This window comes from Anas platyrhynchos, chromosome 8 (genome assembly GCF_047663525.1).
Source record: "Anas platyrhynchos isolate ZD024472 breed Pekin duck chromosome 8, IASCAAS_PekinDuck_T2T, whole genome shotgun sequence".
NCBI classification, from domain to species: domain Eukaryota; kingdom Metazoa; phylum Chordata; class Aves; order Anseriformes; family Anatidae; genus Anas; species Anas platyrhynchos.
The window spans coordinates 24707863-24839194 of record NC_092594.1 but is presented as its reverse complement, the minus strand read 5'-3'; the positions used below and the strand labels follow the sequence as shown (position 1 = coordinate 24839194).

General features: G+C 42.0%; 5 protein-coding genes across 19 annotated transcripts; 1 reads left to right on the top strand and 4 right to left on the bottom strand.

Annotated features, from left to right (window-relative positions):
* Window positions 1–18188: 18188 nt before the first annotated feature.
* LPAR3 (lysophosphatidic acid receptor 3) lies at window positions 18189–34524 on the bottom strand. 4 transcript variants are annotated; one of them, XM_072041583.1, is made up of 3 exons: window positions 32854–34524; window positions 23309–24066; window positions 18189–18790 (listed from the first exon to the last, which is right to left on the bottom strand). In XM_072041583.1, the coding sequence occupies exons 2-3, from the start codon at window positions 24042–24044 to the stop codon at window positions 18441–18443; spliced, it is 1086 nt and encodes a 361-aa protein (XP_071897684.1). In that variant the 5' UTR covers window positions 24045–24066; window positions 32854–34524; the 3' UTR covers window positions 18189–18440. The 4 variants fall into 4 exon arrangements, with proteins under 4 accessions (XP_071897684.1, XP_027318822.1, XP_005022350.1 ...); XM_027463021.3 differs by lacking the exon at window positions 32854–34524 and adding an exon at window positions 32307–32798; XM_005022293.6 differs by lacking the exon at window positions 32854–34524 and adding an exon at window positions 31838–32300.
* Window positions 34525–34756: 232 nt separating this feature from the next.
* Window positions 34757–53550, bottom strand: MCOLN2 (mucolipin TRP cation channel 2). Of its 4 annotated transcripts, none has more exons than XM_027463016.3 (14): window positions 53393–53550; window positions 50879–51038; window positions 48376–48549; window positions 45736–45880; window positions 45146–45233; window positions 44915–45011; window positions 44374–44473; window positions 42763–42878; window positions 41216–41365; window positions 39564–39665; window positions 39333–39455; window positions 37396–37602; window positions 36744–36859; window positions 34757–35454 (listed from the first exon to the last, which is right to left on the bottom strand). In XM_027463016.3, the coding sequence occupies exons 1-14, from the start codon at window positions 53440–53442 to the stop codon at window positions 35418–35420; spliced, it is 1665 nt and encodes a 554-aa protein (XP_027318817.2). In that variant the 5' UTR covers window positions 53443–53550; the 3' UTR covers window positions 34757–35417. The 4 variants fall into 4 exon arrangements, with proteins under 4 accessions (XP_027318817.2, XP_027318818.2, XP_005022354.2 ...); XM_027463017.3 differs by lacking the exon at window positions 53393–53550 and adding an exon at window positions 53031–53326; XM_005022297.6 differs by lacking the exon at window positions 53393–53550 and adding an exon at window positions 52619–53009.
* A 2703-nt stretch (window positions 53551–56253) lies between these two features.
* Window positions 56254–71367, bottom strand: MCOLN3 (mucolipin TRP cation channel 3). 4 transcript variants are annotated; one of them, XM_038182609.2, is made up of 14 exons: window positions 71201–71365; window positions 70062–70291; window positions 68111–68278; window positions 66654–66807; window positions 66097–66181; window positions 65920–66016; window positions 65209–65308; window positions 63100–63212; window positions 62878–63027; window positions 60833–60934; window positions 60599–60721; window positions 59761–59967; window positions 59345–59474; window positions 56254–57504 (listed from the first exon to the last, which is right to left on the bottom strand). In XM_038182609.2, the coding sequence occupies exons 2-14, from the start codon at window positions 70287–70289 to the stop codon at window positions 57485–57487; spliced, it is 1677 nt and encodes a 558-aa protein (XP_038038537.1). In that variant the 5' UTR covers window positions 70290–70291; window positions 71201–71365; the 3' UTR covers window positions 56254–57484. The 4 variants fall into 4 exon arrangements, with proteins under 4 accessions (XP_038038537.1, XP_038038539.1, XP_071897720.1 ...); XM_038182611.2 differs by lacking the exon at window positions 71201–71365 and adding an exon at window positions 70601–71031; XM_072041619.1 differs by lacking the exon at window positions 59761–59967 and having other exon boundaries at window positions 71201–71367.
* An 80-nt stretch (window positions 71368–71447) lies between these two features.
* DNAI3 (dynein axonemal intermediate chain 3) lies at window positions 71448–99979 on the top strand. 4 transcript variants are annotated; one of them, XM_072041616.1, is made up of 23 exons: window positions 71448–71559; window positions 75869–75996; window positions 77110–77148; window positions 80244–80425; window positions 80893–80997; window positions 85006–85164; window positions 85592–85791; window positions 86064–86180; window positions 86870–87060; window positions 87934–88058; window positions 88155–88244; window positions 88701–88838; window positions 89522–89650; window positions 91486–91559; window positions 93262–93409; window positions 94085–94172; window positions 95272–95402; window positions 96203–96266; window positions 96708–96838; window positions 97515–97719; window positions 98195–98286; window positions 99214–99333; window positions 99737–99979. In XM_072041616.1, the coding sequence occupies exons 2-23, from the start codon at window positions 75882–75884 to the stop codon at window positions 99791–99793; spliced, it is 2700 nt and encodes an 899-aa protein (XP_071897717.1). In that variant the 5' UTR covers window positions 71448–71559; window positions 75869–75881; the 3' UTR covers window positions 99794–99979. The 4 variants fall into 4 exon arrangements, with proteins under 4 accessions (XP_071897717.1, XP_071897718.1, XP_071897716.1 ...); XM_072041617.1 differs by having other exon boundaries at window positions 71510–71707; window positions 99217–99333; XM_072041615.1 differs by having other exon boundaries at window positions 71510–71707.
* A 5289-nt stretch (window positions 99980–105268) lies between these two features.
* On the bottom strand, window positions 105269–130772 carry SYDE2 (synapse defective Rho GTPase homolog 2). 3 transcript variants are annotated; one of them, XM_027462795.3, is made up of 7 exons: window positions 130478–130772; window positions 127046–127765; window positions 119016–120115; window positions 116632–116758; window positions 112338–112519; window positions 111390–111621; window positions 105269–107779 (listed from the first exon to the last, which is right to left on the bottom strand). In XM_027462795.3, exons 1-7 carry the CDS (start codon window positions 130581–130583, stop codon window positions 107277–107279), a joined length of 2970 nt encoding a protein of 989 aa, XP_027318596.2. In that variant the 5' UTR covers window positions 130584–130772; the 3' UTR covers window positions 105269–107276. The 3 variants fall into 3 exon arrangements, with proteins under 3 accessions (XP_027318596.2, XP_027318595.2, XP_027318597.2); XM_027462794.3 differs by having other exon boundaries at window positions 127046–127768; window positions 130478–130771; XM_027462796.3 differs by lacking the exon at window positions 130478–130772 and adding an exon at window positions 128896–129036 and having other exon boundaries at window positions 127046–127768.
* Window positions 130773–131332: the final 560 nt, after the last annotated feature.

The following is a 131332-nucleotide window of genomic DNA, read 5'->3' as shown; positions in this document are numbered from 1 at the left end:
CATGAGTACCTACGCCAAACTTCACATACAGAAGTACTGTTATCCAGATAGGAAAAAAAAATATGTCAAGAGATCAAGAGCTGAAAGGAAACTAATTTGCAAAAATGCCATATTTAAATTAATATTTTAAAATAAAATACCTTACTGATAAAAGTTTTAAGGGAAACAATATGGGAATGAGCAGTATCTCTTAACTCTGCCAAGACATGCTGCCACTGCTGAAAGGAGGTGGCATGTCTCCTGCACGCTGTGACTCCAAGAGAAGCAAGGACAAAACCAAAAGGGAAGCAAAATACTCTAAAATCTAAATGTTTAAAGATAATGACAAAATCCTTGTACTGTGAATTGTTTTCTCTTTAGTTCGTAATGTGAAACCTACTCAAGGAAACTTCTCATTCACTCATACCTACACAGTTTAAGCATCACAAATGCTGCTAGTATAATAGCTCTCTGTCTGTAACTGGAAAGGCAACTGTGAGTTACTTGTTCTTAATGCTCTCTTGGGTAATAGCTTAAGAAAGGTTTTCTGTTATTTGAAGATATAGAGTGAACTGCTTTAAAAACAGATTGAGACAAACAAACAGACCTTGAAAAACATCCTTAAGTGAAGTCATTTTTGTAAAACTGGTGTCAGGGGTTGCATTCCAGCAAATACAACAGCCCACTCAAAGCTTTATTTTTTGAAAGGCTGGAGAAGCAGTATCTTAGGTAGGGTGTTGTGGGATGGGGATGGTAATAGCTGCCTTAGACACGCCTTTGGTCACTGGCATTCTACACTGTACACTCAGATTTACAAAGAGCTAAAGAGTTCTCTCAAAATGAAGCCAAAGAAACCTGTTTAAACAGCTTTGGTTGAGCCTAGAAGGAACGCACAGTGAAAAAACAACAACAACAAGAAAAAAAAAAAACTTTTTAAAAATAATTAAAAAAAGAACTAATATCGGGAAACATGAGAGAAAAGGTTTTGTTTTCATATCAAAATTACTTGAACTTCTAGAAATTGAAAAAGAAAAATATGAACCATGAGAGACTTGTCTTAGACTTGATCAGAAATTATATTATCATTTTTATCTGTCCCCACAGAGATCACATAGTCACCTTTCCTTGGTGACTGAAGTACACTTACTGGATTTTGAAAGGCAATTATAAAAGGAGGTTATGGACTCCTCATCTGGAATAAAGTAAGGTTGATTTTAATTTCAGACATCTAGCATGTGCATGTGTGAAATTGCCAAATGAAGGAATAGAGATGTATGTGCATTTCATGAGGGAAAGGAGAAAAAAAAATAATTGCCTGCAGGAAAGGGAAAAACTTATTTTAAGAGTGCTACTGCAAGGTGCTGGTATGTAAAAGAACTGTCTGATTTAGCGCAAAGTTTTAGAGCAGACAATTCAAGGTATCACTGCCTGCAGTCACCATCTTCACCTCTTGCTAGAGCTGATGGCCTCTGGGATCACTGCTAGAGAACCTGAGCAAGGAACAACTCTTCCCCCAGCACCAGCAGTAGGAGAGCTGTCTCCAGGAGAGGGAAAAGCATGGGAACTTAATTACAGAAAGCACCTGAAAGCACCTGTGTGTAATAATACACAGGTTCAGTGTCACAGGACACAAAAGGATGGCAGCTTGGGGTTGTGCTACACCCTGCAATCTAACACAAAGGTGGAAGAAAAGCCCTTGCTTTCCAGGGGACTGCTGTGCACCCCTGGGAACACCTCAGCACCAGGTCCTGCATCTACAGTTTCTTTCTGGGGGCTCAGAGACATTGCAAATCTTGAGGAGCTGCAGGCTCAGCCGTGCAGAGCAAGGAATTCGGCAATCTGTATCCATGACTCTGCATACAGGCAGAACTGGCCTGGTGTCAAACACACACACACATTCCTACATGTTAAGAACAGTAAAAGGCTTTAAAAGCAAGATAACGCAAAAACACACGTTTAAAGAAAAACCTTCGGTTTTCCCAACCCTGCTTTCTCCCAGCCTCCCAGCGAGGAGACACACGACTCAATGCCAAAAGAGGCCCTCGGCTGGTGGGACGTGAGAGGCCTGGGGGTACGGGGAGCCAGCGTTAGTGTTGTTTTTCCCTGCTTTTGGACTACATTAGATCTTCTGACTGTCTCCTCAGCACCCTGCGGGATTTGCGATCGCTTCTCTGCAGTCAGCAGCTGGGGCCAGGCTGCCCGGGCTGCGAAGGGAGGGCTCGGTGCTGCGAGCCCGGGTGGGCAGGCGCAGTAAAAGCCATAAATAATTTCAAATACAACCTCTTTTCCGCAGCGAGTTGCACGTGCTGGCGCTAGGGAAGCTGCTCTCGCCTGGGGCCGTGAGCCAGCCCGGCCGGGGCCCTGCCTTTCGGTGGAACAAGAGCGGCATCCAGCGGCCAGGCGGCGAGCTGGGGGCCCGCCGGGCACCGCGCTCCGCCGCCGCCATTTCCCTGCCCGCAGCGCATCTCCCTGAGGACGGGGTGTCATTGCTGCTCAGCCAACACAGCAAAATACAATTTGTGAGCTGCAGTAAATCAGTAATTGAAAGGTTAACCCCTGAGGCTGTGTTGGCGCTGGCCTGAAGAAACTGGGGAGAGGGATTCGTGGGCCATGGCACACATTACACTTGGTCTGAAGGCCTTCTTGAGCTGAGGTCCAGCCCGCTGGAACATGGCATGGCAGCTATGGTGTGTGTAGTTCCCCGGGTGGCTGGAGGAAGGTATGGATGCTGCTGTGCGCACCACCAGATGTAATGCTATGGCTGCTGCAAAGCCTTGCACACGTGTCTTTGCCATATCACTGAAGTGAGTTGCATCATGCCTCCGTACGAGCTATTATTTATATTAGTGAAATTATCACTGGATTGGGTAGATTTGTATCACTTCTTCCCAGCTTGACTGAAGATTTAAGAAGTGTTTTTTCATGTTTGGCTTTAGACATTCACCCTTAAATCATGCATTTAAAGGACAATGAATGGCGCGCTTCTGTTCACATTGGGCTCATCACCATAATACCCCTTACATGGAGGCCAGTCCCTGACAGCCTGCTGCTTCTGGCTCACCAGCTCCTTACAGGCCTGAAGAACACAGGAAATCAAAGAAAAGAAAAAGAAAAAGAAAAGAGAGAAGAGAGAGAGAAGGGGAGTGTTCACTCCAGCAGACCTCTAAGGAGCTTTTACATCCATCTTCCGCTATTCCATTTGGATTTCAGCTAAAGCAATGAACCTGACCCTAACCTGCTAATGACAAAGGCACCTGCAGCAGTCTCATTTCTGCAGCAAACAAAATGCTCTGAGTGAGATGGTGCTATACTGAAAAAAAAAAAAAAAAAAAGAAAAAAAAAAAAGAAAAAAAAAGTTTATATTACCTGCCAAATACATAAAAACAATGGATTAAAATTGTATGCTGTGACATCTGATGGAGAAAAACTGAGTAAACTTTTTCAGTAAGTTCAGAAGAGGTTTCAGCCCTTTAATTTAATTACATTGGCTGTCAAGTGATAAAATGGACATAGGATGGAGGGGTGGGAGAATCTTACTCTGTTGTGGTTAGTATATGCTTTCTGCTAATAAAAGATGTCTGCTGCTACCTCAAATGTATGTATTTTATGTAGACTTAAATTCTGAATGCTGATTTTGTACAGATTTCCCCCCCACACACACACCCTTCTTTGTCCTTCCTTCTCTTCAAATGTCCCAAGCTGGTCCACATTGAAGTAAATGTAAAGCCTCCCACTGACTGCAGTGGAAATTGGATTAAGTCTCTAAAACAACAATTACATGCCTAATTGCTCTTTACTGCTCACTTAAAAATGCATTCTTTGAAACACTACCAATATTTGTAAAGGCTGAGAGTTTAATGTGCCAAACTATTTAGGTTATTTGGAGACCTGTTTTCCACCCGTGCCTGGGGATTTAAATAAATACTATAAAAGAGTGTTATTTACATTCTGCATTTGTAACAGAAGTGTTTATATTGTGTCATTATTCTTCACAGTGATTTTCCCCTAAATACCAAAACTTGCTGCTTTGAAGTCAGTGGGAGATCTGCCATTGACTTAGTTCTGCCTAAAACTGGTGATGCAGGTTTCAGATCATTCAGAAAAAAAGGACAAGTTTTGTGAAAGACCCTTCAAAGAACTCTGCCACTGGCTTTCCTCTCCTGAAGATCATCCCTGCCTACTCCTGTCCTGAGTATCTCTTGAGCAGCAAAAGGTTGTGTGAGTTTGGCAGTGGCAGTAAATAGTAACCGAAATGACTGTGTTAAATCGACAGTAGCTTGGAGAACTTTAACCCCATTCTGCAAGCATCAGTCTGTGCCAGCTCAGTACTCTGAATCGCAGTCCTAGCCTTAAAATGGGTACATACAAAAAACACATGAAAGTGGGTAGAAGATTCTGCAGAAATTAATTAACCATCAGTGATTCTTTACTTGGCCTCCAAGGCTGAAAAAGTAGTCAATGAAGGAAAACAGCACAATTCTCTCCCTCTAAAATCTACTGAAAGAAACACTATAATTAAAATAACTCTAAGTTTCACAAGCATAGCCTGGAGGAGGACTGTAAGATTTGAGTTTGGCTCTGTGCCTAATGACTCCTACAGAAGCTATGACTTTCTTCATTACCAGCATCCCCTCTGCTGCCACAGAGCACCTTCTAAGTATAGAGATTGAAGTTTAGGCATCCTTTTAAACAGGTATAGCCATAGCTCTGCAGACTTCTGGATAATTCTAAATAGTGCTGAATAACATTTTTAGACACCATAGGTAAGTCAGACTTGGGGAAACAGATTAAAATGGTTACAGAGTTTTCTCTCTAACTCTATAGAGGACTGATGAAAGGCATCTAGAGAGTAAATAACCTCAAATATATATATATATTTACCCACAAAACAGCTGATAAGCAAATAAAAATGAGCAGTCCATCAGTATACAAATTAATTTTAGCATTATTTCGGAGGTGTATGCAGATCCTAGAAGATGACCAGACTTTTCCAGGAATTAAAAGCATACACATCATCCTGCTGCTATGTACATCGATGTACACACTCTTCATATTTAAAAGCATTTTAAGAGCATATCTTAATAAGCCACAGCAATTAAAATAAATAGTTTCTCATATAGCATACTGTTTCTCAAGAGCTGATATTAGAGTAAAACGTACTCTTCTACTAATTTGATAAAGGTAAATTTAAGAGCAACCTAGTAAAATATCCCAAAGTTAAGACTGGCATATGAACAGCTTGTTTTCCTGGAATCTTTGATAATTGTAGAAGTTTTTTTTCCACAAAAAACATAGGCTGCGAAGATGGCTCCAAACTCTTATTTTCTTTCTTTGCAGCCCTGCATTTCAACTGTGATTACAGTCAATTTTACCTCAAAAACTTTAATTTTTATGCAGTTTAAACTCTCATGGTCAAGTTTATCTGCAGAGCGTAATTTTCCTTGTCATTACTGTTCGCTTAGCAAGATGTTACTATGATGCTAGAGGCAAACATTTTCAGTACAGCTAAGAACCCTGTGAAACTAGGGCAAAGCTGGAGATTGCTGAACACAGCAAAATGAAAGGACATAAATGTGCGACATAATGATGATGAACTTTATCATATACTATACTGGCACTGGCTCAAGGAAATGCTTCTGGATTAACAAATAGAAGTTATGTCCACATGCCTGCTTAGTTGTAGCAAACAACTCTCTCATCAAACCTATTTTCTTGGCGATGCTCTCCCTGTTGCTGGATCTGGGCAGAATCTACTCACTGCCCATCCCAGCATCGCTGTGGTCAGAAGTGCAATATAAATGGAAGGGTTACATCTGACCAAAAAATTCAAAGACAAACATGGATGTCACACAGCTGTAAAATAAAACCAACAAAGACTATATCCCACAAGCTCTGATGCTGTTATTATTTAACCTTCTGTCCCCCCAGCATTTTTCCAGTATGAAGGGGGATGAGTTCAGAAGCCATTATCCAGCACTCGCAGAGCTGAGGCCCTTTCCCATGGCAACTGGAGATGCAGCTGGCCGTGACCATCCACTCCGCGAGCCTGGCAATCCTACAGCAGCGGTCCACACATTTTTAGAATCTAAGCTTTACTGCAGTATTTTCAACTAAGTGAAACAGAGAAATAAATATCCTATTAATGCGTTGTCAGACTTTGCATGTGTTTGTGTGTGTGCACGCAACTTCTTTTTAAAGTTATTTCATAAGACAAGTCTTCCTAAGGAATTTTTATTGACTAGGAAATACTAATATTTACATTTTAATTATAGCACAAACATTTACAGTCAGATACATCACCTGATCTTTCAGGTGCCTGTGTGCAGGGGCAGCAGCCATGCCCATGAGGCACTGGCTGCAAACCAGGGCTTACACCTGCAGGCAAGAGAGCTCTCTCTCTCTCTCTCTCTTTTTTTTTTTTCTCCTTTTTTGAGATCATGCAGTATTTTTGTAGCTCCCTCTGATTCTGGCTGACAGCTAGAGTCACCCTCTTGCCATCAGTGGCAAGCCCCAAATCAGCAGTCAGGGATGCTGAGCTACTCCCCTTTGCCCTGGCAGGGCTGACACAAGGGCAACAGCACGTTGTTGGGTACTGCCAACCCAACCTGGGGTACCTTGGCCCCCAAAATAACCCACAGGTGCAGCTGGATGTGGCTCTCCTGTCCCTTCCCCAGTGTCCAAAAGCCCCCTGCAGGGATCTTTGCCAAAACACTCCTGGCACACCTCATGCCTCCCCAGCATGCAGCAATGGATGGTGTGGCACGTGTGATGAGCAAGTCACGGCTTTGGCAGCTTTATACCTGTAACAGAATTTTCTGTCCGCACAAACACCAGAAATGCAGCACAGCCTGCCCCTGCTTGGAGCATACTGAATTATAAGGAACTAACTAGAAAAGTACGTAGGGAGTGTGGCATAACACTGTGCAGCATATGGATATTCTGGTTTTCCATGCCCAAATTCTATCTAGCATAAATAGGCTCATTTCTCACTGACATCAAGAGATGCTGTCTTACATTATTGCATACTGAAATTTAAAAGAGGATCATGATCATCTCCCACATCATCAAGCAAAAACTAGTTGTCCGAAGCCAGTCAACATTCCCATAACAGTTTTAGTGTACACCATCAATCTTTCCCCTAGAAGCGATTTTCCCTCTCGCTGTACCGACTGCCCTCTGATGCAGCAGCAGGTTACTCTCTGGACAGCATGGAGACTGTACCTTTCCCCATGGTGCAATGGCTCAGCCTGACGCCACGGGGAGACGTGACAGCTTTCAAAATAGGTAAGCACAGGAGCACCTCCCCTCCTACCAGCATGGCCTGGTCTTCTCGTGGTGGAGGTCATCCCTCCAGGTTCCAGCACGTTTTCCAGCATCCCCATTTCGCTCATGCAGCCTTCCCTGCAGAGTCTGCAAGTAATGGAGGAGCCACATCAGCTGCCAGCAAAGCGCCCTTTGGACTAATGTTTTTCAAGTGGCCTACTGTGTCAAATCCCTAATTGCACTAATGGACCTAATGAACCGAGCCTCCCAGGGGCAGCCACACTGACAGAGTTATTTAAAATTAAACCAAACAAAGTGCTCAGGAACAGACTGCTGGAACAGCCCTGCCCTGGAGGGAGGCAGCCCCTGGGCCCACTTCAGTCTCAAGATTCGCTGATCAGAGCCCGCAGCCCCAAAAGGAGGGGCTGATGAGCTGTGTTGCTTCCTTGTGCCAACAAACAGCAAATACACAGGCAAACCATTCATTTCCTGATGTACCCAAGCCTTATGGTTATTAACCAGATGTCCACTATTTTTAATATCTGTTTTAAGCTGTTTTCCGTGATGATTGCACTGCCTGAAATGGGAGTGTGTAGTGCACAGCTTGCTTTATGGTCCTGAGGTAATTTTTAATTGATGGGTGGCCTAGAACTGGTTGAATGCTCAGAGATATCTTTTAATAATAAAACAGGTTATTTCTGTATTCCTCCTGCTGTAACTACTTTTTCATTTCCATAACTTTCTATTTTTTTAATTCTTGGGCAACGAAAGAGCTGGGACTTTGGCAAAAATGCCTGCAGCAACTGAGGCTCAATGACTAGCCTGCCTTACAGCACGGGTCAGTTACTGAGTTGGTTTTGTTGTGCTGCAGTTGCCATAGAAATTATTTTAAAAGTTGTTTCATCCCACTAAAGCAAACTCTAACAGACAACATCAATTCATGAGTCTTTCACATTTTTCTCCAGTTAGTCTTGATCCTGTCTGTAACTGCAAATATTTACATGTGGGCCAGGATAGTTTATCCTTTAAGTAGCCTTTTTAATAGCAACATAACATCCCTCGCAGATCTTCAGCCCCGTTCACGGAAGCCTCAGCCTGCTTCCGGAAAGAGAATTAGCTGTTAATCCATTTGAGGGGGACAGGAGTCGTCACCTTACTGTCTGCAGAGATTACCTGCTCAGGACCAGAAGCAAAACTGAGGTGGAGTTTGGAAATGGTGTTTGTGAAGACTTGTATTGCCGCTGCCAGACTGGCTTCTTCTGCCAGAGCCTGCAAAGCAAGGAGAGTGAAGGTTTCACAGCCCTGACCAGGTAGCTGCACTAATGCAAGCAAACCCCAGAACACAATGCTGGAAGAAGTGGAAGATGCTGCTAAATGGACAGACCATCCCTACCTGGATGCCCCCACACACACTCATCTCCTCTCCTCTCAAACCACCCATCAGTGGTGTTTGTCCTCCCTCATCACGCAGGTCTACTGTCCAGTGAGGTTCCTCAGCCTTCCTGGGAGGTCAGGTTTTGTACAGCCACCAGCTGTGCTGCTGTCCTCCAGACACTTCCCAGTTTGTCTGGAAAGTTCAGCCCAGTGTCCTGCATGCAGCCTGCCACTGCCAAGCCACATCAGAAAACTGCCTCCCGTCCTGCTTGTGCAAGAGTCCCAGTAACGTCCCACTGAAGGGCACTGGTATTTCTCTTCTGTCTGCAACAGCCCAGCACTAGTGTTCAATTCTTACAAGGATAGGATAGAAAATGGCCTGAAAACATGCTTTACCATCAGCCTTCAGAAAAAGAAACTCCTCTCAGATTGCCATGAGCCACTGGAAAAAAAAAAAAAAAAAAAAAAAAAAAAAAAAGCTGTTCTCCCAGATCCAAGTTCAGGTTCAAACAAAAGTCTCCTACCATGCCCAGACAAAGGAATCACTAGCCTTTCACAGGTCTGCTTTAATGCACTCCTTTGACCCTAGATTCACAACTGCTGCTCCATGTGGTAGCACTTTCTCCCATACGCATAACAAACCTCTGCCCCCCTCACTCTCCCACCCTCCACCTCTGCCCCAAGATTATGGTTGTCAAAGCCCAGTGCCATGGCTGGCAGCTCCTCATCGATCCTCCTTGGTGCTGGGTCAGGTCACCATGAGTTCTGATAGCATTTAGGTGCCCAGAGGCCTCACCAAAAGCCAGATCTCCCCACGCCCGCCTGCCCCTGCCCAAGGCCCAACAATGCCATGGCCAGGGGAGGGCCGCAGGCCAGGCCAGGCCGTGCTGGGCCACAGCTTGCCCAGGACATGGCTCAGGGCAGCACTGGGATCCCGAGCCCTGCTTGTTGTCTGGCTTTGGGTGTGCCATGAAGTTGCTCAGGAGGCAGGTTTGGCCCAGGGACTGCTTTCATACATCCTGTGTGAAGCGGCCTGGCCCGAGGTGCTGTGGGCCAGGGCTGGGAACAAGCACGGGGGATGCCGAGGCCAGATTTATGCAGAGGGTATATATTTGTACGTGGGCTGTAAACACTAACATCGCATTGTTTAAATCAGGAATAAGCAAATAATTGTGTTTACAAGCATAGATATGTACAGCCTCCCTAGCGTGCATCAGCAACAATCCAGAGCTACTATAAATAGCAACATTCCTAAAATCACATCTAAGAAAGCTCTATTGTAACAAAACTTGGCTTATCTTTACTGACAATCGGGTTTTACTATTCTTTGAAGAAGACTTCTAAATAAGACCTTTTGCAGCTGCTACTGTCAGGCAGTAGTATTTTTGCTGCTGGAAGCATGGCATTTAACAGATGGAAAAGCAGATAATGTAATGCTATAGCATTCACAAATAACATTTCAGAAGTGGTAGTCATGGGCTTTAAATAAAACTGGGCAAAGCAGAGCTGAGTCAACTGCAGCTCCTGGATCAAAGAAAGCTCCAGTTGCTTCAACTTTGACAATGTCAAAAACAGCCCTTAAAAAACTACTGGGACAACTTTTAAACCTCATACCTGGAAGACATATAAGTGCCAGTGAGCTCTCCAGAGAGGATGGAGATGGAGAACCTGAGCAGGGGTGCAAGCTGTTGCTGTGCCCTGGCTGAGCGGTACCACCAGGACTCTGTCAGCAAGGCTGCCTGCCCGGCTCCGCTCCTCCCTTCCAAAAAATAATAATAAAAAATAAAATAAAATAAATAAAGAAATGTAAGAAGCTTCCAGCGGCATTTGGTGCACAGGCAGCCCCAACCACTGCCACATCTTAGGAACCCCAAGATCCTTACTTTCACAGCAATGTCTCCCTCTTTAACCTATGCAGAAGGCAGGTGCACAGAAAGAGGTGCAGAAAACAGCAGTGCCAGCTCCTCACACAGAATGTTTTTTGTTTATTGTTCATAAAAGTAGCACATCACAAAAGCATTGCTTGTCTCCCAGCCAAATATAGGGATCAAATAAAGCATTAGCAAAAACCAAATCTGCTGGGCTGGGTGTGTCATCTTTGGCATGTCGATGTAAATATTTGCACCCAGTTTGCCTTTTGACATAACTCCTTCAGTCCTCATTGTGGGATTAAGTGAATCAACAGCCCTTCAGGGCAGTTCCTGATGGAGCCTGCTCCTACCATTTGTATCACATCAGTGGATATCAGCCCTCAGGAAATTATTGTAGCAAGTCAAAATATTCAGTGTGAATGCTGCAGGGAAGTAAGAACTGCTCATACTAAATCCAATTGTTACCTCAACCCCTGCACCTCTTCTACTCAATATTTGTCTTTGCTCCCTGAAAGCTCTCTGCCTTGAGTCTGAAGCTCGCACTGCTGTCGCCACAAAGGGACAGGGGGCAAGAGCAAAGGGGACAGAGAATTGAGTTCTCATCCATCAGACACTTCTGTCTGGCAATCCCCAGCCTGTCATTTGGGTTAAATCCCTTGTGATATTGAGATGTCATGTCTTACTATTCCTTTGAGCTTGAACCAAAGAGGATGCCAGCCTAAATACCATACCTGAATACCAGGGAAGATGACCCTCCAGCCTCCCTCCTACATAAAAAGAAGTGGACCTGGAATTAATTCTTGTCTGACAGTTATTGACAGAGTTATAAAGTGCTTTGATAACTCAGTGAAGAAGACAACTGTAGATGTCACTAAGATAGATGGCCATCTGTTAACATAAATATTCATGACTTCTTTTGCCCTGCTTACAACCCTGGTACATGGGCACTGAATGCCCTGGTCCTGCTGCCCCTGGACATGGCACCCAAGGCTGTGAAATCCCACCAGCATCATGGGCTGGCCCACTCCACTTCCATTCAGAGAAAAGGAGCAGGAAACTACAACTGTCAGCTGAACAGCTTAGCAGCAGAACCCAAAGAAAAGTCGATAGCATCAGGTTTAGTTAATAAGATGAGTAGCCCTGTGTACTGGGAATCTCCTGTGACTGGCTGCAGTCCCTACAGTTCCCTCATGTCAACAAAGGTGTGATCACTGGCTCACTCAAATCTCTCCTGCTGGACACAGAGCTTTCAGAATTCACATATATAACCAAACACTTGCAAGAAAGCCTTTGGTCAGAGCTCCTGCTGGGCCCAGCTACCATAGCTCCAGCCCCAGGCTTTGCCCCATTCCTGGGACTCAGCAGAGGTCCCGTGAGCCCATGGATGTGGGTGGGAGCTTCGCCAGGGCAAGGGCTCAGCATGTTGTGCCCCACGCTGGGTTCTCATGCCCAAGAGGGGCTGCATACATACTGCAGTCACACTGTGGTTCAGAGAAGTTGATCAGAAAAAAGATTTCTTCAGTTCTCCTCTTCAGAAAACTCCCTGGTTAACAGCCTAAGACTCCCAATGTGTTAATTGTAGAAATCAATCATATGCCTGGGGTCTACTTTTGTTTAGCCAAAGTATTTATTGTTCTCCAGCATCTAACTAATGTATGCAAACATTACTTTTTTGTTGTTATTGTCAGTATTCTGACCTTGCAAAAAAACATGATGAAAATGTCTGCTCAACCATATCTATTTCTTCTTGTGGCTCTCTGGTCTGTGAAATTGGAGGGTTGCTTTAGGATCTAGTACTGCTGGAATTTATCTGTTTAGAGAAAAGCATGGTTTAATCTGTGCTTTGAAGAACAAAGCAGAACACAAAAAATTACATAGACTGTGCAAAGAGATTATACAGGAGAAAATGGGACAAAACAGTGTAGGTCAAATTTTGGACATAATCCAACATTGCAAGTTTCTGCTTTATGGGCCCAAATATTTCCTCTTTAAAGTCAACAGTTGTGTCTGGGGGTGGGATTAGTGCACAGGCCAATCCAGCCTTCTACTGCTGCGCCTGTTGGTAACAATGCAATGGGAACGTTTGTCATATAGCAGAAACTTACAGCCCAAACCAGACATTAAACGTCTTGATCTCACAAATGCTGACACATGCTTGGCTCCTTTCACATGAAAGATCTCCTGGAAGCAACACAACTGTGCAAAAATTACAGCTAAGCACATGTGTGAGCAGATATGAATTCACAGTCTATGGGCCCTTTATCCCTACAGGCACAAACCCTTGCATTTCTAATTAAATTAACTCATTTATACCTGTGGGAAAAATCACAGTCCAGTATCACAAAGTACACTGCACAAACACACTGACATTCATAACAACTGATGCGTTAACCAGAATTTGAATAGAATCATTTAAGCATTAATAACATTTCCATCTCTGGAGGTCAAGCCTTTTTACTCCCCTGCGTTTTGACATCCATTAGTAACATAACGTATTTCTAATAGAGACCTAATTAAAGCCAACACACCAAAGTGTTTGTTTGCGTAAACACAAATGGAAGATGGAGATAAAATTAACTCTGCAGTACTGTGAGAGTCTAGCATATGCAGGAGAATCTTGGGTGAAGAACATTTGGGGTGAAGATAGTAGATACATATTCTTAACCATTACACGTACAAAATGCCATACTTGGTGAGAGCACCAGCTCTTCCAAGCCACAATCTCATCTCCTCCACAGGAGGTTTAGGAGAAAAGTGAAAGGACCTCCCTAAATGAGAAGTACATCCCCAGATCATCACCGTCCGAAACACTAAGCAATCCACTTTTGCTCAGAAACATCACCTCCTTATTTTCATATATCAGAGCAAGCGAGCAAAACTAAAAAGGTCAGGGAAGTTAAGTAGGCTGACTTACTCCTGGCCTACAGATATGCAGGGGAGTATTTTTTGGAGAAGTTAGACTGTATCCATGGTTTCAGTGAAGCTACCGTTTAAATTAAAACACAGACATTAGTGTAAACCGATTAATAAGTGATTTGTGCTTTTGTTATTGTGCATGTTGATTTCCTGAGAGGGTTGTACATCAAAGCCCTAAGTGTAGAGAAATGCGTGAAGTCTAGTTCACAAAAAAAAAAATAAAAAAATAAAATAAAATTCTAACATAACTATCTGGTAAACATAGCACTGGTTAGTTTGAAAATAATTTATTTCAATATACACAGAAAAATGCACTTAGATACTTACAGAAGATGATCCAAACTACCATATTTACAGGCTGTAAAACAGCACTTCTAAATAGGTTGGGAGAAAGCAGATGCTTCTGCCTGCTGCAGTGAAAAAGCACCCTCATCGTATAAAAAGATGCATAAAAGAAGCACAGGGACCAATTACTACTTGAAAGCTAAGCAGGGTGTTTTGAAGAATGGCTCAAAGCACAGAAGTGTTTAAATTCCTTATCTTCTGAAAGGCCTTGGTGGGGAGGGGGTTAGGAAGCCTAACATGACCTAATTCCTTATTTCATGAGGGATTTTCTCCCCCTTTCCCCTGACAAGCATGCATATTCACTGCAAAACATAGAATTCAAGGAGGATTGTTTTAAAAAGAATTCCAGAAAACAAGTCATCTGTGTGACTATATAACAGGCCAATGAAATAATTCAGCTGCTAGGTAATGGCAAGCAGAAACTCTTCTCTAGTTACTACCAGCATACATTACCAGAGTTATTTTTCAGCTGGATTGGTTACCTGCTGCACTTCGCCATCTGGCCTCACAAATGGCTGCACCAGCATAAGTGGGGAGTGGGTGCAAGGGGGAAAGTGAAATTACTTCTTTCATGTAAGTTAGAAGTATTCTTTAGACTTACATACTAACAAACAAAATTTACCTGCCTTCTTCTTTTCAGTACTTCTACTTTTGGGGTCTAGTCTTGCAAGCAGCAGTTGCTTTGGGCTAGACCAGAGCCTTACCCCACACTGCATCCTCTCTAGGATAGCAGCCAAAATAGCTAGAACTCTAGGGAAGAAGTGTAAAAAATATGGCAAGCCTAAACTGACCCTTCCCCATCAGCTTCAATTAACCTGCAGTTTAGGCCTAAAACCTAAAACCTAGCCGTTTTAACAAACAGTTTTGTTCACTAAAACCATGGAAGAATCATAGTAGTGTCATTGCTCACATTTTTAACTGCTACTTGGAAGAGTTTTTTGTTTGTTTGTTTGTTTTTAAAAAAAGCTATGTATAACTATTTATAGTATGTATATGATCAGGGAAGGGCAGCATAACTTCACAGAGCTGCAGTAGCTATTGCAGTTCACAAATACATGCACAAACTGCCATACATACAAATTCCGTTGTATTCCACCATTTCACAATGATTACTACAATAAATAAATAAAACAACCAAAAAAAAAATTAACCACAGAAGTACAAAGAAAGAAAAAACAGCCATGGTAGAAGAGCCACAGAAGCAGTGCCACGCAGGCTGCAGCAGTCTGGCTGCTCTCCCAGACAGCCCCATCACCCACCCCACCTCGGTCAAAGTGACAGTGCAGATCCTGGCAGAGAAACATCTCTCCCACGCACAGTTAGTAAACGATGACCAGTCTAGCTGCTTATGCAGAAAGGTTCAAGAGATCTACCATGTAAAATAAAGCTACGTTGCTTGAGCTTTTGATAGCAATTCTCTGAAAGGCATCTCTATAACAATCTATAACGAGCATGACCACATGGACTTCATGGGAGAGCTAACCATGGAGGACTCTCCCAGCCTCTCTTCAGCCTGAGAAAAGCCACGGAATGTTTCTTCCTACACCTATTAACCAACTGGAAGAGCAACTTTGGTCTGGGAGACAAGCAGCTGGATACAGGAGGAGACATCACAAAGGTTCTCAATAATTTCTGTGAACACATTGAATTAAAAATACCTGCTCACTACTTAATACAGCAGCTCTCAAGGGTCTCCCAGAGACAGAAAGGCCTCCAGCATCACCAGGAACACACACAGTCTTGTAGCTACGCAATGTTGTGCCAACTCTACACTTGCCTTCCTCTCTCTCCTAGGAATTAACCTCCTAGAGTTCCTGTGTGTGTTCAGTCTGAAGCCCTCCCCAAAAACATGTTTCATCTCATACATCAGTACACTGCCATATGTAAGTAGGAGCAGACACATGCGAAGTCAGAGAATACTGATACCTTTTTTTTGGGTTATTACTGAAAAGGGAAACGGGGAAACCCCATAGAACATGCCTTCTCCATCTTCTTTTAAAAAAACTCAAGTACAAATAATGTTTTCCTTGAGACAAACTCTTATGATAAATATTTACAGAGTTAAAAAGAAATTCCCTTATATGAGTAGCTGGATGTTTAGACAGTTTGATAGCTCTCCAAGGGAAGCATCATGCCAGAACAGAGGCCATGGCACAGCGCAAGAAGTGCTATTCACAGAACACCAGTTTACAGAGCTTCCCCCCCCCCCCTTCTCCCTCCCCCCCCCACACACAGGGAGAAGCATAGGGGCATATTTTGGTTTGGTTTTGTTTTTAAATGAGACGACACGAAGACTAGAAGTGCAGACCTCAAATCCTTTCAATTACAGAACAGTTGTTAATACCTCTCAGGACTTCACCCAGAATGCGAATCTACTGTCAAAGGAATACTACAAGCAATGCTGTCCTTTACCTTTTTATGGGATTCACTTTTTCCTGCTTACCTGGAGAAACTGTCCACACATTACTGTTTTGCAGTTCAAATCCCAAGGACTGCAGGAGAAACCTAGTGCTTTCTCCACTGCTGCAGGTGTCCCAGGCCTTCATGGACGTTCTCTTCAAGACCCTGACCAACTAAGTATTACACCGGCTAGTGTTGCCAATAAACATAGCAATTTTATTAAAACAAAAATCCCTCTGTGATAAAAATAAAGATGGGAAAGCCTTGTTTTATGTTACTTGCAGTTCAATCAGTCTCAGCTCTGGTGGCTCCATGGAAACAAGTATGAGCAGCAGCAGCCATTTACTGCTGGCTGTGGTGCCAGGTAACGTTCAGTCACCACCCAAACAGGAAACAAAACGAGTATTTTATTTTGAAGTAGCATTTTATTTTCCGTTGGCTTTGTATACTGAGTTTTGGCCTGGTTAACACAAACTGTGCACTGCAGGTAGCTCTAGGGACACAAACATTTGCATGATATGCCTTTGCAATGTCACTGGCTTTACAAAGCACAACTTTACGTAATTTTCAAGACACCAGACTAATGAAGTAGTAATTGCACAAGAACATTGCATTATAATGGCCAAAAACAAAACCAACAACAATACCACATGTGTAAACCTTTCCAGCATTACTCATAAATACAGCATTTACTATGAAATGTTAGGCCATACCCATGCTACCTAACTTGTGTTACGGGGGAACTCTCTGGGCTTACTGTGCTCGTAAACCAAGGCCTGCTCCCAAATCCCCCAGTGACTTCTATAAAACTGCAACTTGGCCTTTAAGCCATGCACTGGTTCTGCTTCAACCAGCACGATCCAGATGATCTGCAAGCAAATTGTGCCAAAAGAATTTGCCCAAACCAAACCACAGATTATCTTCTGGCCTTGTACAATATGCTCTTGATGTTCTCCAACAATTCCACATGGTCTCTGCATGTGATTGCCTGATTTAGTACCAGGGATCAAGTTTTCTGTAGGACAACACAGGTAACTCCTGTTGAAATTAGGAAGGGGGAGCAGGGAGCTCACTGCTGTTGAAATCAAACAGCAAGAGACAGGTTCTTAGACCACTGAGAAATCCACATTCAAATTTTTAAATTAAAAGTTTATGATTTAAAAACGTTACCCTGGAGCTTTAAATTGCTGGATCCTCCATTAGATCATAGTCCATAAGTCTAAACTTCATTTTTTGGATGGCTGCGACCGCACGCACACTGCACATGATCAGTCACAATGCTGAAAGTCCTTCATCACTTGCTGTTTCATAGCCTCTTCAAGCATCTTCCCTTAAGACTTGCTTGCAAATCAGAGGTTAAATGTGGTCCAGACGAGGTCAGATGATCAATTCATATTGTATTCTTGTAGGAGTTTAAGTTGTTTTCAGGCTTTTTTCTTTAATTAATTTCTATTTTAAATTAATTAATTGAGCCTGTATATATCATATGTACATTTAAATACCCCTTATAAGTTTGCTATCTTACAACATGGTTTCAGGCATCATTTTGCTCAGTGGCACAGCAGTCACAAAGAAGGGTGAGACACCCATTTGACATTATCTGGGAAAGTAAGAAACAGGCTTAATAAGCACTGCCTTACTCGTAGTCCACCCTCCACAGCTGCCTACGTGACAGCAGCAAAGTGTGCAACGTGTCTCCTTGCAGCACTCATCGGCCTGTAATAATGGCTTTTGTACACTTTGTAATGTCAGATCCTGACGCTTTATGGCTGAATTTTATACACACACATTGGTATTTGGTCTTCCCATCACAGCTGAGTTTCTGGCACAGCTTTAATAAACCATAAAACTACTTATCCTGAAAGCAAGAGAAGGAGGAGGACAAGAGAAGTATGAACTTGTAAACAGGGAAAGCGAAGAGGCCACAATCCCATCTAACCAAGCCTACAATCCTCCTCAAGAAACTGTTCAAAGCACAAATGCCATTCACTGGAGGACCTCACTATGCTGTTTACGTTTTGTTTCCACACACAGAAAGTCTCTCAGATATACTTGTTCCATTCACAAAAAAGATAATTTCAGGCACTTAAAAGAAAAAGAAGCACAGAAAGTTTTCTTCATTACAAAGTGTTTTTCCATTAGGCAATTACTTATATGAACGTTTGTTAACACTGGAGTTGAGGCTCTGGAATTAAGTGGATATATTGTTTACCAGTTTTGCTAGTCAATCTTCTCTTACAAAACTTCTCCCTTCCCCCTCCTTTTCTTAGCCAACTCAGGCCCTTGAATTACTCAGGAGTTTCCTTTATCATTAAGATCTCCTTTCCCACAAATCGTCCCTTGAATAATACCATCTTCAATGTACTGCCCTGTGGTGTCCGTGCTCCTGCCAAGCACGGTGGAGGGAATCCGTGACGAGCGTCTCTCTTGGCTCTTATCATCAGACGAGCAGCAAAGCATCTTTTTCATGGTGCTCCACATCTCATCATCTTTGTACGAATAAATTACAGGATTCATGACGGAGTTCATCAGGGCCAGAAGAAGAAACCACCTTTTCACATTCTGAACCCCACAGTAGGTGCAGTTTAGACCATCAAGCAGTAAGACGACCAGTCCAGGAGTCCAGCAGACAACAAAGGCACCTGGAAACAAAGGAGACAGAGAAAAGGAAAAAAAAAAAAAAATTTAAAAAAAAAAACAGACTTCTGGCTTTGTTGATTTTTAAACATCTTACTAGTTTGTTCATCAAAAAATTACTCAAAAATTAAGAAAGCCAGAGAGGACAAAATACTAGTGACAGTAGCAAAATGGCGTCTGCTACAGCTTCTCTGCCAGGCCCAGAGCACAAAGCCCTCAGAAGCAGGCAGGGAATGAGAATCCAGCTGCTGTCAACATCACCTCAAACATAAGTCGGGAAAGGTCCTCACAACAATTTGTCGACTCTGGTAAATAAACAGGATCTCTGGAGCACACAGCTAGCACTTTGAACAGAGAAGATGTCCTCTCTTCATGTATCTCATATGCTGGAGGGGAGGATGTCCACCCTTGTGGCATCACTGTGTGGCCATCACTGCCACCGCTTGTAAAGGAGAACAGAGAAAGAAGAAGATGAGGCAGTGAAGATAAAACAAGGCTGTGGCAGCCAGGGCAAAGAAATGCAGCAAAGTGCATAATAAAAAGAAAAAACAAAAAGATGAGGAAGTAGGAAAGTAGTGGTTTGGGGAACAAGACAAAGGACTAGCCCTAGAGCCGCAGGGCTCTCATCTCCTTGAGTGTGAGTGAGGCTGGTGGGAGGACAACACTGGGGTGTTTGGTCGCAACCCCGGGTTTGGGAGGTTCCTGGCCCCAGCTGCCCCCCGTGGCACCACCAGCCTCTCGGTCCTCGCCTGGGAGCCCATGGAGAAAGCAGCCCAGAGCACGATAATGCTAACTTAGCACAAGCCACAATTGCTGCCTGATGTACTGAAATAGAAAATTACAACTCTGTGCAGCAGTCACATTTCAAACAACGTACTGAGCAAATTCCAATCATTTACAGAAGCATAGCACCCCTTTTTGGGGCTTGAAAAATAATCAAACACATAAGGATGGCAGCAGCTACATGCTATAAAGCTCTCCTGGGAGTCTTGGTATCTGTTCAACAGTTTGGTTGTGCTCCTTTTCTTGAGGCCACTGATTTTCCCATGTCCAAGCCATGCCCAGCCCGGCGGGAGAGCTTGGTTAGCAGCAGGACACCAGCTGGGCAGCACCACGGGCATCCCCTTGGCTGTGTGCGCCTGGCCTGGGTTCAGGGGCACACACACTTACCCCTGCTAAGGAGCTCAGGGGTCATGGTGCCCACCTACCACAGGCCCTAACAGGATAAAAAACAAATCAATGTGACACTGGCTGCTGCAACAGACAGTACAACACCACACAGACCTTGTTGCAAAATGATGCCTCTTTTACAAAGAGCTTCGTAAGGAGTCCAGAATAAATCCAACTGATGCATTTACTGCGTTCCAGGAAGAATTACACAGAATGGAAAGGTGAGAGACCACCTCCTTCAGGAAATGCATTTTTTACATTTTCTTTTGTAGCAAGATGTCTGTGATGCTAAGTACCAATTTCATGGTGTTAGTTTTGAGTTAATGGTCAACATCAGTGACATTCCTCCAATACCCACTGGCACCAGGAGTGGCAAGCTGCGACCACAGCACACGCTCTCCCTGGCCAGCCTCCACGCTATGCTGCACGCTGGTTTGGCTCCACCACGCTGAGTAAGCAGTCGTGACACCAGCTCCCTCCTACAGGCTGCAGGAGAAAACATCCTACTGATTTATGGCCCTGGAGTTCAAGGGCAAATCCCACCCACTGTAACAAGCGCTGGAACCAGACCACCCAGACATGGCTGTGTCTACATGAGTGCCTCAGCAAGAATTTGGACAGGATGCTTTTGCCAGCCACCAAAGGTCACTGACAAAGTTGTCAACACACCACCTCCATGCAGAAATTAATATGGTAACAAACCCTCCTCAGAATACGCACAGAAAGCATTCTAATCATCTGTCTTTTTTAATATTATTAGTTTTTAATTCTACCAAAGCATGCAAGGTCCAACCCTGCATTCATGGAGGTCAGCAGGACAGGAAAGGGACCCCACAACCACATTTAACAAAAACCACAAAGAAATCTTTCCTGCAAACAAAACCCTGACCTCACAAGCAGGATTAGTCCACGAACTCTCAGGAGACATTGTGGGAGCCCTATCAAGGTTGCAATGGCAAAAGTATGGTGGGATAACATCTGCAGGCCTCTCTGGCACCCAGAGGACTGCACACAGAACCTTTTATTTTCCCCTGCTGGGAGGCTGCACCCACTCCACAGGCAACAATGAGGAGGGGGCAGTGCTGCAGTTCACAGGGCTGTTACTTCAACTCCATCCAAAACACATTCTGCTGTCACCAAGCAATTCACACCCTACTCACAGTGTGGCACTGATGAAAGCAAGCCATGGCTCAGACTTGCAGTCTTTCTAGGATTTTGCTATTTTTACCACAGAACTTTGAGAGGGACCCATGGTTAAACATAAATATAAACCTTTGTCTCAGCCCTTCGGCAATCTTCTTTGCAGACTTTTTATCCCGTAGAAGCTCCTCTCTCTGATAAAGTGCCATGCTTTAAAAATAATTTCATTTCTGGGACTCTACAATTCAGTGAGTGACATGAAGTACAGCCTGGCTGCAACATGAATCGGAAGAACAGCGCTGAGACTTCACACCGGATTATGGGACATCAGGAATCAGAGCGCCTCAAGGTCAATTTGAGGATTTACCACTAGTTTCAAACATGGATTTTCTTGTAGATTACATCATCTCTACTTAAAAATTAATGGCTTCCTGCGTACCTAGACATACTACTGATGCTTTGGTGGCACCATGCCTTAAAAATCCACATCAAAGCTGTCTCTCAGTATGCCAACACTATGAACCTACCATGACATCAATACAGCAAGTTAACAAGCACTCTCGTTCTCATTGTGCTTCCTCCAGCAACAGCGCTTCCTGTAATAGCTTTTAGTTGAGACCATACTGGCCATTTACTGCAAAGCATCTTCAGATGGTTAAGAATAAGCCACTGAAAGTAACTGCCTTGAGCTGAAAACCCCATGCCCACTTGCTGCATATAGCTATAGGCTGTTGCATAAGTGGATGTAAGAGCAGTTTGTAAGCACCAGCGTGGTCACTTGGGGGTTCCTTTGGTAATGAAGAAGGCCATAAAACATGACAATCCAGTTTCTGATGCTTTTTGCATATTGCGCTTGAATGACTAGGCCAGGAATACACATTTCAAGCTGTTCTATGAAATAAATTCTCATTCCTATAAATAAATATTTACAAAAAGCTTCACAGAGTCAATATCTGTAAAATTGATGAGAAGGAACAAGCCAAGAGACAATTCATCTGACATGGGACTTTGGGGTACATCTTGTACCCATTGACATATGCACTCATTCGACTTCTATGAAAGCAGACTGTTCTGATTTTATTTCTGACTGGCAAAGTAAAAATACAAAATTATAACCTCCAAAGCAGCACCCAGACTAAGTTAAATTTGCCTGATCCAGGAAGTATTATCATCAAATGCTTTGCCTGAATTATAGTTTAATCTGGTGGCTAAAAACCCAATCTTTAGATCAGCCCAAAGGCCCCTGTCCCCACAAAAACAAAGAAATGATTTGAAAGGAAGAACATGAAACTTGAAGTTGGGTTTATTTCTTTTCTCAATGCCTAAGGAGGAACAGGAACAAATTCATGCTGCCTCAAGAAACAAGTGTAAATAACTACATCTGGAGAAGGGCTTTGTTCTGGTCCTTGGACTTTATCCTACAGGTGCTCACTACTCCACTAGGAGATGTTCACTGCCCATACCGTCTGAAAATTCAGCAGCTAGTGCTTTCTTCCAGCGATCAACCATCCACTCTGTGTGCCTCTATTTAATAAGCAGCTACATCACAACTAACTGAAGTGATCTGAGCTGCTCAGATAACCAAAGTTTCCTTAGGGTGAAATCTAGGTCACATCTCATTTTCTGATCTAAAGATCAAAGGCTGTACCATATCACCATCTGAAAGTACTTTGCAGTATGCAATCTTTACAAAACAGGCAAATTCTCCTCCTACAAAGCAAAACGATACAGATCCACAGGAAAACGTTACAGATCCACCAGGCATCCTTCTTTTCCCCAGTGAAGGTAAATGTTCAGTAAATTCAGGAAACAGACAAGAGGAAGAAGTACAGACAAAGCTACTCACATACAGCCACAGGATTCGGGGCCTTGTGCACATATTAAAGAACATTATTTTGAAAGAGTTTTTCTAGGTAGAAGTGAACCTTCATAAGTCTTCTACAGCCATTCTGTAACCTCCCCATCCCCTGCAACAAACGAGGGACAGCTCGCATTTTTAACAAGCTGTGTGAGCATTTACCAGAGACACATCTCTTCCACATGCTGCCAACTGGCCCTCTGCTTTGCATTTGTTTCGTGCAACATTGATTTCACTGTTTAAGCTAGACAGAAGGCTAAGTGACTTCACCACTTACAAGTTTAGGGAGTTTTATTTTTTAATAAACACTGATTGGCATTGCCAGCCTTGCTCCATATGGTTGGTAGCCTCTTACCTAGGAGAGTCATGACGGTCTTCATAAGCTTCACAGGGGTTTTCCTGCGGCTAATGGATCCACTAGTGTGCGATGATAAAACATTAGTTTTCCGCTGGACATACATGTAGATTCTTATGTAAACCACCACCATAATGAAGAAAACAACGAGGTTTAGGACACTCCAGAACACCAAGTAACTTCTGCTGTAAATAGGTGCCAGGGAAGAGCAGGCAGTAATGTCACAGAGGCAGTTCCAACCCAGGGAAGGAACAGCGCCCATAAAAATAGCAATGGCCCAAATTGATATAATTAAAAAGGTGACTCTCTTCTTTGTGAGATTACTGTGGATCTTCATCCGCATGATTGACATGTGCCGCTCAACAGCTATGACGAGGAGATTCACCAGGGAAGCTGTAAGGCTGGTATCCAGAAGACCCTGGCGCAGAAACCAGCGATTTACAGTTAACGTCTTAGACACTGGGCCAGTGTTGAACATCAAGAAGACATAAGCAATTCCAGCAAAAAAGTCTGCAGCTGCCAAATTGGCCAGCAGATAATAAAACGGAAAATGAAACCTCTTGTTCTTGACCACAGCTGCTATGACCAATGAGTTTGAAATGAAAATGAAGAAGCAGAAAAATGTCCCAAAACACAGAACAACAATAAGTGTTGGCCCTGTCCACTCATCTGCTGTGTCAGTATTTGTCCTGTTATAAAAAAAGTCCATGCGCTTATCATAGTAGCATTCGTTCATCCTGGATTACAACCCCTGCATCCTAGGAAAGGTGGAAGGGGAAAGAGAAAGAATTAAAGTTAACTATTGGTCCTTGCTCAGATTACCATACTTAACACGTTGGGGTAATTTTTTTTCCCTTGGGGGCAGGGAGGGTGGTGGTGGAGGGGGGCATGAATTTGGAAACTTTTTGGAAGTAAAAATTCACATTGTACAATTTATTAGTGCAGAAGGAGATATTCTGTCCTCCAAAGGACTGCAATTAATGATGCTTCCATGAATGAGGATTTTTTTTCAAGTCTTACCCGCTTACAAACAGCCAGCAGTCCATTTGCACGAGCAGTCACATTGTGCAAGCAACAATGTGGAAGTTATGAGGTTAAAAGTGGAGGTCACAAAGAAAGCCTGAGCTACAGCCAGGCCTTTCTTACTGTGAAATCCCATGTTTGAGCCACAGCCCCATCATTATTTCCATTTCTCAGTGCATCCAGTCAGGACAGCAGAGCATAAATCATAACTCTTCCATTTTACTGACTAAGCAATGAAAAGCTTATTACTGGGAAAAAAAAGCTTTTTTAAAAAAATTATATTTTAATGAATGCAATAACGTATGTATATAAAATGCTAAGGATATATATATTCTGAACACATGCCTCTTATTTACTGCTACAAGATTCAAATAAATGTGCTGAAGAGTGAAAAAAACACTGTACATATTTGTCTTCACTGAAGCCACAGATTGTTTTATTGGGCTGTCAACCCAGAGTGCTGTGAGCAGCACACACACACCAATTATCTTCAAAACCAAAACGCAGCTCCGTACCCAACCACAGGATAAAGAATGGCCCAGGAAGAGCAGCAGCACAGGGTTGTTTTCTGACATCTGCTCAGCACTGCTGTGGACATGGGGCTATTAGACGTGACAGAGGGGCAGTTCTGGTGACCAGAAGACAGCACACTGCAGCTTCTCCACAAGGAGAATGTCAGCAATCTCTGACAGCAGCTGCTCAGGGAGAGCAGGCCTTGTGCAGGGTCTCACAGCCTGGTAGCAGGCGTGTGTCTGATCACCATGAGCCCTCACATTCACTGCCAGGACCTAAGTGTTTTAACCTTGACTTTGCTAACAAATACTGTATAATTTCTGCCAAACCCAGGATCCCAACCATGGCGTAAGGCCCTAGGCATGGCAGACACCACACAGAGCATGAAATCCATGCCTGCCTGAGGACAGGAGGTGGCTGGGGATGCAGTGCTGTTGGAGGAACAAGGCTGACAGCTTTGGCAACTTCCTTGCAGTCTCAGGGCGCTGAGTGCCAGAGCAGCAGGCTGAGCGGGGCTGAAAGGATGGAAAGAACAGATGCAATGGGCACAGGCAGAAAATGGGCACATGCAAGAAAAGCCCTACACTTCTCACCTCTACCGCTAAGACTGATCACAGATAAAGATCAAGTACACTTAGGTAACCACAGGCTAATAATGGACTAGCAGTGGTATCTCATCTCTCTGGAGAGCAAGAAGCAAATTAAGCAACCCCCAGCAGGCTGGCTAACAATCCACATTTACGTTAAAGATTCTTTCTGAGCTTCAAGATAAAAGGTTTGTCTTCTGTGATTTACGTTATGCTACTGTTGTTATTTCCCTCACACAATATTCGTATCATCTAACTTTAGATCAAATCATACTATTCTGTGATTAGTATTTGCAGCTAAGTGAAAATTTGTTGCATACTTCATTTTTCTGAACTGGCCTTTTAGCCTTTCCTGGTTTCCACCCTACATCTAGTAATCAGCATGAAGGCAGGCTACTTGATGTTGATGTCCTTTTTTTCTTTTTTTTTCTTTTTTTTTTTTTTTTTTTTACCCTCAAGAACCTAGGCAACTGCTTCTTTTATACAAGAATCTCTTATTTAAAGCATCAAATTCAAGTATATAGCCAGAAGTAAGAACAGCTGTTTAAGGATAAGAAGTGGAAGGAAACAAGTAAATCATCCCTTGTACTGAAATATTACAGAGCATCCCTTTGTCTAAAAATAAAGAAGCCTCAGGAACTCAGAACCACCATGAGGAGTCAACTAGAGATTGGTACCTACCTCTCCCAGCTCAAAGCAGCACAGTAAAGTTGGGCAGTCAGTAAATTCCCCATTTTCACTTAAAGTGTTCAGAAGAACACGATGCAATTAAATCTGTAAGCAACCAGAAGTCCCTAAGCAGCTGTGGACAACAGCTACTCAAGCTGGGAACCCTGCCCAGCCCAGGCAGCTCTGGTCTTGCCCACCGAGGCAGTAAAGGACTTGCTGAGCTTGGCAGGAAGCTTTTAAAGAACAACCCAAGTGCCTGCATATAGAAGTAGCATTTTGGGCAAGAGTAGCAGGAGAAAAAGAAAAAAAAATCTGTGAAAATTACAGGGAAGGTTTTCTGAACATGTATCTTACTGTGTAATTATCTCAAGAGATGAATCTCTTGCTTGCAGTGACAAGAGATCAAAGACATCTGCAGACACATTATTACATTTTATCTGGGCAACAAGCTTAAATAAATCAATAATATCAACTGTGAACTTATTCTGAATACTTCAGTTTACTGAAATGCCATGCTCATTTAAAATAGTACCCCCAAAAAGAATAAAAATCACCTATCAGTAATTCTCCTCCAAAATAATCACAGTACACTGTCACTCAGCAGAGCTCAAACGGCAAATGACTTTGAAAGTGATGTCTTCTGATGCTGAGATAAAGCAGGAAGGGAGTAGGAAAGCATTTGGCTAAGGTCTGAAGGTCACAGGGTCGACTCTGGAGATGTCCGGACAGAGGCTGCATCCAAGCTGTAGCTGAACTGGAGCTAGCTTGCATCCCAGTACCGCAGAGCACAGGACTGTCTGTACCGGCCTACATAGAGCGAGCACTACTCCTCACTCCAGGGCTCATCCAGAGCATGACTATCTCACACCTTCATTTTACGTCTGTATCCTTACAGCAGAACTGGCACAGCCCCAGGGCAGCTGTATCCTCAATAGCCCTGCACCAATCCACACCAGGCACAACGAATGTGCAAGAGGAGATCCCGTATTTCCCAGCGTGGCATAGATTAACACATTGCAAGACTTTACTCTCCAGGTCTTCACTTCCACAGTCAAATTGAAGACCTTTTTCCTTACAGCAGGTTTAAAATTGAGAAGAAAAACAAAGCTCAGATTTATTAATTTTTTAAACAAATATTTGAAAAAAATCAGGCATAATATAGTTTGCCAAAGTTATAAAATTAATAGAAACTGAAGTAGTAGAAAAACAGCTAGACCTTTTATTTTTGAAGTGGCTCTCACCAGCTTGATACTTCTTGCTTTTATGGGAGAGGACAAACTACCTCCACTCACCACCTCTGTGCCACTCGTGGCTTTATAGAGCTCCATATTGTGGTGGTTTTACTCAGGTGGGCAGCCGAGCTCCACCACAACCGCTCTCTCCAAAAACTCAGTGACAATAACCATCTATCCTATATTCCACAGGTGGGTTACACTATTTGCTTGTTCCAAGTCAGTCGCAAGTGAAGACATCAAAACTTCGACAATGCCAGTGCCTTTTTGCCCTTGTCATAAAGGTTCTTTTCCTTGTGTCAGCCTATTTAATTAGTTCAGTTCAGCTAATTGTGACTACAAATACCAGGAGCTGATGAACTATTTCTTCCTATTCTTACTCAGAGTGCCAGAGGTAGTGAGGGAGAGAAGTTGTCTGCTTCAAAAAATCTCAGAGGATTTGGTTCAGTTAAACAGCTTGCAAATGAAAAAGCACACGTGCTTCTCATTCCAATGCACCTTCAGCTCTCTTGTCTTCTAGACAGCTTGCATATTTGAATTGATTTTACTTTTTTTTTTTTTGTGAACACAACTTGTATCATATCAAAAAATGGTTTATGTGGGAAGGGACCCTTAAGGACTGCTTAGTTCCAAACCCCCTGCCAGGGACAGGGACACCCTGAGCCAGAAAATATCCTTCACTGTTTCCAAGAATTTGCCTGAGTCTCTACTACTATAGCATGCTAGCTACTTAAACAAAGGGTTACTAAAATAAACTATCACGTGGAAGTTTCAGACAAAAGCTTCAGCTGGTTGCCAATCAACACACTGTAAGAGTCATTATCCAATTAGAAAAGGGTTTGCCTCAAGAAAGTTACAAAAGTCATGCATATTTACAGAAAAATTAGTACCGGTTATTTAAATAAATGATTTTGCCGATTCAAACTGTGATTAAAATCACCTTTTAAATCACTTTGACTCAAAGCTAGCGCGGCCTGTAGGTCACTCCCAAGGAGGTTCTCATCACTAATGCAGCCTGTTCTGAAGGGAAAACTCAGATAGCATTTCAGTGAGAGATTTTAATGAGAGGGTCATTATAACATTTAGCCTGCAAGCCACAGCGTGATTCACAGCACACACCACTGCCTCACTGCCTTTCCTGTCCATTAAAAGCCAAGCTGTTTCAACGTGTTTGCCACAACCTTATTGCAAAGCTGGCATTGGTTTGGGGGATTCAGAGTGACTGCTGGCCGGATGCTGCAGGATGCACCAGGGTGGGAGCATGTGAGCTGTGGGGAGAGGACAGGAGCTGAACTTCAGCTTCAGGCCAGGCTGGGTGGGCAGCAAGGGCCATGCACCAGGCAGGGCAGCCTGGCCCCAACCCTGGCCCTAGCAGTAGGCAGACCTCTGCCAGGCACCTCGGGCCTGTCACGCAGCATCTCTGCAGGGTGCAGGGGTCGTATGGCCCCTTGTCACAAGCACCTCTGGTGGAGCAAGGAGGCAAGCTGCTTGAAATCCCCCACTCTGGGTCCTGCACCCGGTCTGTTACTGCAGAGAAACACTCTACTGCAGATCCAGCTGAGGACAAGTTAAAACACAAGTCCCACTGGCAGCAGGTGGCTGTGCAGCAGCACTAGTCCAGGAGGGCCTGGACACTCACAGATGACCCCATTAGCTGCACTCCTGCCTGCCCCATGGGCCCGTGAGGGCACCTCCAGCCCCCTCCTCTGTTCTGGACAGCCAGCATCCCTGCCCTCTTGCTTTCCGAGCCACTGAAGCTCCTTCTCACCTGGATCCACAGAGGCACTGATGGCAGCAGAAGGGGGCCAGCACTTGGCAGCCAGGCTACGTGTACCAGTAGTGCCAGTTTACCCGTCCAGAAAGGGAATCGGTTCCTTGTTCCCCTCCACACCCTGAACACATGCATGGCCATGGAGGAAAACAACACAGCCAAATGATTGCGCAGTAACCCAAGAAACCCATTCAGGTTGCCTCAGCTTAAAGAGAAAGAAATACCAATGCTGAAAAGGGTGTGTATCAGAGCCGAAGCCAAAAATGTTAATATGTAACTGTAAGAAGGAATTTGGTGAGGTAAGCTCTTAGGTTCACTTTGAATTGTCTTTAGTAGTTAATTAGTATTATACAAAAGTCAGTTCAGAGAAACAGACAAAAGAAGTTTTTCCCTAAATCCTCATTCTTAGTCGTCAGTTTCTGCTGCATAAAGAACAATGTTATTCCTGAGTCCTCAGGCTCTAAACCAAGAACTTTATCTGGTACCATTAGAGGATGCAATGGAAACCAGCATTTATTTGGCAGGTTTAATGGAGAAAAATTATCTCAGAAGTAACTGTTTTACATTTGGTTTATTAGGGAAATTCTGTGGGCACTGCCTGTACTTGGAACTGCTGCTACATGGCCCACTTTTCCAGGCACTAAGAATGTACTTTTTAAAAGCCATTCTTTTTAATTCAGTGTTAAAAGTACAATAATAATAATAAATAAATAAAAAGATTATAAATAAAGGTATAAGGCTTAATGAGTAAGCTCTTGAATCCAGAGAATTTATTATTACAGAAATCCATTTCTGTCTGTGGTTGGCCATATTTATTTTTCTTCATAACATAAGTATCCCCCATTTTAGATAATTGACTGTGAACTCAAATCAAGCATGCACAAGCAGCATTATCTTGTTATCTTGGTCTTCAGCTCTTTTTAGAATAAGAACAGAGTGCCACATCCATTTCCACTCCAAGCCAGCTTCATCCACATAACGTTAACTTGATGGAAACGCTCAGGCTTCCACCAGGGTTCTGGCCACTTCCAGTAACAGTCCATTTTAGTGACAGCATAGGTTGGAATAAGTCAGGCAGGAGCCGGGAGGAGGGAAGTCAAGATGATTCTTTAAGCATGTTATATTTCTGAGAAGCATAAATCACCTCTCTGAATTACTTCTATATTTGTCAACTCCTACGTATTGGTGGTGGAAACATCTAAGGCTTCATTACTCATCAGATAGCCCTGGTACTGTACACAGGATAGGGGGGTACAGACAAAGGGTCTTAAGGTATTAAACCTTCCAAAATTTTAGGAGCTCTGAACTAAATATTTAAATTGTAAGGTCAGGAAACAGTACCTGCTTCCACAGACCACAGTGCCTTGTACACAAAGACTGATAAGAGGCTTAAAAATCATTATGGGGGCACCCTGTGCAAGTCTGTGACAGTGCTGGTCCCCAGCAAGCCGTGGCAGCCTAGTGCGGGCAGCTTGGCTGTAAAGCACAGGGTCACCTACACCAAGTCCTGAAAAGGCTCAGGCTCCAGCTCCTGGCATCCCTTTTAATGCACAGCTACCCCACTGCACCAGAGGTCTTTTTAAAGCTCCCATCCACTACAAGAAGTTGTTTGGGGCAGCTACTAAGTTACTCACTAGTTACCACAAGTTTAGACTTCAGACTTTGGTAATTTAAGACTTTCTGAAATTATGGTTTACTAAATCTATATATGGAGTCCAAACTAAAAACTTCACTGCAAAGCTTTCATTTAGAGCCTCCTTTAAGTGTGGTTCTGGAAGGAGCTGGCAGGTCATCCTATAATGCGGAAACAGACACAGTATTTAAAGTATTTCAAAGCCATTCAAACAGCCTTTACATTGTGAAACATGCCTGGAAGAAAATACCTGTTCTGCTTATAAACTAAGTTTGTCGTTTCTCCAGAACCTTCCCATCAACTCATTGATCACCAACAGATCCATTTCTGCAGCCCAACACATCAGTCTTTCACAAAACTCGTACACTGGAAGTATAGACCCCTTCAGCACATTCACAAGCAAGTGGACTTTCATTTCTAATTTTCAGCACACTGCTCATTAGGAAAAGCCACCTGCCCGCATCTGATTTATTAACAGATTCAGAGACATGGTTTGCAAGCATTCACTTCAGTGGAAGTGGTAAGAAATAGTGGGTTCCAAGAAACACTTTGCTAGGCACATGAAAGTGGACTTAATCACTTAAAAATAAATAAATAAAAATGTAGAATTAATCCAGGCATAAGAATCTTGAAGACCAACTACCTGAGAAATCACTTTTATGGAATATATTCTTTATGCTGTCTTACCCTTCAGAGACCTTATTTCATTCCCTGATAGCATAAGGGCTGTGCCAGAGGGGGCTTTGAGGTGGTCATAGCAGCAGAGGAGGATACAACTAGTTGAGCTCGTCCAGAATTACCGCCCGGCATTCTGCAAAGAGCCAAATGCATCCTTCAGCTTTTCTGCTGATAAAAGCCACGTCCTTTCCGACTGTGCACATTAGCTTCTTCTCTTTTCAGCACACAGATAAACTTCGCGAATTCAAATCTTTCCCCACATAACTGGATTTGAGTTGTGCTTTCTGCTAAAGCTTTTAGAGGACTTTAAGAGCACGGAAGAAACCACAAACCGTTGGTAGGCTGGCGAAACGAGCTCCAGCAGCGCACGTTCCCAGCCCATAACAAAAAGCGCTGGTTTCCAGATCGGCAGCACAGACCTACCTGCGCGACGCCGAGGTATAAAGGCGCTCGTTCTTTTTCCTTGAGGAAAAAACGATCGGAACACACACCACAAAGTCGCGTCTCCGCGTTTTTCAGAGCTGCACACGGGTTAGGACCCTACCTTACAAACCAGGTGCTAAGGAACCACCCGCACGCCGTGCCTGCTGCCGGCTGCACGGGGCAGAGGCGCAGCCCCGGGGGTGTGCAGCAGCAGCGGGCGGTCCCCGGCCGCTTCACCTCCGGTAACCCGAGGGGACCGGGGAGCCCCCGGCCCCTGCCCGGCGGCACGGGGCGGACGCTCGCAAACAGGAGAGGCTGCGGCATAAGCGCGAGTTTAATAAAGCTGCAGACAGGGCGGTTTTGACCGAATAAGTGAAAAATAAAAGTTCATAAATCACGACGTCGGTCCAGCCTGAGACGGAGCCACCCCGCCGCTGCCCCCCGTGCCCGCAGCCCCGCCGAAACTCACCCACCGGCAGCCTCCGGAGCGCCGCGCCCGCCGCCCCGAGCCGGCCCGCCCGCTGCCCGCCGCCCGCCCCGCGCCGCCTTAACCCATACGGCGCTGCCCGCACGGCCCGGCCCGGCCCCCCCTCCTGGAGGGGCCCTGCTGAGGCGCGGACAGCGAGGGGCGGCCGGGGTTGGCTCCCAGGGAGGCGGCTGAGGGGCGCGGAGCACCAAGAGCCCCTTGTGGGGGTGCCCAGACAGCCCCTGGCCGCGGGGAGCTAGAGGAAAGCTCATGGAAAGCAGCTCAGAGTAGGCCGGGGCAGGTGCACGGCTGCTGCCCCCCACCTCACATGTGCCCGTATTTAGGCAAACGGGCAAACAGAAGCACCCTGTATCTGTACGGCAATACAGAAAGCGTGAGGCTCAGTCAGCTCCCAAGGGCAGGACCTGGCCCACACAGCTTTGCCACAAAGGACAAACCAAGCTCAAGTGCAGAAGGTGAAAGTTACAAAGTTACAAGATGAAATTTACCTGAGGACTGCAAGCTGCTTGGTCTGTCCAGTGCTACCTACCTGGACAGGTTACCGAGACCAGGCCAGTGTGTGCTGTGCAGAGCTACTGATGTGTCTGCTCCCAGCTGCAGGAGAACCGGCAGAAGAAAATCTCGGCCCCACTCTGCAGAAAACCCAGTCACAAGTACAACATAAATCCTAGTGTTCAAGACTGGGTGGAGCCTTGCACGTTAACTTCACATGCAGAACAGCATGCAACCTCTGCTGCAGCAGCTTTTCCCCCATTTTATCCATGAATAGAAGGCCCCAAACTAAGAGCCCTGAGTCTTATCCCACACCATCCTCCCTCCCCTGAACGCTCACCTTGAAGACGACTCAAGAAGCTACCTTCTACTCCTTCCTGCCCTTTTCTTTAGTGCAGCCTTCTCACTGCCTTCCCGCCTATTTCTCTCCTGTTGAGCCTTACATGCAATTAGTTTTTTATTCCCAGGGAACAAGACAAGCAAAAGTAACAGCTTGCTTTCAGGACACTTTGCAAAAACTTATATTCAGGTCTTGCTTCCATTACAGTGCATCGCTTCATTAACAGCTGAGGAGGGACCACCTGTCAATCAGCAACTGCATTCAAGCCCGCACTAATGCACAGAAGTAAGGGTCACCATATGCCAGATTTCCTCTTAAGTTCAACCTTGGTGGAACAGAAAGCCAATGAGGAGCTCCAGCAACTGGCTCTTATCTTTCTTCCAAGAGAAAAACTAAAAATGAAAAACCACCAGATGGTGAAAACACAAATTGGTTTCTAAAATACATTAGTGACCTGTTCTAATAAGGCAGGGCTGAAGCAGTGGTCCAGCTAGCAAGCAGCTCATATAATTAAAAAAGACATCAATACAGGACAAGAAAGCTTTGTGATTCCATTATAGAAATTAAATCTGAGCATCAACAGTAAGAACAATAAGCATTTTCTATATTCCTTCAGTTGATAATACGTACCCTCATTCCCTGAGGATTCCCTCACAAACAACTATTTACCTGGGCTGTGGCTCCAGCAGGTCACACTCAATGCCCGACCAAGTCAGTGAGAAGCAGCCCGAGTGAGAGCGCTGGAGGTCCTGCGCCACAGCTCAGGCACTGGGCATGGCTGGTTGATACCCAGCACTAGCCAAGACCTGGGACAGCTATAAGCTTGGAGACAGGCAACAACCATCCCCAACAAGACGTTTAGAAACATCTGTAAAATGCTTTTTGTTGTTCTGTCAGCAGAGACACACAGAAGGAGGATAACAACCAAAGCAATAGGTACCACTACCAAGCACTACCAAAGGTATCAGAGAAATGTAACTGAACTTTTCATACCTTTGCTCAAGGACAGCAAGTCAGGCTTTTATATCTATGAATTACTTTAGGTAAACAAGTAGTGCTGTTAACAAGAGCAGGAGCTTTGGACAACACTGTTAGTAAGGCTTTACCTTTTCAAAAGGTTGAACTTTTTTCTCCTGACAACCAGGCAATACTGGAGCATGAATTTGCCAGATTCTAATTCTTAACCATAATTTTCCCACACAACAGTTATCTGCTACCAACAATTCCTGGTTCTCTCTGAGATTCTTCTTCCTGACAGATTGTAGGGGGAAGTATATGCAGTATTGTGAGGATGAGTCTTCTGTAAGAACAGCTGTCAGTAAGTCAGGATCTTGTACAAGTTTTACCAGCATCATTTCCTTTTTACCCCAAACTAAGCTGCCACCCACCTTACTCATACAAGGACAGGATTTCAAATTGCCTGTAAAAGAAAAAAAATAAAAAAGTCTTTTCATCATTCCTTACATTATGCTTGCCATGGAAGTTTCCAACTACGTAAAAAACGTGTTTATCTATAGGTAAAGCAATAAATTTAATTTGGACAGAATATATACATCAAATACTGTGAGCATGATAGAGAAGACTCACAACCAAAAAAGGATAACAAATCACTTTTGTTTTTAGTAAAGCTGTCAAACAGAAAAATGATCTAAAAATGGCTTATGTTAAAACTGATATACAAGGAGAACAGTAATTATTTTGCACTTTTTTGCAGCTCTGTAGTTTTACATAAGTTTATTCTAAGGAAATGAATTGTGCCAAGTAGAAGTTAGTCTCAATGCTAAATGCATCACTTGAAGTGAAATGAAAGCCTCCTCCCTTTTCCTTGCCAACAGTTGTAATACTCTGCTTTTTATTTATTTTTGTGTACATGTGTTTTTGTTTTTACTGTGGAATTATTTTTAAATGTAATAAGAAGAACTGCTGGTTCAGCACCACTTTTCTTCTTCCTGGAGGTGATTAGCAAACAGAGCTCCCATAGACAGTTCTCAAGGATCAGCCTTCTTTAACGTGACAAAACCTGGGGCAAGAACACAGTTCTTCACAGCTCTTCTCCAGACCAAGCTAGGCTCTCTTCCTGGTCAGCCAGCTGAGGTCACATTAGCAGCTTTTCTTCCCCAACACCTTAATTAGGTACAATTAATCTGTTCACAACGAAGCAGGTCCAGATAGTGGGTTTCGTTGCAATTTGGAGAATTATTATTCTCCATACAACTATGCTTTCTTTGCATACATTAGTGGTGAATTTCAATGCAGAATCATCAGTTAATGAGTATTAAGTTGTCATCACTCAGTCGCCTGCAAAATAAAAGTTTACAATTTTTCATTCAGCAAGGAATAGGAAGCAATAGAAAACTACAACGAATTTTTATCGTTCTGCCCTGTGCTCTCCCATTTCAGGATAGAGCTTTCAACACCTGCACTGGGACAATCAAGCAGAAACTGTTTTAGTAATAAGACCTACAGATTTGCATTCCAGCTACTAAGCTTCTGTCCTCACCACACTCTGCAGCATATTACAGTAAAATATATTTATTATGCTCAAGCAGACAAGAATCTCTTAGCTTGCATGGAAAGTCAGACGTGAAACCTGCAGCTGTACCTGGCTGGTTTTCTCATGAACTAGTAAACCCTCAAATGCCCACAGCAACTGCTGGGATACCTGCCATCATCATCTCACTTGCTCCTTTTTGGCAAAGGGGTTTCTTTCTGCCAGAGTACATCAAAAGTATAAGGTTGCATTTCACAAAAGCCTCAGTATATAACAAGGATTCATTACACCAGTTGGGACTAAAAAGGAATTCACAGTCAGCACTATTCCTTCTCCCATAGCCTTGGCTTCCCTACCATGTGCCCACAATCATTCTGTGCACAAGCACAAATTCTCCCGGACTGCCTAGTGACAGCGACAAGAAGCTGCCAATCTTCAGTCACTCACTCAGAGGTTTATTAGGTTTCCTCAGAAACAGAATTCTGTTCTTAGAGTTCCAAACCAGATCAACACCAGATGAGATCTTCATACCTCACCAAGACCAGCTTAAGAAGGACCACAGCTTGGATCTCCAAAGGTTTGAATTTAGTGGCAACCACACATTTAGAAGCATTTCTGGTATTGTGACAGATTAGCTTGGACTGGTTTGCCTCACAGATACAACATAGCTGTGGAATTAAGCACAGGTCCCTTGCTGAATCACATCCTCTTGCTGTCTACTACTTCCCACAGCCTAGTGGAAAAGCTATGTAGAAACAGAAGACTTAAACCCTAAGCTGCAGAGACGTAATATTCTCCTGACTTTTTGGCAGCTCCACATTATACTTTGCCATCCTTCTGTCAACTTCCACCAGTTTTTGCATGGTAGCTTTTACATGAGCAAAACACTTAAGGTGTGTTTAAACTTAGAAAAGTTCCCCTTCACCACAAGCAGACTGAAGATCTAACACCAAGTAAAACACGAGAGGGATAACAGAGCCCAAGTACTCCATGGGCAGAATTCTGGGTGCTCCAACATCTGTGAAGCTCCACTTCATAGTGAGAAGCTAGCTGGTGTACTTCTGAGAATAACATTCACCAGAAACACCGTACTAACCTTCTACAGCAACAAATGGATGGCATGGAAGCCTGTTCTTTTCTGTAAGAAACATTGCCACAGTCTTTCAGAAATTCATGTAGATCTGTTACTGGAAACCCACTTTGCTGGTATTTCTGAAAAATAAAGCATGTTATTACAACACATCAGAAATTACTGGGCATTAAGTTTTTTCAAGTCTCCTCTAGAGTACAAAAGTCAAAAAAATGATTTAATGATTTCTTCCATTCATTCAATATATCTATAAGAAAAAAAATACAATCCCATCCCAGACACACCATACATGCAGTGGGACCAGAGCAAACTAAAAGTGACATAAAATTCATATTGTCCAGATTCTTTTACATCTAGTTGACTGACTGTGAGAACAAGCAAGCAGTCTTGAATCATGCTTGCATCAATCCTCCCTTGTTCCAGTTAGCTACTGTGCTCACTGTGATTGCCCTAGGTTCATTTTCATTAGGAACAACAATTCTGGATTCCAAAGGCCCCGGCCAGGCAGAGGAAATGCTCTCCAGAACACCAGTTCAGCATACAATATTTTAATATTCTAATCAGTCATCATAATTAGTACCAGATATTATGGTGTTGAGCAATGAACACAAGTAAATACAAAACTGGTCAGAAGTACAACGGAAGACTAATGCTTTACCTTTATAGTGTCATAGGAGTCAGTGATGAGTGCAATAAAAAGGCTGAGGATCATGTATATAAACAGACTAATGAAGGAATAGAGATATAACCGACTGAACACCCACACCAACGTGCTTTTCTGCTGGATTTGAGCAAATGTTGCAAACATATCGTCACCGTTGACCAAAGAAAACAAACACTCAGCCACTGTGTTCAGATCTTCAAACTAGAAAATAATGAGTACAAATACTATTAGAATTTCAATCACTCATCCATATTAAAGGGAACGTGAAAATCATAACTACAAGACAAGTATTTCCTCCCCTTACAGTTTAACTCTGCAGAAAAAAAAAAAAAAGCCAACTGAAGCACTACCATCCTTCTTATTTCCTGCACATTCAAACTGAAACATACATATCAGTAGTAGCCATACTTATATTCCTACACATTTCTGAGCATTTTACATTGGCTCTTTTGCCTGTTGAGCATCACAGGCCTATTTGTGATCATAAATCTTCTTACATTTGTGTTGTTAATAAGTGACCACCATATAAAATTTAAGTTCTTAAATTTTAACCTATTCTAAACCTGCAGGAAAATAAAAAATAAGGAAAAAAACAGCTTAGTTATGATTTCCAACTAAGGTTTTTCAAAGTATCTGAGAATAAGGACTTCTCTCCTCTGTACCTGCCCAGCAGGGAAGGCTCTTCCCTTTCCCAGCGCAAGGGGCAGGCTGCCAGCCCAGCACTGGGCTCCGAGTGCTCTGCACAGCGACACACTGCCTTCCAGTGGGGCACAGGGGAAGTGTTCAGAAACAGCAACAGTGACAAAAACCCCTACAGAACTACAGTTGTTTCCCCTGATATCAATCTGTAATATTAGCATGAATTAATATGGAAATAGATAAGCACATTGTTGACTATATTTCCTTCTGCTCAGCTCATCAGTGCACTTGCTACAAGGACTTCAGGGAAGATTTTAGGGAACGGTATTCACTTTGTGATTCTTAAAAGAATTTAGCTTCTATTATGGCAGAGGATCTCACAGCATATAGCATCTCAGAGAAATTAACTACCCTCAATTTAAAACATATGTAGTAGACTGAGCACCTACATTTCAGAGAGAGTTACGAGTTTGATGAGTCCAAACCCTAGGGGTAACAAAAGCTAAAGCAAGCACTTCAGCATGCATCTTTGTTACTGTATATAGGGTGTGTAATCAGAAATCAAGCACAAGAAGCCATGTTTGTCATGAATTCTGAATGTCCATTCACGCATAACATCAGGAACCTGCTTGCTTCCCCCCTCCCCCCAAAAAAGTCAGATACAGCATCCATTATGAAAAGAAAGCAAAATTTAGAGTTGTTTTTGTGTGCATTTTGCAATATATAAAGCTTTACTTCTGTACACAGGTTTCTGAGAAGAGGAACACACCAGGCAAACATTTTGATATCAAGCTTAAACAAACAAGACATAATAAAAGAAGCCACAACTTACCCAGACAAAGCAAAGTAAACAGATAAGACAACCACTCATCCACCCATCTGAGTCAAGATTTAGTGGTTGAAGTTACATGGCACGGAAAAGATTTGGAAAACAAAGTCAGTGGATGCGATACCCAGAAATGCAAAGTGAACTTCATTCCAGTTGCACCGGGATTGCCAGAAGAGGGCAACAGAGAACAGAGCAAAGCACCTCTAGCCTCATCCAAACAATACAGACACTCAGATTACAGGTCAGTACAGTTCAGACAGCGAAAGCAAGAATAGTTATTTTGTTAGAAGAAGCAGGTGACAAGAAGTGTATGTGGAAGCAGAAACGCTCCCATGTTATTTTGTGTTGGAGCTTTTAAATAAACAAAAAAATAAATACCAGAAACAAGCCCTAAATTTATAATTGGGAGCTACATACAGACATTACACAGTTGACCAGAAAAGGAGTAACACTGCTGACATACCTTTTCATGGTAAGGTCCCAATACAATCCAGCCACAGAAAGTATACCCAAGATAAATCATCCCAGCACAACAACAAAACCTCAGCACTTTGGGCAATGAAGCTTGCATAGTTAAAATGAGCACCTACAAAAAGCATGGAGGAAAGGAAAAGAGGTCACAAATTAAAAAAAGACCTGAAAAGGAGTGACAGATGTAAACATATAATTGTTGAATATTTGATTCCAGCCTTACATTGTAGGTTTGAAAATATCCCAGGTATCTGATGACTCCAACCCACACAAATAAAGTTGATGTTCCAAGTAAAATGCTGCAGACATCGTAACTTGTAAGATTCTGAGGGAACCAAAGAGAGCAAGTGGTCAGGTTACCAAGCAAGAAGTATGTCAGCTTGAGAGCTGATCAAGTTTCAGGAGGTCAAACAAACAAAGCAGGACAGTCTGATATCCAAAGGATATTGCTACATCACAAAAATCAGACCACGCTGTGCTGCACTTATTTAGCAAGATGACCCAAGCGCACTAGTGCTGCAAATGGAAGCATATCTACACGGACATTCCTGAAGTTTTTCACATAGCCTGGAAGAACTAAGGCCCTTACTTTAGTTACTATATAGTTGTAAGATCAAATTGAATATATCTTCTTTTTTTTTTTTTTTTTTTTTTAAATGAGAAAGTTAACATATGCTGTTGTTAGGCCAACAAGCTTTCATTCACTATTTAGTATAATGTGAACCATCATTTTAATGACAAGTTAGCCTCAGGACCACAGCCTTGTCTGTGCTACAAGGCATTAACAGCTTTGAAGATGTTGCCAGTTGTTTGAAGTGGAACACAATTTTCACTACCAGGACATTTGTAACCAATTCTACTTGCATTCTGCTTGAGCAGATGGCTAGAACTGGTGACAGTAAGTGTGAGATACTCATTTAGTTCACAATTTCCCACCCTCATCTCCCCCCAGCCTCACCATACAACTGGACATTGGTAAGTGCTTCCTCTGAAAGCCACGCTGGGCACTTGCTCTTTGAGCGTTAGCACACGTGAAGCAGCAGCAGCACACCACCTATTCTGCTTTTCCCAGAATATAAAGTTTTGTGAACATACAAATTGTTGACACACAGCTCTATTGAAATTAAAAAAAAAAAAAAAAACAAACACACTACTAAGAGCTGCCAGCTGGACAAGACACATTGATTTCAGCAAGCCCAGACGAGGAGGTCAAGGACTAGCAGCCGACACTGATTGTGCCTGCAGTCTGGGCAGGCTGGGACAGCAACAGCTATTTAATAGCTATTTTTCCAGCCCCTGGAGCCAGAGGCCCCTGTTTTATCCAAGGGGATGACTCCTGACTTTCCTGTGCAACATGCACTATCACTGCTTACATGAATAACATAACCCAGGGATTTTAGTTAGGAACCATCTACCCACAGGTTCTAAACCAGGGATTAGGGGATTTAGCACTGTGGAAACTAGATGTTTAAACAGCTTGCAAGGTTTTATTGAATGACACTGGGGAAAGGGGACTGAAAGCAATTAGTAAGAATAGTCCAGCACAGCCTTCATTTTAATAGATTATGCATGCATGTCCTTTTTGATGGATGCAAGAATCCCACCACCACCTTTCTGAGCACTGCTCATATGGAAGAGCAAGCCCAAGAGTTTGATGTGATATACAAAATGATGAACACAGATTTTCTCAGGCACAATTTCTCAGGCAACTGCCTGGGTTCCAGTACAGAGGACAACGACATAAGAGAAATAAGAACTAGCAAGAAGCAAACAAGATAACTATTGTAGCTCACTTTCATTTGTCTCCAAGTTAAAACACATTACACCTGATTGTAATCAAGACACATATTTAACCTGAAAAAACTGAACTCTCACCTTGGCTTTTATTTCCATTTTTAGGATTGACCCAATGATTGTCATCACATCACTGATAATTACTAGGACATACCATCCATTTATGAACTCCAGGCGATCAGCATGACAGACATGACGTTTATATTTCTCCAAGAAGAAGTTCACAAATCTCTATTGACAAGCATTTAGATGTTTAGTTACAGGTCACCTTAGATGAAAAATATGTATGGATGCCCCAGTACTGTAGTAACACTCAAGATTCACATACCCACTTTTCCCATTGTATTTGCTGGAATAATAGCCTAAAAGTCATCGGCAATAGCAAGAGAAATAAATTGAAAGAAAAAAAATTTAGACCAGTGAAAACCAACTTTCCACAGAACAGCTGACTTCCTAACTGATCCCCACTAACCTAGCCATGGCTTGTTATCCCCTTGTCAACCGCCTTCACAGGAGGTAACTATCCACCCCCAACAGGAATGAGACAAGAATAATTGATAACTACAACTCAAACATGGCTGTAAGGCAAGAGCTCTCACTTCTGACAGAGCCAATGTGGCCTATCTGCTCTCACTTGTTCTTTTTGCTCATAAAAAAAATGACAGTGTCCATACTCCTGGCAGCAGTTTCATAACACCTTTGCTGAATTTTGTAAACCGCACAAGAGTGAGGACAACAAACTACAAAAAGGATATACCAAATAAGATACACAAGTATCTGTGCTTTCATATCATACATATCCTGCATTTATTTTCCAGCTCCTGTAAGCCATATGCTTACGGAGTCTGTGCCAATTAATTGTTACAGACTGTCACACCTCAGGGCCCAGCTTGTGTCTCTGTATCTGCCTTTGGCCCAGAAGAGCCAAGTCTGCTTACACAAGGCTCTACAAGCAGCTCAAGATGAAGTCAGTCTCAGAGTCTGCAAAGGAGGGTAAGCAAGAGCAATCTGACAGTGGGCTGACCAGTGATAACAGAGGGAGAAGGAGGAGCTGAAAAGATCTGTTCCAGTCTCAGAAAGACCAACAAACAGCTAGAATTAAAATATATGCTATGCTTTCTGTTCTCCAGCTACTGTTGGCTTCAAGGGATGTTCATTAAAGTATTAATTTACAATATGACCTGTATGGGACTTCTGTTCTGAAGTCAGTGAAAGAGAGTTCATACTTTTAAGGTGTAAGATGTGTTGGCTGTTAGCAGCTCAAAGACTCAGAAGTATTATTTTGTTTGTGGAGGTTTTGATGGTTTTGTTTGTTTTTATTTTGTATAAGAACCTGAACAACATTAAGTCCTGGACACACACCCAAAAATGTGCCCTCTTAGCACCCTCAAGAGATAAAATGAAATATTTCATGTTACAGTACAACACAACGAGAACTAAAACCCATTTCTGCCAGCAACTGTTCATCACACACACTTACACTGTATCTCTTGCTAGAAAGGATGTAAGAGAAAAGCAACATCCTTGCAAGTGATTTGCCAGCCAATATTTCAAAACATCCCATGTCACAAAAACAGCATAAAACATGATAGAGACAAAAACATTGAGATTATGAGTACTGTGCTTACTTTTTGTAGCCTCAAGGCAAGAACAATGGATCGTGTGCAGAGGATGAGAGATGCTAAGCAACTTAAGATGACAAATCCATCAAAAACTAGAATATACTGACTGTTTTTCTGGAGAACTGTAAAAAGCCAAGGAAAAGAAAGAGTTAGTCTTCACATCTCTTTGAGCACATATTGTTACAAAATGGTCAGACATATTGCATTTAAACTCTTATCCCATGAAGAAAGAAGATATGAAACTACTCATTTTTGAGTATGTCTTAAGTACAATTGACCAGAGAATTATATGGGTATCAAGAGTCCTAAGCATGCTTGAGTTTTTCAAAATTAAAACAAGAGGGGGAATATTAATACAGGTGTCCCCTTTTTCCCACTAAGTTCATCTCTCCATCTACATCTGTGCTCCAACAGTGATACAACTACACAGCATAAAAGAAGTGATGTTGATATGAGTCAACATCTGTATCAACTTTAAAACTAACCAACCAAACAACAAAAATCACACCTCATTTCTCATTCCCTGACCTGCAATCAGAAACTTGTCTGACTTTTGCATTGTACTCTTTTCACGCACAGATTTAGAAGCCATTCTGTAAACCTAAAACAGATGTTTTATCATCAGTTGTCCCTATCACAACACATAGTTTCACATGTATTTAACTATATGAAATATAGTAAAACACTCTTTACCATTGTAAACAGCACTTCAGCTTTATTGCAAAATTACATGTGGTCCCTCAGCTGGTTATTACATGTAAATAAACTACTCAAGAACAGCTAGCTGAAAGACAGCCACCAATAAATTATTGTAAATAGATGCAAGCCAGAACACACTGTAATATCTCTTTAATAACAGTACCACATGCTATTATCAGAGAAAAGTTGGCTTTGGCCAAAGACAGGCTATTTAACATAATCATTAATTGAGATCCTATGTAGGACACAAAACTATTATTACTCTGACACAGTCCTTTACAGTAAGTCGACATACAGAGGTAGTCACATACTGTTCAGTACAGTGACTATTCCTGTGAAGAAGTCTTTAGTACACAATCCTCAACCATTAGATAAAGCCTTAACAATAGGAAAAAAAAAAGTAAATACCATCCCTTGTTCACGCACATCATGAAATTTATCAGTGGGGGAAAAAAAATTAAGGAAAAAACAACTCTAAACTCTTCCAGAAATAACATGCTTCAGCTGCTCATAAAGAAACACTTTTGAAAGCTGTAAAAAGGATTGACTCAGGAATATCCCATTGTTAGTACATGAACTGGAATTGTTTGAGAAATCTTAGATCAATAGAACAATTAAAATCTCTAAGAGAAAAATCCACTCTCCTTCCAGATAGAGCCTACTGCTAACACACACCACTGTACAGAGATGCCCATGTTATCTCAATCTCTTCTGAGAAAGGGGATTATTTCCCAAACACCTAATTACAAAGAGGTAATGAGTTGCATCAGGCAAAGCCTTTTGTTGTCAGAGCAGGGAGTGGGTAGGATGAACAGGACAGGGAAAGTCTTGTTAGACAGACTCTTACAGAGCAGGTGAAATGACATGAGGAGACGTGTAACACTGCCATTGTGCTATAGAAGTGTGCGCTATACTCACCAGAACCAAGTATGTGCCAGTCCTTGCATTCTTGAATATCAGTATCACTATCAAAATAGATTTTGATTTTTCCACTGTGAGCTCTATTATTGAAAGTGATCTGGAAACACAAAAGTATATCAGAAGCAAGACCAGCAAAAATTTATTTCTAAAACAAGTTTTGGTAACTGCTTTGACATAACATGAGTCAGTATTTGCTATTTAGGTAAGTTTTAAGAAAGCTGTTACCATAAACAGTGGTACAGAAATAGTTTGAGAACACATATCTTATAGCATTAAAGGCAGTATTCCAAGGAGCCAAACTTCAAGTTTAACCTTTAGTAGACTAACGATTACTTACCTCCTTCTCAGGCTATGAAGTTAACAGCTGGAAACAACATTGGCCCATGGAAACAGTTTCAGGAACCTTTGGTAAGAAGGGGTAAGGGACAGGACTCAAGTGCTTTTCCTGTCCAGTCTAGATACAAGGATGATGCCTGTGGGCCCTTAAGCTCTTATTATATGTACAGTGTTGGAAGTGCCATACCCCATAGTCACTTACAGTATTTTGAAATGCATAGCAGTCAGGCAATTCACGGGCATGGATTGTTTGTAGGGCAATGCCTTTCAGCTTGAAGGAGATTTCAACCTGTATAAGCCTGAATGTTTTAAAAAGTATATAAATATACACAAATACATGCATATAAAAAGCATAGAAACTGTACAAATCCAAATCCATCATATCCATATGAAAGTGAAAAAAAATGCAAAACCAAATCCCACACTACTTTACCTATAAAACTCAAGATTGAAGAATGAAGAGTTCAACTTCAGTTCAGCCTTTTTACTGGCCAGCTCCTGTGGCTTTAAAACGATACATTCTGCAAAGAGAAGAGGAAAAGATGTAATGCTAAAAATTTCACATAGAAAGCAGCATAAAATTCAGATAATTGGGTTCAATCATAAGTCCTAATCAAGCAAATATTCATACAGAGCCCCAGCTAGGGGATTATGTAAGCAGCTGAGGAGAAGCTGCAGCCAGCTCTCTGCTCTGAGAGGTGGTAAGGACACCCACCTACTGAAGTTCCAGCCTTATCAGCATTCAGAAATCTGCATTTGAACTTTCTGCATGGAACGGAGATGAAAAAACAAACAGGAAAAAAAAAAAACACACACAAAACCACAACCCACTAATGACAACAGCTGAATAGTTTCCTATAGTCTACACAGTTGTCATTTTTAGGTAGGTAAGCAAGAGGGAAAGAGGCAAAGAACACATGAACACCATAGAAAAAAAGCCCTTAGTTTTAAACTTTACTGAATCAGCATTAGAATTTAAATACTCCACAGTTTAAGATACTTTTTAGTGCAACAGTACCATACCTGTTTCAGTAGAAATGTCTATGTTCAGTGTGTCATTGGAAGGAAGCATTGCACCTTTCTTGTATTGTTGTTTACAAATTTTTAAACCTGATCCATCATGTTCATAACCAAGCGTCCCCAAGGAGATGTTCTTTAATTGTTTGTACTAGTTTAAAAGCAAAACAGAACTAGAAGTTAACAGACGCTCCTCTTTCTGCTAGAGACAGTAACTTGCTGTCTCAGAATTACTTGCGTCAATACAACTTTTGCATTAAAAAAAAAAAAAAAAAAGAAAACCTCTCAACTTGCAGACTATGTGAAAGTAAAGATTTTGGGGCATCTCATGGAAAGCTAAGCAGGGTAAGCAGGGTGCTGGCCACTAATGAGCAGTGTTTGACATCCTGGTTACACAATGACTAGGTGCCCCATACCTACTGGGCTGCCAGCAAATGATTACCCATGTGCTGTTCAGCAAGCCAGCAGACAAGTTTTAATGAGATGCATGGCAGGGACGTCAATGCAGTCCTGCTACTAACCACACACACTCTGGGGACATCTTATGTATTTAACTCATGAAGGTGTTCATTTTCAAACCACTTGAAACTTTAAGATCTTTGGTTTAAAATTCAGCACAATCTTAAAAAAATCCTGGGCTGTATAAATTGAACTCTATCTTGAACTGAGATGTTGGTTGAAACGGTTAAAAGCACAATACTAGGAAAGCTTAGGACTTGCATGAGCTGTTTTGGGTTTAGTGTTAGGCCTGGAAACATTAGTAAGTGATTCGCAAAGTTCCACTATTTTTCTACAGCAATCACTCCCCTAAAGTAGTCATCTCACAGCAGGCAGAAGGTAAGTGTACCCAGATTATTACTGCCTCCATGAAGAGGTTTAGGTTGGAAGTACATACAGTCTAAGTCACAGGTTTTATGTTTGTCTGTAAAGCCTACCCCAAAATCAAAGCTGCTCCCTGTGACTTCAGAACAGTGAAGCCACATATCTACTGTACAGCTAGCAACCAAGGAGCACACACACAGCTTGGGCAGCATCCAAAAGTAATTTAACCTGTCTGCTTTACACAAGCACAGAGGCAACTCAGAGTGTGCCTGTAAAGAAGGCACTTTAGTTTCCACTTACATTAAATACACTGCAAGTCACCTGGAAAGCGTCACTGTGCTAGCCTCTTCATATGTGCTTAAAAACAAGGGCTAGAAATGCAAGCTGATAATGAATGTCAAGTCAAGCATTCTCCACACATGGATCCACTGAAAAAACTCAGTTTCAAGGCTGATCCTATCCTGACCTGCCGCCCACACAGCCCCAGGGCTGGAAGCCAGGTATATGCTCTGACCGTGGAGTCACACCTTACAGATGTGCACTGGTGATGCTGGCACCTGGGGCACAGCTCCTGTTATGCCTCTCGGCTGCCCAGCAGCAGAGCAGCTCAGTGACAAGCCTGTGTGCCAGCCCAGCTCAGCACCAGCACCCAGATTACACAAATTTATCCTTATTAAACAATACGTCTACATTTATACAACACAGACATTTTATGAAGAGACCTTTTCCCGATGCCTGTATCACACATTGGCTCATTCTTGAGGATATAAGCTACTATTTCTCTACTGTCTTCTATCTGGACTTCACCTCAGCATTAGTGCCTACAAAAGAAGGAAAGAGAGAAAGCAAGCAAGGAAGAAAAAAGGACGTTTTGGAGCAGAAATAGTAGCAATATTGAGAACTCAGAAGGAAGACAGAGAAAACTACCTCAGCACTCATTTTAACAGCCAGACTCTTGACCTTGCCCTGCACAGTAGAAGTGTGTTTGGTCTGCTGAGGGCTCTGCTGTAGTGTAGAGGAGATGTCTGAGAAGCAGCAAGCCCTAGAACAAACACACATTTAAAGAGGAGGCATGGCCTCACACCACAGAATCCCCAGATGCTGCCGGGCACAGCTGGCAGTGGGCAGCACTGCTCTGACTGTGTCAGAGCTAACATCCAGGAAGGGAGGTGGTTTAAAGCCACTTGCTGTTCATCCCACCTGAACTGTTCCTGGGCCTATTGCCATTCTTGAACACAGACAACACGTCCCACTTTACACACCCACATCCTCTTTCATCTGACTTCTGAATGTATTAAATTAAACATAAAAATACGTACTGAATTTTCATTCTAGATTTATTCACCCTCCTCCCTCAGTTATAAAGGAGAGGTTCCATAAAATGCCATCCTTAGCCAGGGCCAGTGCCCCTACATTCCTGGGAGTACCGTATTCCCCATTTTGAGGCCTCTGGCACTCACTACAAAGCTGCAATTCAGTATAGCTGTAAGCACAAAATTTTTTGAATACCACACATAGGTATACTCAGGCCCATGGCTCTTCAAAGCAAGACCTAAACAAAGGTTCCAGTTCATGCAAGATGACTGATTTTTCAGGTTTTCTGGATTTCAGTACTATCCACTAACCGAATAAAATTTGTCTTAGATTTATCTCCAGGAGACAAAAATGCAGACATCTACACACAAGCTTCGGAACATCCCACCTAAGTGGATTCACTAAAACAAAGTTGAAATTCAAATAGAGACAGAAAAATAGAGGCTTAGCAGAAGTCTACTAGCTCTATATTCAGCTTCAACACTCTTCATTATGAAGAAATGCACTTACCTGATTAATAACATAAAAAATGCTATCGTAAGCATCCTGCTGTGTATATATGCTGCAGCTGTAGTCATCTTCATCCACACCAGAATAGCCTTTCAGGAAGAGGTGTTTAAAAGCGACAGTGTTTTCCTCTTTGAATGAAACCACCAATTGGTTACTCAGACCAAAGAAGATAAGCTGACAAGAGAAACAGAGTTGTGAGTACTGTTCAAGCAGCAACATTTTGGGAACAGCTCTGAAGTACAATAAATACAAAATAGAAAGGTGCCTGTTACTGTGATCCTGCTACAATAGGAGCAGAGTATCTGCCTCTTTACAATGCTAATGAACACCACAAGAGTACTAAAGTCAAGGTTACCACATGCATGGCAAAAGAAACAGCAAATCAAAGTTTGCTACTGATTCCAAAACTTACAGTGCAACAACTACACTGAGAGCTAGGTCACTGCTGCCTTTCACACACCCAAAACCAGCAGCTCTAACTGAAGTTTGCCAAAAATTTTGCAGAGGGTGCAAGGGGCAGAAGAGCTCACCTAACAGCACAGACTACTACCCCAGAAACGTCCTGCTTTGCTATGGGACAAATTCCAGCAGGTCCTTGGCATGGCACAGAGCTACAGCAAAGCTATGTGGGACCCCAGGGCAACAAAAAGCATCACCTGGGGCTGCAGGTGCTGCTTAAGGAGGCTATAACAAGCAGAAGCAGAAGACAGCAGAGTTATTTCCCAGGATTTGTGCTAACCACCTGTATGGATGCCCCTAGATGCTGAAATCAAGCAGCAGGAGTTTCTTCATGAACATTGTAGCTGGAGCATATCCCAGGCCCCAAATGGCTAACCCTTCATCCCAGGCTTCCATTGTTTACTGATAGTAAATGTGAAACTGTCTCATTACTGCATCAAGTTTCCAAGCCCTGCAAGAAACTGGTAGAAGCAGGGAACTAGACGGAGGGAGAAACTGCAGGGGAACCACAGACTTAGAAGTCCCCCAAAGCAAGCAGGCAGGCTCCCCAACATTCAGGTGTCTTCACTGAAAACAATGGAAGCTGAAAAGCACACCTACTTTTTCCCCTTCACTGGGGCACTTTGTTTGTCCTAGGCAGTAATTGCTTCGATCTGGGCTAGGCTAAAAGGGTGCATGCAGCAGTACTATTTAGAGAAAGACGTTTTGGTTGCACAGCAGAACTGCAGCCAGAACAAAGAAAAAGGAGGTGCCAGTTGTGCCTGTTACGCACAACCTTTCAATTAAAGATATTCATGCTTCTAGCCAAGTTTTAAATCAATTACATCTTCAGTTGGCTACAAAACTGTTAACTGTGCTACAAATGAATCTGCGGCACTCTAGTTAGGAACTCCAGAAGAATAAAAACAAAAACAAACAACGACAACAAATCCACAGGGGTCTTCCAACTGCAATACAGAGAAATCAAAGAGCGGGATTTCCTCAGGGAACTGTCTAGGGGATTTCTGCACAGAGTTGGAATAAAACTTACTCCCCACGCTGGGACAGATGCCTCTTCTGCTTTTCAGTAAGGCATAGATGTCCAGCTGCTATGCCACACCTAAAGGAGCTGCAACAGGAGCCTTGGTGATAGGCTGACATGAGGCAAAAGCAGCTACAAGAAGGCTTAACAACTTCCAGAACATCATTTGGGATCCGTGAAACATACAGACACCTACGAGAATCTGTCTACCTGATATTATCTCCTATTCAAGACTGTCCTGATCCTTCACAGTTTGTTTTCCTTCCCTTGCTGACTACCTGGCAGGTGTCAGAGCAAGGCCGAAGGTCAACCTGAAAGAAGTCTCAGGAATTGATCCAGGAAATCTTTGTGGCCTCAGAAAGCAAAGCAGCAGAGCACCCTTCTGCTCACAGAGGGCTGTGGAGGGACTTGCCAGTCAGCATTTGCCAGTGGATAGTAAGGTAACCAACCACACCATGACAGCAGTGTGTTTAACAGCCTCCTATTCTCTGCCCCTACCTGTCCAGCTCTCCACAGCCAGTTTGAAATGCATCACTCAGTGACAGAAGCGAGGGGCACGCCTGATTCCCACAGCCTGATCATCCCCAGACAGACTGCCTAGTGTTTTCACACTGAACACATATTTGAAGTTACTGACTGGATTTTGAGGACCACTTTTGACATGACCTATTGAAGCAGTGATATTTGAATGCATCAGGAAGCAGAACATGCAGCAGCGCTGTGACACAAGCACTTCTTAAGATGGTGTTGGATTTAGAGGAAGGGATGAGTAATTTGCTATCTTAGAAACAGCAAATTATTAGGTCAAACACTGCTGCAAAACCTCTAGGAGGCTTTTGTAATTTAGTTTGTTATTCTTCCCCTTCAACATACAGCTTTCATAGTATCTTTTTTTTCTTTATGGACTGAAGCAGGAAGTCAAAGCCAAAGAAGAATACTCAGAGATTGCAGAGAGCAAGACCACATACCTCCTTCTCCTGCATATCATTGCTTTTCTAGGAGTAAAAACAGAAGAAAGGTTACCTGTGTAGTCACCATAAGGATCTTCAAAATCTGCAAAGCCAGTTTCCATGGTATCTGACGTCTTGCTCTGTATTTTTCACATGGGTTCATGAAGTAAAATTTCAAATCCTCTTTTAGAGCCGTCTCTTTTAGGTCTAAATCTGACTGAGCCATCATATTTCTGCCATACAAATAATGTTAATTAGAACCCAACAGAACACTTCAGCAAATGATTGCCTCATATTGCAGTTTCACCTCAAATCTTAAAAGGTCTGCAGTTCCTTTTTAAACTGTAAGATTTAAGAAATATTAATATACAATCACATAATTAAAATCACTCAACCATAACATAATTAAACAGCTATTTCTCAGGAAACATTTGTTAAATAGGACCTGTAAGAGCAATAAGGAGTCTAGTTTTATCTCTCTCTCAAAACTGAAGCTCTGAAACAAGAAGAGGCCACTGTTCACGCTTCACTGAACAACCCACATTCCACCACCAGAAAAAGGTGTTTTTAAGACTAAACTACCCAAGCAGGCTTCAGAGCACACTGCCATCATGAGCACACCTCTTTAAGGGCTAAAGTCATACATATTTAAATATTTGAGGAAAACAGAAATAAAATACGTTAAAAAAAATAGAAGAACAAGCAGAGAGGACTGCTGTTGTAGACGTCTTAAACCACTGGAAGTTTCTTCCTCTCAGCTGAACATGGTATTGAAAGCTTTCCGCTTCTCTCAGTCTTTCTAACCTCGTTCTCCGGTGCTGCAGTTGTCAGAGTTTCCCTGCCTCAGACAAAGGTCAGAACCAAGCATGTAACTTTTTTCCCCCTCCAGTTGTTAAGGCAGAGCAAGCACATCTGAAAGGGCTACATCAGCTGATTATCTGTCCCGTTAACCATCCACAGAACTGCTCCCACCTTCTGAATTTTATAAAGGAAATTTTCTATCAAGGTCAAACCCAAAACCACCAATTCCAAGTTCTCAGATACAGTCTTAGTTCTTCTGTCCCCACCTGTCTGAGGAGTACAGGTATTCCTGCCCGAACTGTAGACCATGAGGTGCATTTGGCTTGCTAGAGCAGGCAAACATGAGAAGCGAGAGCTAAACGCAAAGGCAGCGCGGTGCCATTCCTCCATAAGAGGAAGTGAAAATCTATTTCAGCATCAGAATCTCAAAGGTTATCTTTATTACACATTAAATCAATCATTCACAAAGTGGGGGGGGGGGGTTGGTTTTGAGATAAGGAAAACACAGGAATGGCTTTAAAAGGAAAACTTGTAAAATACATTTCTACTTGGATTTTTAAGAAAAAACAAGTGCCATTAAAATTAGCCCAGTATGAAATACAAACTTGAAAGAAAAAAAAAAAAAAAGGAAGAAAAACATATAATAATTATAACTGTGAGTAGTCTCTAAGGAAGGAGATATGTGTGCATTTCAACCCAGCACTGACACCCCAGGAAAGAGCTTCTCCTGTCCCAGCTGCCCACGAACAGGCAGAAGCACCTGTGTGGTACACAATGAACAAGACCTGCCCCAGACTGAATCGAACAGGAGCAGGGAAAGAAAGAGGAAACCGAGCAGGTTTAAGCTGGATCTGATTGATATGTAAAGCATAGAAGTATGACAAGAAGAACCCCAAGATATAAGCAAAATCCTCCCTTAAATTACAAGTAAATCACATCTGAAAGGGCAGATGTTAAACCAAACAGCAAGCTTTCTGAGAAAGACTATTTCCTCAGATATCCGAGTACATACCATGGAAATCACGGTGGTTTTTTTTGGTTTTGTTTTGTTTTTCCCCCCGAAGCTGCCTCTCAAGCCTGTACAGCTACTTTAGCAGCTCAGAGCTGACTAATAGCAGTACTTTCACTTCTACCCAGCCCTCGCTTATCTGCGCTGCGAGGGATCATCTTCAGTGATGCCTTCGGCTTCCTTTGCTAACCAGCTGCAGAAACTCTCAGAAGGAAACTCGGCCACGGAAAGCAGCGCACGTTTTGACTTACAGAAGAGGTGAGACTCAAGCCTGCATCACTGCTGGACTTCTGCTTCCAGCAGCCAACAGGCAGGAGTGCTCTGGTGTGATATTTCAGAAATAATGCCCTCAGCAACAGGTAACACACAGCAACTGCTTGCTAACCCGTTAATTTCTAGAATAGATGCAAAGTACCATTCAAACAAGCGGCGTTAAACTGCAGAACTGCAACTTCCAACTAAAATATTAGGAAATAAACGTGAAAAGCGGTGGTTAGAGCACCCTGAGAGACCAGCGGGGGACCGCACGTTGTGAGCATCGCGCGGCTCCGAGCCCCCAGCTCGGGGCACGGTCCCGGCCCCGGGGGCACCGACACAAGCGGGCTGTGCCCAGGGGAGCCGGCACCGCGGCGTTACCTGCCCCGCGGCGGGGACCGACCTTCCCCAGCCCAGCTCGGGGGGAACACCGGGGGCTGCCCTCGGGGGCTGCCGCCGCAGCCCCAGCCCCAGCCCCAGCCCCAGCCCTGCCGCCTCCCCTCCCCTCCCCGCCCCGCTCACCCGCTGGCGGCGGCCCGGCCGCCGGGCAGGTACTTGAGGGAGATCTCCATGGGCGGCCCGCGGCGGGGAGGGAACCGGCGCCGCCTCCCGAGCGGCCGGGGCTGCGCAGCGCCGTCCCGCCGGGCCGCGGCCCCGCTGGCTTTAAGGGGCGCGGGCGGAGGAGGGCGGGCACGTGCCCGAGGCCCGGCGGGACGGGACGGCTCCGGACGGGGCCCCGGGCCCAGCGGTGCCAGCCCGGCCCCTGTACCACCCAGCAGAGGCCGGCCCGGCGGCACCTGAGTGCTGGAGAAGCGGCGTTGTGTGCCCCTCCAAACGGGGAGGGCTGGCGGGGGCTTCAGCAGCGCAGCCGCGAGCCCCTCACCCGCCTGCACGGCTTCTGCACTGGTTTTTAATTGGGAAGGTGTGAGCCTAACGGGGAGTGATTTCCCCCTTTGCGTGCGCACCTGCCCCTTCCCTCAGGGATGTATGGCATGGGCAGCAGTGCCCAGAAGCCCCTATTCCCCTCAGTCTAACTTCATTTTGTGAATACCCAGGAGCTCTGCTAAAAACAAGAAGTTTTTACTGCCCAGCCATATGCAAAACCACGGTACTGGGACGAGCTTCAGGGTCAGCAGTGCTGTTACCACGTTTGGCACCCTGCTGCTTGTTTTCATGAGGGAATACCGACTGCAAAAACCTCCACAAAGCAACTCTTACCCCTCCACACCTTCGTGGACAGTGCTTAGAGCCCCGTTTTCTTTCAGAGGGCGTTTCTGAGCACAATGATTTCGTCTGGTGCTTAATTTGCTTATTTGCTCTCCCCACCTACACTTCACAGTGCTATCTGTGCCTGCCTGGTGGCTGTATCGGCATGAAGATAGCAATGTCTCCAGGATGCAGCTTTACATGTGGCACTAGTGTTGCTGATGTTGAGGTCACTGATACTGAGGTCAAGACTTTTTTTTTTTAACTGAGATCGTTGTCTCTACAAGGCTATAGTCAGCACATCATACGTTGACAAGAAATAAGAGTAAAAAGCCTCATCACATGCAACGGCAGCAGCTGTGGGGCTCCTGGCAGAGCTGCCCTTTGTCTTGGTTGCAGCCAGCAGACCAGAAAGCAAGGAACTGCCTGGCTGCTTCTCAGGTGAGCCAAGTGCTCTGGCACAGGAGGGTCCTGAACACCAGCAACTGAGCAGGTCATAAATCTGAACAGCAAACACTTGGATTGGCAGCACCACTACCACAGAGAAAAATAAACATTTGAGCATCTTTCTCTTAATTAATAAATAAACAGATATGTAATACAAAGAGCATTTGTTTGTAGCCACAACTGGACAATTTGAGCAGGTGTCAGCCAGTAACCCTTCAACGTACTGCTCTTTCTCTCATATGCTAGCCTGTACCCCTAGCCAGAAACATGCAAGTATTGCTCTGCTAACCTTCTGAGCAGTTTGTCCCTCCTTTTCCCCCCACCCCAGCCTACCCACTGCTTCACATAGCTGTCTGCTAATTTCAGATAACCCTTCTTTTCTGGCTTCACACTGTGGCCTTTCCCATCATTGTCTAAATGGAAGTTGCATTGTGTCTTGCCTCCCCCAACCCACACAGCTATCAGCAGTGCTAGATTAGAAGCAGCACTAACACAGCCTGGTGTTGCAGTGGTGCTCTGTGTCTCAAATGCTTGCCATTTAGCTGCAGCACAAGTACAGGGCTGTACCTAAAGGCCCTAACTGGAATCTTGCTGTGGAACAAACTTCACCATGAGGTTTACTCTTTAGACAACAGAAACTAATCGAGTAGATTTCTCCTCCTAGGAATTAAAATAATCTGTATACAGTACCTTGTCCTGCTTTTGTGTCATTCACTATAGTTTTCTATGCCTTATTCTCATGCTGCAGGCTTCTATTAACATGATCTCTCCCTACTTCTACGAAACTTGGCAAGAATTTGATACTTCAAAGCTGTCAAATTCTGCTGAAATCCGTTGCCAATTTTGTAAGTTAACAGAGATGAGGCATACACTCTGCCTTGCTTCTAAATGAAATTAGACTACTGCTTCCCTTATAAATGTAATGGAAAACAAAGTATTCCATATTGGTTTACAAAACACATCTGCATTTTGAGCAAGTTATTAATTCAGGGAGAAAAAACAAACAAACAAACAACTATTGGGACAGCTTTGTTTTGGGTACAAACTTTGAATGAGTGTTGTTCTCAATGCAAGCCTCACATTTTCTATTAAAATTTAGCTTTCTCTTAACTTGCTAAGAAGCCAGCCTTCCGCATTTCAGTGGTTTTAAAATGCAGAATTCCTTATATAAACTGCTTTACACAATAGCGATGTGCACATTATTATGTTGCGTGTTTTCAAAGATCCATAAGGAGTTTAATGTGTCACCAGAACACACAGTTGCTTAATATTTGCTTTTCAAGGCAAGGATGCCTTTAACTTCCTTAAACTGCTTCAAGAGTCTGCAGTCTTAGGTGGCTGTTAGAGGGCAAGTATCTCAGTACAGGAATCTTTTAGATACCTTGAATAATCTGTTCTGCCTCTGCATGGCATTTGGTTTGCCTTTGCTGAATTTGAACTTCATGTAATACACAAAAACATTCTTAGTATAAGGTTTAACAGTTGCTTATTTGTTTTTATGACAAACAGGCAAAGCTGTTATCAGGATCAAACTGAGACCAGCTGCTCACCATGATCCACAAGAACTAGCCTGACTGCAGGAAATACAAGTTTGCACACACTATGTATTGCTGCATGCCAGAAGTTACATATTGTTACTAAAAACCAAAAAATAAGCAAAAAAGCTCCTATGCTAACCCAGCAAAACATTAATTTTTTACTCTTGAAATGAATAGTAACACAACCAATACTTACTGCAACCACAAGTGTTTATTGTAGCACATTTACAATATGTAAACATTGAGACAAAATATGTTTAGTGTCCTTCATATTGGTGCACAGCATACAGAATTTCATTACATATTTGCACACACACATACTAAATTGTTGCTTACAAATGCAAATTATCTAAAATATGCTTCCCTTTGTTTTTCTCCTCTGCTCCCAGAGTGAATAGACTATAGAAAATAAGGCATCCATTAAGTGGTATCACAATGAGCAAAGTACATCATCCAAATTGCCAGAATTGAAATTCTGTAAGATCTAATGTTTCAGACAGCCACAGACAGTACCAGGTTATTAGGTTGATAGGAAACATCAGTTTGTATAGTGTGGTGAGATGACTCTCAGAGTCTGTGTGTTCACCTTAGTTTATACTCCAGGTTTGCAGACCAGTGTACCAAGGGAAGTTCTCATCTTAAGAAAATAGATGCTTTGAAAGTGCTTCTGTCAGAATTTTCCTTTAAAAACAGAAGGTAAGCAGACTGCTAAGCTGAAGACCGCAACTGACCCTTACTGGAGCTGGATGTAGATGGTCTACATCCCTCCTCTCCCCTTGTCCTCTGACTTCAGTCATATCCTCCCTGAGAAGAGGCTGCCATTGACGTTGTGTGGCGCTTCTCTGTAGACAAGTATTTGGTTTGTGCTCACAGCCGTATTTGAATGGCTTATGCACCAATTCACTGTAACATCTCCAGAAACAAGTTCCACCAAATTTCGAAGGTGGAGTTTATTTTCACTATGACTGCAGATAAACAAAAATGCTGAGGGCACTAGAGTCTGCCTTAGTTCATTCAGTGAGTGAGAGAGAATGCCTGCAGTACTGAGGGCCAGCTCGGTATTCAAAGTCGCAGTTGTCCAGCACCATTTCTTGCAGTTTAAAGTTCCTGCCTTCCTAGTCCCTTGTACAATCTAGCCAAGTGTCTGACCACAGACAGCTTGTTAATGCCCTTTGCAGTCCAGCACTATTTGACTGAGGAAACAAATAGAACAAAGCTAAAAAACAAACAAACAAACCTGAACTAGAAGTGAGAGTGCCTAATCAGAAAGGCTGTAAGTTTACCACAAGCTTCTGCCACAGGCTTATGCTGTTTATGGAGAAAAGCACTCCGACTTAAGGTGTAACATTTTCTGCTGACTCCACTATTCAGTTCTTGCAACATGTGCTGCTTCAAAGCCTCCAAGATAAGCTCCCACAAACCATCAGATACGTTCCCTGGGACCTATACAGGAGAGGGGAATAAAATGTTGTCAGCTGCAAGCATAAAAATTATAATTTCATTGTACAAGGAGCCTTAAAATGGTATCTGAACTAGCTAATTAGTTATTTGACATATGCTGATAAGAAACTACCATGAACCACAACAAAAACATTTTGAACATGTGAAAGAATTAAGAGGAGCTTCGTGCGTTGTGTAGGACCATGTGACTATTTAAGGAACATAAGCTATATAACCTTTACCACCTGAGATACTTGTTTATTCCTACGGACCGTTTGTTTCCAATTAAAACCAGAAGACCACAGTACTGAGCTGAAGGAGCAATGTCCATTTGGAGCAATGACATTTGTCTTCCTAAGATACCATTACACGTGATGAGCCCTGCTTTCCTGGGAGTGTCTGACACCTGCCTGCCGATGGGAAGTAGTGAAGGAATTCCTGGGTTTGCTTGGCTTGCATGCGAAGCTTTTGTTTTGTCTAGTAAACTGTCTTTATCTCAACCCATCAGTTCTCACACTTTCACCTTTACTGATTCTCTCCCATATACCAGCTGGGCAGAGTGAGCACGTGCCTGGGTGGTGCTGAGCTGCCCGCCAGGGTTAAACCACAACACCTCCAGATAAAAAATGGTTTGGAACACTAACATGCATGGCATGAGGAGCACATGTGGATCACAACATTTGCCACCATGATAAATAATTAAAGAATCAGTTTAGGAAATAGGGCTACATTCAGGGCTCTGTGGACTGCCCAATACTCCCGAAGAATAAGTTGCTTGAGAGCAACCAGGTTTTTATTTGCAAAAACTTTTCTAGAGTCCTCCAACTCAGTGGGAAAGGTACCATGTCCCCACCCTGTCCTGCCTCATATTGGGTTTCTTGCTTGATTAAACTGAGAGGTGTGTGCAGGAAAGGAAACATTAACACCAGCACCCTTTCCCCAGGAGCAAGATGGCCTGCTCTGCTCCATCCCACACTTTCATCTCAAGTCAGGCAATCAGTTGGAACAAGGGTTCTCAGCTCTAGACAGCCTCACTGCAGGCTCTGTTCTGTCCTGGCTCCAAAATATGCTCCCATCTCCTCTCCTTCATAAATAAGTGACAATTAACAATATATTGCACCAGAAAAGCCCATATCAAGGAGCTTCAAATTTCTTTGATCTTTTTAGCGAGCTGCAAGTATTTATGGCTCCTGTACCAAGGGACCCTTCAGCAAGCAAGATGCAGAGCTGCCGCCAGCCAGGTTAAATATAAACCACATATCCTGCAGTCTGTACTCCTAAAGAAACAAAACTTTAACTGAAGCATTACGCTCTCCGTAGAAGTTAGGCAATCCTTTTCCTAGTGCTGTGATAGTACCTCAAAGTGCATGCTATCTTAAACCCTTTGCAAGCTCATTTTTTCAAAAAGTTTCAGAACTGCTAACATTTAAATTAAGACACCTTGCTGCATAAGGTATCATTAAAAAGTGGATAAGAAGACCAGGAATGATTTCAGTAAGTCTCAACTATTGCACTGGGTACAGGAAGAGTTAATGCTTGCACATGATACATACACACAGTAACTTGGGAACCCTGTTTTTTCTAACTTTTTGTACCATTTTTTGTATATTAAGAGATTCTTAATTTAAAATTTTCCTCACCTCTCCTAAGAAAGTTTAGTGGATGCAGACATTTCATTCAAATGTTCCATACAGCATAACAAATAGTTTCTGATTTTTGTGTTTGTTTTTTTCCCCTTGCTCCCCAGAAATTAATTACAATTCATGAACATTATATCAGGGATCTTTTGTGGTGTGTTGCTTTTGCACATACATTAATGTATAATTTTAAGTTAGGTACTTACTGTTGCAACAACAAAATAGAGACGCAGAACTCTCCTCTTCTAACCTGTACCTGCCAGAGTTTGGTAAGTCTTTGCACTGCGATATAAAACGCTGAAGTTCTGTCTCTGGAAAGCCATCTTGTTGGTAGTGCTAAAAATTGATATTTAGTTAATACTTTAACAAGGCTAAAACATACAATAGCCTAAAGCAAAACAACAAAAACATACAATAAAACATGCAATAGCTTGTAGGTAAGAAAACCAGAGTACAGAAAAATAGAAGTCTCTTGTAATCACCCTATGCCCTCAAAATTAGCCATTATATTCATTCCTAAAAATGTCATGCACTGCAAGTCAAAATATCAAGGGAAATGAGAGCCTGCATAACACCGATCTTGCCTTTTTATTCCAAACAAAGAGTAGGAGTTCGTGCTTACCTTGATAGTTTCATAAGTATCTGTAATGAGCGCAATGAAAAGACTTAAAACCATGTAGATGAACAGACTGATGAAGGAATAGAGGTAGATCCTACTGAATAACCAAACCAAGTAGCTTTTCTGCTGCATTTTTGCAAAGGTGGCAAACATGTCGTCTCCATTTATCAATGAAAAAAGGCATTCAGAAACTGTGTTCAGAGAACGGAACTAGAGAGGAGGGAAAAAGACAAGGACATCCATTGCCACTTTGTTTGGGGCCAAAGCCTGTACATACTACGAAGGAGATATATAACTGTTGACTGGCTTCTCTGATCTCTTTGTATGCCCACAGTATGACAACGCGCAGTGCTAATAGTAAAACATCACAGGAATGAGCAAAGTTTGTCACCTCCTATACCCATGCAGACTCGATTCATTCTCCTGTGAACACTTTCTAGAGTTGATAAGGCAATTTCACTTTTAAAAGGGATAAGGATAACATCTCCAAAGCTTTAGTCTGACATCAGAGTTCTGCAAGATGAAAACTGTTTCTCAGAACACCAGGCAGGACTCCCAGCATATGACTGGGAATCAGAGCAGCTTCCACTCCTGACTCAGAGCTTTCACAACCAGAGGAAAGTCTGACTGTGTCATGACAGTCAGGCTCCTCAAGCAGAGCAGTATCATGTTGACTATTAGCAGTATCATGTTGACTATTAATAGTGCATGTTGACACATGCACTATTCTTATATTAGAAAAGCCTTGACATGGAAACTTAGAAGACAACAGTAGTAAACTCTCATTTATATGGAATCCATTCTATTACTCAAGTTGTCTTTTTCACATGGAGTATGTTACCTTCACGTGGTATGGCCCCAGTACAATCCATCCACAGAAACAATAGCCCAGATAGATCATAGCAGCACAACAGCAGAACCTCATTACGTTGGGTAAAGCTGCTCGCAGTGTTAGAATGAGAAGCTGCAGAAAGCAATACAAACAGTAAGAATTCAACCAGCTATTTCTCCCAGTTGTCTTATAGCAACAAACAGAATAAATACCAACAGCACGAAGATCTCAGGAGATCCTTACATTATACTTCTGAAAGAAACCTAGGTAGCGAATGACTCCAAGCCACACAAGCATAGTGGATGTTCCTAGGAGTATGCTACACACATCGTAACTTGTCAGACTCTAAAGGAAAAAAACAACATCAACAAAAACAAAACAGAATAAAATATTATAACAACTGACAGGCTCTAAATTGTGGCTCTCATTACTACAAAGATCTGATAAGGAGCATTGTTTTCCTTGGAAATCTCTCCCATTAGAAGTTTGTTTGGGGCAATATACAGCAGTGCCACCAAAGATCAAGGGAACTTTCAAGTGTTACTCATTTCACATTCCTTTACATATGACTGTTTACAAAACAAATTCTGACAATGAGCTAAGTTTCTTTTGCAAGGCCAACTGCACAGCTGGACTGCAGATGCAGAGACCCCCTCACCAATGCCTGGCTCTCCAACGCCAACTGCATTGGCAGATTCCCTGCACCAGCTTGGGAATCTCTCAGCCACATCCCAACATACAGTGTAGACATGATTTTAGAGCTGCAGAGCAAAAACAGTTATTCCAGCATGCTGGCAAAGCATTGTAAAAAAAAAAAAAAAAAAAAAAAAAAAAAAAAAATATCATGACTTGTCAGCAGAGTTTAGATAAATAATAAGGAGGATCCTGATATATAGCAAGGACCTGCAAGGTGTAGGAAGTTACAGTGAGAAGAATAATTAGCTTTACATTAATTCTAACCAGAGCTTCATTTATATTTTATTGGCACTTGGCTGTTTTTCTTTCCACCTATACATACTGGCTCATTTTCATCCAAGTGAGCTGATACTCTGTTCCCTGAACTGCAACTCTTCTCTGGAATGCTCACATCTGGACAGCTTACTTGAATAAGAAGCTTCCAATATTTTCTGTTTTTATTCCTCTTACAGCTGACTAATCTTGCATATTTGCATAACTCACTTACAGCTTGATAAAAAGCAAATATGGACTACTTTAATGTAAACTTGTTACTTATTCAGCCATTAACTTTCATGCAGTAACATGGAAAAAGATCTTGTTATTGTGACCCACACGGCTTGTAAAAGAAAGTGAAATGTACCTGTAGATAACAATTTAAGTAAAATACTGCCTTAGAAAATATACATATATAAATATATGTATTTATACTTATGAGATACAGGAACGCTAAACACAGGATCTTACTTCAGTCTTGTTCCTGTCTTTGCTTTTCCCCAAGCGGGATAGACCTCTCTTTTATCGTAACTAACTTCCCCTTAGCTTCTTTCTACTTCTAAAAAAGAAGTGTACATCTCCAAAGGTAAGACAAAGCAATTTGTGCAGGGTGTTTATGACAGTGAAGCTGTCACCAGATGGATTTCAGCACTGTTCTTTTATCACTACTGTCCAAAGTCTGTTGTGTTGCAATGATGTTTCAAAAGTCTGTTACCAATTCGGTGAAGAACAACATTATCTGAATATTAAGGTGTTTCAGGACAGCATATTGCAATTTTTGTTCCCCGATGTTAAAAAAAAAAAAAAAATGTATTATCAAATATATATTTTTTTCTACAGCAAGGTTATTTTAGAAATTGAAGGCCTAAAACCAGGCTGTGACTGTTATGTACATGCTGGAAAGCAGAAGATGGGAAAGCAGCAATGTGATGCTTAAGGAGAGTCCCTACGCCACTTAAGTGCTTGTTAAATAGGGAACAGAAAGTTAAATGCTAAATCTAAAACAAAATAAAAACAAAACAAAGCAAAAAAAAAAAAAAAAAAAAGTATAACTGGTCCTAAATGGTAAAGAGAGGAAGACAACAGTCTTAAGCTTTAAGAGGTGAAATTAACTTTATTCCTTGCAGATATCCAAAAGGAGCAAAGAGAAATAGAATTATAATATCTAGTGATATTTGGAAACAACACACCTCAGTTATAAACGTGGAAGAGATGACAAAGTTTTAAAATTCCATACCAGTCAGAACTGATAGCCAGCCTAGAGCCCTCAGAGATTGAAACCTACTTAGGATAGAAATAACAAGTATTGCTTCCACCTAACAGTGCAAATATCTTACCTTGGCTTGTATTTCCATCTTGAGAGTTGATCCAACAATAGTTAGGATATCACTAACTATAATCAGGATGTACCACCCATTGACAAATTCCATCTGAGCACTGAAAGATACTTCTTTCTTATAATAATATAGGAAAAAGCTTACAAATTCCTAGTGGAACAGAAAAAGATAATTAGATGTACACAAGACATGAATATTTTCCAAAAGAAGAGTTATACCCACCCTTTGGAGTCGAATTCCTTTAACCACTGATCGCGTGCAAAGGATCAATGAGGTGAGACAAGTCAATATGACAAAAGCATCGAAGATCATCATGTAATGAGTATTCTTTTGTACTGCAGGAACAAAAATGCATGTGTTTATAATCATATGCATTTCATCTTGAATATTGAAGTAAGGATCAAGTTTTGATGTTTACATTTACATGGCAATTACAAAAAAATCTCAGTATTTTCCCCACAAAAGCTTGCCTAACATTTTCAAGAGAGACACAAGTATATCTGCACTGCTGATAGCACTTCAGTTAATATCATAATCATATATCATATAATCAAATATCATATCAGAGTGTGAATGCATCTTACAATGCTGCAAAAGTGGGGGTTGTCCATTTTACAAGCACTGGAGCCACAACATTTGACTAAAAAAAATCTTAGGAATTTCATAAAGATATTTAACTTCTCTTCCAGAACAGTATTTGACTGTTAGATGGCTTTTCTGTCCTAGAGCCATGTAGATAATTTGCACTGCTGCTCACATAGCTAAGACCAACATTGAGCTGGACGTGAGATCTCTATCTCTTTTATTACTAAAAATCTCATTCTTTATCAGTTCAAATAAGGTCAAATTTTGAACCAGAACTACCATTAGGCATCTTTTTCCTTTCTATCCTTATCATACAGAAGAAAATAGATCAAGTTAGTATAAGGATTAGATTTTTAATGCTGAAACTATTACTGTTTGAGGAAGAAAAAAAAAAGCAGCAAAATAATGCTAATGCTTTGAGAATAGGCAGCAAGTCTCCAAAACGGAATGCTGAAGTTCTAGTTGGCTTCACAAAGATAACTGCAGAACTACCCAGAAAAAGCCTACCTACCTCTTGCTTATACAAAAGCCACTAACACAGGTACTGGTGCCATTTAAGTTGGTTTTACAGTCTAGTCCAGAACAGCAGCAGCTTGTTATTATCCATTTGCCATTGCTGCCTTTGTATTTTTCCTTGACTATCAAAAATTAATATAGGGTACCTCCGGAGATGGTTTTGAAAACTGTAACATAGGCAATCTACATAAATGTGAAATATGGATTATTGTAGAAGCCTGGTATCAGAACCTTCTACTGCTGCACAGGCAATCTGTTTGCAGTAGTATGCCATCTGGTGTGCATTTATAACACGGCATCTAGCGAAGCCAGTTGATAAAGACTGTTTAGCAGAATGTGTGTTTGCTTAAGTGGTATGTCTTGTCCTCTGTGATGCATTTCAATAAATTTGCAAAATTAATTCCAGTCTGGATCTTAAAAATCAAACAAAACACTCATTTCTTACTATTAGCTGTTCATAATGGAATTTCCTAATGTAGGCACAGCATAAGAGAAAACGCCAAATATAAAAATGGACTTCTTTTATCATATTGCTTACATCAGCAAAAAATTGAAAACCAAGTGAAATTTGGAGTCCTGGAAAGCTTCTGGCATTCAAAGAGATTACTTCCTCTAATCTTAAAAGATCTCAGGCAAAGTTTGGACTGGAGACAGTAGGTGACAACAAAGGGTGTTCTTGTCAGTAATTATCTAAAACAGATATTTAACCATACCATGCATCTCAGTTACACTCAAATACACACCAAAGATCATTTAAACAGCAATCAGAAGCGTTTCTAGCCCTCGCACTCTAGCAGCCCTTAGCAACAATGCTTCCTTATCTGCCTGGTGTTAAGTCCTGAAATAAGAGTGAATCAGTTTCAACTTTCCACCACTATCACATGTCCTTCTGTCGCCCAGTGCTACAGCAATACTGCAAAACCCTGCCTTAACCAGCGAGTGGCTTAAGCTCAGTAGCCAAAACAAGAAGGATGGAAAAAGTTTAACAGCATCAGTGGTACAAGGTCTGAGAGCTGTTAAGAAAAGTAATGATGTGGCTAGGTTCCAAGACTTCACTTCAAGAGTTTAAGAAGAACAATTCTTTAGGAAAAAAATCAGAATTTCAAGTGTATCCCCTAGATAATGTATGTCCATAGTGCATCATCTTTAAATACATTAAAAGGTTAATGAACATTATGTTAGTATGATGAAAGTTTAGCATGAAAATTAGATCACATTTATGTCACTTACTTGATCCAGAAACATGCCAGTCTTTACATTCCCTGATCTCTATGTCGTTGTCTAGACTTATTTTAATTCTTCCACTATGTGCTTTATTATCGAACAGTATCTGTATTAACAAAATAAATTAATTTAAAGCACGTCTTCTTAAAGTAAAACCATAAATATACAGCATACTGTACTGCTAAGATTGCATAATGATGCAGAATAATTCTGCTAGGGCAGAAGTTATGAAACTTGTTTAAGCTTACAGTAATTTTTGTTTATTCAGATAAACATGGTCAAAATGAAAGACATCTAGTGAAGCAAATATCTGCCACAAATTGGTTGATCAACTAGATACTGAAATATAGGTGAAATTCTTTTAAACTACAGCCCCCTATATCCAAAATAGGAAAAAAAACATCCACATTCCTAGAAGCACCTCTCTAAAGAGGAGAGATTTGTGCTTTCCCATACTTCAGATGGATTAGAGTACAAAAAGCAGAAAACTGAACAAGTGTGTGAGGACTGCATCAGGAGTACTCAAAGCTTAACCTTCTACAATCACACCTGATGGTGGTTTACAGGGTACCAACTCAAGGCAGAGTAATCCAGACACTGGTGGGGACCACTGAATGGTGCCCAACACAGCTCAGAAATATCTGTGCTGTGTATAGTAAATCAGCAAGAATGGATTCTCATTTCAAACTGAAAGATGCATGGCAGGCTCCCACGTACCGTCAGAGTGAAATCGTAACAGTCAGGGAGCTCGTGGTGACGAACAGTCTGGAGGTTGATTGCCTTCAGATTGAACATGAGCTGCACTGCCACTAGCCTGGAACAGAGTCTCGCATTAGCCTTTTGCAGGGGAAACACAAAAATACACCAATGTGGGAAGTACTTACTCCTCCTCACCTGTGGAAATCCAGAGTGAAATTCAAATTGTGCTTTCCCACTGTTCTGTTGTCTAAAGGTGTCATCGGCTCAATGTACAAGCAGTCTGCAATAGATAAGTACTCACAAAAAAATCTCATGGGTTATCATGCTCTTTAGCTGTAATCTGCCTTTCCCATTCCGAAGGCTGTAAAGAGCAGTTGGCTACAGTAGCCAAGATAGCATGCTTAAGTGATGAGTTGTTTTGGAGGCTAGGGTACAAATACGTTGGCTTGCTGAACACCAGCCAAGACATTGAGCATGAATTCATTGGGAAGGCTCCTGAAATTAGCCTCAAATACTTGTATTAGATGGTCATCATAACAGCACCCCTTTTTTTGTGGCAATAGTTATAAAGGACAGTTTTTCTGGAAGTGAGATTAGTTACACAGTATTTTTCTTGTGAGTTTTGGCTGGTGCTAACTTCAGTACACATCATTTGAATAGACAACATAGTACTGGATGTTCATTAAGAATTTACCATGTAAATATAGGCTCCCTCCTCCCAGAGAAACAATACAATAGATGAGATCCATTACCAGTCACAATCTCCGGGTCTATGTCAAAGGTGTCATTTCCAGGACAGATGGTTCCTCGCTTGTAGAACTGCTGACATACAGCCAGGGCTGTCTCTTCTGCTCCCCTCTTCTCATAAGCGTGGTTTCCAACAGAGATATTGGGCAGCTGTAAGTACTAAAGTTCAGAACAGACAAAACAAGTCAGGTTGCACCAAAACTATTTGTCTCTTAAACAAACAAAGAAAAAGAAACAACAACAAAAACAAAACGAAACAAAAATAACAAACAAACAACGAAACAAGCAAAAATCACAAATGTTTGGATCTGTGCCATAACCCGTCTTCGTATTTAAAACGTTACCTAAAGAACTTGGCAATGTACACCACGCTACAGCTCAGTCCTCAAATACCTGAAGGAATCTGACAAAAGCAAGAAGTGTAGAATTTGGGTCTAAATGCCTTTTTGCTTTGTATTGTTTTCTCCTTACAGTCCTTATTAGAAAGTTTAATTCACTGTTTGCAAAGCACTCTGGCTCAAACCCAAGGAGTGCATTGAGTGCAGAATTAGTATACTGATTAGCTCTTTTTACAGTCTGTTTCTCTTCTTGGCAAATCAATGGATTTCTCCACCAGTTCATTCCAGAAATGGCTTACTCAGTGTTAACTATATTCAACTAATATTGTACCAGTTGATTTCTTAAAGACTTCTAATATAGGAAGAGCAGCAAGATCAAAGTTTCTTCAGTTTTTTCCTAGTTTTCCATTAATCCGGTTTCATTTAACTCCTTGTTAGCTTAATCCCAGTCTGGAGGCTTCAGTCCCCCATGCAGCAATCATGCCCACAGGGCAGGGAAAGCAGAAAAGCAATCATCCCATCCCAACTGCTTTGCAGGTTTCCAGACTGAAACCAGTCTTTTGAGTTTGCCTCACATTCAGTGATAGCTGGAAAGCAGATATTTCTCCAAACAATAAAAAAAATGTGTGTCTACAATATATTTTTTTTTCCAAAAAGCAGTTATTGAATCCATTAGGAAAGAAGTGGCAGATTTAAGGCAAAGTATTTAGGGAAATCTAGCAGGGGAGTCTGCCACCCAGTAAAAAACCTTTGATATTCAGCAATTAAAATTTGTTACCTCATCATAAAGCGCCTGTAAACAGAGGAAGAGCAGTGTTCGGGTCCTCATCTTTCCATGAAAAGTAGGTTTCCAGGGCAACATTAACTCAAAACACTTTACCATATGTATGTCACATCTTAATTTGCATTTGATAGATGGGACACAAATCTTCCCCTCTTTCAAAAAAACCCTGAACAAGTCAATATTTGAGTGCTAAGTAACAGGTGCACACATGCAATCTCAGACATCAGGGAAGGAGGAGGAAGAAAAGGCACACAGGTATAAAAATATATACAAATATAAAAATATATACAAATATATACAAAAGCATGTATATTGTATACATTGCAGTGACAACCCTTACCTGGTTAATTGCAAAGAATATCTGGTCATAGACATCTGTCTGTGTGTAAACAGCATAGGTGTCATCTGTTCTGTCCATGTACCCTTTCAAGAAGAGATGTTTGAATGCAACAGTGTTCTCTTCTTTGAAGGCAACCACCATTTGATTGCTCAGTCCAAAAAGCACAAGCTGAAAAGACATTTGTATTTCCTGTTTAAAGGCAAATTTGGCTTCTGGACTAGTAGATAAATCCTGTCCTACAAACAGCTACTCTCATCATGCTGGTAAACACAGCACTTACATGCAGGCTACTCCATTTTGCAGCTGGTCAAGTCTGGCTATAAGGAAATAATGGCTTTCAAGAGTGTTCTTTTAACATGGTTACCAGTGTCTTGGCTAAGGACTCACATTTTCACAAAGAACAGTATACCAACCCAAATTCAAGCTACCCCTATACTATTACGTGTGATTTCTTAGTTCAGCCTGACATTAATATAACTTGCCTTGAGGAATATCAGTGTTTCTCAGCCAAAAGGCAGGACTGGACATAACCAGACCCACCTTGGAAGTCCTGACTCCAGGGCAGAAAAGGCAAACTGAGGACAAGTCAAAAGAAAGCAAACATCTCTCCCTCAGGTTTGGGTAGAAGGTGCTTTGACAGTAATTGATGAAAACTGTGCTTGTAATAGGATAACCTTCAAAGCCGTCAAAAAATGATACTGCATCAGTTCATGAAGAGTTAGCATAAAACCCTGCTAGCTAACATCCAGGCTGGAAAAGGTTTCCGAAAAAACATGCTCTATTGTTTGCAGGAGCTCACAATTCTCTTTAGTGACTATTGTTTCATACCTAGTGTTGGAACTATTGTGAAGAAACTCATCAGAGATTAAGTCTGAATCAACAGTCTGTAGATTAGCTTTATGGCCATGATGCAAACTGTATATATACTTTTTGATAAGGATAACTCAATTACAGAGATACTAAAATAGTCTGTGAGCAAGCTTGGTATTCAAGGCACAGACAAATACATTGGCTAATCAACAGCACTAAGATTTAATTACCTACTGGCAGATTTTCTCTGAAAAGTCTAGGGTAAATTACCATTAGTTTCTTTCTTATTTAGGTTCTTGAACCATCAAATTTTATTTCTAATTGCAAAATGGGACAAATGATCATCAGAGGATGAGGATATATTTGAAACTAAAGCACAAAGTGGGGAATACAAACATACTTCTAGATGAGTAGTAAAAAAACTACTGTTCCTATAGTTTTTCCCATCTTTCAGGTAACTGTGGAAAGCATTCTTCTCCATACTTGTATTTTCATACTAATACCGCCATGAGTGTAAATCACGTGGGCAACCCTGAAGGATGATCACCCAAGGAATTAGAAATGTTACACGGAAAACTTCCTAACTCTCTACCCAGGTTGCTCTGAGAAAACCATTGCATCTCAGGAACAGATTACTTTGTTACAAGAAATCTGCTGTGCAAGGCTGGGTGAGAAGAAGAATGGGGCAGAATTTTTGCTTTATTGGATACAAGCGTTTGTATAGCACATGCAAGGCACAAGCTATGGGCACAAAACAGGTATCAATTTCACTATTGTAATGCACGCCACTGTTCCTTCTCCTAGCCACACACACACAGTGAAAATGGTACTGGGGGTAATAGACATGTAAGGATGCCATCCTTCAAAAAAGGAGAGGAAGTGGAAAAGGGGAAAAAGAAGAAAGCCCTTGAAGATGGTTCCTTTCATATCTACTCTCAGTAAAGCTTTTTCAGTCAACAGTTTAAGAAAAAAATATGCCTAATGAGATCCTGAGATGTAAGCTACATGTATGTAGCTAAGACAGTTTTGCAGTTTATCCTCTCCCAGTCTCCACACCAGACCAAGAAAAGCATCTGTCATCTACACCCCCCTTTTGAATTCCCCTGGACTAAGAAGAGTCCCTGCTTCCATACTTACTCACCTGAATAGTAACCATTGCTATTTTGAGTAGCTGAATCCCAAATTTCCAAGGCTTCCTGCCCCGAGCCCAGAATTTTTCACATGGGTTCATAAAGAAGAACTTCAACTTCCTTCTGAGCTGGTCTTCCACCAGCAGCTCCTGTGATGCTGACGGGTGTTGTTTGTAACTGCAGAGCCCTTCATCATCATAAGCAATGCAGCTGCTTATGGCCACTTCCGGATTTTCCATTTCTGAAATGACAAAGGTGCACAGCAGTTGGAAAAGGTGCAAGCAGGAATACAGCAGCATCAGGCTGGTCTGCACTGAGGACCTGGGTTCCGAGGTGTTTGTCTTCCGTGAAGGCACCTGCACGTCACCCTGAACGGGGGACCCAATCCGTCACGGTGCAGTGCTCTACAGAGCCCATACCGGCAGCCTCACAGCCCGGAGCTCAGAGCACCTATTTAGCAATGGAATTTCTGCCCCGGGGAATTATAAAGTCACTTGTGGAAAACCTCTTCCCAGCACCAACACCACGCCTGCAGGGCGCCCTGACTCACTTCCTTCTGCCCGGCAGAGCCCCGAGGCCTCGGGCAGCACTCCCTGGGGACCGACCTGCCCCGTCGGTGCCTCCTCCCCGGCCCCGAGCCCGCCGCTGTCGGGCACGGGCACCGCGGGACCTCGGGGCGGCGGGCAGCGGCGGGGCAGAGGCAGGGCTGGACGAGCACTGAGGCAGCGGCGGGCAGAGCCCCCCGGGAGCACCGCTCCCTGCGTCCCGAGCGCCTGACAGACGCTGCCGGCTGTCAGCAGGCAGCCAGGGCCGCTCCGCCCAGAGGAAGGCTGCTGGCAGCAAGCACACAGCAGGCAGCCCGGGTCACGGATAAACCTACAGACGTGCCGGATTCGGCTTCTTTCTTCAATTCGCTTAATAAAAGTTTCCTACGTAACTCCGACAGAAATCACACCCCGGCAAACCCCCCGGGGCACGGCTGCCCCCGCTGCCCCCGCGCCCTGTCACAGCACACGCGTGCCCCCATCACGCCCCGAGAGCCCCCCGCCGCTCGGCACCCCCGGGGGGCACGCACCGGCCCCGAGCGCAGCCGCCCCCGCTCCCGCCTCCGCCCCCCCGCCCAGGGATGCGGCCCGCGGGCTGCCGTCACCTCGCTGCACGGAGCCGGTCCCAGCGCTGCAGCGCCCTGATGGCTGCGGGCGGCCGGGCGGCACGGGCAGCGGGGACCGGCACGGCAGCGCCCTGCCCGCGGAGCCGGCAGCGCGGAGCGGTCGCCTACTACAGCCCCCATGATGCTCTGCTCCCCGCTCGCCCCGCCGGCAGCGAGCCGTTGCGCGCACGGCATGGTGGGACGCGTAGTTTTTCTAGCCGGCCGCGCGGAATAACCAATAGCGACTTCCTCCCGCGGAGGCGGAGCACTGATTGGCCGCTGGGCGCGTCAATCCTGCCCCGCCCCGTTGCCGTGACAACCGCGGGACGCCAGGGACGCGGCGGGGCCGGGCCGCGCAGGTAGCGGCGGGCGGGGGGCTGAGGCGCCCTGAGAGAGGGCGCGGGGCGGCGCGGGGCCCCGCTGTGCGCGTGTACAGGGACGTAACTAAACCAGAGGCACAAACGCCGGCTCTGCTCCCCTCAACACCCGTACAGAAGCCGTGTCCCGGTATGTACGAGCGCTGTGTGTAACGCAAGTTTAGGCGTTCAATGCAGCGGTAGCGCCGTAGGGCAGAGCAGCGCGCGGTGTGCCTCCCGGCAGCTGGCACTGCTGTGGGGACCAGGCTGCATGTGTATTTTGTACAAGAACCTACGTGGAGGCTGGGTCATAAGATGGTATTTTTAACGGGTTCCCAAATGTTGACAGACCGAAGCGTGGTTTTCAGCTTGACAGTCCCACAAGCTAAAGAACCCCCAGTAAAGCCACAAAAATAGAGCATGTTTTTAATAATTTCCTCGCAGTGCTTTTGTCAAACGGACTCACGTTTTGTCATTTCCAAACCGTAGCAAATTGCAGGCCTAAATTAGTAATGCACACAAGCTGGATCTTAAATCATCCAATTAGGCAAGCAATGAATCACTCCGACCTCAATTCTGACAGCAGCTTTTGTGCCACCGGTAGCTAATTAACTTTCCCCTTTTGCCTTACCTAGCAACTTTGTGGACCTGTTTTGTAACTGTGACTGTCTCAGCCCATTACCCACCAGAGAACATTCTGAGCCGGCTGTTTCTCTTGACCCTGCAGATCAGGATATGAAATCCAACTAAAAATAAATGAGGCTACAAAACGTCAAAGGATGTTGTCAAACATTTGCAGCTTTAATTGGGCCTTACCAATTAACATGTGACACCGTGTTCCACTGAAAATTTGCTGAAAAATTAGTTTGAACATATTTATTGAAGCATTTTAATAAAATGTTACCTTAAAAAAATAAAATATAGGGTAGTGTACATGACAACTGATTTCCAAGGTTTATTTTTAGTAGTTTTTGCACTTTTAAATTTTTCAAAATTTGTTAATGTAAACACTGTTTCTAACCTCACTTTCAATCACAGCATCATAGATTTATATAAGCATTAATGGAAAGTATAATGCATTCTTGCCTGTTTGTGGATAAATATTTGTATTATAGAGTTCTTTCTAAAGAAGCAACACAGCAATATCCCTAACAGGATAGGAGCTAACCACAGATTTAAAAAATTCTCTTCACATTTAAGACCTTATATTGTATGAAATCAATATAGATTGTAAGATTTCCACCAGGCAAACAACTGATTTTCTCATGTCTCACAGTCTAAACACTTAAAAAGAGGTAAATCAGCACATTGTATGCAAGTACTTTTTTTCCAAGCACTTTTTTTTCCCATGAAGTAAAACACAACATTGAATAGGAGCAACGGTGCCAGTGCCTGGCATGCTGATGCAAGAAATTACCGAGGCCCAGCCCTGCCTGGCAGCATGGTCTGCTGTAGCTCCTGGCCACGGGTTCCCCATGTGCTCACTCTTTTTGGAAGAGCTGGGGAGTAGAAGATTGCTGGTCAGCTCGTATTTTACAGTTCTCAGCTGGTGCCAGTTTCCCACACTAGTGATTAGTAGCATAATTCTTGGTTTTGTCTGTTTGCTTTTTAACTTAAAAAAAAAAAAAAAGTTTAAAAAATGTGCATATACAGTTTGTAAATGGATATAGCCTAGATAATCTTCCACAGAAATTTTCAGAAGTTCTGCTTTGGCTTTCATTGGAGACTGTAAATGTTTCCTAACCATAATCATATGCCCACAAGATGACAAACAGGCAGATGCAATGTGTTATTAGGGATATTGTAAAAAGAGATAATTACTTTGTATTTTACTTACTTGTATTTTTCTAACTGCTTTGGATATATCTGCTTTCCAGTTGGTGACGTTCTGTCACCACAGATGGAACCATAAGCAGTCCTTATTGATTGCTGTATTCGTTTGCAGCTGTTAACATATAGGATAGATACACGGTCACCCTCCCCGCCTTCACCAACGGTCCCCATATCTCCATAATACAGTTGATTCTTTCAGTTAAAGGAAGAAGAACTGCATTACTTGGAGACAACTTCCAAAAATTTTAACTGTTTTTCTAGGTATAATATTCTTGAAGTAATTCAAAGGAAAAGGGTTGTTTTTACTTGCAAGTTATTCTACTAAAAATAGCCATGTGATTTATCTCTGCCCTTTCAATGTTTCCTCCATGCATGTGACTTAGGGTTTAGGTTACTCAGAAGAACTCAAATTTTCCAAAGTGACTTTGTTTCAGAGCATAATCAGGAAACAGGAAAGTAAGACGCTGTGACTATAATGCACATGAGATGGTTCATAGTGCCCTTAAAATAATTTCTAAAACAACTGTCCTCTCCTTCTATCCTGGAGGCCACTGTCTCTTTTATTCAGAAGTATCAAGGTTGGTTTCAAGTTAGAATAGACACAAAATCCCTCTGTAAAATGTGTAACAGATTTTACTTAAAATATACAAAGAAATAGAAAATAAAAAGAAAATACCCTTTTTTTCATTAAATGAGAAAATTAGCCTCTCTTAACCATCTGAAGTAGCATGCCCTCTAAGTTAGGCAGCTCCAAGTGTTTCAGAACTGTAAACTAGGCATTGTCCAGTGTAGAGGCACCTTTAAAAGGTTATAACTGAGAAAATATATTGAATGTTGAACATAACAAATACACTGTCAATGTTTGTAATCCTGTACTTGACAAAATGACTGTAAGAATGAGGGCAGAAAAAACCTCCTAAGTTTCTCCTTACAGTACATACTTTTTTTTTTTTTTTTAAACTTCCAAAACCATTAGCTACTGCAAGTCAAAAGTTTCAGAATTCTAAAGCAATAACTTGTTGTGTTGTTATTATCTTGCATTTTTGGCAAAAACAGAAGATTAAATTGCTACAGGTCTTCAGATGGAGTAAGCAAGGAGATTGTATTTGTGTTAATAAATAGACAACAGAGAAATGCCCGCAGCTTATTACCTATGATCTGCAAGATCCAGAGAAAGGAGCACAGGGATTTAGAAAGTATTTTTCTGTTTTAATTGGAGCAGGATAAAAATGCATAACTGTAATAAGAGTTTAAATCTTGCTGCCATTAAAGTCAATAGCAAAACTTATCCTGAGTTCACGTGAAGTTACATAGGTCCCAAATACAGGCTATACCACCAGGCTATAATCTGTGACCTCCATCCTGCCCTCAGTGGTCATTTTCAAACTAAAAAAAAATAATTTGGAAGCTAAAATTATATTGCTAGCTTCTCAAGGATTTGAGAACTGTGTTACAAAACAGATAAACACCATGTTTCACAGTCTGGGAGTGAATGACCAACCCAGAATGACAGTAGCACCCAAATACTGTATGTGCTCTGTATATATTAAGAAACAGTTCCTCTGCCTGTCAGTTTACAGTACTAAGAAAAAGTGGGGACATGGAAGTGGGGAGAGGGTTCAAATTTCTTTCCTGTCACCAGGGATACTTGGAGCACAAAAACTGGGAGTCCCATTGTCCTTATCCCAGCTGAATACCTCCAGCTGTTCAGTAACAGTATCAATTTTCAATACTTTTCATAACAAATTCTGGAGCATTCTGGTGTAGCTTTACCAGATGCTACAAGTACATCTTCCACATGATGGTGCTGGAGCTCTATTTTTTGGTGGTGTGTTGTCCAGTCTGCACAGTGTGGGCAGGCTGTATTTCGTTTTCTTCTTTGCAATGGAATGGAGTCTTTTCCGCACTGTTGTTCTTATGCTTATTCTAGATACTTGGAAGAAGGGGAGTAAATGAAATAAAAGTAGCTTTCTATGCAGTATAGTCTCCAGCTGTGTGATTGCTGCTTGTACTCATGCATACAATTTCTTCCCAAGTTTGTCTTCCACAGACTTACGCTGAAAAATGAAATGGAAATGCAAAAGCACAAAAATAGTTTGTGCAGCTGTGTAATGATTTTAATGATTTTATAATTGAGGACACTGGGACAAATATGTGCAGCTGTAGAATTTTGACCTATATTTTTCACACTGTGGCTCAGGTTCTTTAGCTTTCTTTAAGGGCAATGCCTATTCTATTTTAACTTCCTACTGTTTTGGAAAATCAGTTTCCATACTTAATGACCCTGGACAGGAGTATTTCCAACTATCACATATCATATAAAAATAAAGATTATGATTTAAAATTCTGGAGCATACCTTTGGCTGTAGCTAAAATTTAAATTATAATAATAAACTACATAAAGGGCCAAATTTTCACTCACACACAGTGCATGCCACTGCTTGTCTACTGTTTATTGATGATATGTATTTTTCTCTAGAAAATCTGAAAACATGTCAGGAAATCTCAGATCCAGCAAGACCACCTCGAAAAGTCCAAAAACCTCACCAAAGAAACAGAAAGGTGACAAAGCTAAGCGATCCTCAAAAGGAAAACGAAAACAGCTTGGTATGTAAGGTACTGCAGATATAAAGAAAGCAGTTATCCGATTTTGCATAACAGCTACCTTAATTATTTTGGGCCCAGGCATTTAAGTAAACATGAGATAAATTAGAATATACTATTTTTATAAACAACTGAGTGATCTATGATTACAGATAATGTCTTTGTAACCAAAATATGGAACATAAAGCCACATTACAATATTTACACTTTGTGTCTATTACACTTTGTACACTTTGTGTCTGTTTACACTTTGTAGTTTAGATGTAATAGCTTGTTGCATCATAAAATCAGTATTGAATGGGAAATGAGGAGACTTCATACATTTAAGGGGGGAAATTTACAAGAGCTAACTTAGTCCATGGCAGAGAAAGGTGCCCCCACAGCTGGAGTTTAGATGCTCAGAATCACACACTAAAGTGATCAACAACACCACTTTGAAAATAAACCAAAGACTCACAATTTAATTGCAGTGCATTTTATTGTATTTTTCTGAGATGCGATGAGAGACTACACCACTTGCGTCATTTACAGTGCAGTTAAGGAAACATAAGGCTAGAAAAAGGCCTTGCTAAATACAAATCTCTTGTTGGTAGTTCATTGGTTTTTTTGGCCACAACAGCCAACTTCCATAAATTGGTCTTCCCTTCTAATCACCTTTTTGCCCCCATTTGATTAATAGCTGTTGTGCTGCAGAGAATATTCTGCTAATCAGTGGTAATCTCCTCCTATCCTACCCCTCCGTGGAGTTTGTAGGTTCTCTCTCAGGAGCTGATGAATGTCCAACTCCTGCAGTACCTTGCCACTCAGAGCAAGTCTGACTTCTCCACTGTTAGGAGGGAGGAACATCTGCTCCTACCCGCACACCTGCCAGTTCTGCTACTGTACCACATTAGCCAGCCTTGTCTGTTTATCACCTCCTCACATGACATGATTTGCATGATGATTGCCCCACGATTTTAAGATTTTAAACATTGCCCAAACAAGGAAAAGACTGTTATTCATGTTTTTGTGTTTGTTTTTTTGTTTGTTTTTGTTTGTTTGTGTTTTTTGTTGTTTTTTGTTTTTTTTTTTTTTAGGAAGAAAAAATACTGATAACATCATGTCGTTGTATTTCAGATAAAAAAGATGAAGTTGATCTTTCTATGGAAGGAATAGGTAAGTGCTACAATGACTGGGCTTTAAAGTAATAGTTTTGGAATATTTTCAGCATTTTGAAGTTTCAGTGTTACTAATGCCATGAAATGAAAAGGAAAAAAATAATATATGAATGGGAAAAAATAGAAACTGGGAAGAAGCATGTCTATTACAATAGTGATTACAAACAGTACCGTTCTCTGAGTAGCACTAGCGCAGTGAGAAAAGAAGCAGATAAGGGTTTGTAGATGTTTTTATCTTGGATTGAGAGGAGCTGTGATCAGGGGAAATAAAGAGCATTGCAACAGAATTATGGGATACAAAATGTTTGAATTTAATAATATGTAGTAATTGTAAGAAAAAAAGGCATTTTAATCATTTTTTAATCTTTGATTTTGTCAAATCATTATTAAGTCTGATTATTTAATATTACATGACAAGCTAGGAATATACAAACCTGGTAATTATTAAAGACTTTGTCTATCACTTGCCTTCGTACACAATCCTATACAAATGTAGGTGAAAGTGAAAAGTGCACTCTGACCAACTTCACCAAAATGGGTAATCTGCAATTAAAGAAAATGGACAAGTGATTGCTCAGATCATGAAAGTCGTACTTTTAAAATTAAAATCATGGTGTTCTTGGAGATTCTTTGTTTTGTCACTGAGTGGATGTTAGCTCCACCTAGTGGCAAATAAGGTTAGATCTGTAATACCTAATCTGACAGTAGAAATGAAAAAATGATGCTCTTTAGTCACTGTCTGTGCAGGATTTAAACTGTATCCACCGTATCTCCTTAGTGCAAGACCTCCAAATGTTCTTTACTTCTTGTAGAGTTTTTGGCCCTTTGTGAAGTGCTGACAGCACAAAGAGCTATGGTCTTTTCAAAGTACATGAATACAATTTACTATTGGAATAAAATATGAAGTATATATGCTACATACTTTTTACTGGAAAACAGCATTCAATAAAAATGTTCATACTGGTAAGAATTCTAATAACAGCTCCTTATGAATCTACAATATAGATCTACATATAGATCCCAAGACTCTGTAACATGTGCCCTATAATATAGAATGTTGAACAGTACAATTCTATAATACAGAATATTAGTACTTTTGACTAAAAGATATTCACATTTTAAATCTGATGACTGCTTTGTTTTTAACTTGGACCTACAGCAGTTGAGCAGTGAAAAAACACCACTTAGACTATCTGTCCTACTCTGCTCTCTCTCATAATGATGTCTATTGTATTTTGCTTAACTTTAACTTTTAACTTTAATACATGCTTGTATTGTTTCTCTTGACATTGAAACCCACATCTCTTTGAGAAGATTTTAACTTTAGTGTTTGTGGACAAGACTGTTTGCATCTGATTCAGCATTAAAAAAAAAAGTCATCATACAAGCTTCCTAAAAAAAAGTTATGTCTACTTAACTATTTTTTATGTATCAAAAATTTAATTGTTCAATTTTACTTTAATATACTTTGAGCCATGGGAATAATCTTCTACTAGAAATTCACAAAACAATCAACAAATTATGCTTCTAAATTTTTAATTTCTACTCCTCTAAATTGCACTAGCCACATAACCAACTCTGAAGACTGTGATATATACAAATCTGCTCTTCCATTGCCTTTCCTGTCCATTCCGTCCTGTGAACCAGTTGTGTATGGCAGAGATGGAAATTGCATTCTTTTTTGTAGGCAACTCTAGGTTTCTATCCTCCTGGCTTATGCCAAGAGCACAGCAAAGGGATAGTCATACCTTCTTAGTCATACTTTCAGATAGAAGGTTTCCCACTGTAAGCAAGAGGGGACTGTTTCACCTCCCAGTACTGTTTTTGTGTTTTGTCTTTGTATTATTTTTTTTCTCCACCCCTTTTTACTAATTTATCAGATATGCTTTAAGAAATGTAGTTTGCAAAACGAGATTTAATTTATGGCTCCAATATATCAAAATGTAAAGTCTATCTGTTCTGTTGTAATTTGTACTTCGGTTTCAGTCCATTTCCTTATGAGGCCTCATGTCTTTGGTTAGGATGACCTGGGAGTCCTCTAGATTAACTTTTGCAGTTTCTTAAAAATATTACATTTTTTAAATCAACAGACTATGCACTTTTTCTGAGTCCGGTCTCATTGCCAAAATTGATAAGCAAAAGTAGAATCCAGATCTTGGCCTCATTACAGAATCACAGAACTGTCTAGGTTGGAAGAGACCTCAAGATCATTGAGTCCAACCTCTGACCTAACACTAACAAGTCCTCCACTAAACCACATCGCTAAGTTCAACATCTAAACATCTTTTAAAGACCTCCAGGGATGGTGACTCAACCACTTCCCTGGGCAGCCCATTCCAATGCCTCACAACCCTCTCAGTAAAGAAGTTCTTCCTAATATCCAACCTAAAACACCCCTGGCGCAACTTTAGCCCGTTCCTCCTCGTCCTGTCACCAGGCACGTGGGAGACTAGACCAACCCCCACCTCGCTACAGCCTCCTTTAATGTACTTATAAAGAGCGATAAGGTCTCCCCTGAGCCTCCTTCTATATATTCTATACTATACTATATATTCTCCAGCCAAGCTTAAAAAAACCTCTTGTACCTGGTTTGAATCTTAGTGACTGCACTTCAGTCTCACCCACTAGCTCAAAAATAGACTCAATAATAGTCAGAACTGAATGAGAGGAAGGCCTAAATCCAAAATCAGAGAGGCGTCCTTATTTGGGGTGGTATTGAAGCTGTATTTAGATTGAACAGTGGCTTAACATGGCGTTGCTCTACAGGGAAGGACTAAAGTATATAACCAAGTACTCTTGTTTCCTTAATCTATATTTATAAAATTCATAACCACCTGTTGATCAAAAGAAAAACACTCATACTAAGACTAACACATATTCATTAAGTAGAAAATGTTAGGTACAGTCATTTCCAAGATAAGCAAAATGTAATATAATTTGTATTCCACACCTTCAAAAATACCAAAAACTAAGCTGCAAGATTCAAAGGCATTCTGCTAGGAAACAGTAAAGACCTGGAGTTATTAAGGGATATGTTTACATTTAAAGAGCACTCTAAATTTGTTTATCATGCAATTTTGCTTTCCTTCATAGGCCACCCAGAAATTTTTCCCTTAGTCTTCACTACAAAAACCCAAGAAATCTTTAATTGCCGAGTGGATGAGGATGTCACAGAAGAAAATTGTTTCAAACTTATTAAAAAAGAAGACATAATTCAGGACCTGAAAACGAGAGCTGCTATTTCTGATTTCCACCCTGTCAAAAGAGTTATTCTAGTATGTAGCTTATTTCATTCCCACTTCAAACTCTCAGAGCACATATTCTTTTAATGATAAATTCTGTCCTTGTTTGACTCTGTAAAAACATTATCACTTATATCCAAAGGTCATGGACCACTGTCAACTCTAGAAGTTTGTCATGGCCCACCATGCACTAAATAATAACAACAACAACAATTTTAGATTGAAAATATGCTAAAAGTAAAGTAAGTCGTACTAGTTTTGATTCTGTAACAGAGCTGAACATACTTTGGCTTTCTCTGATTCATAGCCTACTTACTGAAAACTATTGAAACAGTTTGTTGTTTAATTTGACACATGAAATTCTCTGTTAAAATCACAAGATTAACCAAAGATTCTGAGTTTACATAATCTCATTAATGGTAGTTTTAGCAGGCATAGTCTTATGTCTTTTTGCATGTTATTTGTTTTCAGTTTTCCAATGTTTGTTTTAATTAAAATAGGAATATCCAGGGGAAGAACTTCTGGTAGTTTTTGATGCAAATTTCCAGTATGGACAAAACTTTTACCTTGTTGCTTCTGAGGAAGCCAAGGAAAACTTTCTGAAGGTAAGGAAATATACCACAGCATTACTCTATCTATCAGTAATTCAGAATCTTGTCTGAAATATATACTTCAGGTTTGATGTTGTATTCATAAACATCTGATATACTTGGTAATCCAGAATGTTTCTCCGAAGGTTAATCTGATCATGAAAAATAGATGTATCACTGTGAATATACCTTCTGCAGACTTTGTATTTGACTTCAGATGGCTAGCACAACTGAGTGCTGAATTTTTATCATGTGTTAATTTCCTCTGCCAAGACCCAGGTTTACAAGACATACAATTAAAAGATTATAATAATATATTTGGTACCTTCAAGTAAGTATTCTATTTATTTTTCACAATATACATGTATAGTCTTCAAATAATACTTCAAATGTTCTGTAGCTTTAAATCACAGAATAACAGATCATAGAATCACAGAATTGTCTAGGATGGAAAAGACCTCAAGATCATCGTGTCCAACCTCTGACCTAACACTAACAAGTCCTCCACTAAACCACATCGCTAAGTTCAACATCTAAACATCTTTTAAAGACCTCCAGGGATGGTGACTCAACCACTTCCCTGGGCAGCCCATTCCAATGCCTCACAACCCTCTCAGTAAAGAAGTTCTTCCTAATATCCAACCTAAAACACCCCTGGCGCAACTTTAGCCCATTCCCCCTCATCCTGTCACCAGGCACATGGGAGAATAGACCAACCCCCACCTCGCTACAGCCTCCTTTAATGTACTTATAAAGAGCGATAAGGTCGCCCCTGAGCCTCCTTTTCTCCAGGCTGAACAAACCCAGCTCCCTCAGCTGCTCCTCGTAGGACTTGTTCTCCAGACCCCTCACCAGCTTCGTCACCCTTCTCTGGACTCGCTCAAGCACCTCCATGTCCTTCTTGTAGCAAGGGGCCTAAAACTGAACACAGTACTCGAGGTACGGCCTCACCAGAGCCGAGTACAGGGGGATGATCACTTCCCTAGACCTGCTGGCCACACTGCTTCTTATGCAAGCCAGGATGCTGTTGGCCTTCTTGGCCACCTGAGCACACTGCTGACTCATATTCAGCTGACTATCCACCAATACTGCCAGGTCCTTCTCTGCCTGGCAGCTTTCCAACCACTCATCTCCCAGCCTGTAGCTCTACTTGGGGTTATTGCACCCCAAGTGCAGGACCCGGCACTTGGCCTTGTTGAACTTCATACAGTTGACCTCAGCCCATCAGTGCAGCCTATCCAGATCCTCCTGCAGAGCCTTCCTACCCTCAAGCAGATCGACACACACACCTGCCTTGGTGTCATCTGCAAACTTCCTGAGGGTGCACACGATCCCCTCATCCAGATCATCGATAAAGATATTAAAGAGGACCGGCCCCAGTACCGAGCCCTGGGGAACGCCACTAGTGACCGGCCTCCAGCTGGATTTGACTCCATTCACCACGACTCTTTGGGCCCGGCTGTCCAGCCAGTTTTGAACCCAATGAAGCATACACCAGTCCAAGCCATAAGCAGACAATTTCTTGAGGAGAATGCTGTGGGAAACGGTGTCAAAAGCCTTGCTGAAGTCAAGGTAGACCACATCCACTGCCTTTCCCTCAACCACCAAGCGCATCACTTTGTCATAGAAGGAGATCAGGTTCGTCAAGCAGGACCTGCCTTTCATAAACCCATGCTGACTGGGCCTGATCACCTGGTTGCCCTATAAGTGCTGCGTGATGACACTCAAGATAATCTGCTCCATGAGCTTCCCTGGCACTGAGGTCAAACTGACAGGCCTGTAGTTTCCCAAGTCTGCCCTCCGGCCCTTCTTATAGATGGGCGTCACGTTTGCTAGCCACCAGTTGACTGGGACCTCCCCTGATAGCCAGGACTGTTGATAAATGATAGAAAGCGGCTTGGCCAGCTCCTCTGCCAGTTCTCTCAGTATCCTCGGGTGGATCCCACCCGGCCCCGTCGACTTGAGTGCATCCAAGTGCCGTAGCAGGTTGCCAACCATTTCCTCATGGATAGTGAAGGTCACATCCTGCTCCCCATCCCCTTCCACCAGTTCAAGGTACTAGGTATCCAGAGAGCAACTGTTTTTGCTGCTAAAGACTGAGGCAAAGAAGGCATTAAGCACCTCCGCCTTTTCCTTATCTTTTGTAACTAAGTTCCCCCTGCATCCAGTAAAGGCTGGAGATTCTCCTTAGTCCTCCATTTTGCATTAATGTATTTGTAGAAACATTTTTTGTTGTCTTTGACGGCAGTAGCCAGATTGAGCTCCAGATGAGCTTTGGCCTTTCTAATTTTGTCCCTGCACTGCCTCGCAACATCCTTATAGTCCTCCTGGCCCGCGCTCTTTTCCAAAGATTGTAAACCCTCTTTTTCCTCCTAAGCTCAAGCCACAACTCTCTGTTCAGCCAGGCCAGTCTTCTTCCCCGCTGGCTCGTCTTTGGGCACCTAAGATTTCCCTCTCGAAGAGCACCCAGCCTTCCTGGACTCCTCTGCCCTTCAGAACCGCCTCCCAAGGGACTCTACCAACCAGTGCCCTGAACAGTTCAAAGTCAGCCCTCTGGAAGTCCAATACAGCGGTTTTACTGGTCCCCTTCCTGACTTCTCCAAGAATGGAGAACTCTATCATTTCATGCTCACTCTGCCCAAGACAGTTTCCAACCACCGTATCTCCCACCAGTCCTTTTCTGTTTGTGAAGAGAAGGTCTAGCGGGGCACCTCCCCTGGTAGGCTCACTAACCAGCTGTGTCAGGAAGGTATCTTCCATGTTCTCCAGAAACCTCCTAGACTGCTTTCTCTGGGCTGTGTTGTGCTTCCAGGATATGTCTGGGAAGTTGAAGTCCCCCACAAGAACAAGTGCTGACAATTTCACAACTTCTGTCAGCTGCCTGTAGAACTCATCATCAGTCTCCTCAACCTGGTTCGGCGGTCTATAACAGACCCCCACCAGGATGCTTCCCTTGTTGACCTTCCCGCTGATCCTAACCCATAAGGACTCAACCTTATCATTCCCAGCCTCAAGTTCCGCGACATCAAAACTCTCTCTGATATAGAGAGCCACACCACCACCCCTTCCATGCTGCCTGTCCCTTCTGAAGAGCCTATAGCCAGACATTGCAGCACTCCAGTCACGAGAGTGGTCCCACCACATTTCCGTGATGGCAACCAAGTCGAACCCTGCCTGCCGCACAATGGCTTCCAGCGCCTCCAGTTTGTTATCCATGCTGTGCCTGGTGTACACCATTGCAGCTGAGCTAGCAGTAGATCGCCATTAGAGGAGGTTTTCGTATAGGCAGGGGGAATTGCTCTGCCCTGCCTGCTTGCCCTGCCTGTGCAAACTGCCGCGCCACACGCCAACTGCCGCGCCACGCCCTAACTGCCGCGCCACGCCCTGTTTGCCCATCCTGTTTGCTGCACTCCTGGTCGCTTGCGCTCCCTCGCGAGGGCTGCCAGGTCCTGGCAGCTCCCTCGAGTGGGCTCGGTGCTGGAAAAAATTAGCCCTGCCTGTCCGATTCCCTGCTCCGCTGCAGAATGTGTCTGCCCGGAGCCGATCGCCTCGGAAAGTCAAATAATAACAGCAAATATATAGATTTCCCCTTGTGCTTTACATCACAGGAGAAGGTTTATGGTCAGATTATATAATTTTTCAACATGAGTTTCTCACCCAGCATTAGAAGTAACAATTAACAGAAAAGCAAATTGCAATTCCAGACAGGAAGGCCTAATGTAGAAAATCACTATAAATTCTTTTTATGTAACAGTGATTTGCTTTCAAGACAACTCTTGAATATAACATAACACTCCTTAGTATTTAAATATTAAATATGTAACATTTATCGGAAAATTCTAATGCACAAATGGATAAATGGGACCTAACCCAATTGAATGCGGGGGCACAGCATAGCCAGATTTACTGCACTGAGACAAAAGAATGTGCGAATGAAAACTGAATTTCAGGGATCTAGATCATACTTATCTTTCAGAAACACACTTTCAAAAAAACGTTATTTTTTACTGCTTGATGTCACAGCCTCCAGACACTGCAGAAGAAAAAGAAGAAAAAAGTGAAGAAGAAAAAGAGAGGACTCTGGAAGTCCATGCCTGTAAGCGTTCTGTCCACAAACCATGGGTTTCTCTTGGCAGCGAAAAGGAAGTTGAAGAAGAATCTGTTAAAGGCTATGCTACAAAGGTCAGAAATAACAAATGTAACAATCAAATATCACAAAAACAAATTTATAAGTTCCTTAAAAAGAAAAAGTCAGAAATTGAAGCTTGCAATCCTAGTTTTTGCTTGGAGTCTTTCAAAAACAAAAAACACAAAACACACAAAAAAGAGAACCATCAACTGTCACCAAAAACAAAGTGCCGCAGAAACTATTTTTTATGACTCTTTTCATTTTAAGGGTCTCATCTAACCTGGTGTTGAACACCTCCAGGTACGGAGGCACTTGTACATAGCTGATTTATATAAACATTTTGAATTTTCACAATGCAGAAATATAAGTAAATTCAACCACCAACAGAACTAGTTCTACTATTATAAGAGTACTGCCATTTTACAGAATGGACTTTCCAAGAACTCTCTCCTTTGCTAACTTCAGAAATATTTTTTGCAGATTAAGTACATGTTTTCTCGAGCACGCGGGAAGTTTGGTGCACCAATTGGATTTACTGATAGGAATGCTTCACATGTGAAAGACAGTTATGTTGAATGCACTTCCTACCAAGACAAAACTTTCAGCATTAAACTGCTTGAAAGAGATGTGGGCATACAAATGGTTCCAAAAGTAAAAGAAGCTAGTACTCAGACAAAATGGTAAGTGTGAGATATATTTTTCAGCTTGTTTACTAAGCTATGAACTGTTTCTGATCTCCCTTAATGTTAAGCAGGTTAACTCAACTCTTCTGGACATGCTCTGTTACAAATTAAGAGAAAAGAATTGGATGCTCTGTCTGTATCTTCTTTCACTCCTTTCCAAAGAGATTCTAGAAAAATAAAGAAGCTTTTAGTTTTATATATTACATGGGTTTCTGCCTTTGAAGTTGTTTATATGCATACTCATTTTCAAATTTATTTCAATTGGTTAGGACCTATCCAAAAAATGCAGCCACGCAGTATTCTTCTAGACAGTTGTCATATGAAGAGCTGGAAGAGAGTCTGTCATCTGAGAAACTGAAAGAATTTGTCACATCAGTACATTTAAGGTAAAGTTACTGCAGTGATATACTTTAAAGGCTGCATGAAATGATATACATTTAAAATCAAAGTGAGTGGAGTCAGAACTCTTGGCTGAGTGGACCATCAATCTAGTCAAACACTGAAGTGTTTTGTTTTTTTTCTCTTGCTTGTTCTTTCTTATCATCTTGCTTTTATTCTTTCTCTTGCTTATTATTTTAACAAATACTAACTTGATATTTGTGCCTAATTAAAATGAACATGAAATCTATATCACATTAATTTGAATGATAGCTTAAATTGGAATTACACCTGTTACAGTTGATAGCAATACATCTTTTCAAACAAGCTGCAAAGCTTATCTTTCAAACACTGCTCACTCAAGCAGAGAGTTATGCAGAAGAGACAAGGTGCTGTTCTACAGGCCCAAGTCATGGGACAAGTCCCACTTACTAACACTTTTTGCACAAGAATTGGACAACTGCACAGTACTTGATGCACACACAACTGGAGTCAAATTCTTGGTATAATTATTTTTTAAATGGGGAATAGTCTCCTTACAGTTGAGATGTATCACTGAGGAATTTTTCTTCTTAATAATATGGTCATAATTTTGTGTAAAACAAAAGCTGTCTCTTTACAGACATATTTGTGATTCTGCTACTGAGTAGTCATATCTGGATTCTTCTAAGTATTAACTGTTCTTTTTACAAAACAGAATGGAAGTTGCATTGCAGCAGAATGAAATTATGAATGCCTTTTTTGATGACTGGAAGGCCCTAGCAGAAGATGAAAGCAGTTCTGGTGACAAGTCAGATGTCTATCTTCAAGCATACCAATCATTCACAGATCCAGACTACCTCAAGGACAGAAGTATTAGCTGCGTCCGTTGGCACCCAATCATCCATGGTAATGATCTGAATCTCAAATGACATGTATTGCATGACTGCTATAAAATGTAAAATGTGCATCTTTCGTAGCCATGGACCTTTAAATTAAAAAATAATAATAAACACAATTTTGTATGTCTAAATTGCCATTTAAGATAAAGTGAAAAATAATACAGACATTGTTTATGTAGGTCAGATAGGTCATGCAAAGCCTATCACACTAGCATAGAACTGGACTTTATAGGAGGGGGAAATTTCTCCCTTATGAGGCTCATTTAAGCAGGGCTGCAACTGTGCCAGGTACTTGTGGTTCTGTATTCACTGTTCTCCCCATGGCTGGGTCTTGTAGCCTGCCTAATATTTTTGAGGAATGTTACAGCTACCCTAGCATGTGGCTCTACTGAGTGCCAGGGAGCATCACGAGCCATATTAAATGTCTCCTCCTGCTCCCTACTTGGTATTACTACTCTAAAAAGCCATGTTTGAAAGCACTATTAATTTTCATATGAATGTCTTACTTGCACAGCATACTAACAGCCAACATTGCTGCCTGCATAGGAAATTAAACAAACTATGAAAGATTTGATTTCATGATGGGTAGCCAGGTCTACATGCCTGTCTTATCATTTCAGGTTCAGTATTACATGATCACAGATTAGTAGCTGAAAAGTTGAGTTTTATCCTGATCCTGAGCTTCCACAACACATTGATAGATAATTATAACAGAAGTAATTTCTTCAAAGTCAATCTATAAAAAGAAAAATATAAATATATGCACTTTATTTTTTTACCACTGTATTGGCAAGGGATAAATATAAGTCACTTAGCATAATTAATAGAATGTTGAAATTTGATTTGTCTCTTCTGAGAAAATTTGTTTTCTCTCAATCAGGGATAATAGCAGAGTCAGCAACACAGAGGTATTCTGATGAAGAAAGAATTAACCCTTCTGACAAATTATTGTTACAGGATTCAGTCATTATTTTTTGGAGCTTTTCTGACCCTACCCGCCCTCAGGTATTTAATCAGGACTTTCAAAAATTCCAAGTGTTCAAATAACAAGAGAACAATAAATGCTGTATTTCTCAACTACTGTTTTCTTCTGCTTTTTAGTTAATATTAGAATGTCCCCATGACATTTACTGCTTTCAGTTCAGTCCAAGCGATCCAAATATCATTGCTGGTGGCTGCTTCAATGGACAGGTATTAATTCTCTGTTTAAGAATAAAGTTAGATATCTCTGTATTTTCTTACAGAATGAAAATACTGTAAGCCAAAATTCCATCGCATAGAATGTGTATTTCTTATTATTTTCACTGTGAAATGAATTAAATTATCTAATCCTGTACTGAATCCTGCTAAGTTGTCTGATTATTCCAAAGTTCAGCCATTACTTCAAAATGGTTCTTGGCAGTTCATCAGTAAAAAAGGATAAAAATCAGGTATAGGTCAAACTGTGAAGACTTTTTTTTTTTGATGGAAGCGTGGCCTTTCAACTGATGGCATCACACTGAAGAGGTAATACTTCTGAAGACTTAAATTCTAGTACACAGTAAATTTCTCATTCCACTCCCCCCCCCAAAAAAAAAAATGTATTTGAAAAATGCATATTAATACAAAGAATGAAAAAAATCATAATACACTCATTTCTCGTTGTAGCTTGTACTGTGGGATATTTCTAAAAATGAAGAAAGGCTGCAAAATGCAAAAAGCATAACTGTTGGAGTCAAAAAGTCAGTTGTTAATATGGACGGTGCTTCTGTTGCAAATCCATCGGAGAACAACGATACATCTGAGGTGAAGACAATGAAACTTAGAATACAAGTTTGTAGGAAAAATGGGTGAAGGTGTCCTGGCTCAAAACAAGGGAGTAGGTAATCTTTGCAATGGCATACTAAGCAGGATAAGAAACCTGATGGGTTCACAAAATAAACCCAAATCACAATATCATTTCCACCTGATTAGTGCAGCTTAATAGTTTCCCTATGTTTTGTGCAGCCTTTGGCTTCACTAAGACTGCTCTTTATTGCGCATCAACATATACTCAACCCTTACCATATGAAGTCCATCAGATATGTATAGCATTTGTTGCTTTATATAATACTGAAAATGACTCAGTATTTCACTGAAAATGAAAATGTATGGACAGAAAACAAAAGGTAGCTTGGAAGATGACAAACAGATTTCAGTGGAATAAAACTATAAAGGGGAAAGACCTAAAAGCAGAGGAAAATCTAATACCTTACTGGATATGTGCCTGTAGAGCCACACTGGAATTCTCTTCAGAGCTTCATATTCAAATGCCTGTTTCAAGGCTTTCCATTTTCAGATGGTTCTACATTAGACCCCAAGAAAATTTTAGACAGTTCTGAAATGTGTGAAGAACCATTAATCTGTATGTAAAGTAAGTTTTTTCTCTAACAGGTTTACAACTTTATTTTGGAAATACACTAAAATAACTCTTTTTAAAACATTTCTAGCCATCATATATGGAAGACGATGAGAATGATACAGAGCCACCTTTAGTAAGATACTGCGCATGCTCTTCCATAGAGTGTAGCCATAAAACAGTGATTACAGATATACATTGGCTGCCAGATCATTTTGAGGTGAGTTTAAATACTTATTTTTCCACTTTTTACTGTTTTCCTACTTACTTCAGAGCTTCATAGTGTAAGCTCAAGATGAAATATTAAAAGTTCAATTATTTGTAACAGCTCTCATCACTTCTGGCTGCATTTTAAAATGCTAAATAATCTGTTGCTGCTTGTCCTGATCATTGTGTTTTACAACTGTTCTGTGTTTTCACGCTGATATGATTCTGTCAGTGCTGGAAAAAAAAATGTAGTTTTACACAAAATACAATTCGGAATTACAAGTCTAACTGTAAGCTTTCTGTACCTAAAATGTGTTGAATTTCTACTATGGGTAATCCCAGTCTGCCACTAAGAATTCAGAAAAATAATTTCAATTACCTAAGTACTTAGGCACCTAAAAAGATTGCTATAGTAGTTAACTTAGTTTCTCTAGCTGCTGTGTACTCAACTCTTGTATTTTCTGTGATTCTTTAAAACTCCACGGTACACAGGCTCAATGTAGTTAAAGGGTCCAAGTCTATTACAGGAGTGTCAGATGTTCATTTGCTATCAGAGTTCTGCAATTTGTTGTACAAATTAACTTGAAAAGCAAAAGTAATCAAATGCAAAATTGCAGTGGAAAAGCAGGTCAAGAGGAAGAAAACTGACATCTTTGAAGGGTTTATGCAAATTAATCTATCAACATTTTTTGTGACCAAATGTTTAAGACTTAATAGATACCACAGTCCTTCACAACATGTCCAGAGAGGAAAAGAGTGCACATATATCACAAAAAGAAAGCTGATACAACTGTTTATTATTAAATTATGATACAGCAGTACCCATGGGTTCTAAACGGTACCAGATATAAAACATGAAGAAAGGGATTGAATACCAGAATGCTAGTTTTATTTTACTTTTGTTTGTTTGTTTTGCCAAAGTTTAGACTCAGAAAGCTGTTTTCAAGATCATCAGGGATAACAGATGCAGGAAAACTGGGCTTTATAAATAATAGTTATAAAGAAATCCCTTTCTTTGTCATTATGTAGGCGTATACAGTGGACCATACTTCTTGTTACATAAACAAATTTGAGATGTATATCAGCCTTTCCACAGCACTGCAGTTCGTTAGTACATATCAAAAAAAAATCAAGATTATATGCAGAACATAATCCATCTTTGCATGGTTATAAGACTACCACTTAAACTCCAGGTTGGCCCTCATGAATGAAAACAACAGTAGAAATAGGCCTAAAAACCAACCAACCAACCAAAAAAACATAGCTGAAACTTTGCTGCACAGTTGATAAGTAGAGTTTAAGCCAGAAATAAATGGGTTTTTTGCCTACACTGAAGATCGTGTTTGATTAGGGACTGTCATCAGTTGTTCCCTCTCCAACCCTTCTTCTGTATAAAACAATGACTACCCAGTACATAATTACTATAAAACCTGCAGTATCCCACATATGTAGTGATAACTTAAGAGAGATGACCATGGTGTGAACGGGGTTCCCAACACTTGAGATAAATTTGCTCTTTGCTTAAGCTGGATGAAAAGTTACAAACATGGTAATACAAGGAGGGCCTGACTCTCAATGGTTGCAGCAAGTTTTTATCCTGTTGATTTCTTAGAAATCTAGGCATCTAGGAGGCAAAGCTGACATCATTTCACCTGAAGTACATTTGTAAAAATACCTTGACTATTATTTTAAAACTACAGGTTACTGAGCCCTGATTTCCAAACTTCAACCAAGCTGAAACAGTGACTTAATTCCTAGAAGACCATTTTATGTATTGAACTATATCCTTAGCAGAGTACGACTTTCATAGCTCACCTTCTTCTCCCCTGTAATTATTATTGCTTTTAGGTCAACCGAATGGGCATCACTTTTGAAAACAGAGCTGAAATTTGCGTCCAGCTTGTGACCTGCTCCCCTGATTGGTATATGCAACACCTACTTTCTTTACCAGATGTCTTCCAAATTCCTTTGGAAAGCTTTATGGAACATACTCCACGATACTAGCACAATTCTGGATTCCTGTCAGCCTGTCCTAAATAGTTAAAACACAGTGGTACACAAACACACCAAGTTTAAACCCTTTTCAGTGATGGTATTAAGGATTCATTAACTGAACAACCTCACATGTACACCTCTATATTCTGTGCTTACCAAGTGCTGGCTGCACGTGCCCGGAGAGCCAAATTTATACATTTGTACATTTATACATATACACCACATTTATACATTTTGTGCATATGAGTCACATAAGATTGGGAATCTTGCACAAAAAACTGTCAAAGATTTTGAGGCCACATAAATAGTGTAAACTATATTTAAAGATGGAGACTCAACAGGCAAAATTATTTGGAATGAAACTCCTCTTTTGTCGACTACATAATCATGAAGGTTGTAAGCAAATATTACCTTATGTGAAAGGCAGGGAGACAGAAAGCAAGAAGTGGAAATACGTGTTTAGCTTTCATGATGGTGAAAGGCTTACAGCTAGGCTCAATCAAGTATTTGCTAGTTATATCAAGAGGAGGATCTGTAAAAAGACAGCAAAATTTGCTAATAATAGGAGTTATTTTTCCCAATCAAAATCAGAAAAGACTTCAAAGAATTAAGTTGGAAGAATGATTGCAAATACAACTGTCCATAAGCTTGCACTGTAATGCTGGTAGTGCATGTGGAAGAAATAATTGTAAACTACTCACGTAACAGGTCTCCACATTAATAGTATGCACCCTAAAGAGGAGGGGAGTCACTGTAATATGGTCCTTGAAGAGCATGGGTCCCTGGGCAACTTCTGTAAGCAAGGCAAAGATATCAGTGATGAGGCAAATTATCGTCTATGCCAATTCAGTGAATCAATGCCCAGAGAAGAACAGAAGGAACAATTACAGGGCTAAAAACTCCAATGGTATGGTACATTCAAGCAAGTAGGGCCATTTGTCTTAAATATCAGCAAATAAACTGGCACATACAAGAATTGGTGATGAGGTTTGATCTGCATTACTGTATTACCTGCTAGAGGGTTCTGCCCATTCCTCTGAGCCTCCAGTACTGGCACAGTCAGAGACAAAATATTGATTTTGATCAGCAAAGATGATATCTGTATTTTTAGGCTATATTAGCATGTGCCTGCTATTACAGCAAACTAGGCCCATCACAGTTGTGTAACAGCCTCATGATCTCGACCAGATATGGATTTCAGCTTCCTAACCATTCTTTTAACTAACTGTGGAGAGCCCAAGTAATCACACTGGTCAACCAGATATGGATTTCAGCTTCCTAACCATTCTTTTAACTAACTGTGGAGAGCCCAAGTAATCACACTGGTCAACAGATAAGAATTTCACCTAGGTAATGCCATTAACTTCACCCAGTAACTTTTCATAAGCAAAATGTATGAATGCCATTTGGCTGCCTTGGTAGAGTTACAACTGATAAAATGTTGAATAAACGAATAATTACCTCTTTTTATAAATGATGGCTTAAGTATTTAGCATTTGCTTGCATTTCAGGGTCTCTATTGCTAAGTTTGAAGATGAAAGGGTAAAAAAAACATTTTCAAAATGCATTGAAAGTTACCCCTGACTTTAAAACAGAAACAGAATATAATACTATACAGTCATTTTGCAGCTTAATATTGTTTTGGGATATTCGAGTCACCAAAACTCCCAGCAAGCCTTTGTTTGAAAAAGCAAAAGAGAAGAAAATTTTTGATATGCCTCCCGGAGTTCCAGATACCTTTAAGCACCTAGCTCTCAGCTGGAAACCTCTCCTAAAGGTACTGTACACTAATACAGAACAGTAGGACCAAACCAAACTGTAGATATGGCCAGTACTCCATAGGAATGTATTATTTATATGTGTTATATATATTGTATGTGTTCTGTAACGTTAGCATGATGATGTCTTAAAAACTGTGTTAATGCAAAAGCAGTTGTAGTAACATCGCATGTTGTTGTCAGCCCTTTCAACCACTATCCCAGGGGGTCACAAACTGTGAAACGTGTCATGATCAACAGGATCTTAATTACTGGCAACCCAACAATCAAAGTCTGATGAAAGTGGTCATAGCAGTTTGTGTGGGAAAGTAAACAACTGAAGGATGAAAATAACAACATTTAAAAACAAAAAGGAAAAAAAGAGAAACTGATGACCTGTTCTGCTCTGAATAGCTGCAGCTAGTACAGTCACTGAAAAAGCAGAACCACTAGAACCAGTTTTTGTTTGTTTCTTAGAAACATAGCAGAAGTCTTATAAGGAAAAGCTAACACAAGAGAAACTGCAAATTTGCAGTTGTGTGCACTTGCAAGTGAGGCAACAAATGCTGTTTGTGCAGTATTACAAACATACCACAGACTGAAAAGACCTCTTTCATTATGGCAGAAAGTAATTTAGTCTTGTAGGTACAAACCATCTGACAAAACAAATTATCAAATACTTTTTTTCTGAACAGATAAACCTGTGTAAGAGTGATACCAGAATGGAATACAGTCCCATCAAAATTTGTCTACTGGAACAGCATCATCATTACAAAATCTTAGGTAATATTTTTATTACACCTTATTGGAAAAAATGATTTTAATAAGCTTGTATTTCAGTATGTATATAATGAAAGCAAAGCAACAAAATCTTCTACAGCATCTGGAGAAAAAGGTTTCTTAAATATACTGGTATTCAAAGTGGAATATACATATGTTGACTATGAAAACACATCCACATATTGAATACATAAGAACAGTTCTGTATCCACAGTAACTGCTGCATTTTGCTCAATAGCCCATGCAAGTCTTCCAGTCTCTTAACTCTTGAAATAGTACGTCCTTTTCAGTCCATGCAGAAAAGTACCTTTAGGAAACAAATTCCTGGAGTAACAGCATATATTGTATGCATTTGGATAGAGGTATCCTAGCACTTCACATTCTGTAATAGATCAGTTCTCACTGTGTTACTTTGCAGTAAGGACACACTCCTGATCCCACTGTAAAGCTGGCTTGCTGACACACAGCATGAGAGGCTGCCCAGCTAAGACACAGACTGCAAACCATGCCAGAGGTTTTAACAAACCTTCCTGGAGGTTCAGTGCTCAGTGTGTGCCGCTACCCATGGAGCGCTGGAGGCAGCTGGCACCAGTCAGAGATGGCTGCTGCAAACAGGAGCTGACAAGGGAAGGTGCAGGGGTATTAGAGAAGCTCATGCTGTTTAACACTGATGATGAAGAACAGAAGTACTACCCTAAGTACTTGTCTCACTACTGGAAGCACAGACCTCCTGTTTCCCTGTGCAAAGGAATCGAGAGACCATCTGCTCCTGCCCAATGTGTGTCTAACCTCCTGCTGGAAATTGTCACTGCAGAAAGGGTCACGCCTAAAGTACCGGCATGGCAGGATTAGACCACAAGTCCTGATCTGACAGAGAGAACTGAACTATTCTAGCATTCCCATCAGCTGCAGCCCCAGTATCAGGGAAAGATTTTCCAGGGAAGCAGCTAGCCTGCAGGACTGCTGCTTTACTTGGCAGTCGTTCTTTCTCTCTGCTCCTGGAACTCCCCTTATCTATAAACTACCTTTATAAGACAAAGGAATTGTTTGATCTGGTAACTTTTCCGGTATAATAAATAAATCTATCTATATTGTTTCCCAGATAAGGCACAATCTATGAACAAACAAAAGGCACTTGCCAAAGAGAAACCATACGCAAAGATGAGTGTTCCTTCAAAGAAACCTCTGAAAGCACTGGAGAGTATCTCCAACAACTTTTTTGTTGGAACTAAAGTAAGTGAAAGTAGTAGGTTACTAAGAAAACATTAATAAAAGATCTCTGTTGTTTATTTTTTCAGTCTTTCAGGGCTTACAGAAATGTACACACCTACATGTTTTCTTCAGGTGTTAACTAAAAAGATCGTTCTGGACATGCCATATTTTACTCTCACTTTAATACATTTAGGGACATGATTAAAACAATAACAAAAGCCCGTATTTGCTAGACTGTGAACCCTTACTTCAAGGGCAAAGTTGGAAGACATTTCCAGAGTGCATTGATTTTAACTACCTGACATCAGGAACCAAACAGTACTTCCTTATTTCAAAACCCAGATAAGTAATACTTTTTCCAGTGTTTCCTCAAATATCTGATAGAAACAATACTACAATTTCCTCCAGAACTTAAATTTTATTCTAGGAAGCCCTAGCTACTCATAGCTCTGTACCTACCCTACCTATCTAAAATTCCAAAAATTTATCCCACTTTTAAGTTCATGTGGAAACAAACATTAATCTTTCACCTACCCTTACTGTTTCCACCACCATTTCCCCAAATACTTGTGTGCCCAGTTCTGCAAGAAGGACTGCCTACATACATCATGATAAGTAAAGCTGTTTTGGTAACACAAAAGTGAGAAATGGTGATCCAAAAGTTTAGCGTTTTTTCACTCATTGGCTGCAACCTTTTGTTTTAAACTTACCAAGAACATTTAATAATGGCTATAATTAAGTCACAGCTTAAAAACAAACCACTTTGCTCTATGACATCAAGCTCTAAAGTCAGTATTTACTTGATTTTTCTGGCATTACAGGATGGAGAAATTATCTATTCTGACTGGAAAATAAAAATCGATAGCAACTCAGGAAAACCAGTTAGTAAGTTCATGTTTCTCAACACCTGTTTAAACCTTAATATACTGCTAAATTTAAAGTCTTTGCCCATATACTCTGCCTTCTTAAGGTTCTTGCTCATTCTTCCGTTCTACTGAGGTGGTCTCAGTGACGACATCAGGGTTCAGCAGGACATGCTCAAGACTGCATGCAGTTTAGGTGTCACAACAGAATAGCGAAAACTTTCTCCAGTGTCATAGGTGTGTTGCTATGTACCTACTGGCACAAATCAGGGAAGTCTTACTTCACAGTAACTAGATTTGCAGCAATTCCAATTCCTATACCATGCAAGCAAAAGAAACAAGGCTAGTATCTTTGAGGCCTGTGCAGAATACTACATCTCCATATCCCCCCCACTTAACTCTCATTGTGTTGACAATCATGGAAAGCACTAGTTATAGGCAACTATCTTCTTCATTCTGTTAGGTAAGAAGCCCTCTCATAAATACTTCATCCATGACGAAGCTGTGAACACCGTCCAGATATCTCCCTTTTTTAAAGACATTGTTTTAAGTGTTGGAGGCTGGAATTTTGCCATTTGGAAAGAAGGTGTTACAGTAAGTTACTTTAAAACATCTGTAACATAATTGATAGAGGTACAAAAGATACCTATAATAATAGCCTCACAGATCACTTTCAGAACTGTTTGTATATCACAAAGCTTGATAGCTTAGAAATAAATTAGGTATAAGAAAAGCTTTTCCCTGTTCTTCACGTCAGAAAAGCTGTTTTAGAAACTGCTTTGTAATCTTGACATTTACAGACAGAATGGAGTGACCTTTAATACCAACTTCATAAAAGCTGTAGCTTCTTGACAAATTATTTCTGCTGCTAGAAAATCAAAGAGTAAAGGCAAGGTGTGCTAAGCAAGTCTGAAGAGCACTTATTTAGGATGCAGTCTTTTTGTCAGCTGAAAGCATAAAAACATTGGCTTTTTTGTTTGTTTTTGTTGTGTAGGGGATCCAGGTTATCTGCACTTGGCAAAATCTCAAGACCCCAGACTTTAACAGCAGATAGACAAATTATCTTAATAGACAAAGTGAGATACCAGGTTTATTTTTTTAATCCCCCATATTTCTTCTAATCACAGGTGATACAGATTTTGCCATCTGTATTATTTTGTAATAGGATCATTTAAATTATGAATGTTCTCAAATTATAGGAAATTTAAGGTAGTGAATGGACAGTATTGTTTGATTGCTGGGTCTCATCTTTGTTTTGAAAAAAATTAAGGATGGACCTATTCTCGAGTCAAGCTGCATGACACAAAGATACACTACAGGACACTGGTCCTTAACAAGACCAGGAGTTTTCTTCATTGGCAGAGATGATGGAAATATAGAAATCTGGGACTTACTGAAGAAAACTCATGAGCCAGCTCATTTCCAGAACATCTCTGAATCAACGATCACCTGCATCAGCCCCTGGATTGCCTCATGTATGTTGGTGTTGATCACACTTTATTGTGCTTTGTTTTATGTATGTAAAATGGCCCATTACTCCAAAGCACACTACTCTTGCTACATCCTATACAGCAGATAAGTACATACTTCCACTAGTTGTATGCTGCACTGTACACAGAAGTGCATACACCACATTTTAAGCATATTAAGTGTATTAGGAAGGCATAAAGCAACTAAAAATTTTAATTAAAAAAAAAACAACAAAATAATTTGAAAAAGTATAAGCTTTAAAGGGAATTTAATTTGTTAATAAATTAAGAGCAATAAAGCTGTGCTTTTGCCTCAGTGACCAATAAACCAAGAAGAACACAAAATAATTCTTTGTAGTTCTTTGCACTATCCATATTAGGAGACATCAGTTCTCATATTAAAAACTAGACATTTCATGGTTAGGTGGAGGTATGTATTACTGTTGGAATTCAGATTATGTTTTTGTTAAATATCTTTCAGCAAAGCAGCAATTTCTTGCTGTTTCTGATGATTCTGGAGTACTGCATGTTTTAGAAATCTGTCCGATATTAAGCCAGTCTTCCAGCAATGAGGTTGGTAATGATTTTAATTTATCTCTGTGACAACTTACCCTGAAAAAACAGAAACAGGCCTGGCTGAAAAATCTTGCCTTCAAACGTGTTGTGATTAGTTTGAGATAAGTAGGCCGTATTCTCCAAGGATCATTCATAGCAAAGCTGACTGCACAGGTCCCTTAAGAGGCATCTAAAGGAAACCCAGGTAACAGCTGGCAGAATTCCACAGCTCCAACCTGCCTACATGAAAACACGGTGACGAATGCTTTATGCATAAAATGACACCTGCTTTCATACATTAATGTTATGTGGTGCATAGTAATGCAAATCTACTGAGTTTCTCTTTCTTTAATCTTCCCAGCCCTAGAGCAAGCTAGGGTCTTTGTATTACCTAGTCTATCAGTCTTACCTGCTACCAAGTCTGTTATTTTTATACAAAAAACTTTCAGCTCATCTTATCCCAGTTCCAAATCTTCCATATAGATGTTGAAGTAGTTTATAAGCAGCCCACAACAGTTTGCTGTGTGCAGAGCTACAGTATGTTGCAATGCAAAACCAGGTGAGCCACCAAATTTTAGTAAAACCTTTCCAAAGTAAAGTAGGAGCGGGCTACATGCTATAACTGCTGAAAAACATTGTTTCTGCCCAAATTATGAGTGTTTTGGATCTACACAACTTAGGCCACAGAATTATGAATTCTGTGTAATAAAATTCAGTGTAAATAAAGTTAATTCAGTGTAACAAAAATCACTTAACACTATGCCTATTTGTATCCAAAATTAGCTGGTTTCTATCCATATATTTGCATTATTTTGCAACAAATCATTTGGATGAATAGAGACCTATACTCCTAAAATAGACAATTTGTTAATGCCATGCAGATCATCAGCAGTAATTCCAAGTCTTTAGGTTTGTAACAAGACTTGTTTGTCATTGTGTTAATAGCAGGCCAATGTACTTGATTATTTTGAGAGAGAAGTCAAATATCTGAAGAATTACGAAAAATACCAAGAGTTTCAAGCCAAAGAAAGAACAGAAAAGGAACAGACACAGATGGAGAAAACAGTACGTTATATTTGGAATTAAGCAAACTTCCTTTGTTTCCTTAGATCTTTAAAATGCACTTCTTTTGCCTAGGCTATTTCCCATAGTATTTTCAAAAATCAGGATGTGTATATTCAGAATGATTTAGCAGCTCCTTATTTCTTATTTGTCATGGTTAGGATTAGAATAGACAGTCCTGGTTCACTTTTTTTTTCTTCCAATAAGGATTTTGCCTATGCATTCTTTGGTAGATGGTTTAATAGTACCAGCTAACAAACCAAGAAAACAACAATTCAGTTAACATAGCCCTGTCCACTAATTTGTGATTGCACTTAATACTATCCACTGGAAGGCAATGGAGTGTTTGCTTTTGTATTTCAAAGCTGAACAGTGAATTATTGCCTTGTTTCTGTTCTTCCTTCAGAGTGTGGCTACTAAACAGAAAACTAAAATAGACGGAGGAGCAAGAAAATGCAGATAAGGTGTTTCTGGAGCTGGAGAAGCAGATACTAATGGATTTAGGAAGAGTAAATGAACCAGAAATACCTTACTCACAAGATGCTTAATGCTCATTATCAATTTGAAAAATAGTAACCTTTTTATTTCAAGGCCTCTTTGTTTCAGTAGAACATTTTTAGCTTCAGAAATAAAGCATCTCGCACTTGGAGGTTATTGTTTCATTAATTTTATCTAGTTTACTCACAAAGTGGTTAGAGAGCAACTGCTCTGGGCATAATTCTTCCACTATCTTCATTAAAATAGTTATTATGAATATTCCATCTGTTTAAGTAGTAGGGTTTTTGTTTGTTTAAGTTCTGTGTCCATCAGGACTCTATAAACTATAGTAATCTTAAACAAGTTAACTGATCAAATCAATATGCCAGTATTCACCCCTGCAATCCAACATCCACTTGCTCCCGTCAGAAGGGAATTGATTCTGTTTCAGTAGTTACACACAGGCTATCCAAATTCTGCTACTCTTCTCCCCCAAGGATCTCCCTCATCCCCAAAGTACTCCTCTTGAATAATTACAGACAAGCAGTAATTTTCTGAGGTGTCCAGGACATCACCTGCTCTGGAGATACAGTGACAGATACTCAAAACCCACCTGGATGCCATCCTGTGCAATGTGCTCTAGGTGACGCTGCTCAGCAGGGGAGTTGGACTGGATGATCTCCAGAGGTCCCTGCCAACCTCAGCCATTCTGTGATTCTGTGATCTGAACATGCTGTCATAAGCATGACAAATTTTGCAGCCTGAACCACCTTTACTCACTATCATTGAATTAGAAAATGAATGCTATTTAAGCCTGGGTAATACTTCAAAAACAGAAAACCAAAACTATAAAATACATTGTTATGTGACTGGAATCAGTACAGTTTAGAACAGCTTTTACTAAGCACGCTGCAGCTGTTGTGTGCTTGTACTTCCGTCAAAAGAATTATTCTTGAGGGAGACTGAACTGTGTTATAGAGCAGTTTTGTTACTTACCAGTGTAAATGAGTAACTGCTCATTAATATTGATGTTCGTCCACCATCCACAGAGCCGACTCTTTCCACACACAGTGCTCTGGTTGCTGCTTGGTATCCAATAGCCAGGTCAGACAGCACGTAACTTAGTACAGCCTGTCAAGTGGAAATTAAATCCATGAGAGGAGGACAGATTAAACTCTATACGGGCGAATTCACTCTCTCCATGACTCACCCAACTGTTTGAGGGTCAAAGACTCCTGTCAAACAAACATCCATATGGTCAAAGCAGAAACCAAAGCACAAAAGAAAACTGACACACGAGGGATTTGCAGAGAGGAACTGCAGCTGACAAGCAATCACCAGATCCAGTGCTGTGCTTCATCAGAGCAAAACGTGGCCAGTCACAGAACAGGAGCACTATGAGCCTCTTGTGTCCCAGAATAAACTCTGCAGATTGGTTTTAGGTAGTGTTAAAAATGTCCCCCCTCAATTTCCTAGGGCCAGGATTTCTCTCTCACAGTACTTTTCTCACTTTCAGTCAGATTTAAGGTAGATTTGGAGCCAATGGATTGGGTTTGGTTTGAAAAATAGTCTTTTGTTAATTTGACGTTTAAATATTATAATAATATATCTTGCCCCTCATATTAAACCACCTGTAAATTAAAACCAAAGAAAACTCAACAAGCCTGTCCCTAACACCTGCAACAGTGTTTGTAGTCGGAGTTCAAACAGGAAGAGAACACAGTTCCCCTGCTAAACCAATATTTAACTAACAATCTGATTCATACGGACATGTAAATATCCCACAGCTGACTAATCACAAAGCTCTGCTCTTGGTTATCAGATTGGGATTTCTCTAGAACACCTCCGCGGATCATCTTTCACAGGTTTTTGATTAACAGGGCTGCCAACTGCATATACATTAAAGTCAGCCATATGGCCTTGACTTGCCTGGAAAGCCCCAGTTGTCTCCACTCCTTCACAGCTCTGTAACTGCCACTTACAGACAGCAGCCTCAGCGCGTCCCTATTCCTCCCGTGCAAGAAGAGCAAAACCTGTCTTCCTCGTCACCTGAGCTGCCCTCCACCGCCCTGTTATCAGCACAGGCCAGCCAGGGCCAGCACGTTGCACCCAGCCCTCCCGGATTTCAGGAGAGGCTGCTGTAAGTGCATTTATTTTCCCATGTTTCCAGACAAGAGATATCCCAAACCTGCTCACACCAGCTGAGAGCGCAATCCCAATTAGCCTCTGTGGGAGCTGGGCAGGAACAACCAAGTCTCACTGCCCTTCACACATTTTACATTAAAAAAAAAAAAAAAAAAAAAAAGGCGCAGAAAGAGGTACTTTGTTAAACAGCACCACAGCATTAACCTGGCACAGGTGTCCTCTTTACAGTTTTGATTATCAGGTACTCCTGAATGTTAAGAGTCTTGCAGTTATTCTAAAAGAACCCAAGACCCTCAGGCCCTGTTCTGGGCATGCAATCCTGAGGTCATCAAGCGAGGCTCAGGCTTATTCTCTTCAGGACTACATCCAGGCACTGGCTGGCAGCCCGGGTGGCTCCCTTGCTCCCAGCATTAACTACAGTCTGCGGACAACCTGAAGCACTACCGTGGCCAGCCAGACTTCAGTGCAAAACCCAGCAAAAGTTAAATGAACGCAGCAAAATAAAGCCTTGTTTTGCAAGTTGGAAGACAGCCACATTTCAGCTGAGTTTTCCTAACAATGAGATAAAGGAGGCAGCAAAAAGGAGGTAGCAGATCAACCCCACAACAGAAATCGAGCAGCTTCCCAGAGAGGCATTTTCCTCCTAATCTATGCTAGCAAATAATACCAGAGACATGAGATTAAACATCCCATCGTGATCTTTGAACATCCAGGATTACATTAGAGAGGATAAAAGGATAAAAATATCTGTAGGGTTTGCTTTGCATTATCTTGTGGAGGCTGTTACACAGACAAATTCTGCCTAGCCAATGCTGTTGTTGTGACAATATACAAGATTTCCTGCATGGCTCTGAAAAAGCCAAAAAAGTGAAAACAGTTTAAATGTCATTCTGCACAATGCAGTGAAACCAATACATTCTAGTTACAATTAAAAGTAAGATGTCCCATACACCAAACAGCCACCTTTCAACTGTTTCTAGCTCCATGGACCTAGATAAAGACTTCTTATTCCAAAAGACAGTCTCATTGTTAAGAAAACCCTGTACCTCAAAACTGAGGTGAGGGGGGTTAAGATCTGGCAACAGAAGTAGCAGATGTGTCTCTGGCTTATCAGATTTATAGATTTATTCTGTAAAATCCCTGAATACCTACTTCTGCTAGGGATGTTCCCCTTTATTTTTAGAACATGTCTGAATAACTGCAGCTATGTTTCTTGCCTGTGCATTAATAAAAACCCATATGCATTATGCATCTGGGAAAAACAGATTGAAGACCTGAACCTGACTGAAGCCAACCCCAGGCTACACTGCCACCCCCTTGACATCCCATACAACCTGTACCCATCCCTTGCCCACTCCCGTAAGAAGCCAGTTTGGGAAGCTGGAAAAGGTTGGAGAACCGATTCAGTGCCAGCTGGAGCAGCCACACAGCCCTGCACACTCTTTACAGCACCAGCACACGGGACTCAGCTGTACCACAGGGCCAGGGCTACTGCAGCACAGCACAGCAGAAATTGGCATGTTAGAGACCTAGCAGGGAGGCTAAACCACGTAATCAATTATAAACCATTTTCTGGGCATTACAACAAGTACTGACGACCACACGCAGTCACGAAGATCCATCTAGCTTACCAACAACTCCCCAGGAGCAGCCAGTAACTGTGATTGGAAGGAAATAGTAGAAGAGCAGTTAAGTCCAGCAAGTGCTTTTCCTGTTACAGCCTCACAGCCTTCTCCAGTCACAGATGTGAAGTCTTCCCTAACTGTCAAGCAGCATTTGGACAATCCTGTTTAAACAAATAGCAATGGATTAAAATACTATGAATTACCCTAGTATATCTGAACCTGTGTTGTGTATTATATCTTTAACATTTGGCAACAGAGTTGCACAGACCTACAGACCCATTTCCTCTTTTCCCTGGGGAAACCTTACAAACTTACTATCTTAGCCAAATCCTACAAACTAAGATTCTTGGCTGCCACCCAGGCCAGCACATGTACATCACTGGCCAGACCCCAAAACACTACCTGTGTATAACAATTTGTCCCTGTGATTTAGGTGCAAATCTTGGAACTGTTTCTGTGAGAACACCTGCGTTCATTCTCTTCACCTGGGAGCTTGCACCTGAAGGAAGTCCACGCGCTCCAAGGACATCAGCTCTGAACTCAGCTGCAGGCTCTGCCCACTGCACTTAACCTCTTCCAGTCACAGTAGGAACCCCTGCAGAACAGAAGCTGCTCTTTGACGTCAAACCAAGTTACACCAAAGAGTCAACAACAACCATTAGTACCCTGTGAAAAATTTCTGCCCATGCCCGCAGGGTTCAGTAGGAGCTCTGCCCTGCAAAGCCCAACAGCCCAAGGCTGTCCTTTTCTATACACAATGCTTGTTACTATCTTGGTAGAAGCAAATTATTTTAATTTCCTCGCTTGGTGTTTCTAGGTTAGGGTAATTCCCACACCAATCTTGTTCCTTAAGAATTTGCAACAATCCTAAAAAGGATGCAACCTGACTTATATAAGATTATATACGTAACTATATAAATATAATAGTATCTAAGAGTGCATATACCTCATATAAAGTACAACGTAAAACAAAAATACCACTCAGGAAATCTCATTAAAAGAGGGGTTTCTAGGATACAAAGTGTGTTGTACAAATTGCTATAACTAGAACAAATAACAAACCAAATGTTTCATTTCAATAATACCAATACTAAATTGTCTTTGCTTGACTATATTTTAATTATCTCATTAGATTAATGTTAATACAGTTTTATCAGGTCATTATTTCCCACTGAAAGATTACAGTATTAAAAGTTGACAGAACAGCTCAGTGCTGTACCGAGTGACGCCTTCCTGCAGGAAAAGCTCTAATATATTCAAAGGCACTCATTTGCATCATCTTGATTACTAAAAACAATTAAAAATTAATATACCATTTATCAAATAGCTTTAAAAAATACAAACACCTTTTAACCAGTGCTAATAAGTTCACATACCCAGTGCAAGACAGGGTACAATCAAAAGCTGCAGCATCCTGCAATAAAATATATAAAGACAGAACTGCTGCTAAAATATTAGTTTGGTGACTTCTTCGGAATATTATTCCTTCTGGATATAAGAACATTTTCTTTCTCTCTCTTTTTTTTTTTTTTTTAAATTGTGTAACTGAAATGCTGATCAACCTAGAGAAGACAAAAAATACTTCCACAAAGTTAAATGTCTTTATGGAAGTAATTCATATCTGCAGCTAGCACAAATGTATGGTATCACCTTAGGCAGATTCAAATAATCAGTAACCATGCATAGTCAAATTTTGTTCTTAATTCAAATTTTATTTAGAATTAAAATTTGTAGTTTAAAATGTATGCACATTCTGTAGGTATAAAAGTTTAAAAAAATACATTGATTTATTGATAAATGCTTCAGGTTAAATTTACATTTTCATACATTATCATTATATTGCAATAATTGTTTTGCATCTTTTAACACTTACAAAAAATAAATTAATGAGATTGAATAAACCATTTGAAACCATTTTAAAATAACTCCTTAGAAAAGAGGGATAAAGTTTGTCATAACAATCCTTAATTCCTTGCTATTGTAAATAAATAACTCTTCAGCTAAGCAATATAAGGAAGTATGGGTTGGCAGAAAAGCACTTACCCACACGGAGACTAGAAAGCCATGGCGGAATGCCAACATTGTACCGAAAACATGAAAATAATTCTAACCTGCCAGTTGACAAAGACTTGACATCTCAGAACAAATAATCACCTCACACCTCTTCCCCAAATCCCCCACTCTTCACCAAGGGTGACCTGTAAAGGACAAGGATTGACACAATGTCTCCTGTTTGTTAGAGAGGCTATCACAGTAACTGTATGTAATTTGGTAATTATTCTTAATTAAACAAAGATTGTGTTTGGTTACCATCAAATATTTAATTACTCACCACACACCAATGACTAAGGATAAAAGTTGCTCTGACAGCATGCTGACAGCTGAATCTAACGCAGCGAACTGCGATCCCTCTGCAGCTCCCCGGGAGTAACACCACTCTGCCCACTCGGCCCTGTAGGACAGCCCAGGTTTCCATTTGGGGGACATTAACTAAAGGCTCCAAAAAAATAACTGCTGCTGTGCTCGCATCTCCAAAGGGCTTAAACACTGCTACCAGCAGACAGACAGTGGTAGCTCAACACAGACACAGGAAACTCTGGAGCAAAAAGAAGTGTCAAAGCATCAAGAATACGGGAAGAGGTTACAGGGACAAACCAAAAGTCTTTCTATTTTAAAGTCAGCACCTTTCAGACCTCCTTTACATGAAAAAAAATACAGAAAAATCTGAAGAACAAAAAATAAATAATCATGCCTTAATCTCCTTGCTGTGCATGTTGGTCACCCTTAAAGACAGCAGAAAAGTTCACTGATATGGAGATTTGGGGGGAGGAGAGGTTAACAGTCAACACCTGCAAATCAATGCCCTGCAACACAAAGTCATTGATATTAATCATTCACCGCGCCTTCTCTCTGAACACGTTTCTGTGCATAAATCAAATGCTGTGCTACTCCAGGGGTAGTTTCATCATGCTGTGCTACTCCAGGGGTAGCTTCATCTCGGCTTCACTGAACAAGTCGTCTCAGAAACGGGGCTGTTTCAAAATTCGGAGACCTTTCCTTTCAAAAGGCTGCTACAGAGACATGCATGTTTATACACAGATGTATACAAGGTTAGAAAAATATTTAATTTTAGCTTGTTTAAATAATTATTGAAAAGTGTTAATACATGAATACATTAATATTTGTACAATTAAAACTTTATATATAAATATTATATATATATATATATATATATAAAGCATTTTTCATAGCAGCCATTGCATATATAGTAAAATGAGTCTATCTAAAGTTCATGCTGCAAAACTCAGGCCAAGCAGCATAAATCCTCTTCCAAGAGGAACTTCTGTACCAGAGCTAAAGTTTCAGGAACAAGATTTCTGCTGTTACAGACAGCAGAGATGTTGATTTCTCCTCTGTCAGATATTGCCCAAACCGCCTAAGTGCATAGCATTTTCAGGGAGAAATGCCACTACGTGGAATCACTTGATGGTTTCCAAGCTTTAAACACCAGGATCAGGCCAACACATTCTACCGAGAAGGCAGAAATATAACGGAATGCCTTGAAACAGACTCATTAACACAAGGTGGGCCACGGTCTCGTGGCAGCTCGTCCAAGGGCACCGGCACCCCTCTCAGCACTGCGGGGAGATTCCAGCAAGGGGCAGAGGCACTGTGAGGCGGCATCGTGCAGGCCAGGGCTTAGAAACTCATGTTTAGTTTGTTTTTGTTGAGTTCCCTTTCCAGGTTTCCTATCAGGGTATCGATACTTTCCTGTAGGTCTTTGAGGTTTGCTCTTTGGTCCACTGCCGAATCTATCGCTTGCATTGTCAGGTAGCTCTGAAACGCATCCTCCCCAGGGACAGGCTGCGAGCGTGTCGTGAGCCCGTCCAAGTCATCCACCCTGCCACTGTCATCCCCGCTTTCTGCATCCTCCGAGGGGACGTAATCATAGTCTGCTTCACCCAGACAGTCTTTTGGGTCTGAGAAGTAGCTCTCCCCACAACCGCTCCAGTCGCCGGCGTAGCGGTTGCTCGATGGGCTGTCCAGGCCGGCTGGCCTCAGCCTGAGCACCCCAGCCATGTCAGTGCCGCCCAGATTCAGCATTTGAGGCCGGGGCCTCCTGAGCCTCAGGTAGTTCAGGGATGAGGGGTGCTCTGGAAGCATGTTCGGATGTGCCGGTTCTTGGGCAGCTGAGTGATGTACTGGAAAAAAAGGAGAAATTAAACCAGATGTGGCTGAATTCACGCTGCAACACAGAGTGCATCGCAGAGTGCCCAGGCTCCCCTTTGCAGTGCAGGCTGACAGCATGCAGGGACATGTGCTCACTCACAGCCAGCACTGTCACGTCTTCTGCCACCCTTTGATACAAAATACTATAGGAAAACTACTGTAAAAGCTGTTTTGAAGGGTCATGCCAGAATCAAACTGCAACAGAGAAACCCTCTTTAGAAGGAGAAACTCCCAGAGGAACACTGATTAAATTCACTGCATTAGTCAAACACCATTCAGCTACGGGTCAAAGAAAAGCAAACAGCTCGGCTCACACGCTTCATCCAGGCTAAAAGAAGTAACAGAAAGCAGGCACAGGTTAAAACACAACAAAAATACCAACACTGAGAAACACCTAGAGAAGCTAGAGATGCACCAGAGCTGAACTCTGGTGTTTCTCTCTTGCCCTAATGTTCTGCACTATTAATAGAAGCTCATTTGCATTAATTTTTCTAAGCAGCCACAACCAGAGGCACACTCAGGCAGGTTTGCTGGCAGCATTACCTGAGCTCATAATTACACAGCACAAGTTACTAACAGTCTCCTCCACTGTTACCGGCCTCCTACAGTAAACAGCACAAATATTTTTACTGGCCTGTGCCTATTAAATGTCTGAGCTGCAAAACTACTTTTTTTTTTTTTTTTGGTTTTAAACAGACCACTGCCTCCTGTCATTAAATGCAGAGACTCCCTACGTGCGCTCACTGCTGAACACACAGCGTGCACAAACACACCTCGTTCAGCTTCTGACCCATTTTCCCTCAGACTCGTCACAGGCACAGCCTCAGCCCCAAGACCTGCCAAATGTCTCTCCAGGCCACACTACAGGTTTCTTAGGGGGACTTTAGCCTTGCTTTACGTCTTGCATGGTAATGTGCAATAACTATCACTGCTTTTTTTTTTTTTCCTGCCTCTCCCATAACAAAAGCCCTTCTGTTTAGACTATGCTCCATTAAGATGAAGGGGCATGGGTTAACAATAACTTGCCAGTATTGCATGTTCTAACCAAACAAGGACTTACTTGTTTTCGGTTGGAAAAATACGGAAATTGAAGTATTGCACAACATGTTGGTTATCAAGCTGTCCCAAGCTCCTGGAGATTAAATGGAAGAGACCAGACTGCGATCTCTCCCTCAGGTCCAGCTGCTCTGTTCACACCACACCAAGTGTTTGCTCACTCACATCTCTGCAGTCGTATTTACCTCAATTTTAGCACAGTGTCCTGCACACCTTTTTCTTTCAAGCCACAGGATTCAACCTTTTCTTCAAGGTGAAGAGCTCTACTACTTACCTTACTCTCACCTCCTCGACAGTAGTGCATACTCCTACAGACAAAGCTGCATCTACGTGCCTTTGTTCCCCACAGTAGCCATGCTATGAACTATCCCCAAAGTGTCACGATGAGCTTCTGTGCAGTATTTGCTGCCTAAGCAGCTCTTTATCCCTTTTTCCAGCCACATTTCCCACCTCTCTTGCACTGCCTCATGAATGTGACTGACAACTGGTGCCCGGTGGCTCTGGGGCTGCCAGCCCCTGCTGACAAGGGCACATACATAGAGCCAGCTTCCTCCGGCTCTTGTTTCAGCCAGAGGCAGGTTTCTGTGGGGCTGCACTGAGCAGACCAGACACCAGGCAGCTTCCCAGAGGTTTTGACCCAGAACGTGGTTGGTGCATGCTTGGCACAGCCGCCAGGTGAGCTCTCACCCAAGGCAACTCCAGGACACAGTCACTGTCAGGTCAGCAGAGTGTGAAGAAAGAAGTACAAAAGCACTGCCATTTACTTTGTCTCCAAGCTGCTTTCTAATGGAAGCAGTCCATTAGGAAATCAGACTTCCAGGGGGAGGAAGAAAAAAAAAAAACACCACACTGGAGACAGTATTTGTTCTTCCCTCAGGGCATTTACTATCCACACTGACTTTTTTGCCAAACTCATCTCTCCCATTGCTAAGAAATGGAGGCAGAAGCAGGTGCTTCCAGCCAGCCAACTGCTAGAGGCACTCTTGGCAAGAGGTTTTCAGCAGGGGATGGAGCCCTGTGATGCACCCAGTGTGCAGACTGTTCGTAATAGCAACAAAAATCATGATAGCTGCAGTTATCGTCTCACCCAGAAGGTACTGAAAAGCAGAACTCCTTCTCCTCATGTAAAAATAAGTGTAAGAACACATAGCATCAGACACATTATTCCTTTAGATTAACTGTAATTGTTTCATTGGTGCAGAAAATTAGCAGTTTCCTAAGAGCAATTACTACGTTCTAAAAGGGAACAATTAAGAAGCTGCTAAGACGAGATGCATCTTCTCTTAGTCTCAAGCATTTAAGGGTTTTCACTGTTCATGTTTGAGAAACAAATGTTAAAATACTCAGAGTACAAAAAAAACACACACAAAAAAACAAACAAACAAACAAACAAAAAAAGAACAAGCCACCAGTTCTCCACACCATCAGTGAAACCACTGTGAAAAAGGAAGCTACTACAGCACAGATCAACAGATCCATCATCTGTATAGAAAGGAAACTTTCAACAACTATTTGGCCAATGAGTATCTGAAAACAAAATTAAGCCCATTGGATCTAACGTTGAGTTGTTTCACAGCGTTACCCTCAAACTTAACTGAGAAGCTCCAACACCTTTGTCTGCTCTTGCCTTGGAGCAGTGCTTAGTGCGATTCAACAATAGAAGAAATGCTAAGGAATTCACTGTGGGCTGAAGGCTCACTGATGCCACTGCATTTCCACTTATGTCTCCCCTAATCGTCAGGGAAATTTGAACACTGAATAGTCATTGCCCATTTGAAAGGAAGATCTTAGCAGAAATAATTGCCTTCACTGGTACTTCAGTAGTTAATTAAGACTGGAATTTCATTTCCTTTCTTACTGGGAACTGACCCCAAATTGGACAAAACCATACGACCTCTTAAGTTTGAAGGGGGAGATAAAAGGTACTTACCTTTTTATAAATAAAACATAAAGACAAAAAAAACAAACAAAACAAACAACAGAAATCACCACACGCAACATTTTTCCTTATGCAAAGCTCTGGAGAAACTACCAGAACCTGCATAGCTCCTACTGTAAGAAGCAACTCTGCCAAATTACAAATGTAGAAATAAAGCAAACCATTGAAACAACTAATGAATCCCACACACTCAGAATCCTGAATAGTAGAAGCATAAAAGCAACGGAAAGAAAGAAAAACACTGTAATTCAGATGTGGAGACATTATTACTACTGGGTCTGCTTTCTCTAGTGCCTTGACTTACATAAAGCACTTTTCACTGCTTCTTATGTTACACTCAAACACTTCCATTTGGTGAGAAAGTAATTAAAGCAACAAACTTCCCATTAAGCGAAGTGACTGAGCACAAGGAGTAGATTATATATTTGTCATGATTTCTTTACGTTTATAGGTGATGCCACAGTACCTTATATTTTAAGAATCCTGATGCCACTTAATTATCCCGCGACTTAATCTACATTGACACACAGTAAAAACATACAGCAGTGACTTGACATTTTCCTCTGATCAGGCTCATGAAACAGTACCTGGCCATAGCTGGAGTAAATAGTGAAGAACTTCTATGTGTTTTTTGAAGTCCAGGGCACTAGCAAGCTCCTCTGAGTCTGTGAAGACTCTGTTGTTATGGTTGGTGGTCTCCTGCTTCTGGCTCAGTAAAACTGGCCCAAAACACACAGCTAAGTTCTGGCACGTCATCTTATTCACTTCGTGGTAAGAAGCCACCAGTTTCAGGTGATCCAACAGCATCCTCAGGGTAGCCTGAAAGAACAAAATATTAGATGAGGCAGTGCTGACATCCTAACATCATTGCTCTAGAGGGATAAGACCAAGACTCAAAGCTGAGGATTTGCTACCAACACCCCTCAGTGGCACACCTAAGTGCTGAATTAAAAAATTGTATTAAGGAGACTTGTTAAGAGCGAATTTCAGGTAAAATTTATCTCACTTTTTACCTGATTTCAGTTTTATGTGGATGAGTTTCCTCACAGTGGAGAGAGGGTGTGACGGCAGGGAGAGACTGCGTAAGCATTACAGGCAATCCAGATACATTAGAAAATAAAGAAGACTTCAATAAGACTTCAGCATCAGAACAAGCTTCCAGAAGTCTACTTGCTTTAATAAAAAATGACCTGATGCTAACTGGCTGGCAACCCCCTCCTGCTGCAAACGGGAATGACTTACGTGAAATCCATAAAGCAGTATAATTTTAACTGCTTAGCTTGCAGAGACAATTCACGAAGGTACATTTTAATTAAAGTTATGTCCAGGTACCTTCACTTTCAGCTGTAAAGCTCTCATGTATCTTTACCATAGGAAGCATTTTCAAAGACTTGGAGCATCAGAAGTCGATGTGGACTGTTAAGTCAGAAAACTGATGTACACATTTTGACATGTTCTAAATACAGCGTGAAAATGCTACTTTATTTTCTGGAGCAAGTCATTTACCATCACTTGACCTTGTTAATACCACTCACCTTCTCAACATCTGGCAGGCAATCTAGAAGGGCCACTGTGTGCTCAGAGTCACTTGGGTCATTTTCACAACCATTCGCTGCCATTTTCAGGGGATTTTTTACCATGCCATCCACCACTGCTTCATAGAGCTGCTTAGTTATGAGGGGCGAGGGTAGCTCTCGCAGGTAATCCTTTAGGACGCCTTCAGAAAAGACACAATGATAGCTGCTGTTAGCAAGCTGCATGTTCACCGATCAGAATTGGTTGGGAGCACTAAGGCATACAAAATTCACCCATCTCGTGAGAAAATCCTCCGTGCTCATGACAAATCTGGGAGAAAGGGACAGGGGAACAGCTGTGAGGGACTAGCACAGGCACTGGCCACAGCTAGGGGGATGCTGAGAACTGAACATTTGCACTTCTGTAAGTTGGTTTTAAAGGCTGGGTGGTACTTCAGTGTCTGTGGGGTTTCGGCAACTGTAAGAAGAAAACCCAACACAAGACTCCAACCAGCAGCAGGCCCTGGAACACACATGAACATGATGCCATCAGAGGCAGCAAATACTACCACATTCTGCTATTTAACAAAGCACAAGTTTGGATGAGCTCAGTCTTTATAACTTAGCTGCAAACTGAACTGTATCGCAGCGGGCTTTCTCATGAGCCTGTTTCTAAAAAAGAAATACGGGGAACGGAGTTAACACTTTCCCCTTCACAGCCACGTTTACATGCAGAATACAAGTAAAAGTTGGCTTCTCTCTGTAAAAATGTTTTTACCCTCAAAATGAAGAAAGGCTGCATCTCTATAAATGCAGACATCCACGTCACACTGCATGAGCAGTGCTAACTGGGCTGCACCACGCACTGGAGTGGTCAGACCATCCTTCCCTGCAGTTTGAGGAGTGGGGCAGCCAAACAAAACTTGCATCTGTGCAGAGCAACACCCAACACACAGCAGCCCGCCCCGAGCTTAAAACAGGAACATTCCAGCAGGAACATAAAAACCCAGAACAACCATCTGTATTTTCCTGAAAACATATTCCTCTGGGCCTTTGTTTGCTTTTTTTTTGATGATGGCTTTGTTTTAATGGATAGCAGTTACAGAAGTAGCAGATTCTTAAGTTTCTGTTTAGTAACTCACATTCCTCCACCAGATTTTATTTCTTCCTCTCATTTTAGAGGCCCATGTCCCACATGCGGGTTAACTAGTCAAAATATGTCTGAGACTAATGTGGCAGGAGCTGGAGCAGCGTGTCATAGGTTGGGGTGCTTTTCCCCTTTCCGTAGGCAGAACACTAGCAAGAGGTGCTGACTTTATCAGGATTTGGCAGGGGAGGCTGAGGAGGCTGACATCAGAATCAGCTTACAGCAGGAAATGAGTAAAAAGGTATGGCTTAATCACATCAGCTTACACTGATGCAACATTCGTAGCTGTCTGTTACCAATAACCTAGGAGGAATTCCTGCAGACGCATCCACAACCACAGGACTTCTACCTACTGAAAGAGTTTCTCCCATTTAACCACGGATAGGAGGCTCATTTGGGAGCCACAAATGCCCCCTGACCTTTCGAAATCTTTCTGCTATTCACTCTGCCAAATTAGCCCTGTAGGAGGCTGCTGTTATTTTCCAGGAACCTACGGCTTCCCACTGCTGGCTGCCAACCCCCTAGCACATTCTCCTTGACACAACCCCTCACCCCACAGAACAAATTTAGATGGCAAGCTGAAATTGCCATCCACTTCATTAATTCCTCATTTTTCTGACCCACTGAGCTGTTAACAGTAATACACGCTTTACTCAGAGCTATGAATTCACACGGATGAGAACAGACATGATGCAACAACACTGCTACCGGTCAGTTCCTAAAATTGGCAGCCTGCTTCATTTTGGGCCACGAGCACACTTAATTGTGTGTAAGTCTCTGCCAATCCCAGAAGCAGTTTTCAGTCAAGATTTAATCATTAAATGTTCATTCTTTGGTCTCTGGATAGCTGTCAAAAAAATATCTTTATAATCTTCTAGAAAAACAGTGCTACTCAAATTTCAAACAGGACACAAGAAAGCACGCCTCTTCAAACCTGCCAGGAGTTACTCTGAGAATCTGCACTGCACGGAGCACATGTTTTGGCTTAGAGAAGCATGAATCACGTGCACCAGCCTCAGCACTGCAAGTGCAGCCGCAAAGCACCAGGGCAAACACCCCCATCAGCCAGACTCTGCAGGCATACGTGACATTTTGTACTGTGGGCATTTTCATTCCTAGTGCTAAGCACAGCAGGTACCTCGTCTCTGTCAGCAGAAGTCGCATGCTCACCTTTATGTCCAGCCCCCAGTGCCCGCAGCTAACCAGAGGACAGCTCGTATTTTGGCCCTGCCCTGCCTGCTCCCTGCAACATGCACAGCATCACCGCGTTGAGGCTTCTCAATACAACACCAACACGGGCACTACAGGCCATTACGTGGCACAGATGCAGAGCTTCCAGGGGGAATCATTTTTAAGAAGTCATTTCTTAAAACAATTTTCCTCATAGGTAAAGCATCCGGTAGATACATTCTTGCAATGTAGCATACAAAAAGCATAGCCAGTAGGCTTTGTGTAAGAAAGACATCAAGGCTTTTCACTCATATGACCCTAACTCTGGATATAAAAAAATTACACTACAGCAGGATGTAGCAAAAGGAGGACTCATTGTCCAGGATGTCCTGCACGGTCACCACAAGCTCACCAGCATCAACAAGGCTTTCAGCAATGGTACCGTGACCCTAAAGCGCACTTTGCAATTTAACCATCACATCCTAGGCTCATGACAAAACAACAGTCAGACCAGTGCTGCTGCCCTTCCAGGGCTCTGTATCTGTACTGAGCACTCCTGCAGTACAAACTTCAGTTTCAACCAATTATGGTGGTTTTGAGTGCACAATGTGCTCAGGGATATAAAATGTTCACAAAATATTACAAATTCTTTTGTATACAGATAGGAGGAAACTCCTATAACCTTTCCCAGAAAAATTCTGAATCACTTCTGCAAACAGTTTTATTGCAGATGATTTCTTGGACCATGGGAGTGCAATGACGTTTTTATTATTGCAAAATTAAATGCGTCAAATTTTACATCAGCCAAAAATCTGCATCAACCAAATATCTGCCTAACATTGGCAGATATATGACATCTGCTTACAAGCCAACATCAGATAGCTTCTTCTGTTTGGCAAAGATTGTTTCTCCCCCTTCTGAGTTGATTTACTAAAATGGAGAAGAAAGAGGTTTTCAATAATAACATGATTTTAGAAACCATTGCTGCCCTTTTTCATGAACTTATATGTAAAGAGAAGAAAATATTAAGTCATAAGATTGTCTGTATTATTTACTTTTACCATACACCTTCTCTTAAAAAAGGATGTCTCGTACCAGAGTGAAGCATAAACACAAGATTCCACTCCTGCAAATGCTTGTGCTCGAGAGCAACATCAAATCCAACAGCAAAGCCAGCCAAGGCGAGTCAGGTGAACTGACTAGCTGGATATTCTTTACCAAAAGGTCTATTAAACAAAGTAAATGTCACCAAGTAATATCTCCTGACACTACTTCGCATAATTATGAAATATACTGAACATAAAATGAATTCCCAACATGCTGGAATGAAATCAGAAGTCAACAGGACAGAACTTTCCAATACGTCTGAAAGTCCCAAAGTGCTCTGGCACAGAAAATTTATATCCACTGCTGTTACGTGATGCTTTTCCATCACTGGATGCATAGGAAATGAATGTTATTGCCTGACTGCCTGGAGCGGTTAGTTTACTCTGTGATCCCTTAAATTAGATCAACTTTTGTTTACATAACAAATATCATCAACAGTTTTAGAATTGTTCCACCTTTCAACAATGACAAAAAAACACCTCAACAACTTCAATTGTACTGTGCAGCTCCTGTGAAAAGGCTCACTTAAAAAACTGGTGCAAACGAAGATAAGCTTTGTAAGACCTTCTGTTCCTCTGCTCCCAGTCCTTCCTACACGTGCCAGGATCTTGCTGTGAAAGCCCCCAGCCTTGCGCACCGTTACCTTCCTGCACCAAATGCTGTGTTAGCTGAATTCCATGTCCTCCTCCCTCCCAAGCCCAGCTACCTGGTATTTGTACATCTCCTAGGTTTGTACATCTCCAACACACATTTTCACTTGACTTTTAGCAATACAGGGAAGTAATTAATAGCTTGTTAAATGACAACAGAAAACTAATTCAGAGCCCAATTGCACCTTTTTGAAAATGCACATGTCCAGATTATATATTACAAGTAAAGTAAACATCTTACCTGTTATCACATTAATGTCTGGGTATTGGCTTTCAGAAAGGGTAACTGCCTTGCTGTCCCTCTCAAATGCCTCTCGAAGCTCTTTCTTAACTGCTGCTGAGCCACACAACCGATACAGACCTACAACCTAGAGGCAAAAACAATAGCCCCACATCAGTTAGCACTCATCACACAAGGCACTGTTGATCCGTAAGGGAATAACGTTACAGTTTTCCGTAACAGCAGACATCCTGAGCAGTACTTCACTGACAGAAGCGAAGTTTTAAGTCAGAAGCACGCCATCAAGTAATTCAAGATCATTTAGTACTTTTACATAAAACTTAGGAAATAGAAATACAGATGAAACATTGATTCTCCCTTTATCCTATTCATTCAGGTCACCACTGTTTTTCCTGGTGTAACTGTTTAGTTATACAACGTAAAACTGGACCTTCAGCAGAAATAAATGAGGACAGAGAGCATTTTGAACTTTAAATACACCAAATTACACTATACCAAAACAGTTATTCATCATTAGCAGAAAAAAAGTAGCCACACTACTTACTACCTACTAACACCAAGAAATGCTATAAATCCTCTTTTAAAAATCCTTAACATTTTTCCACATGAATAAACTAGACATAACTAAAACTAAACTATATTTGATGCCAGTAAAAAGAATTTCAAGAGAACTATGAATGCTCCATTATGACATCCACAAGATGCTTTTTGAAAGATGACAAGATGTTGACTTGCATGTTTCAAATTACATGGTAAGTTTTATGCAAAGCAGGGGTTACTTCAGATGTTCAAGGTGACAGGACTGAAGTCCACAACACACCTGGACTGAGTTACTAATTTAACATGCTTTCACATAAATTTTGCATTTTATCATTACTGTACTTTTCATCAACATCATTTATACAAAGCACTTCCATGAGTGAAAGGAAATAAATCTTAAATACATTATTTTTATGGACTCTGCAGGCAGGTGTACTGAGCTACGGCTAGACCAGAACTGCTGTGTACTTTGGCAAACAAAAAGCCCCAAAACCTAATGCAGACCGCGCAGACTTAGAACACGCATATCCAGGTTTGCAAAGAAGAGTATTTGTCTGGCCATATATTAATTCCTGTTTAAATAAGTGGAAAGTTACTCATGGAATTTGTACTCCCTCTTTCCCAAGACTGAATGACCTAGTATTTGCCTAAGAGAATTTCTTTTAACTCTGAAGTTTCCTAATGCCATGTCTGAAATTCAGGTGGAAATGACATACCATGACAGCAGTCTGCAGCCTATAAGAAAATTAAAAACGTCAGACGGGCACACGGTTAAAACAAGAAGTTAACAGTATATTTTGCATTTTTGGTACTCCCTGTGCAAATGCACAAATCAGATTTCATGCTCAAAAGCACCAGGTGCATGCAGACAGCTCAGATCCTAGTCGCCTCATTACCAGTAATGCCTTGATTACCCAATATCATTTGCATGACTAGGTTCTAATAAGCCCAGAATAAAATGCTGAAACCATGGGACACATATACTGTAAAGAATACAACTTCTTTCTTCCACTGATTTGCATGTTAGGAGAAGCACTCACAATGAAAATCACAGTTGTTATCAGCAATTACTTGCAATAAGTAATTACATAGAAATACTATTGCTGTCTGTATTACATGACCTAAACAGCCACATTACCTGGCTACACCTGGACTTACAGCCAAACTGCCAGCAATTTAAAATAGCAACAGTGGTAGGTGTGATCACTTCTCAATTTCACCTGAGCAGGAACATGTGTAAAAGAAACCAAGGGCTCACACAAGCTACGGAGCAGTATACTGAAGTCCTCTCACCAATTTCAGGTGAATTGCCAAGGGGAATCATCCATCCTTAGGACTGTGCATCTTCCTGTCTAACAGACTTGTCTGTCATGACTTACGTCTTCATTGAATGATCTGTGCCTCTAGAACAAGACATTGCCAAATCCCAATCTCTTATTTAATACAACATTTATTTATTAATAGTGCTGTGACTTATTAATAAAGGCTTATTAATAAGGTCGTGCCTTATTTTGACAGTGACCCTACATGCTAGGCTGCAGGTTCATTTAACTACGCCCAGTCCTAGAACACTACTGCAAACGAGTGTATTTCTTTACAAAGGCCAAGTTGGAAGCATTGATATCACAGTCCTGTTATTGTTCCCACGATACAATGACAAGTGTTCAACAAACAATAGGAGCAGCAAAAAAAAATTAAAATTTAAACACGGAAAGTTTTTTTTTAATTATCCCTTTTCCACTCACTGCTTATGCTCCAGAAGTAATAACGCAAAGATCTGTAACAGCAGAGATCCTGGCACAGCAATATTAACAGCACAAAACAGGTGTAAATATGCACAGTACCTGACAGCCTCTCTTTTCAATCTCCATAATGCATTTCTGAATTAGAAGTGGTACCATCAAGCCCGTGTTTTCCTTCTCCACAACTTTTCGAGCATCTACGCCAAACATCACTGGCTCCCTATCTGCATCCAGACCATCGAGGGAGTTCTCCCACTGTTCCATAAGCGACAGCTTGACGTAAATAAGTCCCCTTGGCTCCAGTCTGACAGCCAGCTGATGTGTCTTTGTCACTCGAAAGAGAGTGGGAAGAGCCACAGTGCCATGACAACACACACGGTTTTTCCGCGGGGTGGGTTCCCAGCTGAACACCACTAGCTTTAAGTGCTGAGCATTTTCAATTTCTATGTTGAATGTGTGGTCCATATCTAGAAACGTTGTCCTGCAGGTAAGCAGGGCTGTTCTTGCTTTGTTTACCGAATCAACCTGTATTGCACAAAAGACATCTTTAGAGTCTATTCTTGGTGGTTTCAAGTCTTCGGCACCATAAAAGTGAATGCTCATGAGTCCGGAGATGTACTGAGAACACTTGGGTTGATCAGAAAAGTTGTAGTGCCTGAAAGCATCAATATCTATCTCAGTTTTACCACTGTTACTCGGAAGGCTCTCCTTTCCTTTCCCACACTTAGTTTCAGGTCCGTGTTTACCTGATTTCGTTATGAGTTCAGGAGAGTCACCATCGCTGAGGTAACCACCTTTGCTGGAGGACTTGGAACTCCTCGAGCTTTTCTTTTTGTAGGTGTGCTGCGACGACACGCTGCTGTCAAGATGGTAACGACTTATCACGTTCCTGCTGGCAGCTGCAGTTGAGTTTCCAGAAGATGGCGAAGATGTTGTATGGCTTGTATCCCGACAGTTCCCTTTCAACAGGGAAGAAGGATTATCTGAACTATTATGGCTTGAAGTTCCCTTGACACTCAGCTTCCTGCTGAGCTCTGGCAGCTTTTTCATTTTCATGGAAAGTTTCCTCACAGTTCTGGGAGATTTAATTCTATCAGGGAAGGGCCAGTTGATGGATCCGCTTTTTTTCAAGGGACTGGGACTTGGAGGAGAAATTTCTGTTGATGGTATATCAGCCTTGTGTGCAAGTATAACTCCAGACCCTTTAGGAAAAAAAGAACATTTATATAGTTTTGAACCATTTGGTAATCGCAGTTTGCAGCTATGGAAATAAAATATAGAACTAGGGGAAAATATGTTGATTTGTCCTAACTTTATAAATGCAATTCAGACAATCATCAGTCAGATGGTCAAATGTTCACAAGCATACAGAAAGCTGTATTCTGCTGACTTGTTCAGCCAAATTTGGCAGTTCATAGTCAGAGCCCTGATCTGTTCTGCTTTATGGAGGTGAAAGGGCCAGAAACTACAGATAAACAAATGAGCTATTTCACCACTGCATTCAGCTCGGCCCATTTGTGTTATATCCCCCTTCATCCAAGCAGACAACTGCATTCCTGGGGCACAGGTGCAACGAAGCCAGTATCAAAGGGGAAAACACTGGATTATGACATGCACTCCTGTCTGCAAAGAAATTAGTTATGAAGACAACACATTAGCATTGCCCTCTCAAGTCTAAAGGAAGCAGGCTCATCCCTGGTAAAAAACACTGCTTTTTTTGCACAGCCCTAAAAAAAAATGCACTAAATACTTCCCCCTGTAGATGCAGGCAGTGTCTCACACTTCTTCTGCCATTGCTTTCAGCTACCCTTCTCTGCTGCAGGAAGGAGGAAGACAAACACAAAGATTTCTTTCTTCTGAAAGCTGCATCGTGCAGTGCCGCATGCTAGGAATTTTCCCTTTCCTGGCACAACCATCCCACAACAGGGCTTAGTTATACAGTTCCCAAGTGACATCTTTGTGGCAAATCACTCATTTTTTCAAGGAAATACAAAAACTCAGTTACAGTTCAAGCCTTTCTCACTGTCACCAGCATGAGGCAGTGATGACTGCAGGAAAGGCAATGATACTTACATGAGTTGCTGAAGCATGCAAGAGGAGGAATTGAGGCCAGAATGATAGATACAAATAAAATTTCAGAAGTGCATTCATTTAGCGCCACTTTTCTATCCATCAAGAAACTGATAGTGGTTCCTGATAGCAATATTCACCCCATCCACTCATCCCTTGGCAAGATCTAGTAGCTCCAGCCGGACTTGTGTAGCTGTGGGCAAAAGGCTGAGGCACCAGGGAGCCCCCAGGCAGGCTAATCCCTCCTTGTGCAGCTGGAGACCACATGGCTGTAGCTACCAGCTATCCATCCTCCCTGCTAACCAGGGGAAGGCAGAATCTATTCACGGCATGTAGAAGGAAAGAAAGAAGAGACTTCTTTGAGATACTCAGGAAATGATACTTTACAGCAGTTGCTTCTACAGATTTTCCTAACGCTTGCTGTATAAAGCCTAATAACTAAGTCCAAATCACTATACTACTAGTGATATTTACAATCCTCCTGCTCATCCAAATTATGTTTTCACAATTTAACTACAACTTTTTAATACTTCACTTAGCTTAAATAGCGTAATAGGCAATCTAGCCTTTGATCAAACTGATGCGATGCCTTTTCTTTTTCCCCTCAAAAAACACCTACAAAGACTAGTTTTAGTCCCACCAGAAGTTTGGCTTTAATAACTTTTGCAGGTAATTGCTTAAAAGAGCACCTCTGTAACAGAAAATTTCATTTAAGAAGAATAACACCTTAGAATTGGTTCTCCAGCACAACAGAGTAAGACGCACCTAGCCCTGCGTCTCACGAAGGTGTGCCCTCGGAGGGCGCGGGCCATTTCTAGCACGCCTGCTGTGCTTTTCTGGCAAGCAGCTAGTTAGGAACGTGCTGTTTGATAAAGCTGGACAAAGCCCTGTTTGTGCTGCGACTCGCACCCTGGCTGCGCTGGTGGGCTGGCCTGAGGCACCCCGTAGCAGTTGGTGGCACACTCCAGCCCACTGGCATTCACCTTCCCTTTCTGCCACATCTCTAGCACAGGCTTAGAAAAGCAGGCCAGCAAGCTGAACTTCCCTCCATCTCCTTATAGCTGAAAAGCCAATTGACATTGTGACTTCTTTGGGTCCAACTTCTGCTGCCTGCAGCGCCAGACAGTTAACATGAAATACAGGGCTGTGTGGGTCAGTATTCCCAGCAGGGTCACACCACACACTGGCCCACTGAGGCCAGCAATGCACTGAGGTACACACCAAAGCACTCTTTTAACCTGCAAAAAAAAAAAAAAATTTTTTTTTAAACTCTATGAAAACTACTGTTTTGACAAATTCAGTCCTGTGTGCAAACCCACATAATGCTTCAAGGTCAAACAATGGCAAAATTATTAGAAATATTAAAAAAAATCTCTAAGAACTCTGTAATGGTATCTTATTTTCTTCCTGTCAAACATACACTGATGTTAACTAAGCTGTGACAAACCCAACTCTGGGATCACTTTTTCTGGAACAGAAGTGCTGAACTACTTTAAACAGGCCACTGATGGCAGCAGGACGTGACTACGAAGCAGCAGAGGCCGACAGGCTGACCACCACCTGCCCTGCACCACAGCGGGCCTCAGAGCATCCTCTGCGGGGCCACCCCATCCCAGGGGAGAACAAACATGTTTAACAGCACTCTGCATCACTGACCAGGCTTAAGAGTTCAGCATCTGCAAACAAGAATGAATTCCTTGCAAATATTCTAAATGTTAATGATTCTCCACGTCACACAGAGCACAGCAGGCTTCATTCGAATGCTGGCATTGGACCAAACTCCACTGGCCTCAGTGCCAGGCACGACTCATTTGGGCCACTTGCACCAAGTTCTCCTCCCTTCAAGGTTTCTTTCACGGCACAAAAAGCAGCTTTGGCTCTATTTCCCCAGTAAGAGGATAAAATCTGTTATTCAGTACAAATCTGGAGCTGAAAAGGGCTATAACAACTTTAAATTAAGTGCTTTTAGTCCTCGGTGGCTACATCCCCTTGCCTCTTTCACCAGCAGGTCCTTAAGGTACGGTTGCTGGATGGATCAGAGACATGCCCGTGAGGAGGTCTCAGCCCGAGGCGTGCGTGTGGTGCCCTACAGGCCCACTGCTGCAGCCCCACACAGGCAGGAGCCCCCTCAGCCTGCAGCAGTCAGCACAGCGCAGCCCTCGCCCACCCTGCCCGAGGCTCCAGCACCAGCCCAGCCGGAGCTCATGATGTGCTGCCCCGTGACCTCACATGGCCCAGAGGCAGCTTCGTTGCACGTGGTGACATTTTGTCACTGACCTCTCCTCCGTATACCACATCCTTTTGGTACCACAGACGTGACACAAATATTCCACATGAATGCTTTTTTGCCTTATGTAACCACAGCTCCTTGCACTTGAAAAATAGTAAAATCACAAAATGCCTTCATCTGAAAAAATTTAAGCAAAGAGGATTTGCAACATATGGAAGTCAGCAAATGTGATCTGCTGCCCAGAATGATCTATGTATACTGCTGGAAGCTCATTTGCAACATGCAAGCATGAGAAATATTTGCCCTCACTGGCCCCAAAAGATGCATTTGTAAAGCAGGATAGCGGTCATGGCATAAATGAAAAAAAGAGCACTGTAGTTTTAATTTGATTTAAATCAACCCCAACACACACCAACTGGAGCTGTAATGCACAGTACCAACCTTTGGTTCCTGCCAAGGTCCTCACAAGCTACACTGAGCAAGTCCTACCAGAACATCTCTGAGATACAGACACACATGAAATGATTCCCGATTAGTTGGACACTAATCCCAACAATAAACCTTCCCAAAAACTAAAACATTACAAATTCTCCAAAAAGTCCTATTTGGAGCTCCACAATGTAAACCTTTCACAAGAGCAGACACTACCAAGGGGTGCTATTGTTCAACATTTTGCAAGTGATACACACATCTAGCAAAACATACTGAGTACAATCTTAAACAGTTGTAAAGAAAATTTACTTTGAAATTTTGCATATATGAAAAACTAACTGCAATATGAGAAGTTCACTGAGTAAGAAAATGTCCTCTACTTCCAACCATGACCATTTTGCCTGTGCAAGGACACATTGAACTAAAAACGAGCTCCACAGTCCGCTTATATTTCCAGCTAAATTCTCCCAGGGACCTAAAAGCATGAGATGATGCCATGTTTCTACACTACTGACTCACAACCAAATTAGTTTCTTACTGCTGCCCTTTGTGTTTGTCATAAACAAAATACATTAAGTGTTTTCTCAAGCTCTGCTACAGGGTCAATTTATTTTTAGTCAGTTTCCTTTCTAAAAACCAGCATGGCTAAAATTATTAAATGAGGAATTACCTGACAAATCCTATTAACATAAATGGCATTTACTGAAGAAAGTAACCTGAACAACACCAGGAACTCATGACGTAAGTTATGACTATGGTCAAATTAGCACCCCTACAATTACGTCCCATTTAAAAATAACATTTACAGGACATATGTTTGCTACTTTTTTGGGGAAGACTTCAAATAAATTAATTCTGTTGGATTTTTTCCTTATATTTCAATATAAACTTTTCCAAAAAATAATAAAAAGAAAATAAATGACCACATTCTCTGTACAAAAGTTTGAAATTCAAACAAGGCAGCATTGTTTGAAGCTGTAAAGGTTAAACTAATTGCACGGTCCAAAGAACAAAACAACAAATTATAAACAAAATTTTGTTGGCTTTAAGAGTATACCACTTTTTTCTTCCTTTGCTTCTCAAAATCTTTCTTAGGTTCTAGCACTAACCAAAACTGACATATATGAAATTATATTCATAAGAAAGTTAAGCAGACTCTTCCCCAAAGCAGTAACTGTGTGTTTCTCAGGAGTTACTGTTTGATGATGTATGCAGCTCTCTCAAAATATAGACATCTATTTCGTAGCAATTGTGAGTGCAATTCAAACAAGGTTCCAACACAAATAAAGTTAAATTGGCCATGTTGCCCTTCATGCAGTAATTGTGTATGGATGAGCTGTCATTTTAAATTTGACTGAAAATAACTGTAGACACCTTAACTGGACTGAAAAGGAGAACGAAACCTCTTCTCCATGATAAAGCCAATTACTGAGCAGCAGGGATTCTCTTCATCACCAACTAATCTATTCAGCCTGATCACTATTCAAAGCATGCAAAAGCATAGCTGCATTTAAAATAGCTTAATTAACTCAGTGCGCACCAAACCAATCAGGACAAATTCGTAACACTTTTTTCCTGGTTTAATGAAGGACTCTTTAAATGGGCAATTGTGCTCTCATGAATAATTGTTTCTTCTGCATGGAAAAAAAAAAGTTTTCCTTCTTTCATAAAGAGTTTTATTTTTTAAAAAGTCATACATCAAGAGATTAATCACCAAATTAATCAAAGGGAGTCAAACAGCCTGTATGATGTGCTCATGCCCTTCCTCGATAACCATGCTTAATAACGACCACTCCAAAGTGCCTTAAACTTTCACCATGAAAAAATATCCTATTTCCCCTATCTTGCAAGCAAATATAATTGGTCTAAGTATTCAATGCAGACTATAAAGTGAACTATTTCTAAATAAATGTTCTCAGTATACTTTGTGACTAAAGTACATTCAGATCTGCAGTATTTCCACAAAAAGAACAAAATGTGAGCTCCCAGAAGAGAGGACAGAGTGCTTTTTCTTCCACTGTTTACAGAAGTTGCTTTGGTGCCTCTGAAAACATCTCCCATTCCCAGAAGCCATCTCTGCGCTGGAAATCCAGGCAAAATAACTTCTGGCATTTACAGATTTGGGGCAAATTTTCCAGGAGTGAGCACCACAGGGACAGGGCTCCTCCAGAGGATAATGCAGAACAGGAGCCTGGTACCCAAGATTCAGGTCCTCTGCTGGCCCAGGAAGAGATGCCTGTGACCTGCCTCTCAGTGCAAGTAGGCATTTAAACCAACCCCAAAATACACAAAGCAGATCATCTTACATCTCTCCACTGCCTGCAAAGCAAGCCAAGGGCAACAATCTTCAAAATTCAGGCATCCAGATGTCTACATGGTGTAACATGAACCCTCTCAGCTTTTGATTATAAAAATATCGTATATCCACACGAAGCAGATGATTACTAATGCATCTGCTTTGTACATGAAATACGGAGAGTGCTGGCAGATGAGCTGCTCTGTCAAGAAACCAAATCGGTGCCAGGAGTGGAGCCTGGAATTGCCTGTCTCCTGATTTTTATGCTAAGACTGTAACTCTCTCAACAGGATACTGGAATTAAGGTCAAAATATAAGAAACGTCCGTAATTAAAAAAAATACCTTTTTGGATTTTTTTTTCTTCCTTTTGTTCAGTTATTTCTGTTTGGGTTTTGTTTGTTTTTCTTTTTTTTTTTTTAAATAGACTGGGAAAAAGTCTTTAATAAGATGCTGAACTCATATACCAATGGAATTATTAAAATGAGACTATCAAACCCTCAGCCAAAAGTAACAAGCCAGTTAAAACCATTCCTCTCCAGTCTATTAGATTAACCTGAGAGATTCAACAAGAAAGCAATTACAGAAAGTGACATAATGAATGGCATTTATAGTCTTCCAAAAAGCTTTTATGAAAAATCCTAGCAACTTCTGAAGATATTAAGCAGTTTCAAGATTCCAAGACCTGAATCAGACACTAGCTAACAGAAAGGAAACCAAGTGTGTCCTCTCATTAACAGGCTTAAGTAAGCTCACTTTATAAAACCTTTGTTTTCAGCCAGGTGGGAGCCAAAACTAACAAGGACTGTTTTGAGTTCAGAGCTGGTTGCAGAGGGCTGGCAAGCAGGGCAGAGGAAAACCACATCCACGCATACCAGGTGAGCAAACTGACTGAAAAATCACTGTGCAGCTCTACATTTAGTAGGTATCAATATCACTACTTGAGTCTTTTTTTTCCTTCAAATGAACTTAACATGCACTTCCACTGGAAATTTGCTCAATACAGGCAAAAGGAAGAGAAAGAGAAAAGAGATATAAGAAAGCCTCATTATTCCTTTAGAAGAGAAGAGACGATACAACACTTTTGTCTTCCTGAACCCTCTTACCTGTTGAAAGGCACCTGAATGCAGGATTGTCTTCTGCTGCCGGCACGCCCTGGGTCTTGCTGGCAAACCTCTGCCGCTGCTGCTGCAGCTGCTCCCCAGGGTGCACAGCATCGGCTGGACCCAGCTCGCCAGGCTGAGCGTCTCCTGCATGCTCTGGGGAGCCTGGGGGGCCAGCGTGGGGCCCCAGCTCCCGCCCCAAGTCCCTGCTGGGCACGCTTTTGCAGCAGCCTGCAGGGCAGTCTGTGGTGACAGGGTGATTCGCAGCAGGACGGAGGACCCGCACGACATCTGGCTCGTCGTCTTCAGGGATGGGATTGTACCATATTTCTCCTTCATCGTCTGCATCGTTATCTTCACTGAAGTCGAAGGGACAGCGTCTCAGCACAGTGGAGCCCGCGGTGCTCGGAAGGGCGCTCACAGCACCGCAGCCAGGTACAGGGTGCTCCTGCCCTCCCGGGGACTTGGCAGGAGCCTTCTGAGTTTTAGGTGTAGGCTGCGGGCTGGGAGACTTGGGTACCTGGGTGACAGCCCCCTGCATTTTCTTACATGTGCTTTCTCCCTCCGGGCAAGGGGCTCTGTGAGTGCTCTGGTGCAGCCAGTTGCGTTTCTTGGAAACAGTAATGCTGTTCATCTGTGGCCGGTGCTCAGGGACCTCGCTTGCCTTCGGAGACTTGGGTTCTTTTCTGCTCCGTGGAGCTATGTAAACATTTTCAATTAAATCTGCTGTCAGAAAGAAAGGCAGAAAGAATGGAAGACTTAGAATATCACTTTGTTTTTAACAGGACAAAGACATAAGCTGTCATGCTACATTTGCCATAGACCCCATCCAAGAGGGCAAAAGACAAGTTGATACCATCATAAAATTATACCTCAGCCTGCCAAAACAGAATGCTCGTATAATTAATAAAAAGTCAGACTAGTCGGGCTGTATTTTTAACACCATGTAATTTAGATAAATGGCAGACAGACAGCTCTGTGGAAAGGTCACGCATACTTAGATAGAAACGGCTGCCTTTTGCTCTGGTAAGTTCAGGTACAGGGGGTTTGACAAGCTGCTACCTACTAGTTCTACAGTCTGTTTCTGCCACTGAAGAGCAGCCCGTGCTTTTTGTATAACATACTGCTCAACTAGCTACCAAAACCGTGTAGATTCACTGCTACATATAAGTACAAAACGAAGGTGAAGACCTCTGCTGTGCAGAACCCTCCAGAAAGGACTGTCCTTACCAGCTGCATGCTACACAGAAGACGGGAGCATCCTCTGATTTGTGGGGAACGTGAAACACAAAATCGCAAAAGAATCAAAGGTGAAAAGAGAAATCTAGAAAAGTTTTTAAATAAGCCATTTTACAAGTAAATTTTCATCTAATAACTGATCAAAGTCCATTCACAACTCCCAACTTGACACAGCTGCATTAAAACAGCGGGTAAGCTTTTAATAGTGCACCACTGGGCAGGCTCCTCCCTGCCCCTGATGACTACTTCAAGGCCCTCACCTTCCCCAAAAAGCCCAAGGAACTCTGCAGGCAATACAAATAGGCACAGCGTGCAAGAACTGCGTTCCCACAAACAAAAATATCTGCCACTTCCTGCTCTTCCAGGGAAATGCAGGCCCTTCTGCACGGGCTAAGCAAGCCTGCAATTCTCTAAACCAGAAAGCCTGCGCTTCTTACGGCACCCATAAAAAGAGCACACGTGCCCAAGTACGCACCGATGGACAGCTGGAGCCACGGGCTGTCCCCTGTGCTAGGAGCAGCAGGCACGCAGAGCGAGCTCGGCAGCGTGCTCCACCGCAGCTGTTCTCATTGCGAACCTGGGCATTTCGGGAAGAAGCTACCTGCACAACTCACCACAGACTCGTTAATAAGCCGGCAGCTTCGGAGCACTCACGTAACCCTCCTGCTTGCAGAGGCACGCTGCGTATCGCGCCTGCACACAGCTACCCACTCGCATCTCCCAACCAGCCCGTGCGCTGCCAAGAGACATCGATTGCAAATGTTCACTGAATCCCATCCAAATGATACACTTGCATTTAAGTCTTCCAAGAGCAGCTCTCGCAACCAATAGCTGTGTTTGCAAGTACTGCTTCCCCTTTATTCAAGCTTGGCCCTGATCCTGAAAGCCCTTATGCCTGTTTATTTTAGTAACAAACCGTTTCGCATGCAAGTATCTGCACAACCAGCAGTTCCATGGAACAGAGTGAGCTCTAAACATCACGAGCTGTTGTAGTAATGAGACAAATTCACATAAATAGGAAGCTTTCGGAGCTATGCAAGCGAGGAACACACTTTTTGCTCCAGAGCAAACCTTCATTCGGAGGAACACCACCTGCCCTGTGATAGGGCTCTGCTCCCAGGCTGCAGGGCATCCCAAAAGCTCTGCAGGCCTCCGCTGGGCCAACCCAGCACAAACACAGAACAAGACAACAGCTCCTCCCCAAAGGCTTTGACATGGCGCTGAAAATACATAAATAAGTAGGAGTTGGAGGTTCAATTCACCTTCCACACTTTCTGCAGAAGATTAAATAAGTCACTAGTTAAAGCTCAAACATTATAGCAACACCACCACACTTTCAGAACTAGAGCCGCAGCGTTTCAGCTCAGCTGAGGTCAGGATAAATACTCTGCCTATTACGTGCACACATGAAACATTTCGGCACGATGCTGGGCTTTTTGGGCTGCTTTTTGGGCCGTAACGCGCTGGGAGTGGCTGGTCCCAGCCTCCCCATACACAGGTCAGGACAACCCGCAGCCCCTCGGCTTGGAGCAACGGCCACGGGAACGCGCTCTCCTCCCCGAACCTCTCAGCAAAACCACAGCACAAAGTTATCATGGATTTAAATGGTACAGCAGCGAGACTAAAGTTTTATTAGTTAGCTTTCAAACGCATTGTGTAATATAAAAAAAATGGAGACAACAAAAGCCAAAGAATGACAAACAGCCACAAGCCAGAGAACAGCAAACAGTCATATGATAAGAAAGTGTGTGGGGACCCACACAGAACGGCAGGCTGCACTCAGGAACCAATTATTACAACGAAATTTTACTCCTGAGATGGAGAACGACTGATGTGAAGATGCTATCGCTGAGGACTGGTTCAAGTCCCGAACTTGGCCGTGCCCAAGTGGGTTACCTCTGCTCTCGACAGAGCTGGAGCTTTCCCAAGGTCTGCAAGCCCGACAGACGCTTCCAAGCTGCAGTGAATACCTCACTTCTCCATCCCCCCGGGTGCTGCCAGCTCCAGTTTAACCCCCCTCGGCTTCGGGGCTGTTTTGGTTTGCCGGCGGTTACCGGAGCCGACACGGCGCGGTGCCGATCAGGCAGCTTTGGGGCCGGGGGAGCTCCCCGTGCTGCGGGCAGTACCCCCAGCGGGCGGCACGGAGCGGCTGCGGGAGCCCGGCCCCCCCACCCCCCTCCCCGGCTTCTCGCTTACCCTGCGGGGCGCAGGTCCCGCCGTGGCGGTGCCCGCCGCCCGCCGCCCCGCGCTGGGACCTCCTGCCGCGGAGCTTGGAGAGGGTCCTGCGGAGCGGCTCGGCCATGCCTGCCCGCCCTCAGCGCCCGCTGCCCGGCGGCGTGCGGCTGCCGGCGGCCCCCGGGAGGAGCGGCAGCGGCGCCGACGGCCCCCGGCCGCGCTGCCCCATGGCGGCGTGTCTCCGGCTCCGCGCCCCCGGCTGCCTCAGCGCTGCCGCCGCGCACATACTTGGCATAGCTGAGCGGGGTGAGAGGCCGCCCGCACTGCGCATGCCCCCGCCCCGCGCCCTCCTGCCCGCCCGCCCCGGGGCCGCTCCCCGCCGCGGCGCGCGGCCCCCTGAGGTGAGGGGGGCCCGGGCCGGCCCCGGCCTCGAGCCTCCCCGTGCGCGGCCGGGGGCTCGCTGCGCGTTTTAAATGCCTCTTCTCCCTCGATGCTAAACATTGCCCTCAGCCCAAAGAAACAAAGCCGTGGGCTGCAGATGAGCGCTGCCCACGGGCTCAGGCTGCGCGCGCGGTGCTGCTTGCTCCCCAGAACGTCTTCAGGTGGTTGCCTGGGCCCTGGCCGCAGCTCCTCGGCACAGTGCTGCCAGTGAGCCCTCGGTAGCCTTCGGTGTTCCAGCCAAATGCCATAGAGATAAAAGACAAATGGCATTTGGACAGCAAAAATAACATACTGAGACTGCTTCATCTTTGGTTTGGTGTGTATGTTGCTCACACACCTCACACCAGTTCCATTAGTGAGTGTGCATCCCCTCCCCACCAACCTTGGGAAAAGGTACGCCTCTGATTTGCTACCGAGATAAAATCCTCAGATGGC

What these genes read in the sequence shown, in the direction of transcription:
- LPAR3 (XM_072041583.1), bottom strand. Translation starts at nt 24,044, where the DNA reads ATGAACGAATGCTACTATGATAAGCGCATGGACTTTTTTTATAACAGG. An exon ending in GACCGTCATGACTCTCCTAG is followed by an intron (nt 18,791 to 23,308) that starts GTAAGAGGCTAC and finishes CTTTGTTTCCAG; the next exon opens with GTGCCTTTGTTGTCTGCTGG.
- MCOLN2 (XM_005022298.6), bottom strand. Translation starts at nt 51,949, where the DNA reads ATGTTTGCCTGCTCTAGCAAGCCAAATGCACCTCATGGTCTACAGTTC. An exon ending in GCTATGCATTTCAAAATACT is followed by an intron (nt 44,474 to 44,914) that starts GTAAGTGACTAT and finishes TTGTGTTTCCAG; the next exon opens with ATCACTTTCAATAATAGAGC. An exon ending in CTGGCACATACTTGGTTCTG is followed by an intron (nt 42,879 to 44,373) that starts GTGAGTATAGCG and finishes GGCTTTTTACAG; the next exon opens with TTCTCCAGAAAAACAGTCAG.
- MCOLN3 (XM_038182609.2), bottom strand. Translation starts at nt 70,289, where the DNA reads ATGGAAAATCCGGAAGTGGCCATAAGCAGCTGCATTGCTTATGATGAT. An exon ending in AGATGGAAATACAAGCCAAG is followed by an intron (nt 60,935 to 62,877) that starts GTAAGATATTTG and finishes TTTTTCCTTTAG; the next exon opens with AGTCTGACAAGTTACGATGT. An exon ending in TGGGGCCATACCACGTGAAG is followed by an intron (nt 59,968 to 60,598) that starts GTAACATACTCC and finishes CCTCCTCTCTAG; the next exon opens with TTCCGTTCTCTGAACACAGT.
- DNAI3 (XM_072041616.1), top strand. Translation starts at nt 75,882, where the DNA reads ATGTCAGGAAATCTCAGATCCAGCAAGACCACCTCGAAAAGTCCAAAA. An exon ending in AGAACAACGATACATCTGAG is followed by an intron (nt 88,839 to 89,521) that starts GTGAAGACAATG and finishes AAACATTTCTAG; the next exon opens with CCATCATATATGGAAGACGA. An exon ending in AGACACAGATGGAGAAAACA is followed by an intron (nt 99,334 to 99,736) that starts GTACGTTATATT and finishes TTCTTCCTTCAG; the next exon opens with AGTGTGGCTACTAAACAGAA.
- SYDE2 (XM_027462794.3), bottom strand. Translation starts at nt 130,583, where the DNA reads ATGGCCGAGCCGCTCCGCAGGACCCTCTCCAAGCTCCGCGGCAGGAGG. An exon ending in GCCTGCCAGATGTTGAGAAG is followed by an intron (nt 111,622 to 112,337) that starts GTGAGTGGTATT and finishes TTGTTCTTTCAG; the next exon opens with GCTACCCTGAGGATGCTGTT. An exon ending in TTTACTCCAGCTATGGCCAG is followed by an intron (nt 107,780 to 111,389) that starts GTACTGTTTCAT and finishes CTTTTTTTCCAG; the next exon opens with TACATCACTCAGCTGCCCAA.